This window comes from Papaver somniferum, unplaced genomic scaffold (assembly GCF_003573695.1).
Source record: "Papaver somniferum cultivar HN1 unplaced genomic scaffold, ASM357369v1 unplaced-scaffold_76, whole genome shotgun sequence".
Classification (NCBI taxonomy): domain Eukaryota; kingdom Viridiplantae; phylum Streptophyta; class Magnoliopsida; order Ranunculales; family Papaveraceae; genus Papaver; species Papaver somniferum.
In genome coordinates this window covers 768455-912633 of record NW_020650526.1, presented here as the reverse complement: position 1 = coordinate 912633, position 144179 = coordinate 768455, and the positions used below count along the sequence as shown (strand labels likewise).

The window sequence follows — 144179 nt, the reverse complement described above, 5'->3', positions numbered from 1 at the left end:
CAAGTTGCAAAAGGTCCTAGAGTTTCAATTTTTGATGGTACTTTACTTACAAATGCATCTGAATATAGAGCTATAGTTGGTATGCTTCAATATTTATGCTTAACTAGACTTGATATATGTTTTGGTGTTAACTATGTGAGTCAATACATGCATGCTCCTACAGACGTTCACATGCAATTAGTTAAAAGAAGACCAAGATATTTGAAGGGTTCAGTTGGAGTTGGTATTACAATGAGAAAGGGTGATATTAGTTCATTAACAACATGCATTGATTCTGACTGAGGTAATTGCCCTGAAACAACAAGATCTACTTGTGGTTATGTTATTTTTCTTGGTTCTTCTTTAATATCTTGGTTTAGTAAAAAGCATCCAACTGTCTCAAGGTCTACAGCTGACGCAGAGTATAAGTGTTTGTGAGTGGCAACTACATAGTTGAAATGTTTGTCATCTGTTTTTTCTGAATTGCACATTTCATTAGCAAAGCCAATTACATTGTACTGTGACAATACAAGTGCTTTTTATTTATCAGCTAACCCTGTGTCTCATTCCAGGGCCAAGCATATAAAGATTCCTTACCATGTTGTCAGAGAATTGATCACAAGTGGCTTTTTATCAGTACAACACATTGCTTCAGAAAACCAGTTGGCTGATTTGTTTACTAAAGGTCTATGTGCACCAGTTTTCAGTTCTTTACTGCATCAACTATTGGGTACAACTACTTCACCAACTACTGCTGCTTATTCTACTTCAGAGGATGATTTTACTGCTGATATATCTACTACTTCTAATGCATGTTTGGACACTGCTCCTTATCATACAAGACTTCCTTCTTTTTAATTTTACATACTGCTGTTGTTCACTATTCTTTGTTTTACATTTTTTCAGACTGTATAATGTCATCCCTTATCAGTTTGAGGGGGGGGGGGGGAAATAGGATAGTCAAGTCAAATAAGTTTGACTTGACTTGAGTAGTCAGTTGTTCTGTTTCAGACAACTTAAAGTCTTGTAATAAATATGTATGTCTCCTGTATGTTTCAGACACATTGAATTTCTCTACAATAATATTCTTTCTTCTTCTTGTGTTCATCTTTCTTTACTTTCATTAATCGTGATCATCATGAGAACATAAAAGTTCTCAAGGGGAAAGAGACATTCGCGTTACCTAACTCTATCACGGAGGACTGAGTACAAAATATATATAGAGTATATGGTTTCTTAAAGAATAAATTACACAAAAAATATTAGATTTCATTGATTTTTGGATCTGACAACTGGTTGTGCAAATCGAACGGCTCATATATGCGACTTCGTTCTACCTATCACGCGCGCATCCGCGTGATAGCATGACTCAAATGTTTAATAGAGGGTTCTTGTGCAAGTCCAACGAGCTAATTCTATCAATGTTTTAAGAAAAGGTGGTGCCTATGATGGACAAAGAACGACCAAGATCATCTCTTGGTTGGACGGCGGAGATCATGCCTCGGCCCAATTAGCTTTAGGGTCCTAGCTAACTAACCCGTTCCGTCCCTCCGCTTCAGCACTAGGACACATCATACCCATTCTTCTACGTCTATACATGCGAACGACAAAAACTCCATCGAGAATAACCCGACTTTTAAGGGCGCTTAAGTTTCGATGTCCCACCCTTGTTGTGATGCAATTTTGCTCGTGACCAACCGTAACTCTTAGTTACGGTTCGTAAGTTATCGAACACCAACAGTAACTGGTTAAATTTGGGAAAGATCCAATTGTAAAACCAATTACGGTTGGTAATTAAATTTTGACAACAACCGTAACTAAATTACGGTTGGTAACTAATGAATCGAGACCAACCGTAACTACCCTACGGTTGGTGTCTCAACTTAACTTTTGAACCGTAAATCATTATTTGATAAATTCTTAAGACACTTGATTATTTACGGTTGGTATGGTTGTTTGAGTAACAAACCGTAACTGAACATATTTCTCAAAACTAAGAACTTATTGTTGGTATTTGAGTTAAAACCAACCGTAACATCAACCCAATCTACAGTTAGGGTTCGTATTTGAGTTATTACCAACCGTAACTCACATGCAACCAGAAATTTCAATTTCAATTTTCTTACAAAACCCTAATTTTTGATACAAAATTAACTTAAATCCAACACGATAAACTAAACCCTAACTGGGTTTTTCCAAACATTTTTCGAATCGTCGATTAATCGAAGACGATGAAATTTTCAGTTTTAATGGAGGTTACGGTTGATGGAGGAGAAGAGAAGATGAAGAAGATGATGAAAAAAACTGATTTGATTTTGATACATTAGGTTTAAAAAAAATTAATTTGATTTTGGTTGATTTAAGGTGAAAAGGGTAATCTAGTCAATTTACATCCCCTTTAGGACATCCCCTAACCAACTAAAGGGACATTACTATCACAATGCTGCCCCTCTAATAAATCATGTCGCCCCTATAATAAGCTTGCAAAATAATTACAATAAAGTATAACGAAGTAAGTCATGTTTCACGTTTTTGGGAATGGTGCAGCTTCTCAAACTTAATTACGCTAGCACAATAAAGGATTAAAATCTAATTTTGGGACAATGGTGATGATCATCTTAAGAACATTGCAATCGGTTTAATTTTTTATGTTAAGTCATGAGTATCACTGCATGGGATACTAAAGAACATTAAGCAAAATCAAAAGAGTGTTGTATACCACCCAACCTTAGACGATCCATTTGTCTTAATGGCTTTTCGTACAGCAAGAACAACTGCCTTAAAGGCTGACTCATTGTATATTTGATGAATTTATTCCTAGAAATACATAAGAACCAAAGCTGAATTGGGGCCCCGGAAAGTAGTTGGGGGCCTCCGGCTAGAGGACAAAAAAGGTCACCCAATCCTAATTTGGGTCACCCCTTATCCAAATATTTTGATAATACCTAATCTATCCCTTATCTAATTAGTGATAATCTCACTTAATTAGTGGTAATATCATTTAATTAGTGCAAAATTTTAAAATCATATGTTTTATTACAAATTTTATGTTTGGAAAAAAAAATTATGTTCAAATTTGTATGAAAAGTCGTCATGAAATTTTTAAAAAAGTAACGACCCTCAAGAGTCGTCATTGTTTCAGTGACGACTCTAAACAGTCGTTTTTGTTCCAAAAACGACCCTCAAGAGTCGCCATTGTTTTAGTGACGATTCTAGACAGTCGTTAATGTTCAACTACGCATATGACGACCCTTTAATATATTCCGCCATTAATGAAGATAACGACTCTTTTATAAGCAATAACGAATGTTTAGAGTCGTCACTGAAACAATGACGACTTCTGAGGGTCGTTTTTTGAACAATAACGACTATTTAGAGTCGTCACTGAAACAATGACGACTCTTGAGGGTCGTTAATTTTTTAAAAATTTCATGCCGACTTTTCATACAATTTTGAGCCGATTTTTTTTTTGCAAACATAAAATTCGCAAAAAAATAAATTGATTTTGATTTTGATTTTAAAATTTCGATTAAAAAAAATTAAAAAAATAAAAGGTAAAACAATATTTTCACTTTACTATTGATACGTCCCTGAAAGTTTTGGGGTGCAAACAAAATTGGCGAGCCCCCAATTATTTTCCAGACCCCCAATTAAGCCTAGATAAGAAACGCCATACTGACATATGCACAGTAACGAGTATGTTTATCTGTTAGAGACGTAGGAAATGAGAGTAAAAAAACTCAAACGCTCAAAAGTACGATCTTGGAAAATCTGCAGAACTAATTCATTTTCTACGAGGCTCCTTCAAATTTTTGAAGTTTACAAGCACCAAATATTCAAACTAATCCCATAATAAACCGAAGAAACTAAACTTTTTAGCCATGAACTTATGCCATGGCCTGACCAAAACTAACCATAACTTAATTAGGCTTGGAACCACAAAAAGTAAAAAAAGCTAAGAGCCTGTTTGGTATAGTTTTCAAAAACAGTTTTCTGTTTTTAAAAACAGAGAAAACAAAAAACAGGAGAAAACGCGTTTGGTAGGGACATTTTCAGAAAATGTTTTCTATCTGTTTTCTGTTTTTAAAAACAAAAAAATGAAAACAACAAATTATTGTTTTCTGTGTTTTCTCTTTTTTTCTTTTCTTTTTTATTTTCTTCTTTTCAGAACAAAGTAAGAGATGGGGGAATGACCGCAAGTGAGTCATGGCTAATATCACTATCTCTTAGACGAATCTTTACATTTGATCCGATTTAGTTGGTTTTCCTTGTTTTCAAAAACAGTTTACCAAATAATTTTTAGAAAATGAAAACAAGGAAAAAAGGGTATGTTTTTAAAACAGTGGAAAACTATTTTTGAAAACTGTTTTTGAAAACCGTACCAAACAGGCCCTAAAGCTCCTAACGTCTCGGCAGATAAGCTCGTGGATTATGGATCTTTATGGGGCTTAGAATTTCCATCTGTGAAGGCTAACCATGAAGAAATGTTCAGCCAAAAAACCACGATGGTTTAATAATAGAAGATGTCGGCGAGGGATAATTTTTTTTAGGCGGTGATCCACATTGTAGTTTGCAAGTTGCTATTTTGTTTTTTAGGTTTTGCAAGATGTGTCTTCTTTTGTTGACACTCTTTGAATTTCCTTTTGTTTAGCTTTGCTTTTTGTTGGTGGGTTTTTCGCTCTTTATCTATGTATTTGCCCGCACACGGCTTGTGTGCTTTTTAATCTATTCTTTTGAAGGATCAGAAAAAAAAAAATCCAATGTGAACCCAGTTCTCGACAGTTTTGTAAAAGAAAACTTATTCCAGAATCAGTAATCGGGTGACAACCGGAGAGCCTAACCTCCTTTAAGCATGCACAACAATTAACAGAGGACCTCCAAACCCTTATCAGTCATACGAGAGGATCTCAAACATATAACTGTCAAACATCAAAGGCATTATAGGAAAGCTTTCATCTGCACTAGTTCTTGCGAGTACGAAACAACAGTAAGGATTCGATACTGTTGTTCTGGATATGAAGCCACTGACGACAAGTTAGTCCAAAGGAAACACGATCATCTTGTTTGAAGCGCTTAAATATAAGAGTTAGACAGTCAATAGGGAGATTAGTCATAAAAGATGAAGTAGGGGTTTTGCCCGACCCAAGGTTGTCTTCGCCATAATTGGATAACAAACTCATCCTTGAGCAACGCAAAAATTCTCTATCAAACCACCAAAGCGGAACACCTTAGGCTTCTTCTGTGAGGGATGGATAAAAATTGCAGAGGTAGGAGGAGTCCAAGGGGTTCTTGTAATATTTCATCTTTACGTATATTGCTGAATGTTATTTCATGACCCAGTTTTGTTAGGGATTCTTGAACAAGGGGCTTGCTGGAGTGTGCTCCAGCTCAATGTGCACTTCGTCAGAGCAGCATTCTTGAACGAGACCAGTTGATCGAGACCAAATTTATACTTTAGTCACTTTATTTAGCTACTAGTCTTTGCATCGACACGCTATATGTATATGTATATATATCGAATATCGAGTTGACACACTAGTTACTTGCAGTTAGAGCGTAATCTTTAGTCGGAGAGGATGAGTTCTGATGAGACTCGCATCCCATTGAAACAAGAAATCCCAATTAGCGACCCTTATCTTCGTTTATGGTAGAATATGAGTGTTGTTGTACTAATGGGTGCTTTGGTTGTTGTTATGTGCTTGATTTATGGTAGAATATACAAAGACTACGATATTTCTTTGTAATTACAAAACTTTCTCCCATGATTCATTCGATCGTCGATCTAATCTCATTTTGGTTTCTCTTTACAGTTGTTTTTCCTGCTTGGGGCGTTGTTACTACATCGCCGGGTGATTTGGGTAGGTGACCTATTAACAAAGCCGGGTATTCTGATGTTCTGTTGCTTGCTTATTCTGTCCCGGGGATGAGATTAAGCAACCATGCACCTTCCTTGAGGGGATAAAATTTGTGTGTTCGTTTCCTACAGTTGTTTCATGGTTCTTGTTGTAACTCATGAAATAAATTGAACAGCCGTTTGGCTTTGTTTCGGCTGTAATGAATCTTATGAACCGAGGGTGTTGTGTTGTACTATATGTGCTTGGGTGTGCCCAGGTGTTCCACTTATTCTAGCAATCACAGTGCAACATGATGGAGATACTTGGAAAGGTGCGTGACAAAAAGTTCAATAAGCGTCTTGCAGGCCTACGAGAGTTGCTTTGCGGGATGACATCTAAACAATGGCATTCATGTCTTGCTCTCCTCTCTCACTCTGAACGTGAATGTTCATCTTTAGCGGTGGTAGAATGCCACTATGGAGAAAGGGCCATGGGATTTCGGAAAGTGCATCAATCTCATTAGCTTAAAAGAAAGAAGCAAATGCTAACATCCAATCAATAAAAGAAAGAAATTGACAAGACTGGTGGGTGGGCATTGCATGCTAAACAAACACAGACCAACCCACTGCAAATCACTTGTTCCACAAGAGCTTTCTCAATTTAGACCATTTCATTTCCCATACCAAATGCTCTACAATTCTACACTAACATGTATCAGCTACTAGTTAACTCACTAGTATCATTTCTAGGCCAACTCTCTGTTGATCTCTGCAATTTGAAGTCGGTCGTTTCAGCAGAAAAAAAAAAGAGTTAATAAGGAGGCTACCGTTGTCGAGGAGTCAGACGAGGCCTACACATCACCTGGTATTATCATGATCATCCCCTCTAGGTTTAGTTCCACTAGCAGCTTCATATTCATGTGGTTCTCAGATTTATTTATTTTTGTCTAAAACGCAGGGTTCCCACCAAGTTATCCACCACCAGAATCATATCCACCGGTACCACCACCACCTGGTATTATCATGATCATACCCTTGGAGGGTTTAGTTCCACTAACAGCTTCATTATCACGGGCTTCTCAAATTTTACAAGTTTCTTTTCATGTCTGAAATGCAGGGTACATACCAATTTATCCACAATTTATCCACCACCAGCATCATACTCTCCGGTACCACCACCACCTGGATTTCAGGGATACTTCAATGATGGTGGTCCACCACCTCAACAGCCCTACCAACAGGTCCAGGAAGATGATGACTCAGGCTGCTGCCCTTTTCTAAAAGGATGGTAGATACCCTTCGCCCTATTAACTTTCCAGAATTTCTGTTTCTGTCATTCTAACTAAGGCTTATGTTATATCTACCACTTTTACAGTGCTGCTGTACTCTGTTGCTGTTGCGCGTTGGACTGTTTGTTATAGTCCGAGCTTTGATTTGCATATTCTCTATTCTACTGGAGGCTGGTTTCTACGTTTCTTTCAACAAATACACTACTAAGTTCAGTGCTCCTATATGTGTTTTAATGTGTACTGTGTCAGACGAATAACACTACGTCCAAACAAAATTTCGGTTTATTTTCACATTCTATGTTTGTCTAGAAATGTAATACTGTAAACTAAAGCTCTTAACATCATTCCATGTGTCTGCCGTTTATCCTCTTAGCCAATGGGGAAGCATCCAACTTATACTAAAACGTTGGAAACTCCCTTGCAGGCAAACATTCTGTATAGAACAGACTGACAAGAATCGTAATCATCTACGCAAATATACATAAATCACAACCAGAATATTTTCATAATATATAGAACGAACTATTAGACGATATTTAATAACTGAATACAACAAACATAACTTTCCACTGGTCATAGGAGAAAAAGTTCAGAGAAAAACATTTGAAAGACGAAAAATCCTACAAAGCCATAAAGTACATACCTAACACAAGGCAGCAATGTCACCAGTTCACTCACAAGGTCCAAACAAAGTCGGGAGCATCCCTTCGAGGTCCATCTAGGGATCGGTATACATACATCTTATCTACCTTCTGACTATCATTGAGTTTCTCCTGACTTTCATTCATGATTTCCACATTGAGCTTCGTCATCGTGTTCGCAAGAGTCTTGCAGCCTCTGAGAGTAACATCGCAAGATGACATCCAAAGGGATCGCATTGCTTCATACTTTCCCATGTTTCTCAGAAGCGCCATATCACCAAACGGACTATCCCTGATTTCCAACTTCCGGAGTTTCCTACACCCGTTCAACACATAAAGCATTCCCTTATCACTATCCCCAGCAAATGCAACAGAAAGCATCTCTAATTGTTCCCCATACATCCCGATGTACATGAAAACCCTGTCGGTCAAAAGACCAGAAAGTGACAATCGTCTGAGCCCCTTGCAAGACTCAACAATTGCTCCAAAGCCTTCATCTAGCGGCTGTAACGTGACATGGTCGGGCTTTTTGGGGTCAAGGATGCATAATCTAAAGCGAACGAAATTGGGGCAGTTCTTAGCCACAGTTATGAGGGCAGCATTTGTCATCTGATGACAGAAGTATAGCAATGAATTAAGCATCGGACAACCCATGGATAAAGCAACCAGCCCATGTTCCGTTACACATGCATTCTCTGCACCATGAAGGGATGGAAACACCCTCAACTCTTGTAGCTCTTTACAAATAAAAGCCACAACTTCTAACCCTTTATCTCCAATACAATCCAATATCTGCATATGAATTGAAAACTTTAATCATCAATTATAATGAAGAGAAATCAAGGATAAGATTAACAAAAGTATGTTAAGAGATCGGACCCATAGTCGTTGAAGTTTGTTGCAGCGAAGAATTATTCCGATGAGCTCAGTACCCTTAATTCCTGGTGCATAGCTCAAGTTCAAGGAAGTCAGGTTTGAGCAAATGGAATACATAGCAGGTAAGCAGGCAGGAGCAACCTCTAAAAACCCTGATAAACTCCTGACAGATTTACATTTGATGACGGCCTTCGAGAATTTCCCGTAGGTCTCAGACTCAGGTTCATCGATGTACGAACCAGTGCCCAAATCCACGAGATGAGGAGCGAGATTTAGGATTCTCTGGAGCATCTCAAGGGGAACTGAACGGTTTAGCTTCAGACTTCTTAAGTTTGGGCATCTGGCCACAAGCCTCTCAAGGGCTCCCAAATTAACCTCTCCTTTTAGACATGCAAAATTTAAAGAGACAAGAGAAGTGCATGTTTGTGGAAAACAGCTCAGCCAGTGGCCCCTTTGATCATCAACTTCATTTTCTTGCAAGTCCAGCTCTCTCAGAACCCTATATAAATAAAGCATGGCATTAGAACAGAATTATCGCTCTCCAACTTGTATTTCTATGAAATACAGTTCAGCCATAAACCTTGAGAATCAAGTTTTAACAACTAAGGAACATTTACCATAATACAAAGCAAATGTAGAGCATACGAGTTATAAGCAGTTTACAACAAATATTGTGCATGAACAGATGCATAGTGTGACAGCCATATCTATAACAGAACACCCAAAAATGATAATCCATAGAGGAAACAATATTGAGAGAACAAAAAAACAAGTGATAGACAAACGTGTTTTCACGTATTTCAGCTCATGAAGAACCACAATCTGGATGAGATTTTCACCTCTAGTTTCATATATGGATGTGACTACAGTTTAAACGAGGAATCAAGACAAGAGGCTAGCTGAAAAACAAGCTCAAGTACACCTAAACCTAGCAATCCGCTTCCTTTAGATTGATAATTATCAAGACCAAGTTACAGGTTTAAGTGTGCTTTGTTGGCACATGTTGCTTAGATGAAGTGGATGGAGCTTATTAAAAAAAAAATTTGTGAACCCTTTTGAGGATAGAGATGCAATCGATCCCCTTAGAAGCAATTACATAACCTAGCCCATTCAGCCAAACACCTCGATTAAGTAAATGGATTGTTAAATTCAGGAAGCTCTTGGTTCCCCTGTGAGGGCTATTCTTGTAACTCGTAGTAATTAACACATCACATAAGCAAGCAACTAGAAGCGAATCACCTTCATAACCATACCAAAGTAAGTACTCTGGTGTATTTCTCTATATCTATCTAAATTCTAATCTCATGTCATAATGATTGACATTCAAGGATGTAACATTCAACAACTTGGCATCAACTTTACGGCAGTCTAATTGATGGAGTTTGCGGCACCCATTCCTAAAGTTAAAAATTCAAACAAAACAACAGGAACCGGAGACTTGGACTAATGTGCAAACGAATTAGTATTTTTAACACAGATTCCATAACAGACAACATTCAAGAAGACATACCCACATGTTATTTTGTGGTTAATGAAAACAAATAGAGAAACAATGTCCAGATTCATGAGCACACATCAATAACAAACATGTTCAATCTAATACAAAACTAAGACAAGAACCAGAAAGATGTATTTTACCTGCAGTTAGCAGCAATAGCAGCGAGTCCATCTGTAGTAAACCCTTCACAAGTGACAAGTACAAGCGACTTGAAATTGGGGAACGAACGAGATAACAATTCAAGGCTATCATCAGAGACAACCATTCTCTTCAACCGAAGCTCCTCAAGCCCTGGATAACTCTTAGCCATAGCTTCAATCCATGGATATATAAAACCTCCCCAATCATGAGGAACCAAATTAAAATCAGCAAAATGAGGCTTCCCTTTCAATGTGAGAGCCTTAACTCTCGGAAACCTAGTAATCAATCTTTCAGGAGTAATGGCGTAACAATTTCCAATAAAAACTCTTTCCCTACTCCATCTCTCAACTCGAAACCATGACTTACAAACAAGAGAAACAGCATTCCTGTCTTGGTGTGTTGTAAGGAAACCAAACACTAACTCCAACACCTCCTCAAGAAAATCAGACATTTTTTGGATACAGCCAACAACATACTAATCTAGGGTTTCAACCTTGTTGAACTGTACAAATTTCTTGAACTTCCACTTTTGAATCAACATGATTACAAACAAAGATTTTAAACAACTTTAACACTAAAACTAAACAACCCCATTGGATCTACAGATGTCATTTTTCACTTTTACAAACAAAAACAAAAAATTACAATTCCTCTGAGATCTAATCAAATACTAAGAAAAAAAACAAAAACAAAACTTGAAACCCTTACTTGTTTTAGTTCTTATCTGCACTCTACATCAACTACAGACAAAAAAGATTCAAACATTTATGATTCTAACCTTGAGAAGCAATGAAGTAAGATGAATCTGAATCTAGAGTTATACAAACTCAAACAAAAATCTAATCACAACCCAAGTTTCAGAAAGAGCTGAATTCCAATAAAAATCATAAACAAGATCAGATTCAGAATATACCATCCAGCTTCCCTGAGAGAAACTCAAAACTCAAAAACCCTCTTTTTTCCTCTTCTCACTGTCTGTAAAATACAGAACCAGGATGTTCTTTTTCGTTTTTAACTAACTATTTGAACCCTTTTTGACTAACCATGGTTAAGTTTTCTACCTTTAATCTAACGGATTGTAATTAGCTTTGGTAACTGGTGCTGAATCTGGATCGTTGGTTTGATGACCGATGCATATGTCATTTTCTTTCTGATTTCCAACAAAAAGTAAAGTAAAGTGGATGATTTGTTTACCCCTGCTTTTGGATTCAATTACTGTAAAGACCAGAGACTGTGTCAGGGAATTTACTGTTTTACTCTTCTTTTTCATTTGTGTGGATAAAATTCAATCATTTTTACTTTTGAATAGAGATAAATACCAATCATTATTGTTTTTTTAAATGATCAACTTCCATTTAATGATGCTGCAGAAATTTACGAAATTGCTATATAGCCAGCTGAATACCATATTTTACTTACCAACAAATGAACGTTAAATGAACAAAACCCTCACTAAACGGCTGTTTTTCCTATATTGGTCATCGGTACTCGTAGCATCACAATATTGTACTCCCTCCCTAGCTATTATGCAGTGGTGATTTTGAATTTTCTAGATAGGCGGAGTCCTATTTTCAAGATGAATTTTTTTAAAAATATCCTTATTTATTGTACATAGAAAATTGTATTAGTAATAAGACAAAGTGTTAAACAAGAAAAAACATGAAAAAGGATGAATTCAAGATAATTTTCTTAATTTAAGAGAATTGGTCCCTCCGCCTATATATGTGATACGGAGGAGTATCATAGTTACGACTATACTCCCAGACTATAACCCAATTTGGTCTCGGAATCAATTGTAGTCGTTGTGATCAAAATCAAATCAATTATAGTCGGAGATTCCAGGGTTTGGGACAATATGTAGAGTATGATTTTTTTTGCTGATTTGGTGTCTTAATCTGACTTGGCGTCAGACACAGCTCGAGCCAGATATCAAATCATTTATTTTTTATTTTAAGTAAGATCTGACTCGTGAATTGGCTCAAACATGACACATGATTCACATCAATTCAGCCAAAGAATAAATTAACAAAAAAAAAACATTATATATGTCTTATTTATTGCAAAACCTTTTTAATTTCATCTCTATTACATCTGTTTTTTATTTTTTTACCCACTGTTATTTCATAGTATTATCTTTATGATTCTTCTTTTTCTTCTTCATTTTCTCCTCCCTTTTCAAAAAAAAAAAACCCAAGAGTTGTTTCATCTTTCTTGCTCAGATTTGATCTTTTTATACCAGATCTGAGCAAGGATTTATTTTTCTTTTCTAGTTTTAGGTAATAGTTATCGAAGAAGATGTATCTACATCATTTTTTGTGTCTTTTGACATGTTTCTTCGCCGTTTTGGGGAGATTTTTCTTCGTCGTTGTGGGGTGAGTTCTTCAATCTTTGATGGCTGGTTCGTGGCTTGCTTCTCTCGATTCAAAAACATCAACGATTGAACACTCCTTCCTTTCAGGAGAATCTCTTATCATAGAAGAATACAATCAAATCAAATGGTCTGAATTATTTCCGGATTATACCATCATCTTTCCCTTATACATAATCAAAAATTGAGTATATCTGCGGTTTATCGCTCTTTCTGTTCCCGATATACTCGTAGTAGATATCCTTATTTGTATTAGGGTTTTGATTATCTTGATGTTTTTTTGATGTTTTTGTTAATTTTGTAAGGTAACATGTAATCACTATTTTGATTTGAATGAACTAAAATTTATTAATTGGCTAAAAAAAAAAAAATCTTTATAATTCTTCTAAGAAAGTTTGGTTTTCTTTGTGCATTCCATAAGGTCTAGTGTATCCTTATTAAAATCAACCTCCCTTATGTGATTCGAAATCTTCCAGCATATGATACTGAATATTTTTTTTCGCAACTCAGATTAATCCAAATAAGAAAATCTCCATTATAACTTAGCATTCGAATACCAATACCAACTATGATGAATTAAATAAATGAGCAGATGATTCCACCTGATTAGTAGTATCACACAAGTCTGCTCCATTAATGATATATTTACCTTATGTTTCTAATAAAAACTTCACACTCTAAGAACTAGCACTATGGAGGGGTTCATCCCCTCCCTATCCCTCAATTTCCCTTAAAAATCAAAAAATCAAATCCCTATGGTCTCTCAAATCCCTACTCATGTAGGGATATCACCCTCTATTCCTACATGGATGATCACATCTGATCACAGTTGTAGGAAAGGGAAATCACACGGCTACTGAGTTGTCGTGTGAAATTGCTTTACGGAAAATCAGTAACCGTATAACCGTTGATACGGCTACTCGGTAGCCGTAGCATTTTGCACGGCAACACAGTAGCCATTTCGTAAAATTATTTGTTTGACCTTTTCCCGTTGATACCTCTCTCATACCCGATCCTAACCATCCATCATTAATAACGGCTCTATCTTCTCCACCATCGGATCCCAACGGTCATTTTTTCAAAATCCTCTATAAATACCACTATAATTCTCTACTCAAACCACACAAAATCAATTTCTTCTTCTTACATCAATGGATTTCTTCACTACAAATTTCTTCTTCTTACATCAATCTCTCCAATTTATTTTTTGTTTACGAAATAGATTTAAATTTTCTTTTGATCAATAATGTCGGAGACTCAGACGCAAAAAAGGAAACTTAGAAAGAGATTTAGTACTTTGGAAGATCATCACATTCTTACTGAGTACATTGGTCTCGGTTATAACAGTTATGAAGATAAGGAAGAGTTTTAGGAAATCCTTTTTAAAAAATTTGTGGAAGCTTGTGGTGGGAATAGACAAGAACTTACTGTAAAAAGCGTTCGTAATCGGTTTAGCAAAATCAAGACTGAAGTGGATAAGTTTTCCGATTGTGTTGCAAGAGCTAATATAAGTAATCCAGGCTTGGACTCTATTAACCGGGTATATTATTTAACTATGTTTCATTATAGTTGTTGTATATGTAGTTTCTAAATAGTTTAATATATCTTATTTATGATTTGTTTACATTGTTGTAGATGTTAATTGCGAAAAGCTTACATATACAAAAAAAGACTTTGAGCGAGATGTCGAGTATGAACTGCTTAAAGATGTTCAAGATGTACAAGTGGGTGTAGCTGAAGATATGGACCATGATTCTAATCCTCCGTCATCTCAAGTTCATGGAAATTTCTCTAATACGTTTAGTTCTCCAAACCCATTTTCCCAGAATCCAAGTACAAGCCAATTCATCGAGACGCCATTTGCAAATCAATTTCAAAACTCTTATAATGTCCCTAGCGGTGTCCCTATTCCTTTAGGATATACCCCTGGTACGAACCCAAGTACAATACCTGGAACGTCGTCAGGTGGATTAACAGGAGATAAACGCGTTTCTAGAGCAGCGAAAAAAACCCTTATTAATAAAAAGGTCGTTGGGTCAAGCAAACCTGCCACAGCTTCCTTCCAAGACTCCCAGATGAGCGACGCGGGCAGTAAACTTGTTGATTTTCTAAAAGAATCACGAATGACAGTTGCACCTCGTCAGGAACAACAAAACCAAATTATGGAAAAGTTGCTAGAGACAACACAACAACAAATTGAAGTTGCTCGAGAGAAAGAAGAAAGGGAAATAATGCAATTGGATCTCGAAAAGATGGCTCCAAATGCAAGAAAGTACTTTGAATTAAAACAGAATGCCATATTGGCCAGGCAGATGGAGAGGCAAGGGAAAACCGATTTCTTTTTTTAGTAGCTTAGTTTAAATGTTTTTTTTCTTTTAAGTCAAACTGTGTTTCAGTTCCGGTAATGTAATTTCCTTTTCAGTAACATTAATTTATATATTTCTAATTACGATAATTTGAATTATATTTTGTTATACCAACAGATCTTTAGTAACGGCTAGTTTCCAACGGCCACTTTGAATGCATATTATAAATTGACAGAAAGTTCTTCAACACAAACAATCCAAAATAATTGGCATTAGTATCATTTGTGTCTCATTATTTTTGGTTTCCATGGCTAACATGGTAATGTTTGGGTATACCGTCGAAGATGATGTTGGAATCACTACAACGTTTGTAAATGCTGCTACTCCTCAGTAGTCGTATCGGTCAAGTTAACGAGTTGACTTATACGGCTACTCAGTTATCGTGTGGCACTATTTATACGGCTACTGAGTAGCCGTTTCATGTAGGGAAGGGATGGGGCGCCTCCATAGCAAGCTTGCATTCCATGTGCCATCCCTTCCCTACATTTGAGGGATAGGGAAAGGATAGCCAGCACCATAGTGCTAGCTCTAAACTGCTTTTTTTCCTATTTTGGTCGTTGGTACTTGTAGCATCACAATATTGTACTCCCTCCGTAGCTATTATATGGGGTAATTTTGAATTTTCTTTGTACCAATAGATAGGCGGAGTCCTATTTTCAAGATGAATTTTCCCAAAAATACCCTTGTTTATTGTATATAGAAAATTGTGTTAGTAATAAGACAAAGGGTAAAACAAGAAAAAACATGAAAAATGATGAATTCAAGGTAATTTTCTTAATCTAAGAGAATTGGTCCCTCCGCCTATATATGTGGTACGGAGGAGTATCATAGTTACGACTATATTCCCAGACTATAACCCAATTTGATCTCGGAATAAACTGTAGTCATTCTGATCAAAATCAAATCAATTATAGTGGGAGATTCCAGGGTTTGGGACAATATGTAGAGTATGATTTTTTTTGCTGATTTGGTGTCTTAATCTGACTTGGCGTCAGACATAGCTCGAGCCAGATATCAGATCATTTATTTTTTATTTTGAGTCAGATCTGACTCGTGAATTGGCTCATACATGACACATGATTCGTATCAATTCAGTCAAAGAATAAATTAACAAAAAACATTATATATGTCTTATTTATTGCAAAACCTTTTTAATTTGATCTCTATTACATCTGTTTTTTATTTTTTTACACACTGTTATTTCATAGTATTATCTTTATAATTCTTCTTCATTTTCTCCTCCCTTCTCAAAAAAAATAAAAAATACTCCAAGAGTTGTTTCATCTTTCTTGCTCAGATTTGGTCTATTTAAACTAGATCTGAGCAAGGATTTTTTTTTTTCCTTCTAGTTTTAGGTAATAGTTATCGACTAAGATGTATCTACATCATTTTTTTTGTTTTTCGACATGTTTCTTCGCCGTTTTGGGGAGATTTTTCTTCGTCGTTGTGGGGCGAGTTCTTCAATCTTCAATGGCTTATTCGTGGCTTGCTTCTCTCGATTCAAAAACATCAACGGTTGAACACTCCTTCCTTTCAGGAGCATCTCTTATCATAGAAGAATACAATCAAATCAAATGGTCAGAATTATTTCCGGATTATACCATCATCTTTCCCTTATACATAATCAAAAATTGAGTATATCTGCGGTTTATCGCTCTTTCTCTTCGCGATATACTTGTAGTTGATATCCTTATTTGTATTAGGGTTTTGATTATCTTGATGTTTTTTGTTGTTTTGTTAATCTTGTAAGCGAACATGTAATCACTATTTTGATTTGAATGAATTGAAATTTGTTGATTGGCCAAAAAAAAAGTCTTTATAATTCTTCTAAGAAAGTTTGGTTCCCTTTATGCATTCCATAAGGTCAAGTTTAGCCTTATTAAAATCAACCTCACTTATGTGATTTGAAATCTTCCAACATATGATACTGAATATTTCTTTTCACAACTCAGATTGTTAGAATACCGGCATCCAACTCAAAACCAATTGGCAATGAATGGAGAGGCCCTAAGGATTATAAACCGCAAGATATTATATTGCAAACAATGTGGGACTAATAAACCGCAGGATCTTGTATTACCCAAACATATGATACTATACTGAATATTTCTTTTCACAACTCAGCTTGTTAGAATACGGGCATCCAACTCAAAACCAAATGACAATGAGTGGAGAGGCCCTAAGAATTATAAACCGCAAGATCTTATATTACAAACAATGTGGGACTACTAAACCGCATGATCTTGTCTTACCCGAACAATGTGAGACTAATAATCTCAACACAGATTAATCCAAATAAGAAAATTTCCATTATAACTTAGCATTCGAATACCAATACCAAATCAAAGAACTCTGATGAATTAAGTAAACGAGCAGAGGATTCCACCTGATTAGTAGTATCACACAAGTCTGCTCCATTACTGATATATTTACGTTATGTTTCTAATAAAAACTTCACACTCTAAATTAATCACATTTGCAAATTTTGATTTATTTGTTCTTTAATGAATATTTAATGTTTTCATCTTTAAAATACATTTAATAGTTAATGCTGGTTGGTAGGTCAAACTTGAAGGTAATTATATTCATCATGTCAGTTGCACTGCTTGAGCACTAAACAAGTGACCGCAAACTTCCGATAGAAAAAAAACAACCTTGCATTTTTGGGACCACTCAAAAGGAATTAAGGGTCATTTTTTTATTCTCATCCATTAAAGGAGGTTAAGGGTTGTCCTTCACCTTTATACTAAATCTAAACCTATATCCTTTATTTTCATAATCATATCATTCCTCTTCTTCTTCTCTTTTCTACCCATTGAAATTTTTTTTCATCATTTTAATTTTGATTGAAAACAAAGATCGTCGATCAAACAAATGTTATGATTGATTGTTTAAAATTAAAATCCAAAATTCATTAACTGTAAAGTTGAAACTTAGAACATAAAAAGAAGGAGTTCAACAAACAAAATGAAACAGATGATAGTAGTTGTGATTCAAAATTAGGATTTGATTACTTGAAATCAAAAATTTGATCCGAAAATTTTCTTGGATTTACAGTAGCAGAAACATAATCGGTAGATAACTATCTATTTTACCTACCGGTTATGGTTGATGTTCTTGGATTTACACTAGCAGAAACATAATCGGTAGATAATAATCTACTTTACCTACCGATTATGGTAGATGTTCTTCGTTTTTTAAGAAACATCAACCATAATCGGTAGGTAAATTGATCGATATCTACCGATTATTCTTGATTCCAAAAATTAAATTTCTCAGTACAAAAAGTTACGCACAATCGAAAGATAACGAACACCATTAACTACCGAGTGTGAAAGTAGAAAATTTTGAAAATTTTGTTAAGTTTTGAAAATTTGAATTGAGGCCATGAACACAATCGGCAGATAATAAGCATCACTTATTAACACAATTTACTTCCGATTATGGTAGTACTAAAATTCGAAAATTTAGTATATTCGGAGGTTAAAGTAACACACTTTACTACTGATTGTGGTAGTACCAAAGTTCGAAAATTTTAGGATTTTGGCAAAATCATATTTTGGGGCCAATTTACATTCGGAAGTCAAATTTACTACCGATATGGTAGTACTAATATTCGAAAATTGAATATATTCGGAGGTTAACGTAACACACTTTACTACCGATTATGGTAGTACCAAAATTTCTAAAATTTTAGGATTTTGCAAAATCACATTTTTGGGGTCAATATATATTCGGAAGTCAAATTTACTACCGATTATGGTAGTGCTAAAATTCGAAATTTGAGTATATTCGGAGGTTAAAGTAATACACTTTACTACCGATTATGGTAGTACCAAAGTTCGAAAATTTTAGGATTTTGGCAAAATCTCATTTTGGGGCCAATATACGTTCGGAAGTTAAATTTACTACCGATTACGGTAGTGCTAAAGTTCGAAAATTTAGTATATTCGGAGGTTAAAGTAACACACTTTACTACCGATTATGGTACCAAAGTTCAAAAATTTTAGGATTTTGGCAAAATCTCATTTTGGGGACAATATACATTTGGAAGTTAAATTTACTACCAATTATGGTAGTACCAAAATTTGAAAATTGAATACATTCGGAGGTTAAAGTAACACACTTTACTACCGATTGTAGTATTAACTACCGATTGTGGAAAGGTAATTTTGCTATTATGAAATACACGAGATAAGGGCTAGTTTCAATTTACGTTTGGATGACCCTATTTTGTCTTATTGTTGGCCTCTAATTTCTTTTTGGTGACCCCTAAAAATGCCAGGAAAAACAAATTCACAATATGTACCGATCATAAAACAAATCCACGATACCACGTACATTAAGTCAAAAGAAGGAGGTTTCAAAGCTCTCTCTCTGCTGTATCAACCGAATATAATTACAATTTTCCCAAAAGAAAAACAAAAGAAAATGTATAATGGACCAAGGAGTAAAAAAAAATGTTTATGTTGGATCATTAAACTAAGACCATAATACTTAATGATACCAACATTAGCAGCGCCCAAACCTATCAAATAAGACGGAAAAATTATATTTGATCAGTGATCTTGACCGTCAATCACTGGAATGGGTGTCCGCCCCGTTAAAGTTGCGGCTTTGCTACATACACAACGAAGTGCATGCACCGAGAGGATCCAACGGCAGAAAGATCACCCTCCCTGCATTGGGATAAATCATACATACACTTCGTTGTGTATAAATCATTTTCGTTAAAGTTGTATGTCCTTATACAGCTAGCTCTGCCCAGTTCAACTGCAACTTGTTTCTGATGTTGCCACGGCGAGGCTGTTTTGCTGGCATGTAAACCTGCCTCGGAGGAACCATTCTTCGGAACCAAGGAAACTCGTCAAAGTTGTCATCACTGCTGAAGCTCGAGTCCCGAACAATTGCACACCGATAGCTGATAGCTAATACCTTTAAAATGACTGCTGAAGAGCAACCTATCTCAATATTTTCCAGTTTGATTCCATGCATGAAACCGTAGCTTGAGTTAAGTTATTCGTCGACAATTCCATGCTAGTATTTCTGCTATTGCATTTGCATAATCTAGTAGAGAGACGACTAAATTTCTGTAGAAATCGAACTCGTTCTGTTTCTGTTGGATTTAAATGCATTTAGTTATCCTAGTTAGCTAAGTAAACGTATCTCAACCCATTGCACATTTAACAGTAATCCTCATGCTCCATTGGACCATTTCTTGTGCCAAACTTCCTTAAGATCACTAGATTATTGACGGTTTTCTTAGTTCTCATTGATCAAATATATGCAGGATTATTCTTACGTGGTCCTATAGTAAGTCGCATGCATGAAGGTACATTTAGTAACGTGTATGTTAGGGATTTGGGGGAGCCAAGTATGATGATGGCGCATGGGAAAATCGTGGTCCAAGGAAAATAATATTAGTGCCTAACAAGCCAAATGAAGACAATAAACAATACTTTTATTTAGACGAGCAGCAGGCCGCAACTCATATATGAAAACTATCCTTTAAAAAGTTTTATAAAGATTGTACTAGAGTTATCTAATGCGTCTGGACTAGTCCTTTTCTGATTTACAATGGATCAATCTTCCTAATAACAATTGGTGTTGTCACATTGGAAGTTCGGACGGTCTACTGGTCTAGTAACTTCTTGCCTTTGTTTGTGGTTGAAAACAAAAAGAAAAGCAAGTAACAAGTTCTTGCCTCCTTGGACAGCCGATATGATCGGAGTTGAACTGTCGTGCTCACTGGAGCTATCAAATGCATGGGAATTTTCCATCAATTAATTCACCCCATAAAAAGATGGTGTAGTAAAGCATTAGAGAAATAAAATAAAGATGAGACAAACGTTATCAGGAACTACAGAAAGCAATGAAATTACGAAGCATGTTGTCATGATAAGGACTATTCCTTCAGAATTGAGAAATCCCAAATTCTGTATCGAAATATCTAAAATGGGAAGTAAGAATCGCAGTTCAGTAGTAATGTAAAGTAATACTTATAATTGAAGTTGGATGTTAAATTATAACAAAACACCATGAAATAAAAGTAACCAACCTTCGAATGATGCTTTTTCTACCTTTGGAATACGGAAGATACAAAGATTTGAGGTTCTTATCTAATAATTTTTAAATTTCTACCCAATTCTAAGATTGGAAACTAGAAGATAATAGATGCATCTCTTACAAATTGAAATTTCTACCTAATTACAAATTGGAAATAACAAAGTGTTGGAGGCTCTTCGGGTTCTTATACCACTTTCTAAACAAAACCAAACTTGAAACTAGTAGAGGGTTTAAACAATAAGTAGTAAACAAAAAGGACAAAGATGAGAAATAAGAGAAAGAAGAGGATAAAAGACTAATTGTGAAATAAAAGGGCATAAATGGTATGTTTGAAATACCATTATGCATCATCCTTCCCTCCTTAAGTGAAATTCGCCCTCGAATTGACCATCTATTCATCCATGGCATTGTCACCCCAATATGGAACCAAGTGCTTAACATTAAAGACGTCGGGCGCACGAATTGAGCTTGGTCAGTTGAGTCGATAAGCATTATCATTTATCTTTTCTCCAATTGGAAATGGTCCAATCTTCCTTGCCTTGAGCTTGTTGTACTCACCCACGAGAAAACGTTCCTTAGTAAGAACCGCATAAACAAGATCTCATACTTCAAACTCAACCACGCGTCGTCTTTGATCAACCTTGTTCTTGTATTTCCTTGATGAAGCTTCTAAACTTTCGGGTGCTTTCATGGATAAGGTGAAGTTGAGAAACAAAGTCTTCCGCCTTAGCATTTGGCCTTTTCAGATCCGGTACTAAGGACAAGTCAAGTGGTACTCTTGGATTGAACCCGTACACCACCATGAATGGTGAATAACCACTACTCCGGTTCACCACATGGTTGTAAGCAAATTCCGCCTTGCATAAAACTTGATCCCATGTCTTCAAATTCTCCTCAACCAAACAACGAAGAAGATTACCTAGGGACCGGTTTACCACTTCGGTTTGCCCATCCGTTTGAGGGTGATAAGCGGTGCTAAAACTTAAATTGGTCTTGACCAACTTCCATAAAGTACGCCAAAAATGCCCCACAAAACGACTATCTCTATCCGAGACGATGGAAGAAGGAATACCATGTAAACGATCAATCTCTTTAAAAAAGAGTTGAGCTACCATGACCGCATCCGTTGTCTTTTTACAAGCAATCAAATGAGACATTTTGGAAAAACGATCTACCACTACAAATATTGAATCCATACCTCTTTGAGTACGCGGTAATCCCAAGATGAAATCCATGCTCAAATCTTCCCATGGACGAGAAGGAATAGGAAGTGGCATGTATAATCCCGCATTAGTGGCCGTTCCTTTTGAAACTTGACATATATGACATCTCTTCACATATCGATGAATCTCCTTCCACATTCTCGACCAAAAGTATGAGCTAGAAACCAAGTTCCAAGTAGTCCCCATGTGGCCCTCATCGTGAAGCTCCTTAATAATTTTAAATCTCAAGCTTGATTGTGGAATGCAAAGACAAATTTTCCGGTAAAGGTACCCATCGAAAAGAACATAATCACCATTTTGGAGTGACCTTTCATCAACCATAAGAGGACCAAAATAAGTATCATTTTTTAAGAGGTCTCGAATATCATCGAATCCCAAAATACGATCCCTCATTTGTGTAAGAAGAGAAGTACGTCGACTCAAGGCATCCACTACCTGGTTTTGTACACCCGACTTGTGCTTGATGGAAAAAGTAAATTTTTGCAAATAAGAAGCCCATTTATCATGCCTAGTAGAAAGCTTGTCTTGAGAATTGATGTGCTTCATTGCCATGTGGTCCGAAAATAAAATGAACTCATTGTGAATAAGATAGTGCCTCCAATGCTTGAGTGCTTGAACAATAGCATAAAACTCAACATCGTAAGTTCTATATGCAAGTCTTGCCCCATTCAAATTTTCACTATAAAATGCCACCGGTTTCCCTTCTTGACTAAGAACCGCCCCAATGCGTAGTTTAGAAGCATCACAATGAAGTTCAAATGGTTTATCAAAATTTGGTAATATTAAGATTGGAGATGTACTTTACTTTATTTTCATCAATTCAAAGGCTTCGTCCGCTTCTTGAGTCCATGAATATTTTTCACCCTTCATGCATTCAGTTATTGGAGCCATGATTCCGCTAAAGTTTGCAATGAACCGACGATAAAAAGAAGCTAACCCATGAAAACTTCGAATATCAAACAAAGTTTTTGGCTTGGGACTATTCCATATGCATTCCACTTTATCTTCATCTACCGAAATCCCATCTTTACTAACCACATAACCAAGAAACAAAATTTTATCGGTCATGAATGCACACTTCTTCAAGGTAGCATAAAATTTTTGTGTCCGCAAAATCATGGGAACCTCACGGAGGTGACGTATATGAGATTCCATATTGGGACTATAAACAAGTATGTCATCAAAGTAAACAACCACACACTTCCTAATAAACGGCCGAAGTGCTTGATTCATTACTCGCAAAAATGTACTTGGAGCATTGGATAACCCAAATTGCATAACCATCCATTCATACAAACTGTCTCTAGTCTTGAAAGCGGTCTTCCATTCATCTCCCACCTTGATACGAATTTGATAATATCCATTTTTAAAATCAAGTTTGCTAAAAACACATGCTCCACTTAATTGATCAAGTAAGTCATCTAAACGAGGAATTGGAAATCGGTACTTCAATGTGATTCTATTTATTTCCCTACTATTCACACGCATACGCCATGAAGCATCTTTCTTTGGTACTAACAAGGCCGGTACCGCACAAGGGCTAAGACTCGGTCTTATAAAACGTTTGGCTATAAGCTCTTCAACTTGGCGTCGTAATTCTTCATGCTCTTTGGGACTCATCCGGTAGTGGGATTTGTTGGGAAGACTTGAACCAGGTACTAGATCAATTTGGTGTTGCACATCTCTTAATGGTGGTAATGCATCGGGTAAGTCGGTAGGAAAAACATCTTGAAATTCTTCGATAATTGGCTTGACTAGCGGTGGCACAAACTCATACAATGGAGATTTTTTAACATGAAGTACATAGAAAACCTATGAATCATCCAACTCTTCTATGAACTTGTGATAAGTAAGTAGATTTTTACCATCACCATTTTGTGGCTTAGGCATAAGCTCACGATTGGGTACAAGAGTCAACTTCTTATTTCTCCACATGAACGAATAGTTGTTTGTTCTCCCATCATGATTCACAAACCGATCATATTGCCAAGGTCTCCCTAGAAGTAAATGACATGCATCCATCAAAACAACATCACGCCAAACTTTGTCTACATATTTGTTACCAATAGAAAAATTAATGAGACAACGTTTAGTGACTTTTACCTAGCTTCCTTGGTTAAGCCATGATAAAGAATATGGAGAAGGGTGTTCTTTTGTCTCTAACTTCAACTTGCGAACCACTTCTTCGGAAACGATATTTTCACAACTCCCCAAATCAATCACAAGCTTGCAAACTTTCCCACCAATTGTGCAAGTGGTTTGAAAAATGTTGTGGCGTAGACATCGATCACCTTCATCGAGTTTTGGAGTAAAATAGTTACGCAACACAACCAAACATGGTCCTTGGTCACTGGTGAGAAACTCCTCTTCCACTTCTTCGTCGGGTTCTTTATCAAATATTGGTGGCTCCATAAGATCCAAATATGCATCACCTTCATCATCACCTTGAACAAGTAAGATTTTCCCCCGGGAGATCACTCTTCTTACAATCATATGTTTTTGTCCTTCGTCTCCACACTTATTACATTTACCTTGAAATACTTGTTGAGAAGTATTGGATTTTGATGGAACGTTAATAGTTGGAGATCGATTAGTTGGAATTAGAGAAGTAGTATTTTTAACACCTCCTTGAGTGTGATTACTCCAATTGGTATGTGAAACTCTCCTTGCATATTGCTTCTCCAAAGATAATGCCCTTTGATATGCTTCCGACACCGAATAAATATCAAAAAAGTTTAAAGTGTCTTGATATTGCATTATCAAACCTCCTATATACCTTGCTACAAGTTGTTCTTTTGTTTCGTTAATATCGTTCCTTGCAACCAATTGATAGAACTCTTTGGTGTAATCATTAATCGACTTGCACCCTTGCCTAAGATTTTGAAGTTGTTGATAGATAAGTCTTGTATAATTATGGGGTAGAAATGCAAGCCTCATATGTTTCTTAAGCTTCTCCCAAGATTCAATTTTAGCTTGACCTCTTCTCAACCTCATTTGTTTAAGTTGTTGCCACCAAGCGCAGGCTCTTCCTCGAAGTCTTGTTGCAACCAACCCAACTTTCTTATTTTCGGGAACTTCCTTGAAATCCAAGATTTCTTCAACCGTTGCTAACCAATCAAGAAATTCTTCTGGAGCTAAACCCCAATGGAATTCCGGAATATCAACTTTGAGTCCACCTTCCCATCGGTTTGAAGTAGTAACATTGTGGTATCTCGGTCTTTCTTCAAACATTTGGCGTCTCCCTTGTCGATGAACATGACTATCAAAAGAAGTGGTTTCCTCATCCATTACTTCTTCTTCATAATGATGATGTTGAGTTCTATATTGATCTTGATGGATATTTAAGTTCCAAATCTTAAAAAAAATTCTTCAAATTTTGTATCCATTCTTTGTTGCATTTCATCAAACACTTCATGCTTAAAGACCTCTAATTCTTCTTTCATAGAAATTTCACCTTGATTAACTCTTTTCCTTGGAGCCATAATGAAATCACAAGGAGAATGAACCCAATTTGACAATAGCACACACAAATATTCAAACCCCCAAGCTAATAATTAAAATCTTCTCCACAATTTCCCCAAAAAAAGAAACCAAAGCTCTTGATACCAAATAATGTAAAGTAATACTTATAATTGAAATTGGATGTTAGATTATATCAAAACACCATGAAATAAAAGTAACCAACCTTCAAATGATGATTCTTCTACCCTTGGAACAAGGAAGATACAAAGATTTGAGGTTCTTATCTAATAATCTTCAAATTTCTACCCAATTCTAAGATTGGAAACTAGAAGATAATAGATGCATCTCTTACAAATTGAAATTTCTACCCAATTACAAATTGGAAATAACAAATTTTTGGAGGCTCTTCTCTTAGGAAGTATTTAGGGTTCTTACACCACTTTCTAAACAAAACCAAACTTGAAACTAGTAGAGCTAGGGTTTAAACAATAAGTAGTAAACAAAAAGGACAAAGATGAGAAATAAGTGAAAGAAGAGGATAAAAGAGTAATTGTGAAATAAAAGGGCATAAATGGTATGTTTGAAATACCATTATGCATCAAGTAGTTTTTTCTTAACCATTAATTGGGGGATAAAAAAAGGAATTGGGGGATATAAGAAAAGGACAAAAACTGGTTCCAGATATCAATTCGGGGTCACCCCTTATCTAAGTATTTTACGTATTACCTAGTCTACCCCTCACTAATCAGGATTAGTGATTAATAATAATTAGTAAAATCTTAAGATTTTTGATAAATGATTAGTGTGTGTTTTATTTGAATTTAGGTGAGTGAGGTGAGAGTAGAAGGAGGGAAAAATATTTTTGAGTGGAATTTTTTTTGTGAAAATGGAAGATGATTGTGAGGAGAGAATTGCAGCTGCTGAATCTTTAGATCTACTACAACAAGGAGCTAACGACAACAACTCTCAATTGCAACTTTTTGTTAAGCCAACACCCTTGAATGATGATTTTGACGAGTATGGAGAGTTTTTCGAAGAAGCTACACAAGAAAGTAAACTTGCACAACATGCAAGCATCCCCAATACACAGGTAAAGCTGCTAGGAGGTTGAAAAATCGATGTTTTTCTTTAAACCCGCCATTTTTTCAACTGTAAAACCTTGGTGCTGGCATGGTCGTAATATGAATACCATGCCGGCAGACGCGTTACCGGCATGGTATTCATACTACGACCATTCCGGTAAAGCGATATCCATTAATTTGAATATTGATCCGGCATAGTATTCTACCAAAAAACTATGCCGGTACGCAGTTAACTTTTTTACCTACCAAGGAATATACTACGGAATATTAAACCGGCATGGGTTCATTGATAGGTTACCATGCCAGAACTGCATGAAAAACATAGAGGAAACATTTCCATGTAAACCCAAAAACCGGCATGGAAAATTAATAACCATCAACGCCGGAACCAGTTACCGGCGTGGTACCATCAATTTCGAGAATGCCGACAGTGGAACCGGCGCTGTTGAGTTTAAAATTTAGAATGTCGGTACCTACAAAAAAACATACAGGAATAAATGTTTTCCAAAGCTAAATACCGGCATTACATATCAATTAATTGGAATGTCGGTAGCGTGTACCGGCTTGGGACAATAAATTACGACAGTGCCGGCACCTTGTTTTCCGGCGTTGCTGTATAATGAATAATGTATGCCGGAATATGTTTCAAATTTGGTCTTCAGTTTTGGCTAAGTTCGACAATGCCGTAACATTGGTCGAGCATGCCGGTACTTGTTTCCGGCATAGTGTTTTAATTTCGTTTGGAACTAATTTTCGTTCGATCTTTAGGTGGTGACATATATTGATCCAACAAATGCAAAGCCGCTTTATCGGGATACGTCGGAATACTATAAAATACCTCTGGTATGTGACCAAAGAATACTTTACTAATAGATTGCTAGTAATGAACCTTCTAATGAATGTGAAATTGATCTTATGTAGGGAATAATAGATCGAAATGAAGCAATCTCTTGGGATAAAGAGACGTCTCTTAAGAACATGTGTGTGTTGGTGAGGAATTCCGAACGTTCAAAGAGGCGTTTTGAGATGGCTTGCGAGAGAAGTGGGAAATACAAGTAGAAGAATAGCCACAAGAGAAAGGATTATGTATATCCAAAGAAGACTAATAAGGTATACAAGACTCGTACGAGGAAGAATGATTTCCCGTTTAAGCTTGTTTTCCGTTTAAATAACATGAACAATTGGGATTGTGAGGTTTTGTGTGGCTGTCATAACCACCGGGATCCGAAAGATTTTGTTGGTCACTCCCTAGTTGCGAAGCTGAAACCTCATGAGTTCGAGGATGTAAAGAGATTGACCAAAGCACTTATCAGACCGATACAAATTCTCATAGGCTTCAAGGAAAAGGATGAGTCCAACGTGTCTTCTCTACGTACAATTTATAGCGCACAAGCAACTATTAGAAGGGTGGAATGGGAAGGGAGGTCCGTTATGCAAGAATTTGAGAAGATGGCTTGAGATTACAACTAAACGCGTATCATTAAAAGAGGGCCATACGAGAAGCCCCTTCAAATATTCATTTCGTATTATTTGCTTTCACAATTGGCAAATACATGTTGTGGTATTCTTATGATGGATTGTACCTACAAGACAAACAAATACAATATGCCATTGTTCAACATCGTGGGGCAAACCTCGGACAAGGTAACATTCACATTGGCTTGGTTTTTAATGGAAAACGAGAGGGACTATAATTATCATTGGGCATTACGACAATTGAAATTATTTTTTCGGGAAAATCAACTTCCGAGGGTGATCGTAACCGATCAAGATGATGCATTGATGAAAGCAATATCCGACGTCTTCCCGGACGCACAAAATTTCCTATGTACATATCATATATGTCAAAATATCATAAAAACTTGCCATGCCTTGTTTGAACCCACTAAGGCGGATATTAAGAAGAGAATGATTGTTCAACTGGAGGAAGATGTTCGAAAGAACAAACTATCCCCCGAAGAAGAAGAAGATGAGAGAGGCAAGATAAAGGAGCGAGTGGACAAAGAACATGCGGAAAATCATAAAAAGTGGTTGGAATTTCTAAGAGATTGGGAGAAAGTTTATTGGTCTCTTAACGAGGTTATGTACGAAAAGAAATTGGATAAGTTTATTGCCGATTGGAACGAAGTTTATTCGACTGCCGTCTGGTATTGTCAGACTCAATGGTTGGATAAGTTCAAGGAAAAATTTGTGCGTGCATGGACAAACCGGTATAGACACTTCAAGACTGAAGCAACTAGTGCAGCGGAGTCCGCTCATGGGATATTTAAAGATCTCATCCAGTCCGGTCAAGGCAATGTGGTTACGGTCACCGAGGAAATGGAGCAATACTTTAAGGCTGATATCAATAGGATCAAGGTGGCTTTTGAGGAAAGCTCAATGGAAAGGATGACTCAATTTTTCCGTTATTTTAAGTTGCTCCAAGGAATATAATTCAACGTCTCTCATTGGACAATAAAACATATGATGAGACAAATGGAATATGAGAAAAATTACGGAAAACCAGGTGATGTGTGTATTTTGCCGACATGTCCTCATTGGGGCTTCCACGTCGTCATATGCTTGTGAATTATGAAGAAGTGATACCTATTGAGGTTATTGATCCTTTTTGAAAGCAACTATATTTCGACCCTCCCCCTTCGGGAGATCCCGGGCAATCTCCATGGGATACGAACGAAGCAAAGGAATTCTACGAAGCTTACACACGTGGCACCTCGGTAAGCCGGCACCTAAAAATCCGGAACATTGTTTATTGCACTCAGAATTTTGACACTTAATTCCGGCATATAATAATATAAAATATCCATGCCGGTACAAGGTACCAGCATGGAATTATGCAAACATAAAATGCCGGAAATGTAATTTATTTGAAATTTAATCCTTGTCGACGGAACAACGAATACACTTAGCATGTGCATCAAGCCTTTGAACTCCTAGGCGACCCTAATGGACGAGTTATAATCTCGTGAGGGTTTATATAGAGATCTACCCACAAAACCTACACACAAAATTATAAAGCCATCAATCTTCGTCCGAGGACGATACACCCTCCATCATCTCCGGGGCATACTCCGGGATTTTGGATTCCGTGAATTGGTAGCTTGAATCGAATGCGAATGCTTCCCCTTTTTCCTCCAAGTAGCGCTCTTTGACGACTTCATGCTACAAAAACATAACACAAACTTACTTGGTTAGTGGTGTTTAGTATGAAGATCAAACAACATGGATCACATAAAATAAACCACAACAATACTTACAAATTGGTCAATTGACAAGTTAAAGTGGGGATCATTGAAAATTGGTTTTTGGATTTCTAAATAAGCAAGTATCGCACTTTCGATGACTTGGTGCCTCTCATGAATCTGTTGAACACTTATTCTATTCGGATTCCCAAACTCTTGCATATATTTGTTGTATACCTTACCCTAAAAGGTCACGGAATCCACCCTTACGGAGGACTGGATCCTGGCTCGAGTTTCCGCGTACCAAGCTTTGGTGATCGCCAAATCTTCATTTGAATCAAAGGATGCCATTGCTTTGTATGTTGAGGTATTGGTAGAGTTAGAAATATTATATAATGATATCAGCTTTTTAGAGTATATGGAACCAGGTGTGTGTTGTTTTGTAGGGAGAAAAATTATATTTATAGGATGGTTCCCAAATATGGTCATTATTGTACTCAATCAATGAAGTTGTACTTGCAAAAATTTGAATTCTGAATTTTCCGGCATAATAATAAGGATAAACAACGCGCCGAAAGTTGGAGCCGGCGTTGTTTCGTATATATTATCAATGCTGGTACCTGGTTTATTATACACAGAAACAATATAGTGCTTGACACTTTATACCGGCATGTAATAAATATATAAAATCCATGCCGGTTCTTGGTACCGGCATGAAATTATGTAAACATCGAATGCCGGAAATGTAATTTATTTCAAATGTAATCCTTGTCGACGGAACAACGAATGCACTTAGCACGTGCATCAAGCCTTTAAACCCCTAGGCGACCCTAGTGGACGAGTTATAGTCTCATGAGGGTTTACATAGAGATCTACCCACAAAACCTTACGGAATACCTAACCAAATGCCCTAAAAACCTAAGCAAACACCACTAAACTATCAATCTTCTTAAGAAGAATCCGTCTCCGATTCACCCAGCTGGTGGTACTCCATGACATTGGTTACAATATGGTTGACGTTGGCTTCAAACATGAATGATTCCCCCTTTTCTTGTAAGTAACGCGTTTTCACGGCTTGATGCTACAAAAACAACACACAAACTTTGTTTGTTTCATAAAATTTGCAAACGAGTATATTATGTCGAATTAATCATAAAGATACTTACGAGTTGTTTAGGGGACAATGTATTGCGGGTAGCGTGATTGATCCGGTGTTTCATTTTTAGATACTCAACCACCGCATTTAGGATGATGTTATGTCGTTCCTCGATTTGTTTGGAAGTTCTTCCTTTCGGGTTACCGTAATCGTGAGTAAATTTGTTAAAAATCTTCAACCACATGGAATCCCGCGTGCTGTTATCTATAGTTGAAGGACGAGTTTCGGCGTACCATGCTTGGGTGATTGCTAAATCTTCCTCCGAGTCGAACGATGCCATTTGTTGTATATGAGATTAGGTACTATACTAAGCTATTTATAGATAATTATTCTAGGGTTTAAGGTTTCTAAGTTAAGAGGCTCATGGAAATATATAAGAACACACGTGTTTTGGCCTTTTGGGCCCAAGTATTAGCTCACTTTATATAGAGAAAAACCTCTACGACTATTTTTTTTTTTGAAAATCACCAAACCCGGCATTGAGGTAATTGTGACATAAGCTTCCGGCACCAAGTACCGGTACAGTTTTGCCATAAGCTAACCATGCCGGTACAAGGGAATTTCTTCATAGAGATTGGGACAAATATGCAACCATTACCGGCATGTTTGTACAACAACATTCAATGCCATTACAAAGAACCGGCATTGGATCTATAATAGCGACTATGCCGGTGTTTGTGAAATTCAAAAAAAAAACGGCTAGTTTTTTGAAAAATATGACCGTTGGTGATTCATTTGTATATAATACCCCCCATTCCTTGGGAAAAATCTACACAAACCACTCACCAAATAACAAAAATTCTTATCTCAAGAAAGCAAGCACGGTTAAAGCTTCACAAGGGATGGGAGATTCATCATCTAGCTCTATTTGAAAAGTAAGTAGAATAAACATTACTAACAATATAATCTTCACTACTATGACGCATAACTAATATAATCTTCTCTTACAGAGTCATCATTGCAAGTGTCAAATTTGCAAGTCACCTTCTCATCTAGCCATGGACTGTCCTTTTATTTATTCAAAGTGTAGAAGCTGTGATGGGACACGCCGGTTTTGGATTGCAAAAACTGATAATGCTGAAAATGGAAGAATGTTTCTAAGGTGTTTGAATCACCCAAAGTGCGATGAGTTTCAATGGTTTGACAAAGCTGTTGAACTAGCAGAGTCAAGAGAAAACCACAAGGGCCAATGCAAGCCTATCGATGGGTGTGATGGGCGTTATATGAAGGGAAAGGAATATGTTGAAAGAGAAGAAGAAACAATAAAGATGATCCTTGACACCCCCATCCCGGACGATGTCTTCGAACAGATTCGGCAAACGCTCAAAGGTTTCGCAATTGTTGAAAAGGGATGGAAATAGTTAATCTTTACCCAAATGTAATCCATTCTATGTTTTTTAGCATGTTTTAATTTAAAGTATCAAATCCAATGTAATAGACTTCTTAGGAATGAAATAAAAGAACATTCAAAATGGATTTATACTCAAAATTAGCAGACTGCCGGCATAGAAGCGACCAATATTACAGTGCCGGTTCTCTGTCGACTATGAAAATTTGGTAAAAAATCATAAAACTGGCATAGATTGTAGAAAAACGACTATGCCAGTACCTTCAAATTTCTATACAGGAACATGAAATTTTTAATCTTCTAGTTCCTGTATGGTTTTATGAAACATTTCCTTGCCGGTACAAGAAACCGGCAATGAACTGTAATTTTCTCGCATGCCGGAACCTGTACCGGCGTTGTTGAACCGAAGCTTTTCCATGCAGGAAGAAGTAGTAAATAAATCTTGCAAAAATAACATTTCACTAGAAATCTAAACATGTTCAACATAAAGCAATCACTCAAAACCTAAACATGTTCAACACAAACCAAACAACTGGATTCTGCTTAAATGTTCTTAATCCAGGTAACATAAACTAAAAGCAAACCAAACAACTAAAGAATTAACCATGAGGTACAAATGAAAACAAGTTCATAATTATTCAAGACGTAACAACCACCATCCATAAAAAGAAACACAACTAAATAGTTAATCAATTGGTCTTTTGTTTATTTTGTGCCGGTTTCTTCCTAATTTCACCGAACAAATCCCTTGCACTAGGGTCAGTTTATTCAATTTTATCAAGCTTATCCACGACTTCCTTCACTTCTTCATTGGATAGCCCCGCCCCTTCACCGTACTTGCAACATAACTGCTTCCTCAACTTTCCAAGCCGACGCCGCTAGTTTCATACATACAACACATAATTATTATATATATGGTAATATAAGATTATGTGTACATTAAACGACTAAGTAATTAACAATACTTACTAGCAATCCAACGGTCTTATTTAGTTGGGCGATCGTAGGTGGTGGCGGTGCGGGAGTTGGAACGGGAGGGTGTTTCTGGGGTGGAACTTGGACGTCATCCGGGCGGACGACAAAAGGATGTGACCATTGCAGGTAATCTTCCATGTAGTTGGCATCAACCTCATCACCATTTTCCGCAAGCTCCCACTTATCCCACTGACTAATATGTACCAAACGACGTGGTTCCCTATCCCTCCAATCTGTTGGATCCGGTTTTGGATCATACTCTACATGCAACCAATTAGGAGTTGAAAAGCACCGAAAAAGGTCAAGAACAAAACATTGAAAAGAGTTTGTCTTGATATGTGATAATTTCCTGAATCCAAGTTGGCGCACCACATGTGTAGGATTGGCCATAACGTATCCTTTTGGGTGGAACAACGGCCCATGGTAGAATGCAACGTTAGCATACCTCAATACTTGGCGGTTTCCTCTAACCTCCTTGTAAGAGTCGTAGACAATATCTTGGGTACTCATCGCGTCCAAATCCAAGCTCATATCGATCAGTCGACCTATGTTACCGGGCTTCGGAGTGTTGTTGAACTCGTATCTCCTATCTATAGGAGATCGGGTTCGGGAAGGTCTTTGATCTTCAAGGAGGTCCAGTCCTTGAACAAGTTGTGGAAGTGTACATAATCCCACACCTATTCCAAGGTGAAGCAATAAGTTTTGTTTCTAAGTTCACGATAAGGGTACATATGAACAATATACATAATAACATAAGTTTAAAAACAAAATTACCTGCAGTAGAGTGAAATTCCCGACAAATTGGTTGGTTTTAGACTTAGAGTCCCTTCTCATCTCCATCATCAAATGCGCCATTACCGCGGTGCCCCAAGAATAACCATAGACATCTTCCAATGGATCCAAGTACTTAGGTAGTTCGCACTAACCCTGTTGCCATTAGTGTCAGGGAATACCCTAGTGACCAAGATGTATAACAGGTATGCAGCGACAGTATAACGAATTTCTTCAGGGTCCCATCCATCCTCCAAACATCTTTGCTTTGTGTTTTCAAACTTCTTCTTAAGCAGCGCCAACTTGATTGTCTTTGTCCTACCAGACTTGGATTCATAAAAGCTCTCCACAGAAGTTTTGTTGTCCCAACCCAACAACTTCTTAGTCAGAGCGTGCAACTTCGACCATTCTAGGTCCAGAGACTCAACTACTTCTGCAATTGATTTTCCGGTAACATTCAAGCCTAGAATGTTTTGAGCATCATCAGGTATGAAGGTCATCTCCCCAAAAGGAAAGTGCATGGTATCGGTTTCACCATGATACCTTTCGACGAAGCAATTGACAGTCACAGAATCAGGCTTCACATAATTTTCAACCAAAGGATATATACCAGATTCCATTACTATTTGTTGGACCTATTCACATTCATCGGACAATTTCCAACAATACTCGGCTTGGTTTCGGCAAACACGTACAACGTTCGTATGATCCTACAATTAGGAGACATTACAATTAAGATATTTTACATAAATACACAACAATACATATGCACAAGATAAAAAATACTTACATAGGTTTGATAGATAGTACGAGCCCACGAGTGCTTGTATCCAAATAGTGTTTTCGGTTCCGGAGCTTCACCCCAAATTCTACCACGTTCAAGGTCAGGGATCATGTCATTAATATGAGGAAGGTGGGAACCTTTAACTTTCACTTTGCCATTACCCTTCTTGCCATTGCCGTGTGTTGGTTGTTGGCCCACCAACTTCGCTTTGGCTTGCTAATTGACTTGGAGGAACCACATTATCTGCATCCTCACTTTCCTCTTCATCTTGCTCATCGTGGTCACGGATTACAACTCGACTACGGTCACCACCACTTTCCCAAATTATCCCTTTTGTCTCAGCCCCCAAATGCTTTTTACGACCTTCATCTTTCCCTCGAGGAGGGAGAGATCCAGGAGTATTAAGACCGTCCTTCCTTCTTCTCTTAGTGACAACATCTTTAATTTTTCGTTTGTTAGCCTCCTTGGCTTTTGACCTATATCATAACATCACACGAAATGAATGTGAGACAAGTCACTTTCAATTTTTCCACCGACATTGACTTAGTGAAACAAAGCACGCCGGTTGTCTGTTCCGGCATTAAACAGTGACTGTCGACAATGTCATATGTAATTCTCTTGTATGTTTTTAGTCCACTACCGGCATTCTCGAAATAAATTAATTCCATGCCGTAACCTGTTGTCGGCATTCAAATCAACCTAAAAATGTATGCCGGTACTGGTGATAAATTATAAACTCTCCTGTATGGTTTAAGTCCACTACCAGCATGCTCAAATTTTCACAAAAGAATGCCGGTACTATAAACCGGCATACAATGGAACCAAATGTCTATGCCGGTACTGGTGACAAATTCATAAACTCTCCTGTATGTTTTTAGACCACTACCGACATACACGAATAGTTATAAATGACTGCCGGTACCAATAACCGGCAGGGAATTCGACCCAAATTCTTTGCCGGTATCTAGAATTCAGTTTCTGGTGAATCTGCGGAGTGAAACCGGCATTGCATTCATCCTAGATTGAATGCCCGAAGGTAAAACCGGCACCGTATTCATACATATTTCAGTGTCGGTAATCATCGAAACTCAACTGTTTCACTTAGGGTTTGCGATTCTAACCTGAACCCATTGCTATAAATCGATTAAAACACTCATAAAGTAGTTTAAAATCACTTACCTTCTCACAGAAGCCATGGTTGCGAGAGGTTGATTGTCTGAATCTGCTGCTTGTTCTTCTTCTTGCTCTTGAGCAATTCTTTGTTCCTGTTTTTGTTGAGCAATCGATTTTGAGTTCGATTGGGCATTCGTTTTCTTTCGTGGAGGCATTGTTTATGATTCGGGTAGGTTAATCGACGAAGAAATTTTTGAATCGACGAAGAACGGATGAAGAACGACGAATTTTTTTTTTCTTCAAAAACCTAAACCTAGGTCAGTGCCGGTAGATGGAAGAATGGGGGATATGTGTTTGGTTTTTAGATTTTAAGTTTTAGGGGAAAGGGTATAATAGTCTTTTCATAACGTTTTTTAATTAATCAAAGGGTATTTTAGTATTTTCATACACAAAAATCACCCCTTAGCACACACCATGGGTTGGAGGAAGTAATCAATATCCCCCAATTCTTTTTTTATCCCCCAATTAATTGTTCTTTTTTTTGTTTTTGGTCAATCAACAATTTCAATTTATTCATATCAAAATCGTGATTACATGATCGCTTACAAGAATAACAAAAATATCAAAATACAAGATAATCAAAACCCTAATACAAATAAAGATATCAATTACAAATAAATTACGAAGAGAAAGAATCATAAACCGCAACGAGAATCGATTACGACCATTTAATGTCATTTTCTTCTTCAATATGAAATGCTCCTAAAAGAGTAATTTTCTTCTCTGACAATGGGATATATATTCGGACCCATTTATTTCCACCTGCACAAGTACCCGAATAGAGTGAAACTAGGCTTTCCACATAAATTATCGTTTGTTGTAGCTGTAAACTACTAAATGTCTTGGGTTCTCTGCCCGTTGAGTGCTTTGGGTCATATATAACTAAACTATTGCCATTCTTCAATAGAATCTGACCATTTTGGAAAGACCCTACTAGTCCGGAAGTATAGCCGGTATAGCGGATATTGCTGACCCTCGAGCAATTTTCATGCTGAGTGATATAACGTCGAGTCCATGATTCTTGAACTCCATAATCTTGCAACATCCAAACTTCAAAAAGAGCCCCATAAACCACAACAAGTAAACATAGGCACCCTTCCAAAACTCCAATTGTCATCGGCATATCCTGTCTCCCTAAAAGTTCTTTTGATAGTTGCACTTCGTCAAATTTCTCGTTGCTGATATTCATGGAAATTATTGTATTGGGTGGGTTTCTTTCACGCGCCTCGCCAAACCAGTGAAAAGCTCCATGAACAAGAATTCCAGTTTGTCGCTTTTTAGGAAATTTGTAAGTCATGGTTTGGCGGCTACTTTCCCATGAATTCGATCTTAAAGTATACACGTCGAGTAACTGATCAGTCCCATGATATTCTACAATGTTTATTAACTTGTAATCACCAGCCTTGTAATCATAACCAAACGCATTGATCATGTTGATAAAATAATCATTCCAATAATCATGTCGTGATTTAGGTATTCCCTTGTACTCTTTAGTTGCTGGGTTACACAAATAAATAATTGTCTCAACCCCAATATCGCTCCATAAGCATACCAGACCATTACATGATCCTAAGAATCGAAAATTCCAAATGGAACAACTGAACGGGTAATCCACCAGCTCAACAATTTGGCTTTCACTTGCATTTATGGACGATAACGAATCATAACTTATAGATTTAATTATCCATTTTTCTTTTCTACTGTCATAGCTTTCAAACATGAGATTATAGTTATTTCTTTGCGTAGCGATATTAAGATGCATCTTAACAAAACTAGGGTTTGTAATTATCTGAAACCAAGATTTGGAAACACACTTCCAGACATATGTTGATTTCACGGGTACCCTAAGAAGGATCTCAAGGTAGATCTCTTCGGGAACGCTTAACATTGCTTCTCCTCCCCAATCTTCTTCAGCTTTAGGTTTCTTGCGGGTACGGCTTGACGTTGCTTCTCCTCCGACTTCTGCTCGGCGCAAGAGAGATTTTTTGTTTTTGGTAGAGAAGTGCCGATCTTTTCAACTTCAAGGGAGTAAGTGTTTGGATAGGCTATGAGAGGGCCACGTAACATGGCCCGTGTTGTGATTATATGGGCTACGTACGGGAGGTTATGGACCGGTCAGTCAAATGCGCTCCAGTCGATTTTTTTCTCATCAAGTCTTGTAGAAGAAGAAGATACCATCAGACATAACCAATGGGTCTAAGTCAGATCCAGAAGGCGAGTCGGCAAAAAGCAAACAGGTTATTAAAGAGGTGCAACTGCAAACCATGGAATGATTTGGCGAGAAACTCATTCTGTAGGATATTCTTTAAATGTCGTCGAACACAACATTTTCAAGAACTTCTAAGTTGCGTGAGTTCCACAGAAGCGCACATTTACACAATACTTAACTGTAATATAGCGAGGAGTCTCCTTGCTTTAAGACATTAACCCCATATATACTTGTGTACGTAGACACGGAACTCGTTCTGTTTTTGTTGGATTTAAATGCATTTCGTTATTTTAGTTTGGTAAACATATCTCAATTCATTGCACATTCGATACATAGTGATGCTCATGCTCGATCCATCTCCATGGGACCATATTTTCGTCCCAAACTTGTTTAAGATCATCACTAGATTATTGATGGTTTTCTTAGTTCTCATGGACCAGATATTTGCAGGATTATTCTTACGTGGTCCTATAGTAAATTGCATGCATGAAAGAAGGAACATTTAGAATCATGTACGTTAGGGAATTGGGGGAGCCAAGTATGATGATGGCGCATGGGGAAATCGTACCTAGCAAGCCAAGTGAAGACAATAACTATTGCTTTTACATATACGAGCAGCAGTCCGGAACTTATGCATGAAAACTATCTAGGTTGGCCTTTAAAGTTTTGTAAAGATTGTACTGGAGTTATCTAATCTGGACTAGTCCTTTTCTGATTTACATTGGAATTGGATCAATTAATCTTCTAGTAGATTATATAGATTATTGCTCCTACACATTTAGTGGTATTGTCACATTGCCAGTTTGGATGGTCTAGTAAGTTCTTGCCTTCTGGTTGAAATAAAAGGTAAGTTCTACCTTTACCAGCGGATACGAATTAGACTTCGGTTTCTGTGTCCACAGGCACTGGGGTCAAAAATGCATATGCATGAAGACTTTTTATACAATTAACTTCCATCATGAAAAGGAAGGGGTGGTAAAGCCATAAGAGAAACGAAATAAAGATGAGACAAACGTTATCAGGAACTTCAGAAATTACTTGAAAAGTGAAAACTGAAATTCCCCTCCAAAGAAAATACTACAGAACATGTTTTCATTATAGGGACTATTCCTTGAGAGTTGGGAATCCCTAATTCTGCATCAAAATATTCAAAATGGGAAGTAAAAATCACAGTGCCGTATTAATCCCGTGAAAAGGTATATGGCAATTTAGGTTTTGAATTTGCCATAACATTTTGGCAATACTAAATGTACTTCTATGACTAAATATAGGAAAAATCAGAATACACTCATACAGATCTTGCCAAGATGAAGGTCATGAATATAGAAAAAACGTTGAAGCCTTGGTATAATTTCCCTTATTGTTAAAATTTCGTGAAACGTTGTTCTTCTTCTTCATGCTCCTAACCATTTTATTATTTCTACCGGCATAAATACCCGAATTGAGTGAAACTAAGCTTTCCACAAAATTTATTGTATCATGTAGCCTTAAACTACTACGAGTAAAATTCTTTGGTTCTCTACCCCTTGAATGCTTTTGGTCATATAGCCTTGACCAATAGCAATACATCAGTAGAAACTGACCATTTTCGAAAGTCTGTAGAAGTCTCAACCGTGGCCAAAATATCCACTGATACTTTCCTGCTGGTTAATGATATAAACTCGAGTCCAAGATTCTTGCACCCCGTAATCTCGCATCATCCAAACTCCAAAATAATATTAAGAACTACGAACAATTAAACAAAGACACCCTTCCAAAACTTCAATGCTATTATATTTCTCAAAGATCTCTTTAACTTCTATCAGAAGTTGCGATGCATTGAATTTCTCTTTGCTGATACCCATAGAAATTATTAACTTGGGAGTTCTTCTCACGCGCTTGGCCGAACCAGTGAAAGGCTCCGTTAACAAGAATCCCAGTTTGATCCTCGTTAGGAAATTTATAAGTCAAGATTTGGCAACTTTTCCATGAATTTGATCCCAACGTATACATGTCGAGTAAATGACCAGTACTTCCACGATAATGGACCACGTTTATTAACTTGTAATCATCAGCCTTGCTATCATAGCCAAAAGCATTGATCATGCGTATGTAACGTTCAATCCAATAACTATGTCGTGATTTAGGTATTTTCTTGTACTCTTTAGTTGGTGGATTACAAAAACAAATGAATGAACCTTCCCCATTACGATATCATAAGCCAACCAGACCATTACATGAACCTAAGAATCGAAAACTCCATTTGTCCCTGTTAGTATTTGGTCGGTCAGGTTAGGTATCTCGACCCATGACCAAATCCATTTAGTATACCCGCATATATTGGGCTGATGAATAGTTGAATGTGTGAGACGTGGGAGAATCAGTTTCTCCAATCGGTTTTGACTGAGAAGTACTCGGACGACTTCTTCCACTTCCCTGAACGGCATATATAAGAGCATAAGTTACTCTTATCTATGTTAAGTGAAACTGCTGCAAGGTTTAGGGTTTACAAAAAAACAGTATCTCTTCCATTACTTCTCTAGGAGACTAGGTGTGAACAAATAATATATTCTCTAGTAGATTATATTCAAGACTTCACTGCAATCAAAGAACGAAGAAGGATTCTCAAACAAGAGGCTTGTAACAGCAATCATTCCGCAGGTAAGTTACTATCCGAATCCATTTACTTTGATTCATGTTTTCGTAACAGTGGCATCATGAGCTGTTTAGTATTGCTTGATTCGCCTTTTGGAGTGTTCTCTGTTCTGATCTCCGTGTGATGATAGGATTTTTATTTTTCATCATATGCTTAATTGAAGTTTTTATATTTTTGTTTGATGTATGCAATGGAATTGGGAGTTTCTGTATCTTTGTTTGTTGTATGATGATTTGGGAGTGAAGTGACGCATGATGATTTTGTATCTCTGTTTGATGTATCTCCTGTTGATTGAGGAAGTCCCGTATTTTTTCTCGAATATGCTCCGTGTATGTTTGGAAGAAACAAAAAATATTTTGTGTATTTTCGGGGACAAGTCAAGAGTCCAGCGTCTATGGGATGTTCTGTAGACTTATTTTCATTGGTTGAATTTTTGTAATCTTATAGTTTGACCATTTATGCTATATGTATATGCCTTGATCTAGTTTTTGTTTTCGTGTGGATCATTCCTTTTGTGTTTTCTTGAAACTCCCATGAACTTTCAAACCCGAGCAAAAGGATACAATTAGTAATGGACTTAGTGCCCAGTATTTAGGAATTGTATCAAGGGGTATTATATATTTTTTATAATAAATCCATAGCTCTGTAGCTATGCATACGTCTGCTCGGTACGATGGCAAAAACCAGAAACGGTTGTGTACTGTGTTCTGGTTTGTTTTGCTACTCGCGTCATTTTTGATTAGTTCAAAATGATCTTTGAGATGGGTTCTTAGTTGTACAGTGAAGCAAAATGATTTTGTATCTTCATGTTTTTTCTATACCATGATCCTTGAATGATTTATATTATCTTCATGTTGTTTGTAAAAAGAGTCACCATGTTTTCCTTGTTGTATGAACCATGTTTTTTACTTTCTGAAACTCCCATGTGTGTCTATACCAGAGCATGAAGCAGATAAGTCCTAAGCGGGCTTGTGGTCTAAATGGACTAAGTGTCCTGCACCTTAAGCGTAACTTTTGGGTGGCTATATATATTTGTTATGTAAATTCCAAAGTTGTGTCTTTTTGGTGTATACAGTGTGTTTCCGGCAACAGTATACTACGTGTATACATTGCTTCTGGATACTGTGGAGATGCTCGTGACATTTTCATTAGTTGAAAATGATTTTGTGGAATGTATACGTTAGGAAGCAGTAACATGCTAGACGGTGTAGTGTCTTTTTCTCATAACTTGCTTGCTAAATGAAAATGCTTGACATGAATGATATGATCACATGTTGTTTTGTGTGTGTTTTGACATGCTAGTGAAATGACAATTAGTGGTGCAGTTGGTTTAAGCTATGTGTTTTACCAATAATTATTTGTCCGAATTAATTAATAAATTTGGTGTTGAAGTACACATTTGGGTGATGATTATGAGCCTAGCGAAATTTTCGATCCTAAATTTATGTGTAAATGTTATTTTTATTAATTAGATTTTGAGACAGTATTTCGAATGTACACATAATAATAATGTCAATATTTGTGCATAATACGTGTAGAAATGAGTACCGAGAATTTGATTGCTGATCTCACCAAGGGATCCAAACTAGATGGGAAGAACTATGACATGTGGAATAGGAAAATTCAGTACCTGTTCGACTCCAAAGATCAAACGGAACTGTTAACAAATGAGATGGTCCGACCTCAAGAAGGTAATTATGTACAAGCCCGTCGTGACCTTGAAGCCTACGAAGCTTGGGTTAAGAAAGATCATCATGCACGCTATGCTATGTTGAGTAGCATGAATGATGATCTAATTGGAGAATATGAGAATTATCCAACATCCAAGCAAATGTGGGATCAACTAAAATTTGATTTTGGTGGTACGTCCACTACTAGACTTCGCAGCTTAGTGGTGAAATTCGAGGTTTATAGAAAAGATCCCAAACATTCAATGACTGAATATCTTAGGATGATGTCATCATTGATACGTGATCTAAAATCTGCTGGGAATGTTCTTACTGATGAACAACAAGTTTTAGCTGTGATAAGGTCATTGCCTGATTCTTGGGTGCATATGAAGCAAATTTTGACTCATAATGAAGGCATCAAGAATTTTTCTGATATCTCTCAACACGTTGATCTTGAGACTGAGCGCCAAGAGGCGACATGTGTGGCTGCCTTGTATGCTCAAGGTGAGCGCAAACCTCAGAGTAAGCGAAAGAAAGATAGCCGAAAAGATGTTAGTAAGGCAGAAAAGACATCTAAGCGCCGTTGTGGCAAGCGAGCTGGTAAAAAGGATAAGTCCAAGATGAAATGTTACAAGTGTAGAAAAAAGGGACATTTTGGCCGTGAGTGCACTGAGCCGAAAAAGGTACGTTTTTCACCTAACTCCGTAAACATTTGTGTTTGTTCACATGTATTGGTTGCTCACTCTCTCCCTTAATGGATTGTAGATACGGGAGCAACAAGACATGTAGCTCGAGATCGAGCGGGGTTCGTAAATTATCGACGTCTTTCACGTGGTACACAAAGAGCCTACATGGGCAATGGCTCAAGTGAGGAAGCTAGGGAGTTGGTACTTATCAACTTCATATGCGGTCTGGACGCATTTTAACACTTCATGATGTGCTCTATGTACCTGGAATTCATCATAATTTACTTTCAGTTATTGCACTTCTTAGTTTTGGATATTCTTTTAAAATCAAAGACGGTAGGTTGGACATCACTTATGATGGTAGTTTGTTTGGACAAGGTTATTTAAGCAATAACTTCTTTAAATTAGATTTGTTTAATTCTTTCTCTTCTGATGTTTTAGTAACTAATGCTAGTAGTAGTGTTGTTGATGATTGTATGACTTGGCATGCTAGACTAGGCCACATTGGGCAAGATAGGATGACAAGGTTAGCTCGAGAAGGTCATCTTGGCTCACTCGCTAAAGTTTCCTTACCCTTTTGTGAACCCTGTCTAGAAGGCAAAGCTAGTCGAAAGCCTTTTGGTAAGGCTAAATGTGCTATTCAACCTCTTGAGTTGATACATTCTGACATCTGTGTACCTATGAATGTTAAAGCTAGGCATGGTTATTCCTATTTTCTTACATTTATTGATGATTATACGCGATTTGGTTATGTATATTTGATCGCTCACCTCTACGAAGCCTTGGATTGTTTCAAGCGCTTTGTAGCAGAGGTTGAGAATCAAACTGGGAAGAGTTTGAAGACTCTTCTACTGACCGTGGACGCGAATACTTATCTGATATGTTCAAATAATTTTGTGAGACAAAGGGTATAACTAGGCACACTAGTGGAAAACGGAAGTTCCGCGACCGTCAGGACAAGTCATATATACGAGTTATACGACCATTATTAACCGTCTCTGTTGGGGTCTCTGATAAAGCGTAGCTGTTTTGTACGACCCTTAGCCGTGTGTCTCAAAATAACGACTGATTTTAAGGGTATGAGGTACACCCTAAACCGTGAGTCTCAGATTTAAAATAATATAAAAAAAAAAATTGATTCAAATTTGCTGAAATGCCTTAATAGCTAAATCTGAAATAATCTGACTGCATCAAGGTCAAGTCAAGTCTAATGGAAGTCAAGTCAAATGAAACTCAAATGAAACTCAGATGAAACCCAATCTGAAATTCAAATATAAACTCAAACTCGAGAATTCCATATTCATTCATTCAAAAGGAATTTAAATTAAAGTCAAATGACACCCAGACTCAAATTGAAATGAAACTCCAAATAAACTCAATCTGAGAATTCAACATTTATTCCTTTATCTACTGGGTTTAAATTTACACAAAAATGGATGAAATTCTGAGTTCATAACAAGAAACTTGAAGGTAAGTTCAATATGTTCAACCTATATCCAGCTCGGTGACAAATCTATGCAGGAACAAAAGTTTCTTCGGCCCTCGAGCAATAGATCGATTCATGACATCAATGATTCATATTCAAGTCTGGATCCTTATAGGTTCTTTCTTTCACTTGGGTTAGTAGAATTCCCTGAAAAAGGAAAATAGACATTCACAAAATTAAAGGTGCATTGTTGTTCTCAATCTGAAGGTAAATAACTCAGCCATCTTCTAATGACTCACCTAAAATGTCCATTTTATCAATGAGTTCCTGGGATCCAAAGTAGCAAAAACCCTGCAGCTTGTAACAAGTTCTTGGCAGAAACCGACTTCGTCTCTGTGAACCCTGCAAAAGAAAAATCCCTTGCATTCAACTGATAATCAAAAATCATAAACAGTTCATTGATAACCAAGGGACTAGGTTTAAACCTTAAGTTATGGCTGATACTCTACTGGAGCACCAACCTTAACTCCTTCAAACTCTCCTGGTGCTCCACCTCTTGGACCACCAAATCTTGCGAGTCTGTCACCACCTTCTTAATTAGGCCTGAATACACAACAACAAAATCAACATCAAAATTCAAGAACACATAACAACATCAGAAATCGAATTCACATAACCATTTGTGGTTAATTTGCATCTTAACCTTCACAATCATAGATATCAACAAAGGAAGACATGTTTAAAAGCTATCTAAATGTTAATACGGTATTTTCCAGTGTGGAAGCAGTAAAAACAAATAAAATTAATCAAGTGAGGAGCATATTACCTTTGAAACCTAACAGCGTATGAATCCAGTGTATCCCTCAAAGCTCCATAACCATTTGCCAGACTGAACGCAGCAACTCCGGGCTTGTTGTATCGAATCAAAGATGAAAGACATCCATAGAAAATACATAAGAGGTCATAAGTATTTCAAGTGATGCCATTGAACATCAACCAGCCTCAGTATAGATAATAAAGCTGCATATCTAAACCAATGACATGCATACAGAACAGACGGCATATATTACTTGCATGATATTACACCAAGTGCGGTTCGAGCAGTAACATCTGGATCTGAGATGAGATTAGCCAGAAGGGGTTCGATCTTCCATTACAAGTTGCTGAATTTTATGATTGCTTTGAACTATGGTAGTTATAACCTCGGCATGCTTTTCTTGGATGCGTGCACTCAATTACCAATTGTACGCAAATCTATCAGGCACATACCAAAACATTAATTTACATACAACACGAAATCAAATATCACTAAGTCATACAAAGGAATCAACTTACCGTTTGCCATGTTAATGGATTCAACATGGTCTTGCAATTCGTCCAACAGATCTGCAAAATCAACAACCAATAAGTAGGTTACTTAAAATGACACAATGATAACAGAACAAAACCCAAAGCGATAACATTTCATGTTGAATCTAGTATACCTTAGATATCTGCGGAAGTAACATCTTGATCTTCCAATATATTCTCAGGAGTCTTCTTAACAAGAGTAATCTCTTTCATCCTTTTGACCACATCAACCGTCTGAGCTGCATAGCTTCCATAAACTATCTCTTATCTTCCTCACTGCAGATATAATAACAAACAAATTTCATCCAATGTAAATGACATAGTTATCGAGTCGCACTATAAATTCATGCTCTTATGAAATTACTAGTTTCACTAAATTACACCTAACGATTCTCAATTCTGCATTACATTCTTGTAGACTTGTCCAATTTCAGTATTACTCTAAACAAGAGTTGATACCACATAAAGATGCATATTACCTAAAGTATTGCTACAGTTGAAGAACATTACCACATCCTACATATACACATGGCATCTTTCACACGACAAACATTAAGACTTGTATTCTTATATATGATATAGAATGTGCATAAACAGAGAGTTATAAGAAAGTCTTGACAAATAATAGAGAATGTGTAGAGAGTTATGTGCATGGATAATGTGCATACACAACTTCAACCGTACTGAAATAAGCACATTATCATTGCCCAAAACTTAAAAGGTGGAGACACACACACTTAACTATATACACTTATATATTTTTAGTGAAGTGAGACTCTTAATTTTAACCTCATATTACCAATATACAGATGAAGCTAAGAATCTCAACAATCTAAGATTCTCACCAATCTAAATATTATATTATGCAACAGACTAGCCGCAAAAAGGAAATAAAAACTTATAATAGCTAAAGAGAGAAGAACAAAGAAATATCTCAAAAAAGGAAGTTTTTATAATAGTGATTCGCACCTGGTCCATTTAGTATAAAGTATAAACCTAAAGTGCACTTACAGAATTTACAGAACATTATGGGACTCTATATTAGGGCATCATCAGACCTATTTAATACAAAACTGGCTCATTATTAAAACCTATTACAACTTTCTGTACATGGTTTTAAAATCGTGTATGACATTCACATGGTCAAGTGTGAGCCAAGATATCCTTGCATAATCTTTTTAGTACATCCAACGGAATTTTGGATGTCTCATTTTCATGTTACATTATTCAAATGGCTCAAATTTCTGAAATTTGGAAACCTTAAAAATAACTATTTGAACATCAAACTTACAAGCGTCCAAACTTATTTTGAATAATTATATTTGATGTATCAAAATAAATGGAACAAGACCTAGGAATCACTAACTTATGTTTTGTTACCTGCAACTGCCATCCCAGAAGCGGCAACAAGAGCCTCTAAAATACCAACACCAACAAATGGAGTCGTTCTCAAAATTATTGTTCCATCTTGAAGCTTCCCGGTTACTTCACTGAAAAAATATAAACACATGAGCTTAGATTAATTCTCTCATTCAGCATCATATGAGATCATATTGAGCCATTTCATACATCACACTATTTGGTTTACCTTTGGCAACAGTTCCATCATTAGGTTTCTCATATCCCTCTCCTTCTTTAAGAATCTTCTTTATGACTTTCTTGTCAGGAGTTACTTCTGTCACGATCTTCCAGGAGAGAAACTCTAAATAAATCAGAAGAGTTGCATTTGGTGGAACAGCTGCCTCCCGACCAGAGGCTGGTCTACCTTTCTCTTCAAATCCATCTGCATCCAAGCATACAAACACCATCAAAAAAGGTCCACATCTAGAGTTACAAAAGAAAATGAAGATCGAATATGAATAGAACCTACAAAAGCCAGGAATTCTTGATAATTGTTTTATTCAATTCAAGGAACAAGAGTCAATAAGCTTTTTCTTCCTACAAAACAACAACAATAAAACCCCAAATTCACTCATTCAATCTTCAAAGTGCAAAAACTAAAACTCAAACAAAATCAAATGAAGTAAATCTATCAAATTCACTTGACCGAAATAGCAAACCTGAGTGCGTGCAACAAAGTACTAAGTATATAGAAACACCCAATTCATGTATCATCAGAATTTCGTAGTACACACAAGATACGAAAACATCAAGTGAGTTAACAGCTCCTGAAATCGATCCAAAAACATCTCCTTTACCACTAAAACCCATGAAATCAGAATTTTTCTAAAACCCAAATTAAAGACACAAAAACAAACTAATTAGCTCACCTCACAGAACAGAAGCAGTGTAACCAACAATCTCTTAGCAAACTGAGCCATCTTTTACTTCATCGCTACCACCACACCATCGTTATCAGGAATGACAACACGAACCAGTTGAAGTAAACAGCAACTCTAATGAAGAAAAATAACACTTCAACCGAAACTACAAATAGGAAAATCAAGAGCTTCGAAATTCACCCTAACCCTAATATTAAAAATCAATTTTTATAGTTGAAAATGATGAATAAAATTGAGACATAGATAATTACCCCAATGAATCGTAAGACGGATTTTATGACTCCCCAAATCTCAATTAGGTCTCTCTATAATCCACACAGAGAGTGATCTCAAAATCACACTCTCCCAATTCATAAAAACCCAATCTCAAGCTCAATCCGATCAATCAATCAGTCATGATTTCAGAATTCTTTTACAGAGAATTAACCACAACTCGAAAACTCAACAGCTCCGGAGACAAATTCCCAATCTGGAAAACCAAAATCGAATTCATCCTCTCCGACATTGAAGTCTCATACGTCCTCCAACAACCAAAATCAGATGCACCACCAGACTCCAAAGAACACAATAAATGGATAATGGACAATTTCACTTGCCAGCACGCAATTCTGGGCACACTAGAAGACGATCTCACAACACACAGACTACCATTGAAATCGATTATTTGTTTAAGGGTATTGACCTCTATTTTACCTTCCGGATCTGGATCCATTGTAGAAGAAGAAGATGGTGGAGGTCGATCGAGAGAAAATTAATGTTTAAACTTACGGAGAGAGAAAAGAAGGGCGATGCGTTCTGCTATAAGTTAGTGAAAGAGGCATGGGAGAATAAAGATAATGGATACAGAGATAAAGATGAGTACAGATACATCGATAATAACGAAGTCACGATCAAGCCGTACATTCATCTAGATCAATGGCTCAAATTTCAAATATTTTTCAGCCGTTCATCTGACTACAGATACATCACTAATCATGGGTAGCGGAATCGGTCTCTGAATGAGGGTAAAATAGTATATATTTAGAGACTGTTTTTTTGGAGATTGGAATTTTTTTTGTATTTTTATTATATCGAAGACCGCTTTCTTTTGTCAACAGTCTGACTATCGTCAATGAGGGTCTCTGATGTGGGTGGTAAAACACTCATTTTCCATTAGTAGCAGCTTACTATTCCCTACACTCCGCAACAAAATGGTGTTGCAGAGAGAAGGAATAAAACATTATTGGATATGGTTAGATCAATGATGGCGCAAACCAAACTCCCAATATCTTTCTGGGGGGATGCTATTATGACTGCGGCCTACATTTTGAACCGTGTCCCGTCACAGTCAGTTCCTACCACACCATATGAACTCTGGAAAGGCGAAAAACCCAATTTAGGGAATTTGCACCCATGGGGTTCAGCTGGTTTTGTTCACAACACTTCTCACACGTATGGGAAACTAGGACCTAGAGCAAGAAAACTTATCTTTATAAGGTATTCTGATTGCTCAAAAGGTTATGTGATGTATGGTGAACATCCAAGTGGAGGAATGACTGAAGCAGAGTCCAGAGATATTGTTTTCATTGAAGATGATTTTCCTCGCATCAGTGACATTAACAAGGACTTGGAACTCTTTGAAATAGAATAGAATGTTGACATCTTGTCATCTTCTAGCGAAGGTAGGGAATTAGTTTCTCAACCTATACCCGCTGAAGATAGTGGGAGTGATCTTCATCCTAGCGGGAGTATAACACTAGAGCCCTAAGACTTTGAGACACGCAAAAGTAAGCGTCAAAAAGTACCCCGTCGTTGTTTTGAGATTGAAGGGGGAATATTAATGTCTGCTGCGAGTGTTGAGGATGAACCTACTTCTTATGAAGAAGCGGTTTCATCACCTGCTAGCCGCAAATGGATTGTTGGCATGCCGAATGAAATAAAGTCAATGAAAGACAATGATGTTTGGGATTATGTTGACCTTCCGCCTGGTCGAAAGACTATTGGAAACAAATGGGTCTTTAAAATTAAATGCAAGGAAGATGGTTCAATTGACAATCACAAGGCTCGCCTAGTAGTGAAGGGATATACCCAACATGAGGGTATTGACTATGAGGAAACTTTTTCCCCTGGGGTGAGGTTTTCCTCAATTCGTCTCATGCTTGCTATAGTCGCACATTTGGATTTAGAATTGTACCAAATGGATGTTAAACCTGCATTTCTCAATGGAGAACTGGACGAAGAGATTTACATGTCTTAACCCAAGGGTTTTGAGGTCAAGGGACAAGAGCGCAAAGTTTGCCGTATCAAACGTTCTATTTATGGCCTTAAGCAATCGTCTAGACAATGGTATATGCGTTTCCATCAGTCTATCACCTCTGTTGGTTATGAGATGATTGAGGAAGACCATTGTGTGTATATTAAACGATCCAAGGAAAGTATTCTTATCCTGGCATTGTACGTCGATGATATATTGTTAGATGGTAATGATCTTGAAGATATTGTCGCCACTAAGAAGTGGATGTCCTCTAATTTTGAAATGACGGACATGGGTGAATCTAATCATGTATTAGGTGTAAAGATCACACGGGATCGCTCAAGAAAGATTCTTAGTTTGTCCCAAGAGACTTACATAAAGAAGATTCTTGAACGTTTTCGAATGCATGATTGCAAACCCGTTGATACTCCTATGGATAAAAGTTTGGTCCTAAGTAAAGATCAATGCCCAAATAATGAAGAAGAAAAGAATTATCACTACGGGAAAAATATACATCTACAACTGGAGATTTACAACACTTCGCTATACATCGTAGAAAGTCCTATGTTTTACAACTGGTTTCAAATGAAGAGTTTTCGTATATCATCACTACCAACTCTTAGGAATAAGGGGTTGCGCTAAGAAAACAAACGACAACTCCTTTAGCAAAACTGTTGTGACGACATTTAGGTATAACAACTTTGTTTCATAAGTGTAGTGACTTAGCCTATCACAATTCTCACAAGTGTTGTTGAAGAACACAAAAATATAATAATGAAAAATACGTTAGAGGGGAGATTCGAACATGAACCTAATGCGTGGATGTCTAGCTCATCAACCATCCTTACAGTTTACAAGTTTAGTTTTTTTTTTTTTTAATAGAAACATATAACAACACTTATAAGTGTTGTTGAAGTTAAAATATAGAATGTGGGAAAAAATGAGGTTTGGGGGATTCGACGGCCAGGTTTCGATCTTGGATCCGGGTACGCATACAATATGCAGAAATATGATTTTTTTAATGTTTCGTAGAATATCTCGAAGGAATCTTACCTGTAAATGGAATATTCTGATGGAATCTTATCTGTATATTGGTGAATTCATCGTTCCTATAAAGTTTTCGACTTATAATAGTCCAATCGCGACCAACTATCGAGCTCAGAGCCTGGTTCAGTGTCTAATTTGTGGTGTGTTTAAGGTTTCGGAGAATATTCCGATGAAATCTTACTTGTAGATGGGTGGATTCATCGTTCTTACGCAGTTTCCGACTTATTGTAGTCTACTCGCGGCCAGATTTTGAGCTCGTAGCCAGGTTCAATGTCGAAGTTAACAAATTTGTGGTGTGTTTAAGGTTTCGGAGAATATTCCGATGAAATCTTAGTTGTAGATGAATGAATTCATCGTTCTTAGGAAGTTCAAACCGACATTGAGCTTCAAATTTATGGATTCGATGATGTATCATGCTAAGTTTGAAGTCAGAACTCTCCCAGAGCTTCATGATTCATAGTTTCTATGTCGTTATACCATATTTGAAGTTCGAATCGACTCTGAGATTCATATTTATCGATTTCGATGATGTATCATGCCAAGTTTGAAGTTAGAACCCTCCTGAAGCTTCATGATTCATAGTTTGTTTGTCGTTATACCGAATTTGAAGTTCGAATCGACATTGAGATTCATATTTATCGATTTCGATGATGTATCATGCTAAGTTTGAAGTCAGAACCCTCCTAGAGCTTCTTGGTTCATATTTTCTATGTCGTTATACCATATTTGAAGTTCGAATCGACTCTGAGATTCATATTTATCGATTTCGATGATGTATCATGCCAAGTTTGAAGTTAGAACCCTCTTGAAGCTTCATGATTCATAGTTTGTTTGTCGTTATACCGGATTTGAAGTTCGAATCGACATTGAGATTCATATTTATCGATTTCGATGATGTATCATGCTAAGTTTGAAGTCAGAACCCTCCCAGAGCTTCTTGGTTCATATTTTCTATGTCGTTATACCATATTTGAAGTTCGAATCGACTTTGAGCTTCATATTTATCGATTTCGATGATATATCATGCTACGTTTGAAGTCAGAACTCTCCCGGAGCTTCATGATTCATAGTTTCTATGTCTTTATACCATATTTTAAGTTTAAATCGACTCTGAGATTTATATTTATTATCGATTTCGATGATGTATCATGCCAAGTTTGAAGTCAGAACCCTCTTGGAGCTTCATGATTCATACTTTATTTGTCGTTATACCTAATTTCGAATCGACATTGAGATTCATATTTATCAATTTCGATGATGTATTATGCTAAGCTTGAAGTCAGAACCCTCCTGGAGCTTCCCGATTCATAGTTTGTATGCCATTATGCCACATTTGAAGTTCGAGTCGACACTGAGCTTTATATTTATCAATTTCGATGATGTATCTTGCTAACCCTAGTTAAAATAAACCGAAAGCAAAAAAATAAAGCACAAAAGCACAAATCGAAATCACAAAAAAAGAACAAAAAAACACACAAAGAGATTCATATTTATCGATTTCAATGGTGTATCCTGAGAACCCGAGTCTTCCGGTGTGAACTAAAGCTACTTCATGACATGTATGGATAGTCGAAATTACTTCACAACTTATGTGACTAGTCGAAATTCAATCCGGAAGCACATAGAGAAAGCACAAAGAAACACACAAAGAAAACACACTTTCCTTGATCTGTATGACAGTCTCAAATCAAATCTCCACCGTCCAAAGATATCCCTAATCCGTATGACCATATTTAAATCAAATCTTGGCCGTTTAAAGATAGGTATATAGAAGATCAAAAGAAAATTTCTCACAGTTTCTTCATTTTCCTCCCTTATCTTCGTCTCTAATCTTATCTTCCGCCTCCCTTGCAAAAGAAAACCCTAACTCACCACAGAATCTATTTATCGATCACTCTCTTATGTAAAAAAACTTACGGAAGTTGTAGATCGGTTCTTTCAAATTGCAATGGCTTCTTTGAAACTCATTTTCTCTTCTTATTCTCTCTTTTTCATTCTTATTTTTAGTTCTTCTTCTCTGCTCTTCTTCAGTTGAAAATCGAGAGGTGAAATTGAGGTATGGCTTGAGGAAATTTAAATCGTGAGGATGTATAAAAGAATAAGGAGTCTGCTAATTATGAAGAAGAAGATTGAGTCCTGTTATGAATCGAGAACTAGGGTTTTCTCAGTGAATCGTTAATTGAGTTAGAAATGGAGAAATTAAAGATGGGTTTTGTGAACACAGTATGATGAGGAAGAATTAGTGATTGATGTGTGAGTTTTGTAACTTAAATTATGCGGTAAATGTTTTTTGAATCTCCAAGTTCTGTTATTGATTTTTGTGTTTTTTTTAGTTTCTCAGGAACCCTAGTTCCCAATTTTGTTTTGTAACTCTTAGTTCCTTCTAATTTTGTTTTGAATGGTCTTCCTTTTTAGCCATTTGAGGTCTAATTGCGGTCTATTTTAGATTTCTTCTGTCTTCTAAGCTCTCTATTTTGAATCTGATTTGAATCTTATTTCCTTTACATCAGGACAGAGGAAGGCTTAAAGTCTAACTTTCGGAAGGACTCTCTGAGGATTGCAGCTTAGATGTACAACCTGTAATTAAGTACAGACAAAATGGCGTTATCTTTTAACACATGGAAGTAGAGAGAACTCAATCACTCATTCAGGTATATACTGACAATAAAAAGTAGCTTCAATTTACAAATCTGTTGTATTTCTGATGTGTTGGTATGATTTTAATGTTGGAGGGGTGTTTTGGGTGTGAGAAGGTATTGACTGTTTGATCTGGGTTGATACAGAACACCACCAAGCTGGTTGGAGATTTCTTCTCCTGAGGTTGCTGTTGGAATCGGTCATGATCTTATATCCACCAGGTGTTTTTGCTGGTAATATCGGTCATGATCCCCACATACTGTACATGCTTGGTGCTGTGCAAGTCTTAGGTATCCTTGACAAGCTAGATGTGCTCCGCGTTAACTTCTTACAGAGGGTTATCTTTGTTTCTACGAATAAAAGTGCTTTTTTACTCCAAAATTGGTATGTTATGTATTCAGCTTTTGTTTTTGGGTTCTGTTTTTGATCTTAATTTTCGTTTATGATGAACAGTTTGATAACCTCTAAGTATGCTGTCACTTTCCTATGGTTTTGATGAAGGATACTGATGTTATGGTTGCTGTCGTCTTCGGTTATGGGATGTTGGAAAACGTTGAGCTCGAGTTCTTAAACAGGCTGGAACTCATGTAATTGTTACTGAAATTGATCTTATCTGTGCTCTTCAAGCTTGGATGGAAGTTCTTCAAGTCTTGAACTTAGTATGGGATTGTGTATCATTTACATGTCTGCAACAATAATAAAAGCATAATTGTGAGTACTATTTCTGACGACTCTTCTCTTGAGTATTTATTTGCAATGCTGAGGACCATGAGATTCTGCCTTTAAAGTAGTAACCCACCATGTTTATATTCCTTTTTCAGGTATTTGATCTCTCTTGGCTGGTTATCGTGGCTGTGATGATCATCTTGAAGGTGAAGTCTCAAGTCTTTTAAATGTATTTTAAAAGTATTCTCAACAACTTATTCATTTCCTCTATGAGTGCTGATTCTGTATATGCTTTTCTGCTTCCCGGGCTATGCAAATCAGATAGTGTCACTGGGTAGGAGAAAGTTCAGCACATATTTTCAGACTGCTAAAGGCGTTGATGTTCTTTGGATTTATAGTGACGGTTATCATCCTCTTTATGTTTGTGAATCTTAAAGTTGGTGACATCTTTGCGAGCAAAGAGCACAACAGCTGATCCAAATGGTACCCCTTTTCTTCTCTTATTGACATGAGAAACAAACCACACAGATAGATAAAGTTATAGTTAATGATTTTCTGATACCAAATTGTGTAAGAAACCTATATGGCCTTTTTATTTGTTGTTGTGAAACTTTAACTGCTGTTTTACTAGAAATTCAATCGTGGTATATGATGCAGCATTGATTGATGAATGGAGAATACACAAGAAGCAAGTTATGGCTTCATGACCTTGCTGGAAGTGAGAGATTAGCCAAGCCAGACGTTTAAGGAGATCCGCTGAAAGAAACTCAAATTTTTAACAGATCCTTATCTGCACTGGGAGGTGTGATAGTAGCGCTGGCGACCAAAATCCCACATATTCCTTTCAGGTCATCTTTTATGAGGATATCTGATGAAGATACAAATTTAATATTGTTAATTTTGCTTGTTTGATATGATTATAATTTTCTACTTAATGCCAAACTAACATTCTGATTTTTGAATATTCCCAATTTGTGCAGGAATTCAAACCTCACTCACTTGCTCCAAGATTCTCTAGGTATTTTTCATTCTTCCCTAATTAATTTTGAAGTTATTGAAACTGGACTGAGGATTGAGTTTCTCTATTGCTTATATTGCATATTCCATAATAATTACCACTCCAACTAATCACATCAGCAATAACATCCCATGGAAAATTTTCGTCCATACTCTGACTTTATAAGATCCCATGGAAATTTTGTCATGAGAACAAAAAAAAATCAACAATCGCTGCTACGAAATGAACAACCAATTTTCTTAACCATTAGGACCATAATGTAGCTTACAATTCCAAAGTGGAAGTCCGTGGCAGCCCGCTCTATCAATATGTAGTTTTTCCATTTTTGTTATTACTTCATCTTGTTTCAGGTTCAAGCTGTTGCATGGAATTCACATCTGCCTAATTATTTTCTTAGAGTGTTTACTTGACTCTTGCTATGTGAGCATTCCCACATAGCAGAAAACTGTAAATACAGTTGCAACAACCTAGTATCACTGATCTGAAAGCCTAACAAATTCAAATATGTGGGAACCTAGGATGTCTTTGATGAAAAACTTAATGCTTGCAGAAACTTCAGTCTGATTTTTCAGTCTCTCATATGTGGTTCAAACTTTGAATTGTAGGGTGACAATTGCTTTTCAATAAAGCAACAACTTGTAACATACAGAAGCAGCTGTAAACTGGAGAATGTGGACCAAGTTGAAGAAAATCTCTTGCCATGAGTCTCGAGTCCAACCAACCATCTTCAGCATCAGTTTTTAATAGCTGGTTGTATATGAATGAATAGTTACTCTTTTGTACTTTAATCAGCACCTAGTTGTTCCATCTATGGAATAAATTTGCGCACATACGATTTATATGATATTTTTAGTCATGTTCAAAGAATCTATCATTTTATTTTCTTTCGTTGCGCAACACACTTTCATACAAGGTGATTTGAAGTTAGCTAGGTAATGCAATTGGAGTGGTAGGTTAACTTGAATGAATGTAAATGTGCTACACTGGCATGTTAATTTGAATGTGATACTTTCGGCAATTCATGCAATTCGGTTTCAGCTATAATTTTTTTTTTCAAAATAGTTTTATGCACACAACTTCTAATAAGAGTTGTATTCCATATTTCAACTACACATACCAAAGGTTGTGAAAAATGTCTTTACGACATAACCAGGTGTTGTCCAAGATAGTTCGACAATTCATACAAGTGTTGTGCAAATATTATTCATAATACTGGTAATTGTTGTTGTATATGTTTCTACGATATACTACTTATGTTGACCACGATTGTTCTACAATACAAGCAAGAGTTGTGTTAGGTTATCAAAAAAAAATCGAAAGAGAATCACAACATTGACAAACTATTGTCGAACCATGAATCACATCACCCTTTACAACACTTGTCATCCATTGTAGAAAAACTTGGACTTTCTACAATACCCCCGTTCCACAATGCATGGAATGGAGTTGTCGTAGGGGTACTGCAACTCTTATCTTGTGTCGTCAATGATGTTTTTTCCCGTAGTGTATATGTCCAAAGTACCTTATGCATCTGCAGTTGGGAGTCTAATGTATGCTATGTTGTGTACTAGACCTGACATAAGTTTCGCAGTGGGTATGGTAAGCCGTTACCAGAGTAACCTTGGACTAGATCACTGGAAAGCGGTCAAAAGGATATTCAGTTATCTTAAAGGGACTGCTGATCTTCCCCTTTGTTACCATGGAGATGATATTAGACTTAAGGTATTTAGCGACGCCGATTGGGGCAACGATAAAGATGAGTACAAGTCTACTTCTGGTTATGTGTTTAAACTAGGAGGTGGTGCAATCACTTGGTGCAGTAATAAACAGAAGTGTGTTGCTCTTTCCACAATGGAAGCGGAGTATGTTGCACTTTTAGCAGCTGTCCAAGAAGCTGTATGGTTAAGGAGATTTCTTAAGAGTCTTGGTGTCTCTGAAAATGCAAAGGATGCGGTGGTGCTTCATAGTGATAGCCCATCATCTCTTGCATATGTGAAGGATCACAAATACCATGGAAAAACCAAGCATATTGGTAGGCGATTCCATTTCATACGTAATATAGTTGCACAAAGAAAGGTTGTTCTTAGACATATCTCCACGAACAAGATGTTGGCTGACCCTTTGACCAAGCCAATGCCGAGAGTTGTTTTCCAATCTCATGTAGAGAACATGGGATTGACTAGGATTTGATATGTAGAACATTTGATTATTGTTTGATGACATTATTATTAATTTTGAGTGAATGGATGAGTATTGATTGTTTTCTTGATAAAATATGTTATATAGAATTCATATATACAATTCATGTGTACATGTATTTGAAGTTGTCTACAGGCAAGAATCAGCCTACTCACACAGGTGATTCGCCTTGGCGCTTTGTATAGCGAGCAAGATGAGAGCAAGAGAAAAGAAGTTTTTGGGAATTTGTATTTCAAAAACTACCTGTTTTTGTAACAGTTTTTTGATTCTTTTCTAAACTGTATAAGTCGCCTTAGTATGTCTAAGATGAGATCTCAAAGAGATCATTCATTAAGTTTGACCACCACTTAATGAAGCTTGTTATAAAGCCAAATGTGATTTTCTAAATAGTCTTTATGTATATGACTGGGTTTAGAAATTCATGTTAGGCGCTTTTTAGCGACTAGACTAAGATTTGTATGATGTATATTTTTAACGCAAGACATTCCCAATTAAGTGGCAGAACACCATAGCATACTCATACTGTATGTGCTAAGTCGACCAAATGTGGGAGCAATGGTTGATTCCCTGCTTCGTTACTGTGTGAGCCACTTGGTTAATATCCAATTCTTTTACTCCTTTGACTTGGGTTTATGTCATGAATAGGATACTTAATGATGCTACTTTAGCATGTTTTCTAATACGATGCATATTACCATAATATGATACATGTCTAGGAAAGCTATTAAGTTGAATTGGATTGATATGGATTTCTTGGAAGAAAATTTGATGATATACCATGAATTGTGATTCATTGCTGGCCAGCGTTTTTCGTCTGTCGAAAATCATCAATACAATTTATATGTCTGGGTACAATACTGCTTCTTCGAGGGATTAAGAGTATTGCACCGGGTGTAGTCAAATTATCTGAGGTGAAAACGAGAGGTTAGTAAGTGATGTACTTTGGTTAGTTTGATAAAAACTTAATCATTGTGCTCCTGCCATTTTTGTAATGCTCGTGAGGTCGCACACCCTATATCCAGTATGAAGAGTTTGGTAATGTGACAAAGAGAGTACTATATTATATGCGGGAAAGTGGGAGATGTTAGTATTGGTCGGTCAGGTTAGGTATCTCGACCCATGACCAAATCCATTTAGTATACCCGCATATATTGGGCTGAATAGTTGAATGTGGGAGACGTGGGAGAATCAGTTTCTCCAATCGGTTTTGACTGAGAAGTACTCGGACGACTTCTTCCACTTCCCTGAACGGCATATATAAGAGCATAAGTTACTCTTATCTATGTTAAGTGTAACTGCCGCAAGGTTTAGGGTTTAAACAAAAACAGTATCTCTTCCATTACTTCTCTAGGAAACTAGGGTGTGAACAAGTAGTATATTCTCTAGTAGATTATATTCAAGACTTCACTGCAATCAAAGAACGAAGAAGGATTCTCAAACAAGAGGCTCGTAACAGCAATCATTCGATCCTGAGGATTTCGGATCTTCCGCAGGTAAGTTCCTATCCGAATCCATTTACTTTGGTTCATGTTTTCGTAACAGTCACAACTGAATGGGTAACCCGCCAATTCAACAATTTCACCTTCAATTACAGTTACCGACGATAATGAATCATAACTTACATAGTAAATTGTCCAATGAACTTCTGGCGTTCTCACGTCACTTCCGAACATGAGATTATACTTTTTTCTTAGTGTAGCAATATTTAGATGCATCTTAACAAAACTAGGGTTATACATTATCACTTGGTGTAGTAATAAACAGAAGTGTGTTGCTCTTTCCACAATGGAAGCGGAGTATGTTGCACTTTTAGCAGCTGTCCAAGAAGCTGTATGGTTAAGGAGATTTCTTAAGAGTCTTGGTGTCTCTGAAAATGCAAAGGATGCGGTGGTGCTTCATAGTGATAGCCCATCATCTCTTGCATATGTGAAGGATCACAAATACCATGGAAAAACCAAGCATATTGGTAGGCGATTCCATTTCATACGTAATATAGTTGCACAAAGAAAGGTTGTTCTTAAACATATCTCCACGAACAAGATGTTGGCTGACCCTTTGACCAAGCCAATGCCGAGAGTTGTTTTCCAATCTCATGTAGAGAACATGGCATTGACTAGGATTTGATATGTAGAACATTTGATTATTGTTTGATGACATTATTATTAATTTTGAGTGAATGAATGAGTATTGATTGTTTTCTTGATAAAATATGTTATATAGAATTCATATATACAATTCATGTGTACATGTATTTGAAGTTGTCTACAGGCAAGAATCAGCCTACTCACACAGGTGATTCGCCTTGGCGCTTTGTATAGCGAGCAAGATGAGAGCAAGAGAAAAGAAGTTTTTGGGAATTTGTATTTCAAAAACTACCTGTTTTTGTAACAGTTTTTTGATTCTTTTCTAAACTGTATAAGTCGCCTTAGTATGTCTAAGATGAGATCTCAAAGAGATCATTCATTAAGTTTGACCACCACTTAATGAAGCTTGTTATAAAGCCAAATGTGATTTTCTAAATAGTCTTTATGTATATGACTGGGTTTAGAAATTCATGTTAGGCGCTTTTTAGCGACTAGACTAAGATTTGTATGATGTATATTTTTAACGCAAGACATTCCCAATTAAGTGGCAGAACACCATAGCATACTCATACTGTATGTGCTAAGTCGACCAAATGTGGGAGCAATGGTTGATTCCCTGCTTCGTTACTGTGTGAGCCACTTGGTTAATATCCAATTCTTTTACTCCTTTGACTTGGGTTTATGTCATGAATAGGATACTTAATGATGCTACTTTAGCATGTTTTCTAATACGATGCATTACCGTAATATGATACATGTCTAGGAAAGCTATTAAGTTGAATTGGATTGATATGGATTTCTTGGAAGAAAATTTGATGATATACCATGAATTGTGATTCATTGCTGGCCAGCGTTTTTCGTCTGTCGAAAATCATCAATACAATTTATATGTCTGGGTACAATACTGCTTTCTTCGAGGGATTAAGATTGCACCGGGTGTAGTCAAATTATCTGAGGTGAAAACGAGAGGTTAGTAAGTGATGTACTTTGGTTAGTTTGATAAAAACTTAATCATTGTGCTCCTGCCATTTTTGTAATGCTCGTGAGGTCGCACACCCTATATCCAGTATGAAGAGTTTGGTAATGTGACAAAGAGAGTACTATATTATATGCGGGAAAGTGGGAGATGTTAGTATTTGGTCGGTCAGGTTAGGTATCTCGACCCATGACCAAATCCATTTAGTATACCCGCATATATTGGGCTGAATAGTTGAATGTGGGAGACGTGGGAGAATCAGTTTCTCCAATCGGTTTTGACTGAGAAGTACTCGGACGACTTCTTCCACTTCCCTGAACGGCATATATAAGAGCATAAGTTACTCTTATCTATGTTAAGTGTAACTGCCGCAAGGTTTAGGGTTTAAACAAAAACAGTATCTCTTCCATTACTTCTCTAGGAGACTAGGGTGTGAACAAGTAGTATATTCTCTAGTAGATTATATTCAAGACTTCACTGCAATCAAAGAACGAAGAAGGATTCTCAAACAAGAGGCTCGTAACAGCAATCATTCGATCCTGAGGATTTCGGATCTTCCGCAGGTAAGTTCCTATCCGAATCCATTTACTTTGGTTCATGTTTTCGTAACAGTCACAACTGAATGGGTAACCCGCCAATTCAACAATTTCACCTTCAATTGCAGTTACCGACGATAATGAATCATAACTTACATAGTAAATTGTCCAATGAACTTCTGGCGTTCTCACGTCACTTCCGAACATGAGATTATACTTTTTTCTTAGTGTAGCAATATTTAGATGCATCTTAACAAAACTAGGGTTATACATTATAGGCTTCAGATATTTGGAACCACAAAACTAGCAATATTTGGAACCACAAACTTTCACGTTCAGTCAGATTTAACAATAGTATGTTGTACGATGTTCCTAATTCTGATCAATACTTAGGAAAAGACATAACATAAGCAAATCTTATAGGCTTCAGATATTTCTAAAGCTTTAAAGATAAATAAATAAATAGCAAAAAGCGAAACCAAAATTCTGCATATAATAAAAAAAATGTTAAAGCCTAAGTGTAGTTTCCACTATGGTCAAAGCTTTAACGAAATATATTTAGCTTGTTCTTCTTCATGTTCCAACCATCTTATTTCTACCGGCATAAGTCCCCGAATTAAGTGAAACTAAGCTTTCCACATAATTTATTGAATCATGTATCCATAAACCACTGTTCACTCCATTCTTAAATAATAGGTTGATTTTTATAAATAAATGTTTGAAAAAAATAGGTTGGTTTCCTAATTGGAAAAGTCAAATGTTTATTTTAATTTTATTATTTTTTTTCTTAACTTCTTTTGATGACAAGTGTTTATGTACCATTTCACTTCACTTCTTTCATTGACAAGTGTCATGAGGACCATTTTGAATGATTGATTCTCTTAATTTTCTCTAAAATCAAAACCAGCCTATTAAAAAAGAACGGAGGGAGTAATTTTTTTTTCAGTTCTTTACCCCTTTTAGGCTCTGGGTCATATGTAACCAACCTATAGCCATATTTTATTAAAATCTGACCATTTTCAAAAGAATGCACAAGCCTCAAAGTGTAGTCGGTATCGGGGATACTCGAAATACTTCCATGGTCAATGGTATAAACTTGAGTTCTTGCACTCCATAATCTTGCATCGTCCAAACCTCAGAGCAACTCATAGAAACCGTAACAACTAAACAGAGGCACCCTTCCAAAACTCCAATGGTCATCGGGAAATGCTTTCTGTCGAAGAGTTCTTTTGGAAATTGCACTTCGTCGAATTTTTCGTTGCTGATATTCATAGAAATAATTAACTTTGATGGGTTTTTCTCACGCGCTTCACCAAACCAGTGAAAAGCTCCATTAACAAGAATCCCAGTTTGTCGCTTATCAGGAAATTTATATGTCACGGTTTGGCTACATTCCCATGAATTTGATCCCAACTTATACACAATGATGTCGAGTAACTGATCAGTCCCAGGACGTTTTAGCATGTTTATTAACTTGTAATCATCAGCCTTGCAATCATAACCAAAAGCATTGATGATATTGATATTATAGTCATTCCAAAAATTATGTCGTCGTCTTAGTAATCTCCTGTACTCTTTAGTTGCAGGGTTACAAAAACAAATGAATGTCTCAACACCGTTAGCAAACCACTCCATTACATGAACCTATGAATCGAAAAGGTCCAACGGGAAGTGAATTGAATGGGAAATCCACCATTTTAACAATTTCACTTCCATCCACTAACGACGATGAATCATAGCTTATAGAGTTAATTGTCCAATTACTGTTCCTTCTACGTTCACCAACACATCGTTCATCACAGCTTTCGAATATGAGATTAAAGTTTTTCGTTTGTGTAGTAATATTAAGGTGCATGTTAGCAAAATTAGGGTTAGAAATTATTTGAAACCAAGACTTGCAAACACACTTACATGCAGGGACATACCCAGGATTCTTCACTGGGTAGGGCTAGATTGTACGTAATAGTCGGACGCGGCAAATTTTTTTGGAATACATCACATAATTAGTGGTCAAATAGTGATCCACCCATACGTCACATAATTTTGATCGGAATACATCACATAATTAGTGGTCAAATTTTTTTTGGAATACATCACATAATTTTGATCACCTCATAATATGGGCTAAAAATCAAATACAACTAATATGTAAGCTAAACATGAAATTTAAACTAAATTTCTATCAAAACTAGTGACAAAACCCCTAGGTGAACAAACTAGTGATAAGAAAAAACCGGTCATATTATTTTTAATAAATAAAAACCGTTTCAAACAAAACTGGGACAAAAACCTCAAGCCAAATAATAATGTGTAAATTTAGTTTTTGTTACTTTTAAAAAAGCCAAACATACCCTTCGACCTTTTCTTCTTCTTCTCTGATTTCTTCTTTCTTCTGTCTCCTTCTCCCACCACCATCATCACCATCAGCAACAATGGAACTGCACCAAAAGAACGACGAGTATTCGAGAGACGTTTTCTCTTATTCATTTCCCTAAAACTGAGAAAAGAAGAAGCAACAGTTGCCGCTGTTTTATCACCTGAAATTGAGAGTAAATATCGTTGTTGTTGATCGAGAAATAGATCGAGAATTGGGAGATGAGAAAAGGGTAAGATAGAGATGATGGACTTTGGTAAGATTCAAGATGGGTTGAATCTGAGATTGCAAGAAATTGGATCTGCATCTCGCCTGGGGTTGATTCAGAAATTAAAACTCAGAGTTGAGTTAGATTGAGAAGATGTGAAGATGGGTTCTGCTAGCTTCTGTTGAATTCAGTTGTGGAGTTTTGGATGAACTGAAATGGGGATCTGGAGAAATTGAGGGTTTGTGTTGGTGCTCTTGAAGAAAAAATTAGGGATTTTCTGTCAATTCGAGAAATGAATGAGGCCGCTGGTGTTGAGGATGGATCTGAAGAATGATGGTGGTGGAATTATGAAACAGAGATGAGAAGAAATCGAAGATGAGCTGCTGTGGCTGCTGGTGATAATGAAATCAGTTAAGCGGAAAATGGAACTGTAGATGATCGAAATGATGCATTAATGAACTTGGAAAACTACGATTCAATTTGAGATGGGTTCTGGAGTCGCAAGATGTTGTTGATGGGCATATTCAAATGAGAAAAGAATGAGAAGAAGATGAATGGAGTTTTTGGTGTTGTGTGTTGACTAAATTGATGCCTCAGCTGCTATTGAAATTGCAGGTGACGATGGATTGGTGGTACTACAGTTCAGTGAGGTGGTCATGGAAGTGAAGAGAAGGAATTGAATAAGAAGTGCAAGTTGTGTTGAGAACTGGTGTTTAAGAAGATGTAATGTTGATGCTGCTGTTGTTACTGTGGTCTGATGGCAGAGATGTAGGTGCAGTTGTCTAGTGGTGTTAGATCTAGCGCAAGGACTGGAATTGCAGGTTAAGCCATGGATTGATGGTAGGATTTAAACCAGTTGAAGCCTTGTGTTGGTTGGTATGCAGGATAAAGAAGATAATGACATTGGCTTGTGAACTGAAATGATGCAGGTGGAGGTTATGGAGCTGTGAATGGGTTAAGAAGCTATGTGTCGCAGTGGTGGAATGTGGAGCTGTAGATGACAAGGAAATGGTGGTTGCTGCCATGGTTCAGCTGGAGCAGTGGAAATATAAACTTCAAGCACATTATAAACTTCAAGCACATTATAAACTTCAACTGGAGCAGTGGAAATCTAATAATAAGAGGATGACAGACAATGCTGAAGATGTAGATTATATGGCCGTCGCTAGTATGGCAGAGGGGATGGTAGGAGCTTAGCTAGCAAATATTATTGAGGTTGTTGCCATTAATATGATGCGTGACGAAAGAACTGAGGTATATATAACCTGCTTTTTTATTTTAATCCATCCGTTTGAGTATATAGAATTGGTGATCTCGTAATTGTCTTAGTTATGAGGAAACTGTAGGATTCTTATTTTGTCTAGGTCACGCAAGTTAATGAATGGTAGATGTTTTAGCATTCTCAGTGTACGTTGGCATAGGTTTCAAGTATCTGAGGTGCACATCAATGGAACCCGCAGTATGTTACGAATATTGATACTCTATAATAGAGCCAGTTACTTGCATATCCTTAAAACACAAACAAAGTTATCTTGTATCTGCTTATCTCTTTTTATTCTTCTCTGACTGAAAAATAGTTGTAGGTCTATATTTTTCAAGCACGAGTTTCAGAAGTTTCTTAAGTTTGATTAACTAATGAAGCTATCGTTTAATGTACCTTAACCAACAGATGATTTAGTCAAATTAGAAGGATCTCTGATGAGTTAAAAAGAGGGATCTGATTTTAAGTTGAAATGGTCAATGAAGCAGATGGTGCTGTTGTGGATAGACGGAGGATGAAAGTAGAGCTGAGTTACAGCAGATGATGTTGTAAACTAGAGAAAAAATGAAGCTTAAATGAAGTGCAGCTACTGATGAATTCTGATGAAACCAATTATGGTTTCATCTTATTTATGATGAAACCATAATCGGTTTCATCGTATTTATGATGAAACCAAAATTGGTTTCATCTAATTTTTGGTCAGTGGTGGTGGTCGTCGGCGGGTGTTGGCGATGTTGTTGGTTTTAGTCGGTGGTGGTTGGCGGTGGTCGACAATGGTGGTCCTGGCAGTTGATAATATGTGTTGTAGCATAGAGCATGGATCTGTGTTGCTGTAATGTTGTTGTATAGAGCATGGATCTGTGTTGTTGTGATGTTGAGAGAAAGATGGAGACATTAAGGACTGCTCTTGGGATGAATAAAGTTGATGAAACTTCTTTACTACAGGAAGAAGGGAAACAAGAAACTGTTCTGGAAACAGTGGAATCTGATTCTGAAATTAGGTCAAGGAGAGGGTCCAAAAGAAGGTTTGATAGAGAAAAATTATGGCTAGAATCGAAATGGGAAGCAATTGCAGGTGGTGAATTGGATTGTGGAGCTGAGTAGAGTCAGCTAGGAGATGTTGCTGCCGCTGCTTTCAGATTGGCAGTGTGCAAGTGTAGCTGCTGGTATTGTTGATATGGTTATTGCAGTGATGGGTTTGATATGGTTATTGCAGTGACAAGGTCTTGTGACGAGTTTCATTTGATGCTGCTAGTAAGCTCTGGTTGCAGCTGAAGTTAATATTATAGAGAAGGTGGTACTGGTGTTGGCTTTGAGTTGGTTCTCTATGAAGAATGGTTTGAGCTGATGCTTGAGAATGGTTTTTAAGTACAATTGCAGGTTGAGAGTGTAGAGAAGAACTGAGATGCCTATGTTGGTGGTGATTATGAACTGCAGCTGGTGATAATCAGAAACCATGGAGGAACTGGTGTTGCTCTGGTTGAATTAATATGGATATTGCAGGTCCAGTTGAAGATCAAACTGAGCCTGAGATGGAGCATTTGTGGTGTTCAGGTATGAGCTTGAACTGAAATGGAAGGCAGTAATGCAGTGGGTATGGGATTTGAAGTGAATTTGTAGTTGCAGGTGGAATGAAGTGCTGCAATACAATGAGGAATTGCTGTAAACCTAGATGGAAAGATAAACCAGGTGAAGCTGAGTAATGGGTCTTGAGACATAACTGGTGGTATTGCTGTTGAAGCGCAGAAACCAATTATGGTTTCATCTTATTTTTGATGAAACCAAAATCGGTTTCATCGTATTTCAACAATGTATTTTTATCCATGAAGATGTATAATACCTCTTAAAAAATTTCTTGCAGGTGATTTCTCACGAAACCAAGATGAAACCAAAATTGGTTTCATCGTATTTTTGGGTAGTGGTGGTGGTGGGCGGTCGTGGTGCTGGTTTTGGTCGGCGGTGGTCGACAGTGGTGGTGCTGGATGGTAGGGTGGCTAGTATTGGTGGTGCAATTACGTAGTATCGGTGGTGGTGGTGGTGGTGGTCGGAGGTGGTGGCGGTGGTGGTCGACAATGGTGGTGCTGGATGGTAGGGTGGCTGGAAGAAGTGGTGCAATTGCGCAGTATCGGTGGCGGCGGCGCGCGGCGGCGGCGGAGCGGTGGTGGTCGGTGGCGGCGGTGGTGGTCAATGGTGGTGGCGGCGGGCGGCGGTGGTGGTCGGTGGTGGCGGCGGTGGGCGCGGCGGCAGAGCGGTGGTGGTCGGTGGCGGCGACGGCGGTAATGGTCAGTGGCGGCGGCGGAGGTGGCGGCGGTGGTCAGTGGCGGTGGTCGGTGACGACGGTGGCGGAAGGTGGCGTTGGCGGTGGTCGGAGGTGGTGGCGGCGGTGATTATTGGTGGTTGTTTATTATTTGTTGGGGGTGACAATATAATAAGAATTAAAGTGTGGTTGATTTTTGTTTTTGTTGGGGTGATTTAAACTAGAAGGGTAATATAAACAGTTTATATTAAATGGGGTTTTTGTGAACAATTTGTTTTGTTGGAGTTTTTGTATATGGATAGTGACACCTTTGGGGTTATAACTCGCGGACCAAATTTCTATATTAAAAATTTTTTACCCAAAAATTAGGGACGGGCTATAGCCTCCTTTAACCCCTTGCTAGGCCCGCCCCTGCTTACATGCATACGTTGATTTCACGGGCACCCTTAGAAGGATCGCAAGGTAGACATCTTCGGAAACGCTTGACATTGCTTCTCCTCCCCCTTCTTCTTCTTTGGATTTCTTATCGAGCAATTTTTTTATTCTTTTTCCTTTTTGCAGAGAACTTCCGATCTATAAGATTATACGGGCTATTAGAGGGCCATGTTGTGATTATACGGGCTACGGGCTGTGATGATATCACCATGCAAGTTATGGACCGGTCAGGCAGATGAACTAAAAGGGGGTTCGGGTTCTACGTTTATAAAGTGCTAAACATTGAGGAAGTCAGCGAGAAAATCATTCTGTAGGATATATATGTCGTCGGACACAAGATTTTCAAGAACTTTGCATGCATCCCCAGAAGGGCGCAATAGTCTTGATTGTGCTGTGGTGGTGACTGGTGTAATGATACGATAATGGATGTATGTCTCCTAAGATATAACACAGTACCTTCAATATCAGTGCACCACTTGAATAACACAAAACATAGAAAGCCTAAAATCCCTACAGCAACAAACTCCTTGAACAAACTCTCAGGTTTTTTGTTTTTGTTTTATTTTTATTCTGCTAAAGTTTTTTGTATGAAAACCCAAAATGCTTGTTATACTGTTGAAACATCTCTTAGGAAAGCCATTTGGAATTTCGAGACCTTTTTGGTTACAAAATCTGAAAGAAAATACAATAATAAAAAGTGGAGACCATCGAGCTAAGTTAAGCAATATGCGAATGGGTGCAAATTAGTTGCACATTATCATCATGTCTTGGGTTATATGTTACCTTCACTTATCTTTATCAGTGTTGACAAAACCTCATTCATGTCGGGGCGATCTTCATGGGCAAGAGAGGTACACGAGAGAGCCAGTTCAAGAAGCGCTATTAGTTTCTCTTCCTCTCCTTTGGATGACATATTTAAGTTCATATTTTGATCCGCTAATTCAAGAATTCCATCGCCTCCGTTTGTCAGAGCTCTCTCCACTAACTGGTGTAGAGTAACCGGAAACCCGTTCTCTTCAATGGGTCCTGTTGGTCTTTTCGCAGTTAAAAACTCCATCAGTAATACCCCGTAGCTGAAAACATCTGCCTTAGTTGTAACCTTCCTCATATACGCGAACTCTGAGAATATGTTAACATGTTCTGTCAGTGACCATTAGCATTGATGTTGATATACATAAATACTGAACTTATGGATTGTGGAAAAAGAACCATATCATGGAATAAGTGAGAGTAAATATACCTGGCGCCAAGTAGCCAATTGTGCCTTGAAATGCAGATGACAAGGAAATGCCACTTTCAGTATCCAGATGAACACCCAAAATTCTAGATGTTCCAAAGTCACTAACATGAGCCTCCCAATGTTCATCAAAAAGAATATTCGACGGTTTAAGATCACAGTGCACAATTGGGTCGCCGTAACCGGAATGCAAATAAACCATTGCATTGGCAACTGAAATACACACTTTCATCCGCTCCTCGAGTGTCCACCTTGACTTGTCTGTGCTATTATCATGTATAACACTCTCCAAGTTCCCGTTCTCCATGTATTGCAGAACCAAAGCCTTCAGCTTCCCACTCTCCCAAGCATAACCAATTATCTTTACCAGATTTTTGTGCCGCAAATAGCTCAAAGTCTTCAATTCTCTATCAAAACATTTGTTTGATTCCTCTGGGAACTGATCTAAAATCAGCTTCTTTACTGCTACAAGTATTTCATTTTCCAATCTACCCTTGTAAACAGTACTCAAACTGCTTACGCCAAGTACATTACCTTCATCAAAGAAGTCTGTTGCTGATTCAATTTCTTTTCTTTCAAATCTCTTGAGTGAAGGAGTTAATGAGTATTGCCTTTCTGAATCCATATCACCTTTCGGATTTCTTTTGTTAGCATGTCGATGGACAATTATGGCAATAAAAACGATGAGAAGAATTACACTTACGGATCCAAGAATTATAAGAATCAATATTGACTTTCTGGAGAACCGGCTACGAGAATTTGAGTGGCTTTCTCTGCTGCATGAACTGAGAAATTTGATTCCGCAGAGCGACGGGTTACCTTCCAAGCTAGATAAAACAATGGTACTAAATATTCCCTCTGTTGGAACAGGTCCTTCAAACTGATTAAATGAAAGGTTGAGATGTTTAAGGGTGGAAAGTTTGGTGAAACTCTCGGGGATCTTGCCGGTAAAATTGTTTACAGATAGATCAAGGGTGCTGATGTGTTTCATATTTGCAAGCTTTTCCTCGAGCATACCGTTTAATCTGTTGCTTGAGAGATTCAAGCTCAGTAAAGAGTACATTTGAGGAAAAATCTTGTCAGGAATTTGACCTGTAAGTGTGTTTCCAGAAATGTCAAGTAGTAACACGCTCTTGCAGCCTCCAAATGTTACAGGAATGCTTCCTGACAGATTATTACTAGACAAATCAATGGCTTGCACCATTTCCAACTCACCAAGCTCTTCGGGGATCACCCCCGACAAGAAATTGCTTGATAAGTTTAGCAATATCTGCAACTCTTTTATACCTGTAATCATAGTTCCGGGAATAGCTCCTGTGAGATTATTGCGAGAAAGATCCAGCACCGAAAGCCTGTTAAGAAAGCGCAAGCTTCTTGGTATGGATCCTTGAAAGTTGTTGCCATGCAAATCCAAGTATGTAAGCTTCTCAAGTTTTGAAAAAAAGTCTGGAATAGGACCACTGAATCTATTTTTCTGCAACTTTAATTCAGCAAGATTTTTAAGTTCGAATATTTCGGTGGGAATTTCGCCTTCTAGAGCATTATCAGGTAAGGACAGCCCTTGAAGGAATGAAAGCTTTGATAAACCAGAAGGTATCGCACCTGAAAATTTATTCCTACCCAGTTCCAGAGAAAACAATTGGGTTAACTTCGGAATTTCTGGAGGAATTGGTCCAGAAAAAGAATTAGTATGGATTCGCAGAATATTAAGTTTAGAGAATTTGCCAATGTTCGATGCCAATGGACCAGTGAAGCCATTTACTGCCAGATCCAATGTCACAAGATTTGTGCAGTTAAACATGTCTTCAGGAATTTCACCGGACATTTCATTATTACTGACAGATAAGTACGAAAGGTTCCGCATATTTCCCAAACCAAAAGGAATTGGCCCAGTTAATCTATTCATTCCTAAGCTTAATTGAAGAAGAAATGAACAATTAGAGATGCTAGTTGGTATAGAACCACTCAGAAAATTGTTGCTAAGAATCAGTGCTTTCAGTTTATAGAGTGAGCCAATGTCCGACGGCATTTTCCCACTCAAAGCATTCTGGCTCAAAGATAGATATGTTAAGTTTTTCAAGTTTGTCAGAGAAGAAGGAACGATACCGGTTAAGTTATTCGATTGCAACCTCAGAGACTGCAATGATCTGAGGTACCCGAGTTGAAAAGGTATTTCTCCAGTGAACTGATTTTGTGATAGAGTCAAGTTTAGTAATGATTTAAGATTGGATAAAGTAGGAGGAATACTTCCGGTTAAACGATTATTATACATTTTCAAACCCACAAGTTTCTGACAATTGCCTAATTCAGGTGGAATCCTTCCCTGAATTTGATTTTGGAAAATGTTAAACTGTTGTAACTCTGACAAATTACCAATCTCTGAAGGTATTACTCCGGACAACTGGTTTACACTAACTTCTAAAGCTTGCAAAGCTCCCAACTTCCCAATAGAAACAGGTATTGAACCCACCAGAGTATTATTGTAAACCGAAAGAAGTTGAAGATTAACCAAATTACCGATGCAGGAAGGGATCATACCAGTGAGTTTGTTTTCGTATAAGCCAAGCCCAGTCAATGCTGTGCAGCTGCAAATGCTATCCGGTATGCTTCCTTGCAGACGGTTAATTCCGACTGCCAGAATTTGAAGATTCTTTAGTTTTCCCAACTCCACAGGTATACCACCTGACAACAAATTGTCTTCAAGTCCTAACCCAGTAAGCTCCAAGCAGTTTCCTAACTGATAAGGAATTGAACTATTAAACAAATTCAAAGATAAATCAAGAACCTGCAAACTCGATAAGTTCCCAATAAACGGAGAAATTTCCCCTTCAAGCTCACTTTCGAAAAGAGTAATCGAAACAACACGATTAGTTACATCATCACAAGCAATACCAGACCAATGACAATGAAGTGTGTCATCGGTCCAGTTAGATAAAACACCAAAAGGGTCATTCTTGATTGAACTTTTGAATGCTTTCAAAGCTTCAATCTCATCTGAAATCAAACTTTGAGATAAAACTATAGATAGATAATAAGAAAATAAGATGAATCTGAAACAGATAACATATTTTCTGAATACCATTTCTGAAATTTTGAGCTCAATAGTCAATACTGATGAGAAAATACTGAACTAAGTTGCATCCATTTATAAAGAGAAGATAGAATCAAATACATTTGACTCTAATATAAATATCTAATGCAGCAAGAAATAATTTAATGAGTAGTGATTTGTTTGACTCTCTTTCTCAGTTATCCACTTCACACTGACTCAAAAACAAAGCAACAAACAAGAATAGTATGGGATAGCTTCACCCCACCAGCAAGACAAACTAGCTGGCTAGTGTGAAAGGCTCAAAGCAAGAGGGGTCTGTCATTTGTGAAATATGCAATTCTATAAGATTGGTGCAAGTTGAGCAAGTTGCAGTAAATGCCATCAACTTAACACCTAAGATTACCATTATTGATATTTTCCACACAAACTAAAAAATGCTGAAAATAAAGAGTAGTCGTTCGGTTACCGGGTTTGCACTTTGCATATTGACGGAAGTACGATGAGTACTAGTTAAAGAATAGAAGGAGAAAAAGTGAGACTTTTGAATTATGCATTCAAACTTGGTGGGCTAGATAGTATTTAGTTTAGAAGGGTGAGGAAGTAATGGCGTTTGTTTTCAATTGTGGAGACATTGTGCTGAGTTCGTGGAATGTCTTTTTATGTCGACAATAAATTCTATTTCCACTTATGAACATTTTTTTTTGTCTCTTAGGGAAAATATCCTTAAGTTTGACTTGTCCATATACGAAATAGTAAGACAGCTAAGAGCATCTGCTCTTCTTCCGGTTAAAGTATAGACTGTATTGCAGAGAACACTCATCAAGAGTGTGAACAAAATCAGACTGATAAATAAATTAGAATGCAGTTCTCAGAATAAATTTTGCAGAGAACTACCAACACGGCCGGCCCTGAGATTTGGCTGCCCCAAAGTGATGGTAAAAAATTTGCCCCGTCAATTTTGATACCCTCTAAAAGTCCTACCATAAAAAAGAGTGCATGTGATGTTATAATAGATGAGTATCAAGTTTGCGGCATAAATTTCCACTTCAATAAAACAGCAAACTACAATGTGATTGGGAGGTTAGATTTAATAGCTGTAAGATGAATGTCTATACCCCTTTTCACTACATAATCCAGAAAGCAATCATTCTTCTCTGTTAGATATAAGATATGTTATAAACCTAACACAAATTAGGATATTGGGTGGAATCTAATGTGTAGAAACTTACCAGTTGGGTGCAGCAAAGATGACATCGAGCACACTAAAACGTATGCAAATGTACTCTCTTTGGATCGCAAACTGGGCATACAACCTTCCCTTAAATGTCCAAACTCCATCTGCAAGAAGGAATAATCCGAACAATTCATGTGCATTCCCAGGACGCTTTTGATAAAATTGGACCTTTGAAGTAGTTTTTGAACAAATACAAAATCAGTATAAAAAAACAAAGGAAAACAAAAATTTGATTGAAGTTTCTGCCATTTCATATTTAAGTTTCTGACTAACAAAACTCGAGAAAATTAAATTGAATCGGCATCATGATTCTCGTATCTATGTAATGAATAATCTTACATTAGGTATAGTTAAAGCTCACCGTTGAATTAACGTCCGTCGACGGCAGTCATGGAGAAAAAGATGGTTTTAGTCTTATTAGAACTAGAAGAACGATAGATTTGAGGCTAAACTTATGATCTGTATTTTAAGTTTTCTTACGAATTTATCTTAATTTTTATTTCTAATCATAATTTAGACCAGTTTTTATTTGTTTAGAAACCTATTATTAGAATTATAGGGGCTGATTTGGTTTTGAGAGCTCTTATGGATTCAACTATCCTAAATGTGGATGTGGGGAGACCTATTTTGTTATCAAAAATACAAAAATATTCTTTGAAAATCTAAATAATTACAAAGATTTTCCAATATTTTCAGGTATGTGGTTTGCCTTCTACTTATTGCGTCAATGACACTGCCCCCTTCTATGCACTCTGTTAGGGCATAGCTCGGTCGACCTAGCATGCGTTGCTATCTCAAGCATGTTTGTCAATGTTAGTGATCAAAACTATAAGTCTTGATTTCTAGCCTACATAGCTAAGTCTCGGACTAGGATCGAAAAGTGTAGTTGAGCTCAAGGACTTCATGGCGATTCATCATACAACAACGAAGATCTACTCAAGGAATCGTGGAACTTCATCAACAAAAAGATATGTGGAGACTTGAATTTATCTATCACTTAAAAGTCTATCTCTTCTATCTCCTACTTCTTATGAGACAAAAGTCGTATGCTATATAGACTGGATCATACACATTTGATATTTCAAGCTGACTATATCTCGCCTATCCATATCTCGAAATCATGTGTTGGTAAAGCGTTTCGCTTTGATCAAGTTTATCTTCACCTAGTGACGAAAGTCATGAAAAGTTTCAATTACTTTGAGAATTGCTCTGACGCGAAAAAGTCTGTGAATAACGGCAATATAACGTCCTCTGAGAATGTCTCAATGATTGGAATGAGAGTTTAGATTACATAACCATGTATTCCTTAATCCGAAGTTTTCGAACTTTGTTGATTGAGAGAAGCCAGAGGAATTGGCTTTGTCAAGTCTGTGAACCCAGTCCGCGAACTGACGGAAGTTCTTGTACCGAGAATTTCTGCTGGGATTTTCCAAAAACTTGTTTGCGTGCAAGTCCGCGAACTCAGTCCGCGAACTGGCGAAAGTCTCTTTGCCGAGATTTTCTGCGGAGTTTGGAAAACTCCACCTATTGTCTTAAGTCCGCGAACTTGTTTGCGAGCTTAAGAGGTTATGATCTAAAGATGTGCTCTAAACATGAAACTTAAATTACTAAGGAATGCTTTATGCAAACCGTGGCTATAAAGTTCACGAGCCGATTCAATCGAATCGAATCATCTTTGTTTCAATTGTGTCTTGTGTAGTTACATAAGATCTCATAGCAATTGAACAACTCTTTAACTAGTTCATTTGAGTCAATTGAACTAGTTATGGTGAAGAAGAACAAGATTAATATGAAATGCTCATATGGTTAACCTTTTGGGTTACTATGTTGAACCAACATACACGTACACGTTTGGGCATGGTTTTCACAAACCCAGTAAACGTCTACCCAAGTGTGTATGACAAGCTAAGTCTTCGATATAACGGTTGAGAAATATTAGCTTGAATCTATATCTGGTTTTTATCTAACTGTGAATATGAATTGATTTGTAACTAAGGAAAAACCCTGATTTGAAGACTATATAAATTGACATCTAGCATTGTGCAAAACTAATCCCCACACGTCTGTGTGATACTAGTGCTCTCGCTAGAATCGATTCTCCTTTAACCTTTGGTTTTCTTCTCTAAAACAAGTTAACGACTTAAAGACTTCATTGGGATTGTGAAGCCAGGCCGATACTACTTTTATCGTAGTTGTGTGATATGATATTGCATCTTCTATCATATGAGTACAATCTTTGATTGGCTTGAGCTAGTGAGACTTCTCCGATAGGCAAGATAAAGAAGTCACAAATATCTTCGTCTCACTGTTTGTGATTCCTCGACAAACCGCCTGTGTAGTCAGGAAGGATTGTAGACAGCTGATTGATTAATCTAGGTTGTTCTTTGGGAATATAAGACCGGATTATCAATTGGTTCCTGTTCACCTTGATTTCATATCTTAAGACGAGAGAAAACCTAAGGTTTATCCGTGGGAGACAGATTTATTCTTTGATAGACTTTTCTGTGTGAGACAAATTTGTTTATTATCAACTCTGCGATTTTGGGTTGCAGCAACTCTTAGTTGTGGGTGAGATCAGCTAAGGGAATCAAGTACGCAATATTCTGCTGGGATCAGAGGCGTAGGAATACAATTGTACCTTGTATCGGTGGGAGACTGATTTGGGTTCAACTATAGTCCAGTCCGAAGTTAGCTTGGAGTAGGCTAGTGTCTGTAGCGGCTTAATACAGTATGTATTCAATCTGGACTAGGTCCCGGGGTTTTTCTGCATTTGCGGTTTCCTCGTTAACAAAACTTCTGGTGTCTGTGTTATTTCTTTTCCGCATTATATTTTATATAATTGAAATAATACATGTTGTCCGTTCGTGATCATCAATTGGAAATCCAACCTTTGGTTGTTGATTGATATTGATTGATCCTTAGACATTGGTCTTTGGTACCGTCCAAGTTATTCCTTGTATTTGATAAAGACTCGGTATTGATTTTAGCTTGAATAAAAATCAAATCAAGAGAGAGATATTAACACCTTGAGATACTTTTATCTAGATTGAGTCTGACTGTCTAGTTGATTCTCTATCAAAGTATTTCGGAGTTAGTCCATACAGATTGTTAAGCGAAATATTGGGTGGTGTTGTTAGACCCCCGCTTTTTCAATTGGTATCAGAGCAGGCAAAATGGTAAACCTAATAAGTTTGTGTTTGTTCGTTCCATAAAAATTTCCCTATGGGAAATTTCTTTGGAAAACTTGCTCCTGGCATCTGTAACGCACACCAGAATTCCTTAAAGGTTGTTCTGAGATTGTTATGGTTAAAACCTCTGGGTTTTCATGATAATCTTACTTCATCTAAAAGGGGATATTTAGATGATAAGAAGCAATCTGAAGGAAAAAATAAAAAGAAGGAAAAACTGGGAAAACGTTCAACGCTCAAGGATATGGAACCTCACTAGATTAACCCTTGATCTCTATGAGGAATACTATCACGATGGATCAATTGATAAAGGTCTGTTTAAAGCGTTCGAAGAAGTTTTTAAATTCTTAGAAAAACTTAATTCTGTTAAGTCTAAGAAACTTTCCGGAAAGGGTGTTGGTCGTGTTAAAACTGTTAATACTAAACAACCCAGAAATCGGAAATATCCTTCTTCTAGCCCGAACCAACGAAGAATAGAAAGCCCCAGCTTCCCTGACTATCATCATTATTTTGATTATACTGCAAGGACTGTTCACACTTATCAACCAGACGTGTCGCATGAGAACTCGTCTGCGCATTATTCCTCTTGGTTACAAGACTGGCTTTTCCCATTTGTACATATCTTCAAGTGGGACAAGAAATGGCTTGAGTTGTGTACAGTTATGTTGTTGATTGATTAACTTTCTATTGCTTCTGTTATCTTCCACACTTATGTTGGTTGTTTACCTCTAATATGGAAAGGGCTAAGATTTTTCCTTAAGTCTTGTGAGTTACGGTTCGTGTACAGCCCAAGCCCATGAATGAGGAATTTATATATGTTGGTGGTCCGCGTACCTCCTCTTTTCTCATCTTTCGTCCGTGTACTAGGGTTTGTGCTTCTCCACCATTAAAGCTTTTTTGAAGAAATCAAAAGGAAGGGTGTTTGAGGTTCTCTTCTAGTAAGTAATTTCCTCTTGCATATCTCTTTATGTTGATTTCTAGAAGCATGAAAAGGAGTTCTAAAAGCTCAAAATCCTCTAGCTTGAATCCTCCTTGTGATCAAAATTCTCTTACAATTAGGTTTGTGAATGATTCTTGTGCTAGAACTTTTGATAGGATTTCTTCCAAAGGTTTTATTCTAGAAAAGAAATTGGAAACCTTTAGTGGACATGAAGAGGATTTAGCTTGCTTCAAAAAGTTCAATCTTGGGAATATTTTTAATGGCCTTGGTGAAGGTTTTGATTCTCTAACAAGGATTTGATATGCCAACATTCATGATGTTGATTTTAAGAAGATGGAATTCAAATCCATGATAAATAGAGAAAGGTTTCTTGTTAATAGAGAGCTTATTTCAAGGGTCGCCGAAATACCGTTGGGCAACGTACGGTTACCTAGACCAAGTGATGAACGTCCATCATATGATGATATCTCTATTGGACTTTGTGGAAAGAAGGTTGTTTGGAGTCAAGGAAAGTTTCCTACTAATGATCTTAGTATTGCTTTGATGGCGTTTGGAAAACTTGGTATCTCTAAACTTTGTCCCTCCACAATTTAGAATTCTTGGTGGAGTTATGAGTTTGCAGATTGGTCTTCTTCCTTGCATCCAGCAATACAAATCTTGATATTTGTGGTTTTATCATCTCTCAAATGATGACGATGACTTCTCACATCAAGATGTTAGGCTATCCTTGTTTTATTAGTCAAATTTGCCGTGATCGCAGACTTGACTTTATTGGAAATTCTCTTGGGGTTCCCAAACTTATTCGTCCATGTACCTTTCGGCGTATAAGGGAAAATTTTCACAAGCGACAAAGAGGTACTCCTCTTGATGTTGAAGACCCTGCCACCTTGAGGCTTATTCAAAAAGTTTACAAGGGTGTATGCAAGGTGAATGCAAGAGTAAAGTGCTTAAAAGATCAAGTGTCGTTAACTGGAACCAAGTATCCCGAGCTCAAGGAAGAGTTGGATTCAATTCAAGCTACTTGGAAATTGTCCGGTGATGAAAGTGATGAGTAAGGCATCTTCTTATATGCCTAGTATGTCCTCTTTTTGGATTAGTTGGATGAATAACTAGTGCTTTGAATAGCGATGATTGTGACTACACATAGCTATTTTTGTTTTCATCTTCTTATGTTATTTTTTAGGTTTATTAGTTTTTAAATTCTAAAAATATTTGGAGGATGATATTATTGCAGTATTGATCGTTATGATTTTGTGATATTCCAATTTGATTATGATATATGTATTGTTTGCGTCCGTGAACTTGAAGGTCCTATATGTTGTCAAAAGTAAAGTCGTTCATGAGTTGGTATTCGTATTAATGAAAGGACGAATGGACTTTTGACAATTACAAAAGTTATGCCTATGCAGTCATGTATTTGATGGAAAATAGGATGAAATCTTTTGTTTGACAAGGACAAAGTCTATTATGTCGTTATGGTGGAAAATGGAATAGATCCTTGTATGTTATCCACGATATTGATCTTCATTGATCCATTTTGTTATGTTTTACCGTGAAGGCTCCATTGTGTGTCTTATGTTGAGCACCTTACAACTATGTCGATTAATATTGGCCTTGTTGGTTGATCCATGAGATGTTGTATGTTGAGCATTCTTGAACTAAATCAATTATCTTGGTTGGTTATTTAGTTATTTGCTCCGAAAGTCTTCTTTTGTCGAGAAAAATCTTTTTACAATTAAATTGATTACTTTTGTGATTAGTTTGGTTGTTTGTATTCCAATTAGATTAATTATAAGTTCTCTTGTAATTAGTCTAGTTGAGTTTTCAAATATTCCACAAGTTCTTGTGTTGAGTATATGAACGGCTATACAAATCATGTTCTATTGGTTAATGTAGTCGTATATTCCGTAAGGTTTTTCCTTATGTTGAGTATGTGAACGATTAAGTTAGTCATCTCCGTATGATTACGTTAGTCGTAGCTCCGTAAGTTTACTTATGTTGAGCACCTTCAATTAAATTGATCACTTTTGTGGTTTGATTTAGTTACGTATTACAATTAAATTCATCATGGGTTTTCTTGTGATTAATTTGGTTGAATTTTGGATATAGAAAATCATTTTTATGGTTTTTGGTGTCTAATTTAAAAATCCTTATTTTCTTTCGAAATTAAGGTCGCTATTGTTGTTCTTTCGGGAATGACATCAAATGGGGAAGAGTTCTTTTGAACTTGTGCTTAATGGTAATATCTTGCGGGGTGTGCGATTGTGGAATTTTATAGGGGTTATCTTGTATCTTAAAACTCCTTGATGAATGCATTTAGCTTCGGCTTTATGATTGCATATGAAGTAATTTGGTATGTGTTTTTCTTTTAGTCTATGAAATGTCTCTTGTGGAAATTTCATTATGATCCCGTTCTTTTACCTTTGCCAATTTTATTGACAAAAAGGGGGGGGGGAATATTGTAGTTCACACTACAAATACATATAGTTTTGGGATCATTGTATAAAGGGGAGGGGTTTCCATGATCGAGATGAAGTATTGACTAAGGAGGAGTGATACATATCACCATAGTGTTATTGTTAAAGTCGTGATACAATTGGACTTTGATGTTACATAATAATATATGATACTGTATAATAATGATCGAGAATATCGATTTCTCTCATTGTTATAGCTACGGATCTTCAACAACGGTGATGCTAAACTTACAACCTTTGGTATCATTGGAGTACTTGGAAGGACGAAGATTTCAGGGAACGTTGAAGATTAGACTATGGAATAGGGGAGATTGTTAGAGCATAGCTCGGTCGACCTCGCATGCGTTGTTATGTCAAGCATGTTTGTCAATGTTAGTGATCAAAACTATGACTCTTGATTTCTAGCCTACATAGATAAGTCTCGGACTACGATAGAAAAGTGTAGTTGAGATCAAGGACTTCATGGCGATTCATCATACAACAACGAAGATCTATTCAAGGAACCGTGGAACTTCATCAACAAAAAGGTATGTGGAGACTTGAACTTATATATCACTCAAAATTCTATCTCTTCTATCTCCTACTTCTTATGAGACAAAAGTCGTATACTATATAGACTGGATCATACACATTTGATATTTCGAGTCGACTATATCTCGCCTATCTATATCTTGAAATCATGTGTTGGTAAATCGTTTCGCTTTGATCAAGTTTATCTTCACCTAGTGACGAAAGTCATGAAAAGTTTCAATTACTTTGAAAATTGCTCTGACGCGAAGCGGTCTGTGAATAACGGCTATATAACCTCCTCTGAGAATGTCTCAATGATTGGAATGAGAGTTTATATTACATAACCATGTATTCCTTAATCCGAAGTTTTCGAACTTTGTTGATTGAGAGAAACCGGAGGAATTGTCTTTGCCAAGTCCGCGAACTGACGGGAGTTCTTGTACCGAGAATTTTTGCTGGGATTTTCCAAAAATTCGTTTGCGTGTAAGTCCGCGAACTGGCGAAAGTCTCTTTGCCGTGATTTTCTGCTGAGTTTGTAAAACTCCACCGGTTGTCTTAAGTCCGCGAACTTGTTTGTGAGCTGAAGAGGTTATGATATAAAGATGTGTTCTGAACATGAAACTTAAATTACTAAAGAATGCTTTATGCAAACCGTGGCTATAAAGTTCATGAGCCGATTCAATCGAATCGAATCATCTTTGTTGCAATTGTGTCTTATGTAGTTACATAAGATCTTATAGCAATTGAACAACTCTTTAACTAGTTCATTTGAGTCAATTGAACTAGTTATGGTGAAGAAGAACAAGATTAATATGAAATGCTCATATGGTTAACCTTTTGGGTTACTATGTTGAACCAACATACACGTACACGTTTGGGCATGGTTTTCACAAACCCAGTAAACGTCTACCCAAGTGTGTGTCACAAGCTAAGTTTTCGATCTAACGGTTGAGAAATATTAGCTTGAATCTAAATCAGGTTTTCATCTAACGGTGAATATGGATTGCTTTGTTAAGGAAAAACCCTGATTTAAAGACTATACAAAGGAGACATCTAACATTGTGCAAAACTAATCCCCACACGTCTGTGTGATACTAATGCGCTCGCCTAGAGTCTATTCTCTTTTAACCTTTGGGTTTGTTCTCTAAAACCAGGTTAAGGACTTAAAGACTTCATTGGGATTGTGAAGCCAGACCGATACTACTTTTATCGTAGTTGTGTGATATGATCTTGCATCTTCTATCGTACGAGTACAATCTTTGATTGGCTTGAGATCGTGAGAGTTCTCTGATAGGCAAGATAAAGAAGTCACAAACATCTTCGTCTCACTGTTTGTGATTCCTCGACAAACCGCCTGTGTAGTCAGGAAGGATTGTAGAGAGGTGATTGATTAATCTAGGATGTTCTTTGGGAATATAAGACTGGATTATTAATTGGTTCTTGTTCACCTTGATTTCATATCTTAAGACGGAAAAAAACCTAGGGTTTATCTGTGGGAGACAGAGTTATCCTTTGATAGACTTTTATATGTGAGACAGATTTGTTTATTATCAAGTCTGCGATTTTGGGTTGCCGCAACTCTTGGTTGTGGGTGAGATCAGCTAAAGGAATCAAGTGCGCAGTATCATGCTGGGATCAGAGGCGTAGGAGTACAACTGTACCTTGGATCAGTGGGAGACTGATTGGGGTTCAACTATAGTCCAGTCCGAAGTTAGCTTGGAGTAGGCTAGTGTCTGTAGCTGCTTAATACAGTGTGTATTCAATCTGGACTAGGTCCCGGGGTTTTTTTGCATTTGCGGTTTCCTCGTTAACAAAACTTCTGGTGTCTGTGTTATTTCTTTTCCGCATTATATTTTATATAATTGAAATAATATAGGTTGTGCGTTCGTGATCATCAATTGGAAATCCAACCTTTGGTTGTTGATTGATATTTATTGATCCTTGGACATTGGTGTTTGGTACCGTCCAAGTTATTCCTTGTATTTGATAAAGACTCGCTATTGATTTTAGCTTGAGTAAAAATCAAATCAATAGAGAGATATTAACTCCTTGAGATACTTTTATCTAGATTGAGTCTGACTGTCTAGTTGATTCTCTAGCAAAGTATTTTGGAGTTAGTCTATACAGATTGCTAAGCGAAATATTGGGTAGTGTTGTTAGACCCCCGCTTTTTCACACTCCCTGTCAGTCACTTACTTCGATGCAGTTAAGAAGCAAATCCCCGACCAATTTACTTTATCTGCAAGAGACTCCATTCTTTGGAAATGCAATGAGATTTAACATGCTCAAGATTACCTTTTGGCTATTCCAATCAGTGGTTTAGATCAGTTCCTGGGTCCCAGACGGTTCAGAGCTGTAGTCTGTTACCGTCTTGGTATCCCTCTATTTGTTGAGGACGGGTTGTGCTCCTGTTGCAATAAATCCATGGATATCTTTGGTGATCACGCGCTTCACTGTGCTAATGATGTTGGACTAAAGTTTCGCCATGACTTAGTACGTGATGTAATTGCACATATTTGTTTCAAAGTCGGTGTCCCCGCACGCAAGAAGGTTGCTTTGGGTTTTGTATCAGATAATAACAAGGATTTACGTCCAGAAGATATCCTTGTTTTCAACTGGGAAAACGGCCAAGATGTGTGTATGGATGTCACAGGTGTCTCACCCTTTACTGGAAATGGTGTTCTTTTTTTCGTCCCAGGCCAGGATATCTCTAAAGAAATTTCGTGAAAACGTTCTAAATATTTGAATGAGTGCACTTCGCATGGTTTTATGGTTTGGGTGTGTTAGATTTTACTACCTTATGGGAACTTAGTGAAGATTTTATATGTTTTTTCAAGCGTCTGAAGAATTGTTTAGTTAGCCATGACGCTGGTAGTGGTATTGGTAGTTTATTTTTCACAGATTGGGTGTTGTTATTCAAAAAGGAGTTGGTTCTCAGCTTGTTGCTCGGCTACCAACTAAAAACTATGTAATTGTTTCAGATTCTAAAATAAATCAAAATAAAATAAAATAATTACCAAACCTAAATATAATTAAATCAAAAACAAAACCTAAACTAAATCTGATCGGAAAAAAAACAAACAAAAAACTAAACCTAAACCCACCTATTGAGACAAAAGTCGTATAGCTATATAGACTTTATTTTATACACATTTGATATTTCGAGGTGAGTTTAACTCGCTTATATATTTCTCAAAATATGTGTTGGTAAGCTTTCGCTTTAACCAAGTTCATCTTTTATTCTTGACGAAAGTCAAAAGATGATCACGTGAAAATCGCCTGGTAACATCTTACATGATTTGTGTGAGACAGTCACTTGATGTAGACTCGGAATGTTTCGTATTGATCTATTGATCACTTGAAAATTGCTTTGAAGCTAATAGTTTGTGTGAGACAGTTATTCCCATCTTCTAAGAATGTTTCAATGATTAAAATGGAGTTTTGAACAATTAAACATTGATTGGATATATCAAAGTATGCGTACTTGTATGCTAACTGTTGCACGTTACTCCAAGTCCGGGAACCATAGTATGCATACCCATATGCGTACTAGTTTAACAGTTGAAGTCCCATGACTTAGTATCCGTACCCGTATGCGTATTGGCTTAACAACTCAATCCGGGAATTTAGTATGTGTACCCGTTTGCATACTAATTCAACTAAGTTCGGTCGTGAACGACAGTGTGCGTACCCGTTCGCATACTGTCCATAACTCTAAGTATGCGTACCTGTTTGCATACTTGAGCGGGTTATGTTCTAAAATCGTTTATTCGTGAACAAATATATTTATATAATAAGGAATGCAATCTTTTGGAAACCATGGCTATAATGTTCATGAATTGATTCGAGTGAATCAAAATCAATTTTGCTTCAGTTGTGTCGTATATACTTCTATGAGAATATAAAAAATTTAACAACTCTATAACTAGTTTCATTTGAGTCATTTAAACTAGTTGTGATAAAGATGAAAAAGGTTGATATGAAAGTGTTCATATGGCTAACTTCGGTTAATTATTGTTGAGCCAACCAAGTGTACACGTTTAGGTACGCTTACCCATATCAAAATGAAGGCACATTCCATTTGCGTATAACAAGCTAAGTTCAATCTAACGATTGAATCTAATCAGGTTTTCATGTAACAGTGAATATTGAATGCTTCGTTACCAAGGTAGCATTGATTGCAAACCCTGATTTGAAGACTATATAAGGGAGAACTCTAGCAAATGGGAAACCTAATCTCCACACCTCATGTGTGATACTAGTTGCCTCAAGAGTCGATTCTCCTTTAATCATTGGGATTCCAGAGGCAGACCCAACTATTTTCTCTGTAGTCGTGTGTTCTGATCTTACTTTGTATTATCATGTTGAGTACTATCTTCTCTAAGATTTGATCGAGATTCAGTCTCCGATGGGATAAAAAGTAGTCACAAACATCTTCGTCTCATCGTTTGTGATTCCACAATATCTTGTTTCGCTACCATACGATTAAGATTTTTGTGAGGGGAATATAAGTCTGGTGTATCAATTGGTTCTTGTTTACCTTGATTTATCAAAAGACGAAACAAAAACTCGTAAGCATTTCTGTGGGAGACAAATTTATCTATTCAATAGACTTTTATGTGTGATACAGATTTGTTTATCAAGTCTTCGACTTTGGGTCGTAGAAACTCTTGGTTGTGGGTGAGATCAGCTAAGGGAATCAAGTGCGTAGAGTCCTGCTGGGAATCAGAGGCGTAAGGAACACGACTGTACCTTAATCAATGTGAGATTGGTTAGGGACCAACTACATTCTAGTCATAAGTTAACTTGCAGTACGCTAGAGTCTGTAGCGGATTAATACAGTGTGGTGTTCAAATCTGGACTAGGTCCCGGGATTTTTCTGCATTTGCGCTTTCCTCGTTAACAAAATTTCTGATGCCTGTGTTATTTCTTTTCCGCATTATGTTTTCTATATAATTGAAATATCACAGGTTGTGTGTGTAGTTTAATCAATTAGATAATCCAATCTTTTGCTGTTGATATAAATTGATTGACACTTGAACATTGGTCTTTGGTGCCGTTCAAGTTATTTCTCTTATTGATCCGGCTCACAGATTCCTATCTGTTCGATTGCAGATTGATTTGAGAAATAGAGATATAACTCTTGGATGTATTTTCTTTGATTGAGTATGACTGTCTAGTTTACTCTCTTGGAAATATATTAGAGTTTGTCTATATAGATTGCCTCAATGAAATATTGGGTGTGGTTGTTAGACCCCCGCTTTTTCAACAAGCAACAAGGATTAGTTCGGTCTCTATACTGTAAGAGTCTAGCATGAGTACATAGAATGTTTATGATACATTTCCATATGAATAAATGTATTTTAGGAAGGATGGGGAAACTCCAAATGAATTTGCATGTGAGATGATTAGGGTGGGAGTTTTGTAAGAAACTTAGCTCACCAGAGAGAGCTTTATAAGCATTTTATACTAAAAAGTCGTCATTTTTGGTATGCAACTGTACCAATTTGTCGTCTCCAGTGTGGGGGTTCTTATGTTAATGAAAGTTTGAGCATTCTCACTATATAATAAACTATTAATGAGTTCTACATTCCAGGTCCTAGTATGAGAGTCAACAAAATCAGCCACTAACATATTAGGATTAGGATAACTATTGCAAAGTACATTCTATATACAGTAGATTGTGTTTTACACTCATTTTAGAATAGATTTGAGCAATTTTTGAAGAAAACTTTTGAAGAAATTACTATTTATATATAGTAGGTTTTGCTTTACATTCATATCAGAATAGATTTGGGCAATCTAACGAGAAGAGAGCATTTCAGAATATATTTAAGCAATTTAACAAGTACGATAAAATATATGGTTTCTTATTCGACTTAGAGAAACTAAAATCCATAAGTGTTGATAGTTTGTTGGCATCATGTACCAAACTTGAAGATTTTTTAAGTTATATATATATGGCACACGTTCTGATATTGATGGTAGATACCTCTACACCGAATCATAGATCATGAAAAGGACTTTACCGGATGAGACAAAGAAACCACTTGAGATATTACATTATTTGCAAAAGTTACAAGATTGTTTTCCTAATGCTTGGGTTTCTTATAGAACTTTGGTGACAGTTCCGTTTACTGTCGCCATTGCAGAAAGAAGTTTTCCCAAGTTGAAATTAATCAAGTCTTATCTTAGATCTTCGATGTTACAGGGAAGGTTGAATGTCTTGGGAAATAGCCACAGCCGAAAAAATAAATTATAAGTTGATTATTAGAGAGTTTGCATCTAAGAATACGCGTAGGGTAAAGACATTAAAATAAGTTTTGTAAGTTTTTATCTTAATTATTTATATCAGAAACAATTGATGATCTTTTATCAGTTGAATTTGTGCAAAAAAAATTTAAGGGGAAAAAATAAAAAGTTCACTTCGGGCCAAATTTTCCCCAAGAATGGCCCTGATCCACGAATTCCCCGATTACTTAATTTCCATTTTGAGTTGCGACTACCAATATATCTTTCAGTTATTCTGAACCCATCCATGCATCATTACATAAAAGAGTTTATGCTCAGCTGTCGACTTTGATGAAACTGTGTGGGTGTGCTGAAAGATTCAACTCTAGAATATGTATGAAGATATTCATAGCAATATAGAGGTCCTTGTACGAAATGCAAGTGAGTCTCAATAATTTCTCTACATGTGGATGCGAAATATCCCACTTCCCTTATAGAACGAGTTGAGAGCACCTAACAGCATGGTGAGAAGTTCATAGCAAGTGCAAACATAAAACCAAGTTGGCCACTAGTGAAGTAAATGATGATGTCGTTTAGATAAATGAAAGCGACAGACTATTATATAATACAGGTGAAATGAGAAGATAAGGTTCACATAATAAGTGTGATATGTCCCCCGAAGAATAGTTTAACTTTCTAATACTAGTGCGATAAGGTCGCATGGAGATATCCGATATAATAGGCGAGGGAGAAGTCTTTATTATCTATAATACAATATGTAAATTAGTTGTCATAACACTTCTTCAGAAAGCTAATTCAACAATACCGACCTCATCTATTTCATGTCACAATTTTTGTCTGTACTCTGACTAAGAAGACGGTAAATTTCTCAATCACCTAAACACTTGAAACTCTGACCTGCAACCCACAAATCATAAGTAGCAAAGTTCTCCTTTCATATACAATGCATCCTCCGAACAATTTAATATATGATTTAATTCTGCCTAACCCAATCATCCAAAATAATTTCACGTCCAATAACATTCGACCCCTCAACAAATTGTTTGGGTACAAATTTATCTATATTATGTTTATCCAGAAACATATCTTAAAGTCCTTTCAACTAAATTTTTTTGGTCGTTATACATCTTTTTCAATTGTTAAAGAAAAGTATATCGTGTTAAGATTGTTGGAACCGCAACACTGAAATACTCAAAAATGATATTAAAATTAAATTTCTCAAAATGAAAAAAAAAAACACTCAAATATTTAACATCACATTAAGGACAAAATCACTTGATCATCAAGTTTTCCTAAACACAATAGTTTCCTGGTATGCCTCAAAAATGAGGTATGCTAATACCCCGTGGTGAAGTCGTATCCAGGATAAAACTGCTTGTTGCAAGTACTGTAACCACTACAAGTATACAACACTTTCCCACTTAGGAATTCAACAACAAAGTGAAAAAACGGGGTATAACAACCACACCCAATATTTCATTCAACAATCTGTATGGACTAACTACAATATAATTCCAAGAGAATCAATTACACAGTCAGACTCAATCAAGCAAAGATATCCAAGAGTTGTATCTCTATTTCTCTAAACAATATGTAATCGAACATATATGAATCTGTGAGCCTGAATGATATGAGAAATAACTTGAACGGATTTCCCAACAAACAAGGTCGGATTTCCCAATTGATTGAACTACGCAGAACCTGTGATATTTCAATTACATAAACAAATATAATGCGGAAAAGGAATAACATAGACACCATAACCGCAAATGTAGAAAAACCCCGGGACCAAGTCCATATTTGAACACCACACTGTATTAAGCCGCTACAGACACTAGCCTACTATGATTTGTAGTTGATCCCAAACCAATCTCACACTGACCAAGGTACAATCCCGTTCATTACGCCTCTGAATCCCAGCAGGACTCTACGCACTTGATTCCCTTAGCTGATCTCACCCACAACCAAGATTTGCTACGACCCAAAGTCGAAGACTTGATAAACAAATCTGTATCACACATAAAAGTCTATTGAATTTATAAATAAGTCTTTCACAAAAATACCTATGAAGTTTTGTTCCGTCTTTTGATAAATCAAGTGCACAAGAACCAATTGATAATACAGACTTATATTCCCGAAAAACGGCCTAGAAATATCAATCACCTCACAATAACTTAATTATATGGTAATTGAATAAGTTATTATGGAATCACAAAGAATGAGACAGAGATTTTTGTGATCAATTTTTATATCTTACCAATCGAAGATAAATCTCGAGCAAATCTTAGAGAAGATGATACTCAATACGATAGAACAAGTAAGATCAGAATACACAACTACATAGAAAATAGTTGGATCTGGCTTCAAAATCCCAATGAAGTCTTCAAGTCGTCAACCTATAATGGTTTTAGGAAAAACCTAGGTTAAAGGGGAATCGACTCTAGCCGCAACTAGTATCACCTATGGGGATTAGGTTTTCCAGTTAGAGTTCTCCCTTATATAGCCTTTCAAATAAGGGTTTGATTTCAATCAAAGCTAAAGAAAGCTTAGTAATAAAGCATTCAATGTTCCCCGTTAGATGAAATCCGGTTTTAGTGAAACTAATGGAATTACTTTTTGAGAGGATAAGTCATTATGACAAAAATATGTGGATTATCATAATAAATCAATGTTTTTTAGGGATATGATGATTCATTAGACATTCCTGACTTAAGATTCAAGCTAAGTTTGCTTAAAAACAAAGCAATAACTCTCCACCGTTAGATGGTCTTATCTTGTTACACACAAATGAAATATACCGTTATTTAGATATAGGTAACCGTACCTAAACGTGTATATTGAGTTGGCTCAATAATAGTTAACCGAAGTTAGCCATATGAACAATTTTGTCTTAACCACATTCATCTAACACATCTAGATTAACTATGATGATCAACCAATCATTAAAGATAATCAAATGAATCTAACTATGTTTCTATTATAATTTAGTTTCCAACAAATAAATTGTTTCCAACTAAACATGTCAAGATTAATGATGAATGCAGCTAAAGCAAAAAGCTTCCAACACATATTTCGAGAAATAGATAAGTAAGTTAAACTCAGCTCGAAATATCAAATCGGTATAATATGAGAGTCTATATAGCTATACGACTTTGTCTCAATAGGAGATAAAATATAATAAACTTCTGAGTGATAGATAAGTTTTAGTCTCCACATACCTTTTGTTGATGAAGTTCCTCCAAGCTCTCCTTAGTAGATCTCCATCTTCAGATTGTAAGCGTCGTGAATTCTAAAGCTCAACTACACATTCTATCCTAGTCCGAGACACAACTATAAGTAGACTAGAAATCAAGACTATAGTTTTGATCACCTAAACTTGATAAACAATCTTAATATAGCAACGTTTGCGAGTTCGACCGAGCAATGCTCTAATTATCTCCCCTTTATCAGTTTTAGTGACAAAACTAATAATATATATGGATTACAAAATAAATAAACTTTGTAGCTTCTCATCCATCATGCTTGATTTCCTTGGCTCTTCAGCATTCCTTGAATTCTTCGCCACTCCAAGTACTCCAGTGATTCTGAACGTGTTCAACTCAGCATCATTTTTGTTGAAGATCCGTAGCCATAACAATAAGAAAACAATTATTCTCGATTATTATTATACAATGTCATAGTATTATTACACAACATCAAAGTCCAATTGCATCACAACTTTGAAAATAATACTACGGTGATATGTATCACTCCCCCTTAGTCAATACTTCATCTCACAATGAAAACCACTCCCCTTACATGATGATCCGTAAACCATATGTATGTAGTGTGAACTACCAAATAATTCTCCCCCTTTTTGTCAATATAAATTGGCATAGGTACGAAAACTACGGGATCATAATGAAATTCTCATAGAGATACTTCATGACTAAAAGAGAACATATCAACTTTGTTTCGATGATTTCACATAGTCGAAACTAAGTATATTCATCAAGGAGTTTATAAAGATACAAGATAACTCCTACGATACTCTACACTCCTGATGAGTGCCAAATATTGTATATATTTATCCCTTTTTGTTGGCATTTAACTCATCTTTTGTGCAGTAATTCTACATTTTATCCCATATTCTGTATTTTCATTGTTTTCAAGAATAAATATTTTTCTTACTTAATTTTGCATTTTTAGGTAATAAATAAAGTCTGGATAACTTGCGGAGCGGAAAAGAGTTGAAGAGTAGTGAAAAGCCGGAAGAAATTACGCAAGGAAGCCGCAAAGAATGGTGCGCACAAGACCAAAAAGTTAGGAATGGGCTCAAGAAGGAAGAATTGTTCTTAAAGAAGATATGGGCTTGGCATACCCAAGGCCCAAAACCCTTACCCAAACCCATTTTCTATATCCATACCCGCCTCCATTCTCAGCCGTTAGATTGGATCCATCTCATCATCCAATGGTCGCTTCTTCATCGTGCATCAAAATCTGAAGTCCCTGCAAAACACCACAGCGCCTAAATTCCAAGCCTTCAGATTAGATCACATTTAGATCCTATGATCGCTTCTTTGCCTGCGCATCAAATCTCGATACTTCCGCTTAACACTACAACACCTAACTCCATCTGGTGTCGTTAATTTTGTTGTATTGTATAATCCAACGGTCGCTGCAGGATCCACTTCATCTCACCGTCAGATTGATCTTTCATCTCCATATCCCACGGTCGAGATTCGCCAAACATCTAACTCGATGATCCCTCTACACACCATAGCGACCGAACCCTATACCCATTAGCCAAACACACCCTTCTCCCAAAACCATCGAATCCATCTTCTTCCCCTCTTCTGCAAACCCCATGACCACCACCTGCTCCGCCACCCACTCCATCTGCCACCACCACCAGCTCAATACGAGCTCTCAAATCACTTAACAACCCTATCCCACATCATTACTTCCCCTTTCACCAACTCTATGTCCTCCTAATCACTCAATTTCACGCCTCTCCCATGTCAGGAACCCTAGAGGTGAAATTGACAAATTAGGTGAAATAGAGTTGCAATTGGAGGCGTGGATAACATCAGGAGAACAATTAGAGGCGTGGGTCGAAGTCAGAAGCAATCATCAGTGATTAGGTAAAACTAATTCCAATTTTTCACCAAACCCTAATTTACTGTTTTGGGGGTTTTTCTTTTAAAGTGTAATTGGGTATAAATATGGGTTGTGGGTGTTGTTGTAAAACTTATGCTGGGTTAGCCAGCTTCACTCTTGTAGAGAACTGGACTAGCCAGTTTCTCATTTGTTTCATGTTTACACTGTTGGTTCATATGTTTATCATGTTTTTGTATTTGCTCACCATATGTGTGTTGTTTGAATTATCTTGTATGATGAATGTTAATGTTGTTTATATGTTGAGCATGAGCTAAATTGTTGCAGCTGAGGTTTAGATGAAACCTCAGTGCACTGTCTGATAGTGGAATGCTAGGTTAGAGCCTTAGGATGCATTGTTTTGATTGAGCAATGGGAGAAATTAGTGCTCATAGCAAGCTAATTCTCTTTCCATTCCATTTGTATGCTTAGTGCACTGTTTTGATTGAGCAATGGGAGAAATTAGTGCTCATAGCAAGCTAATTCTCTTTCCATTCCATTTGTATGCTTAAGATCCTAATTTCAACCTAGAATTGCATTGTTTGGCTAGGTCACAAGGGTGGATTCTAAGCCTTGTCTTAGCCACAAATCCTTTACAATCACTTATAAATTCAATTCTGTTTTGCCCCCTGCTCAGCTAAATTTTAGCTATCTTGCTGTTTATTTCTTGTATTTTGAAGCTTGTTGTGCACTGAAATCAGTGCACTGCCTTCCCTGCCCTTGGCTCATAGCCTTGGTTCCTTGTTGTTTTACCATCTCTGTTTCACTGTCACTGCAACCTTGTGACCTTGCATTTAGTTTTGCATCAATTATCAGCATAGTGAAACTTCAACTATACACCCCAAGTCCCTGTGGAGATGACCTGTTCTTGCACATACACACTACAATGACAACTGTGCACTTGCAGTTTAACATGTAGGCCTTCTTATCCTTTGTCTTATTTTCTTACTCCTTTAAATGCCTACCAAGTTTTTGGCGCCGTTGCCGGGGACTTGGCATTGTGTGGTTGCTGTTTTTCCTTGCTTTCTTTTGCTGCTATTCACTTGCATATCTTGCATTTAGTATAATCATTTAGTGTAAGCATTTATCTCATCATAACTTGCATTCATTACTGCATATTCATCTTTGCATTGCATACTCATTGCATCTTGCTGTCCTGATTGCATATCATATTTGCATATTAGTCATCTTTACATTCTTGCAGTCAATCTTGCATTACAGTTCTTGTTCACTGCCTTTCTTTGCTGTCCTTGACATTTTTGTTGAGTGACCAGGTACTGTGACCTTGCTGTGAGGCTGAGAACAAACCTCTGGTGCTGTTGTGCTGCTGTGAAGCCCAAATAGAGCTGCTGCCAAGCCTGCAACATTGCCCCTGTTCAGCTACTGCTTGTGGTGCTGCTGAACTTGTGGTGCTGCTGTTGCTGCTGAGCTGCTTCTCCTGCTGCTGCTCCTGGTCCTGCTGCTGTGCCTCAGCTGTTGCTGCTGTGCAAAGGCAAGCTGCTGCTACCTCCTGCTGGTGCCAGGCCAAATCTGCTGCAACCCCTGCTGCCTGGTGCTAAATTGAGCCATCAAGCCCAACTGGGCCTGCTGAAGTTGCTGCCAAGCTTAACAAGTTGAGCCAAGCCCAACTGGGCCTGAACAAAGACAAAAGCTTAGGATGATCCAAAGCCCAACTGGGCTTTTGCAACCAAACTGAGCAGCTGGGCTGTGCTTCAAAGGTAAGCCTAAACCCATTAAGAGAACCCAACCTGTGGGCTTCCATTTTTAATTTGTGGGCTTGTAATAATTTTTGTTTTTTTTTTATTTGGGCTTGTAATAATTTTTCTTTTTCTTCTTTTTCTTTCTTTTATGGGCTTGTAATTATTTATTGTTGTTTTTATTTTCTTTTGTGGGGTGTGATAATTTATGCTAGGCTAAGTTTAAAAAAAAAAAAAAAAAAAAAAAAAAAAAAAAAAAAAAAAAACCAAAACCAAATTTTCTTTTGCTCCCAATTTTAAAACCAAATTTCTACTTTGCTCCCATTTTTAAACCAAATTTTCTTTTTCAAATATCCCATCAAAACCAAAATTTTCCCAAAAATCCAAACCCATTAAAAACCAAATTTTTGAAAACCCATTAAAACCAAATAGTGGGCTTTGTGTCTTTTCAAATGGGCCAACCTCGTGCTCTCCATGAATACATGTATCCGTCAATAAAAATTCCATTATCATGTATTGTATTACCTCAAACCAATAACCCTTTTAAAATAAATGCAAGCATGATACAAATACTTCCTATATTTCGAGGGTTCGATTCTGAGAACCCCTATACTCATGTAAGAGAGTTTGAACAAATTTGTCGGACTATGCAACCTGATCATATGTCCGAAGACTCTCTGAAATTGCGTTTGTTTACATTTTCTTAAAGGAAAGGGCCAAAACATGGTTTTACGGTTTGAGACCACAATCAATCAACACTTGGGACCAACTCACAGATCTATTTTTCAAAAAATTCTTTCCACATCATAGGACCATCGCTATTCGTCAAAGTATCAATTGTTTTGTCCAATTGGATGAGGAAACTGTTTTTCACTATTTTGAACGTTTTAATGATTTGTTGAGCGAATGTCCGCACCATGGATTTGAGAAGTGGAGACTTGTCGTCATCCTCTATGAGGGACTAGACTTTAAATCTCGAACCATGGTTGAGTCTATGTGTAATGGTGAGTTTATTGATAAATCTGTGGATGATGCATGGAATTTTTTAGCCGAGATTGCAGAGAAAACCCATCAATGGGAATCCGTTAGGGAAACAGGAACAACACCACATGATATGAGTCACCCCCATGAATTAGAGTTTTATTCTTGTAATAGCTCCGACCTTAGGATTGAAAATTATCCTAGATTGCAAAATCCCTATCATGATGATGATGATGATTATGATGTTATGTTAGAAGAACATGTCTATACTGAAAATGTTATGGAACCTTTGGGTTCAAATACATTAGGCTTCTCTGCCCCGACCTTAATGCATGATATTTCTTCTAGTATTCCATGTGATGTTTCCCCTGATGTGCCGATACACGAGAATAAATCTGTTGATGATGTTGATAATTCTGATTGTGATCTTGCCAATTTGATTGATGATTGTGAGCATGATGTGACATGTGTAGATGAGTTAGGAGATTTTGATTTGATTGATAATGATATGCCTATTCTTCTACCTAAGTCACAATCTGATGGCCTTCCACCCAACCTAGATTTGGTTTGTACCCATATTGTCAAACCGATTTTTCTGAAAATTCCTAATCTAGGATTGGAACTGTGTGCTTCCCAAGTCCTCTTGGACTATTTTGCTTCAAATATAACATTTTAAAGAGCCACAATTGAATGCATTTCTTTGCCCATCCCGAACAAAGTCCATTTTCAGTTAGACCTTGTGAATCCTGCACCCCTAAAATTGTTAGATTTTGTGCTTAAAAGTGAACCTGTTGAAAAATTTGGTTTAGGGGTGATTCATTCGGTTTTTCACTCTCACTCTCATTTAAGTCCAATTTTAGTGTTTTGAAACTTTCTATGTCTCTACACTTTTTCTTTTGGGTTGATCCTCAACTCTTTAGACTTTTGGTGTATGGTGAATTTTTTGTATATAATCCAGTAGATAAATTTCTTAAAACACTTTTGTTCCTTTTGTATATATTTTGCTAATCCAATATGATCTCGGCTGAAATATGTTGGATTTTTTGCCTTGAATAACGGAGTTTTAATTCTGCTTTCGCCGAAATCGGGTATTCTCTCTCCTTTTACTCTACTCAGCATGTCCCTTTCCATATGTTGCATTTTAATTCTTTCCATATTTTGAAACATTGAGGACAATGTTTAGTTTAGGTTTGGGGGTATAGAGTAGATACCATGATAATTTCCATAATTGAAAACGAACTCCTTCTTTTTGAAAAAATTGAAAAATTCCAAAAAATTGAAAAATAAAAATTAAAAAATTAAAAATCATAAAAATGGAGCTCATTTACCTTGAAATGTTGACTCTTGTGCAAATATGTAATTATTAGGAGTCTTAGTCTAGATATTTAGGCACCCTGATTCTAGCACAATTCACATTGATAAGAAATTTGCACGCGCACGATCTACCAATACATGTATGGCCTCGATCTTCAAGGTGTTTGATAGGAAGTTACGATTGCCAATCACTTTAGAATACTGAACGAAACTTGACTAGCTTGTTCTTTGGTTGGTTGGGATAGAAGGTGGAGGTTACATTAAGAAAGACAACCATCGAATTTAACTGGGTGCATCAAAAAGGGCTACCTCTTGCAAAGTGTCATGTAATTTTTGTTTCCTTTTGTATTGTATCAAAAGTGTTTCCTTTCAAAAAAAAAAAAAAAAAAAAAAAAAAAAAAAAAAAAAAAAAAAAAGATATATTCAGAAAAAAAGAAAAAAATATCAGAAAAATACAAAAAAATCAAGTATTTCAATTCCATCATCTCTTGTTCCAAAAATAAAAGAGTAGTCAATGTAAATAAGAGTCATGTAAATAGTCATTTTGTTGTTTCATTGTAATAAGCAAGGAGGGTGTATGCCATTGATGTACAACGCGAGTAATTGTGAAATACCTCCAACTCATTCACAATTCTCGTAAAGTCCGGACAGCTAGCTAGATTTCGACCTTGGTTCTTAGCCTGAGAAACTATCTCTTGGTGATTAGTAGTCATAACTTCAGATCTTTCTTTACACATGTGTAGATACACTTTACACTCTTATCACATGTCTTTTTTTGTTATCAGTGCTAGGATTGTGCCTTTGATAGCTAGATTGACATCTCCATTTTGCTGTGAGCTTAACTGACTTGCACATGTCACATTTGATGGAATCTGAGCTTATATTTTGACCTAGAACTTTGTAGGTACGTTCTAAGCAAACCTTCACGAGACTTCAACTCGTCCACTAGGGACACTTAGTGGTTTAAAAGGCTTAGTGCATACGCTAAATGCATTCGAGAGACCAGCGACAGTGGTATAGTAGGATTTCCTTAGTTTTGTTTTACTTGAGGACAAGTAAAATTCAGGTTTGGGGGTATTTGATGAGTGCCAAATATTGTATATTTTATCCCTTTTTGTTGGCATTTAACTCATCTTTTGCAGTAATTCTACATTTTATCCCATATTCTGTATTTTCATTGTTTTCAAGAATAAATATTTTTCTTACTTAATTTTGCATTTTTAGGTAATAAATAAAGTATGGATAACTTGCGGAGCGGAAAGATTGAAGAGTAGTGAAAAGCCGGAAGAAATTACGCAAGGAAGCCGCAAAGAATGGTGCGCACAAGACCAAAAAGTTAGGAATGGGCTCAAGAAGGAAGAATTGTTCTTAAAGAAGATATGGGCTTGGCATACCCAAGGCCCAAAACCCTTACCCAAACCCATTTTCTATATCCATACCCGCCTCCATTCTCAGCCGTTAGATTGGATCCATCTCATCATCCAATGGTCGCTTCTTCATCGTGCATCAAAATCTGAAGTCCCTGCAAAACACCACAGCGCCTAAATTCCAAGCCTTCAGATTAGATCACATTTAGATCCTATGATCGCTTCTTTGCCTGCATCAAATCTCGATACTTCCGCTTAACACTACAACACCTAACTCCATCTGGTGTCGTTAATTTTGTTGTATTGTATAATCCAACGGTCGCTGCAGGATCCACTTCATCTCCGTCAGATTGATCTTTCATCTCCATATCCCACGGTCGAGATTCTCCAAACATCTAACTCGATGATCCCGCTACACACCATAGCGACCGAACCCTATACCCATTAGCCAAACACACCCTTCTCCAAAACCATCGAATCCATCTTCTTCCCCTCTTCTGCAAACCCCATGACCACCACCTGCTCCGCCACCCACTCCATCTGCCACCACCACCAGCTCAATACGAGCTCTCAAATCACTTAACAACCCTATCCCACATCATTACTTCCCCTTTCACCAACTCTATGTCCTCCTAATCACTCAATTTCACGCCTCTCCCATGTCAGGAACCCTAGAGGTGAAATTGACAAATTAGGTGAAATAGAGTTGCAATTGGAGGCGTGGATACATCAGGAGAACAATTAGAGGCGTGGGTCGAAGTCAGAAGCAATCATCAGTGATTAGGTAAAACTAATTCCAATTTTTCACCAAACCCTAATTTACTGTTTTGGGGGTTTTTCTTTTAAAGTGTAATTGGGTATAAATATGGGTTGTGGGTGTTGTTGTAAAACTTATGCTGGGTTAGCCAGCTTCACTCTTGTAGAGAACTGGACTAGCCAGTTTCTCATTTGTTTCATGTTTACACTGTTGGTTCATATGTTTATCATGTTTTTGTATTTGCTCACCATATGTGTGTTGTTTGAATTATCTTGTATGATGAATGTTAATGTTGTTTATATGTTGAGCATGAGCTAAATTGTTGCAGCTGAGGTTTAGATGAAACCTCAGTGCACTGTCTGATAGTGGAATGCTAGGTTAGAGCCTTAGGATGCATTGTTTTGATTGAGCAATGGGAGAAATTAGTGCTCATAGCAAGCTAATTCTCTTTCCATTCCATTTGTATGCTTAGGATGCATTGTTTTGATTGAGCAATGGGAGAAATTAGTGCTCATAGGAAGCTAATTCTCTTTCCATTCCATTTGTATGCTTAAGATCCTAATTTCAACCTAGAATTGCATTGTTTGGCTAGGACACAAAGGTGGATTCTAAGCCTTGTCTTAGCCACAAATCCTTTACAATCACTTATAAATTCAATTCTGTTTTGCCCCCTGCTCAGCTAAATTTCTTAGCTATCTTGCTGTTTATTTCTTGTATTTTGAAGCTTGCTGTGCACTGAAATCAGTGCACTGCCTTCCCTGCCCTTGGCTCATAGCCTTGGTTCCTTGTTGTTTTACCATCTCTGTTTCACTGTCACTGCAACCTTGTGACCTTGCATTTAGTTTTGCATCAATTATCAGCATAGTGAAACTTCAACTATACACCCCAAGTCCCTGTGGAGATGACCTGTTCTTGCACATACACACTACAATGACAACTGTGCACTTGCAGTTTAACATGTAGGCCTTCTTATCCTTTGTCTTATTTTCTTACTCCTTTAAATGCCTACCACTCCCCAAAAAGATTTGGAAATTAAGTACAAGTTTAATTAAAAACTCTCCCCTATAAAATGTCATTCCCGAAAGAACAACAAGACCGACCTTACTTTTACAAGAAAGGAAGGATTTCATTGGATATTATGAAACCTAACAGAAACAAAATACAACTACTAGAAACAAATGTGGAATTGAAACAACACTACACCGGAACTTCAAGTTTTTGTTGCCCAAGAAATATAAATGGAACCAGGGGCAAGTAAAAAGCCAGAAGCCTAATGAACCAAAACAACACCTATAGACTGTCGTAAGTGTTGAGACGTAGCAATATCTAGTGGTTTGGTGAGAATATCAGCCAATTCTTGTTCGGAAGGCACAAATTCCATGTTAATGATACCATTTTCATAGAGATCTCTAATAAAATGATACATGATGTCGATGTGCTTAGTTCTTGACTGCTCAACATAATTCTCAGTGATGCGAATCGCACGTGAGTTATCACAAAAGATCTTCATTATCTCATTGTCAATTCCATAATCAATAAGCATTTGTTTCATCCATAGGAGTTGAGTACAACAGGAATCTGCAACAATGTATTCTGCTTCGCATGTTGAAAGGGATTGTGAGTTTCGTTTCTTTCTATGCCATGCCACAAGATTCATCCCTACATTGTCGAATCCCCCAGATGTACTTTTTCACTATTTTTAGCTCAATAGGTTAGAAAAATCCAAGTGAATCAATTATTTCATAGAACAAGCGAGAGAAATCCTTTGGCACTTAGCAAAAATCAAACAAATGTTTTTCGCTATTTTTCCTCAATTCTTTAAAACAACCCCACGTAGGTGCCACCTAATAGTGGGTGCAAATGGGTGCCAAAAACTGGGCGCTTCATAAAATATGAATGATAAGAGGGAAATAGAGAACACAACGATTAAAGTGGTTCGGTCACTCGACCTACATCCACTGATAAAACCCATAAGGGTGAATTGTATTAGAGATCTCTAAAAGTCATAGAGATGATTTACATTTACATGATAATTCCTATTTCTAGGATAATAGGATAAAGCACTAAACCTAGATATAACAAACTTGACTAGATCTTCCACTGACTTGGTCTTGATCTTCCGAATATCTCACCTTGATATCCTCCGTGAATATATTCCAACAATGCTATATATCATTTTTGATTGGAAATAGTTACGGTATATAATTTAAGTAAAAATTTGAAATAAATGATAAAAAAGTTAACCAAAATTCCCTATGAAAAATGTTAATTAAAGTCTTACTATTAGTTTCCCCTGATGTTAAAGCTTCCATGAAATATATCCATGTTTTCCTTCTTCGTGATCCGACCATTTTATCTCTACGGGCCTAAGTACCTGAATTCATTGAAACTAGGCTCTCCATATAACTTAATGCGTCATGTATTTTAAACTTCTAACAATCTTCGGTTTTGTACCCTTTGATTGCTTTCGATCATATAGAACTAACCCATTGCCATATTTGTTGGAAAAACGATTAATAAAAATACTTTTTAAAGATTTTAATTTGGTGTTTCTTTTGTGAATGAAAACTTATTAGTCCCACATAGTGGAGTTTCCACTCTTTAGGTGTTTTTAAGAGACTATATAAGATTTTTAGTCTCACATAGTGGAGGAGCTGTTCTTAACTTGAGTTTGTCAATTATATAAACAAATTCACTTCTTTTGTAAAAGTATGGAAAAAAAGGGGTTGCTCTATATTTTAGAGGGACCCCTATATGGTAAAGGGGTTGCTCTATATTTCAGAGGGACCCCTATGGGGATTCTCTATATTTTAGAGAGACCCCCAAGGGAAATATTTTGTATTGCTTTCTTTAGCATTCACGATTTTCCTTAATGTTTTTTTTCTCTCGGAGTTGCCAAGCTCAAGTTGAGCATCTACTACATATGCTAGTAGTAGGTGTATTAGGGTGTTTTATCCTGGAGATATCCGTCCTGTGAGGGCTATAGCATCACTCTTGAGTGTAGCCGGGCGCTAATATCTTAAGGACAACGTGTTGAACATGCGACTCACTCTGTTTTCCAAAGTTTTGCCCTGTTGCTGTTGCGGAGATATGGGGAGCTTGTTCATTTCGTCAAAGCAATCACTTCCACTATAAAGGAGCTAAGTATCAATAACTTTTTGCTTATTTGATTTTTCTTTGTTTTTGATTATTGCACCCAACAATCTTAAGACATTAGTTATTTGTAATAATCGAAAATGGTTGGTCTTGTGAATCATGGATGTTAATTGTGGAGTGAAAAACAAAAACGAATTTTTGGTCAGCTGTAGAGTTTCGAATTTATCTCTCAACATAGAAGGAATTTCGATGACCCCTTTTGACACAACGTAGACATCCTGATAATTACCCGCTAAAATTTCAGAATTTTTGGAGTTGTAAAATATTTTTTTGATATTTTACAAAACAGAAAAACGTTTCTGAAAAATTCTGACAGCAGAAATTTGTTGTTAACTAAATTAATTTTTGTGGGGTAACCATGAGTTTTTTGAAACGCTGATTCAAACGAAGTTTGTATATCTAGATGTTATCTTCAAAACTCATATTTTACTTTCTGATTTGGAATTGTGATTTGTGAATAAAGGTGTCATCTCCGAGGGACATGGCTAATAGCCGCATGTGGTTGGAAACAAATCTTCCAAAGATGGCAAAGGTGAGAACATCGAACGCAACACTAAGCGTGGTCTTCATAATAAAGGTATGTTTCGTAAACCTGAATCTAGCATTACTTTAATTAAGGGTGATTTTTATGTTTGTAAATTCCTAGCCATATGGCAGTAAATTGTAGACAACGTAAAAACCTTAATAAGTAGTAAGTTAATGCTAATTTAGTTGAAACAAACTAGAACGAGTTCAGTGGCATGATGTCGGAAGTTATTTTAATAACCAATGTGAGAGATATTGATGGGTGGACTTTGGAGCCACTAAGCATGTTTGCTGAAACAGAGACCTGTTCACCTCCTATTAGAGGATAGGGGATGTCGAGAAACTCTATATGAGTAACTCATCTGCAACAGAGGTTGCATAAAAGGAAAAGGTCGAGCAGAAGCTCATATCTGTAATATTCTCACATTGAATGAAGTTTTCATGTTCCGGGCATATGCAAGAATCTTGTATCTTTTTATGTTGTAGATGGTAAAAGATTGAAGATCTTAAGTGAATTTAGAAAACTTGTTGTAACTAAGGGCAGTGATTTTTTAGGCGACGGTTATAAGACTTAGGGTCTTTATAAGCTTAAAGGAAAATCTGATAAAATGAACATAGTTGATTCTTGTGCTTTCTTTTGTGTGACTTTGACATGTAAATTATAAGTCAATGCATAAACTGGATAGCATAGGCTACGTACCCAAATTTAATTTGGATATTGAACACAAAAGTTAAATTCGCGTAGAATCAAATATGATAAAAAACCTTTTAGCAAAATGTTCATAGAAATTCTAAACCCTTAGAATTAATTCACTCGGACCTAGTTGACATGAATCCGGTTCAAACTAGAGGTGGTAAGAAATGGTTTATTACTTTTATAGACGACTGTACTAGGTATTGTCATATATATTTGCTTAGAGGTAAGGATGATGCCTTAGAACCTTTAAGATGTATAAAATTGAAGTTGAAAACCAAATGAATACTACCATTAAAACCATTAGGTCTGACCGTGGTGGTGAGTATAAAATTCCGAAAGGAGATTTCTGTGTAAAACATGGCATAATACACGAAGTTACCCCTCCTTATTCACCTCAGTCGAGTGGTGTAGCTGAACGTAAGAACCGTACCCTTAAGGAGATGATGAATGCCATGTTAATTAGTTCAGGATTACCTTCGAACTTGTGGGGGGAAGCTGTCCTCTCAGCCTGCTATATCCTGAACAGAGTACCTTTTAAAGGATCAGATAAAACTCCATATGAACTGTGGAAAGGTAGACAACCTTATTATGCATACTTCAAAGTGTGGGGGTGTTTGGCTAAGGTTGCCATCCCTAAACCTAAAATAGAGGACCCAAAAATATAGCTTCGTCCATAACATTTACCGAAACCCCACTCTGCTAAGAAGCTTCATTTAGTGAAATGGACAAAGTCCGTGAAGCAGACTTGGGATCATGCTAGTTTACCTCCGGGAAGTAAGACCATAGGATGTAAATGAGTCTTTAAGAGGAAACGTAAGATATGGAACTGTGGAAAAATTATGAGGCTAGGTTGATATCTAAAGGATATAAACTAAAAGTAGGTGTACATTTCCTTGATTCTAATTCGCATGTGACAAGAATTACTTCCGTTGAGATGCTAATTGTTATTACTGCCATAAACAACTTAGAGATACATCAGATGGATGTTAATACAAATTTTATAAAGCCGTGAATTAGATAAAGAAATTTACATAGACCAACCTGAGGACTTTGTAGTGAAAGGTTGTGAAGACAAAGATTGCAAGTTGAACAAATCTTTGTATTTTTCAAATAAGCACGTAAACAGTGACATGATAATTTGATCATGTGATAATGAGTAGTGGATTTAAGGTAATGAATCTGACAAGTATATTTGCAAGTAACTTGTTAAGGATGCCTATGTGATTGTATGCTTGTATATTGATGATATGCTTATACTTGATATAAACGTAGATATAATTAATTCCACTAAAACATACGCTGAATGATAACGTTGACTTGAAAGACTTAGACCTTATTGATGTAATCATAAGGATGAGGATTAGAAGATAATCTAACATTTATAGTCTTAGTCATTCTCATTGTGTTGAATTTGTGCTTATGAGATACAATCAGTCTGATTGTAAGCATGCCTTACTCCGTACGATTCTTCTTGTAGATTCGAGAAAAATAAGAGTAATGGAATATCTTAACTTGAATACTCAAGAGTTATAGGATGTCTGATAAATTTAATGAACTGTAAGAGTCCATACATTGCCTATATTGTGAGTAAGTTAAGTATATATACTTGTAGTCCAGAACAAGAGCATTGGGATGCGCTTAATAGAGTATTATGGTACCTAAAATACTCTATTACCTTTTGTTTTATTTATGAAAGGTATCTTGTTGTCCTTGAGGGACTTTGTGATGCAAACTGGATAATTGACTCAGAGGAGTCTAAGTCTACCAGTGAATATGTTTCCACTCTAGCAAGAGGGTTTGTTTCTGGAAGTTTTTCAGACAAACATATATTGCTCAATTCATTATGGAATCTGAGAGTATTGCGTTAGATAAAGCACGAGAGAGGGCCGAGTGTCTAAGATGCTTTTTAGAAGACATTCCTCTCTGGCATAGGCCTGTGCCAGCTATATCTATACATTGTGTTAGCCAAGCTATAATAGTTAAAGCTAAGTAATAACTAATCTCAATCGGCGTTATTTCTATTGATTGGCTAAAGTCCAAGGAGAATTTCGCGCAACCTTTGACGAAAGGTTTGTACAAAGAGATAGTCAAAAATACATCGAGGGGTTTGGGGCTTAAGCTCATATATTAAACTTACCATGAAGGATACTCAACCTTGCTGAATGGAGATCCCATGATCAAGGTTTCGAATGAGAAATTAATTTGTGGTGGGTAAAGGTAAACACTATCAGAGATTTTCATTCTCTGTCCCTTCCCTATGGTGTAGACGTGATAGTGTGACTGCATGTGGAGGATGACTTTTTAATAAGTCTTAATGAGTTCTATAGTTTCAATTTAAGATTGAAGTGGGGTGTATCAGTAAACACTCTTGATGGAATTCACCTATCTGAATGGGGAAGTGGGTCGCTTCCCATGAGAATATGAGCTGATTCTCTAGAGCATTCTGAGAAACAGGATAAGTCCAGGGCCAAAACGGACACAACGGCACGAGCTTGGCAGCAACCTTGGAGATATGATGCGTGGTTATTATCGCGGATTACACCAAACGCTAGCAGTTCAAGACATCGCGTTCACTGTATAGAAAGTAGTTCCGGTAATCTCTCACTAAGCAAAGGTTCAAGACCTCATGGACACCTCTGCCTATAGTGGTATTTCCTGTTTTTCGTTTTTATCTATTTTTAATTCCTTTTGATAAAATGAGTTTTATGTTGTTTTTATGGTCTTGGTATTACTAGTTCTTAGGACCTAAGGGTCACTAAGGGTTCACTAGTTCATGATTATTCACTTTGGTGAAAGAAACCTTTAGTCTCACTTGTGAGAAACTAAAGATGAAAGCTCTCTATACTATTATGATTTATGCAATCCATAGTATGACCCTGGGATCAACACACTACTGTGTGAAGGAGAGGACGTTGAAATGGCTAGTATGAATTCAACATGCACGATCTGTCTGTCTGTTCAGTCAGTTCGGGTCGTGAGATTGGGTTGTTGATTTACCAAGATCTATCTGTGTTTTTCATGTCTAATTGAGTTTTCATTCATGTGGGGGATTATTGGAAAAACGATTAATAAAAATACTTTTTAAAGATTTTAATTTGGTGTTTCTTTTGTGAATGAAAACTTATTAGTCCCACATAGTGGAGTTTCCACTCTTTAGTTGTTTTTAAGAGACTATATAAGATTTTTAGTCCCACGTAGGGGAGGAGCTCTTCTTAACTTGAGTTTGTCAATTATATAAACAAATTCACTTCTTTTGTAAAAGTATGGAAAAAAAGGGGTTGCTCTATATTTTAGAGGGACCCCTATATGGTAAAGGGGTTGCTCTATATTTCAGAGGGACCCCTATGGGGATTCTCTATATTTTAGAGATACCCCCAAGGGAAATATTTTGTATTGCTTTCTTTAGCATTCGCGATTTTCCTTAATGTTTTTTTTTTCTCGGAGTTGCCAAGCTCAAGTTGAGCATCTACTACATATGATAGTAGTAGGTGTATTAGGGTGTTTTATCCTGAAGATATCCGTCCTGTGAGGGCTATATCATCACTCTTGAGTGTAGCCGGGCGCTAATGTCTTAAGGACAGCGTGTTGAACACGCGACTCACTCAGTTTTACAAATTTTTGCCCTGTTGTTGTTGCGGAGATATGGGGAGCTTGTTCATTTCGTCAAAGCAATCACTTCCACTGTAAAGGAGCTAAGTATCAATAACTTTTTGCTTATTTGATTTTTCTTTGTTTTCGATTATTGCACCCAACAATATTTTAATACAATCTGACAATTTTCGAATAACCACATAACTCTCAAGGTATAGTCCGCACCCGTAATACTTTTATCGTCAATGATATATAAAGTTGGGACAAAGATTCTTGAACTTTATAATCTCACATCATCCAAACTTCACGACGAATAGCCGAAATCAAAACTACTAAACAAAGGCGCCCTTCCAAATCTCCAATGGTTATTGACGCATGCTTATTCTCCAAGAGTGCAAGTTTTCCTGGAAGTTGCACTTGGTCGAATTTTTCGTTGCTGATGTCCATAGTGTTGGGAAATTGGCATCCCGAGCGCAGCGAAATACAAGATCACAAAGTGATTTGAATTAAACATGAGAAAAATAATAAGAAAGAGACAGAAGATAAAGAACCACACAACCACAACATAAAATATACGTGATTTATCTTTACAGGCTACATCATGACCAACACCACCAGAAAAACTTCCATTAAATCAAAGACCATTACATGCTCTTTCCGCAATCCAAGACAAGATCCAAAGAGTTAACAAGACATACCTGATAACACCATTGAAGAAACCAGAGAAACCAACTCTCTAAACCATTCGCCAAACCAGCCTCGTGTCTTCTCTTCTACACCGTCTTCACAGTTGTTACTAACAGATGAGAAGCATGGAAACACTAGAAACTTAGTTTTGGGCAAAGCCCTAAACCCGACACACTAGAACACAAAAATCTTTTCTTTACAAGTTTTTCTATCACACCAACATTAACCTTCACGGTGGCACATGATCCTCCCAACAAAGAGACCAAAATTCTAAGCACAAAAATTTATCACTCTTCTAGGTTAGATTTATCACAAAATTGGTTAAAAAGACCAAAATCAACAATTCCTGGGTAAAATGGACAGTTAGATTTTGATACTGTTTAAATGGACAAAAATGTAAAAATAGGCAGGATGTAACCAGTTTCATCGTGCCCATTTTCAAATATTTTTTCTTATTTTTAGTTTACACAGGATGTATCCAGTTTCATCCTTGCTATTTTTTAAATTTAAGATAGGATGAAACTGATTTCATCCTTACTATTTTTTTTTGGCCATTTCACCCAAACTATTTTTTACTCGTCTATTTGAACCGTGATTTAAAAATATTTGGACAAATGACCCATTTTCCGTAGATTTATTCTACACCTCTAATTCCAATTCCTTATATAGAGAAACAAACTTGGCCCTTAAAAAAAAATCCTTTGGAAACAATTTTCCTAACTTGGCCCCTAAGAGCAACTGCAGTGGTGCGGGTATAACCAAAGATCAAAGACCAAAAAAAACGACCAAATTTGAGTTTAGTTTGGTGTGTGACGCTACGGGTAGAAGACTAAATTTGGTCGAGCGTGCACTATACGTTCGCCTGGTGTGGGGCGTAAACTATACGTTCGCCCCGATAAGATTCCAAAAAAAAAAAAGAAAAAAAGAAGAAATGGGGCGGAGGTATAAAGCCCGCCCCATATAAAGTGAACAAAAATAAAGAGTGGGCCGTAGGTATAAACCCCGCCCCACCCAAAAGAAAAAAAAAGAAGAAAAATATATGGGGCGGAGGTATAAAGCACGCCTGGTGTGAGGCGGAGACTTTATGCACGCATGGTGTGGAGCGTTAACTATACACCCGCTTAGTGGTGAGGCGTTAACTATACGTTCGCTCGATTATATTTGGTTTTGATCTTGATCTTGGACCAAATATAGTCTGGAATTTGATCTTTGGTCCGAATTTTAATCGATAGTCTGTCCGTTGTGTCTCACTTTTTGACCAAATATTTGGTTATACTACCATAATTGCTCTAAGATCCTAAAATTTAGGAGTAAGCTTTGCACATGAAAAAGTTTGACCAAAAGTCAAACTTTAACCACGGCATTAATGCCACACAAATACTATCAATTGGGTGAGTTAGGCTCCCGCGCTTTGCCAATCCAGTGAAAGGCTCCAGTAACAAGAATCCCAGTTTGTTTCTTAATGGGAAATGTACAAGGAACAATTTGACTACTACCCCATGAATTTGATCCCAAATTAACTTCCCGGTAAATAATTTGACCCCAAATTAACTTCCCGGTAAATAATTTGCCCGATCAAAAACCACACGGGACAATCCTCATGGGAACTAGATAAAGTCAGAGCGCTAATTTTTTTTTTTTTTACATCTTATATCAACGAATATTGCATAGGATCAAAATCAGCCATCAACCAACATATATCAACGACCCAACTGATCAACCAAAGGCACATGCCCCACACAGTTCAGATGTAATAAATCTTTTATACATCGGAAAATGGGTCATTTATCCAAAAAAATTTAAAACATGGTTCAAATGGACGAGTACAAATTATTATGGGTGAAATGGACAAAAAAAAAGATAGCAAGGATGAAACTGGATTCATCGCGACTTAAACTTAAAAAATAGCAAGGATGAAACTGGATGCATCCTGATATAAATTAAAAATAAGAAAAAATATTTGAAAATGGGTAGGATGAAACTGGTTACATCCTGACTATTTTTATATTTTTATCCATTTCAACAGTATCTTTTTAATTTTTGTCCATTTAAACAGTATCAAAATGTACAAGTCTTTTTTACCCAGGAATTCTTGATTTTGGTCTTTTTAACCAATTTTGTGTTTATACATTCAGTGCCACAACTTAAATCCACTAACGATATTGTACTCCTAATTCATCCATTTGTGCGTCATGAATGTGAATCCAGTTGTGTAATAATATGCTGTAAAATACAAAATGAATGACAAAAAAGGTTTTAACTATTTTAAAGTTCCAATGGAATATGCCTGTGTTGTTTTTGTTCGCGTTCCAACCATTTTATTTCTACGGGCATAAGTAGAGCATAAAAACCGGAACCGCGGATTTGATCCGTATCCGTCCGCAAAATTATGGATTTCACCCAAACCGCAAAACGTATGGGCCGGATACGGGTGGGATTTTCAAATCCGCACGTTTTAGCGGTTTGGGTGCGGTTGAATATTGAAAACCGCGGATTACCCGCACCGTAAGTTAGTAAAGTAAAACCTTATAACATAAGACAGGTCCAGACCCCAATTCAATAGCATTGGCTTCCACTAGGCTTAAATGGGCTTCCACTAGGCTTCCAATTCAATTCAATAGTAAAGTAAAACCTTAAATGAGATTCCACTAGGCTTTACGCAACGGTAGTAACGACTACCAACTAAAACATGATGCCAAAGACAGGCCCAGATCTATTTTTTTTTTTTTTTTTTTATCCCTAATCCGCGATTAATCCGCAACCGGACCGCACAATCCGCGGATGATTGGGCCGGTCACGGTTTGATTTTTCAAATCCGCAACTTTGACGGTTTGGTTGCGGGTGACCCCTAATCCGCAACCGTCCGTCCGTTGCACACCCCTAGGCATAAGTACCTTAATTGAGTGAGACTAGGCTTTCCACATAAATTATCGTTTCATGTAGCACTAAACTACTAAACATCTTGGGCTCTCTTCCCGTAGAGTGCTTTGGGTCATATATAACTACTCATTGTCAATGGTACAGCACTACAGCTTAGAGTCCAAGATTCTTGAACTCCATAATCTTGCATAGTCCAAGCTTCAAAAAAAACACCACGAACCACAACAAGTAAGCAGAGGCACTCTTCCAAAACTCCAACCGCCATATGGAAATACTTTTCGTCTAAGAGTTCTTCTGGAAATCGTACTTCGTCCAGTTTCGCGTTGCTGATATTCATAGATATTAATACCTTGGTTCGGTTTTCCTCGTGCGCTTCGCCCAACCAGTGAAAAGCACCATGAACAAGAATACTTGTTTGTCGCTTGTCAAGAAATTTACTACTTTTCCTAACTCTCTGGTGCCAAAACAACTGAAACTCTTCAAGGACTTCACTTAGATCAGACTATGGCCAATTGGGACCAATTTTTCATCTAGTTAGCTTTTAAGCTTCTTTTCCGGGACTGTGTAGTTCTGTTTTGACTCCTTTTTCTTAACTCTCTGCACTTGCCCCTTGGGTTGTACCCTTTGCTTATCCATGATAAGCCTTATCAATATATTCTTACCTTTGCCGATCAAAAAACAAAGAAGAAATTTACTACTTCTCCATGAATTCGATCCTAACGTATACACGTCGAGTAACTGATCACCCCCAGGATATTCTACCATGTTTATTAACTTGTAATCATCAGCCTTGCAGTCATAACCAAAAGCATTCATCATCTTCATACGATGGTCATTCCAATAACTATGTTGTGATTTAGGTATCCCCTTATACTCTTTAGTTGCTGGGTTGCAAAAATAAATGAACGTCCCAAACCTCCTAGGCTCCTACTGATGTAATTTAAAAGTGGTAAGTAGAGTATCGTTCACTCGGACTTGTGTAGACTCGATTTTAGACTCAAAAATAGAAAACACTAAAAATAAAGAAAAATATATTCACAAAAGGTTATCACAATATCGAGAGGTACCGAGACTCAGGATTCCACCAAATTCCATTCATGTGACTCAAATAATAATTCCAATCAATTATAGTTCAAATAATAGAAAAAAAGACTCTTGTTCTTTGCCAAAAATAGATTTTTTAAAAAGCAATGACTGTAAATCACAAGCATGATATATCAAAAATACATAGACCAAGTATACACCATCAAACGAAATCACATCTATTCAATAAAAATCATAAGTCAATTAAAAATCAATACAAATAGTCATAAAAGAATTATTAGAATTACCACATGCGTGAAATAGGGCTTCCTCCATCATCTCAGTGTTAGGGTTTAGCTTCTCATATCAAAAACAGGATCAAAAGAATAAATCATGGCTCAAAAGTTGTTTTTATTGAAGAGATGATATGATTCAGTGAATATGCAACGATGTAATGGCGTTACAGAATTCACTGTTACAGGAGGTGTGGTTAACTGAAGATAAATGTTGATGTTCAGCTGTTACAGAAAGAACACTGTAGCGGTGTTGCGAATTTGAGACGCAGTTCTTTGTTCTGCAACGCTTGTTCTTCAGCAGCAGCAGCAGCAGAGACAGGCTTCCTGTAATCTCTGATTCTCGCCTCCTGAGCTCTCATCTCGACACCCCTTCTACATGACCCAAACAATCTATTTATACACCACAGGACGATTAAATCTCTCCCAAATCGCTTCGAAATCTCTTCTTTCCTTCCTTGGCAGTCACGGCAATAATTCCTTCCAGAAATTCATTTACGCGTTTCTGAGCTCTCCCACTTATATCAAACTCTTCCTTAGATATAATATGTACCTTTGGAACGAATTTCTTGCCTTTAATCTCTTTGAATATCCAAAAACAAACCCAAGACAACCGTGTTTCCTTATTCACCTCTGTTTCCCTTTTCCGGCCATTTCAGACTAATTCGATCGATCCAATTGCTTCTAGTAAACTTTTCTTGCCATGAGAAGTCCATCCCAATCAATTTCCGGTGTTGAATCTCTTTAAAACTGCCCAAAGCTTCACGTCCAAAATCTGCAGACGTGAAGTTTCTTTTCCCGCCAAATCTTTTTGATTCAAATCGTGAAGAAGGTGGGTGTCCCCCTATCCTGTGCTGTTCTCCCTTTAGCAGCTGCCTGAAAATAGGTCACCTCTTAGTAATTAGGTTACCCCTTATCCAAAATCGAGAGTCCGAATAGCAAATGTCCTTCCAGGTGCCTTTAACAACTTTTCGAGCCAATTTCGCCGCAAAAACTTATTTCTCCAAAAACACATACAAAGAGATAAAATACCGAAATAAGTACAAAAATGGGTACTAACAATATACACAATAGAGATGAAAATAGACACATAAATGCGCCTATCAAATACCCCCAAACTTATTATTTGCTAGTCCCGAGCAAATCAAAACTACAAAATAAAATCCTAACTCACTGTCGCAGGCATCGTCGATTGCATTTAGCGTATGCAATAAGCTTTTAAACCCCTAGGTGTCCCTAGTGGCCGAGTTATAGTCTCGGGAGGGCTTACCAGAGATATACCCACAAAACCTTTGTACTCCAGACCCTAGCTATCTACGCAAAATCTTGGAAGGCACTAAAGAATCTCCTTGGTTGGCATACAATCATTGACTATAGAAGGAAGTACCCTGATGCGAAATTCCAATTGTTGTACACGAGTTTGCACTCAAGCATACTAAAATTCATATAAAGTGACAGAGCTCTACTCAGATAGTTTCTGGACATCATAACCGGAGTCAACCAATCACATGGAAAGATTAAGAAGATGGATAAATAGAAAAAATAGATGGTTTAAAGTGAATGGTGTTTCCCATATCTGTCTGAAGGCCTCTGCCAAGGTGTACCTATCCTAATGGACTGAGATACCGGTCTGACTAATATCGACTCACCGGCATATACAAGGGAACCAGTGGTCAATAATCCTAACTCTAGGCCAATACAACTGACATAAACAAGGGTACCAGTGGTCGACTTTATTGAATTTTATTCCGTTTGGTCTAATGGTCAGGTCTCAATTTTTCTTTTCTTTTTCATAACTAATTTTTTTTTTTTTTGGTATCTCAATCACTCTAATTCACCCTAGCATTGGTAACAACTTAAATCGTGGGCCCCACCTATCACTTAGAGAAACATAGTTTAAAAACAAAATAAAATAAAAATAGAAGTGAAAAGGACTCAACGAGATTTGGTGAAACTATCATGTTATTTCTAACACCTGAGCTCTGTGCTTTTATGAATAGACTCTTCTAGATGTTTCCATCTAATCAGATTGGTTCCTCAACTCCTACGATCAAAATGCTTCCATCCACTTAGATTAGTTAGTGCAATCCTCAATAGGCATAAATTTCTAAGCTCTGGAGTTTATTTATTCATACTGCAACTAAAAAGTTTCTCCCATACTCCCAAACTTAAATCTAACATTGTCCTCAATGTTCCAAAGATAAAATTAAAAGCATGAACAAGGAGAAACTATTACCATTTGAATCAAAAGAGATAAGGAAAGATATTACCGTGTTGCATGAGATTGGGTTACCTCCCAAGAAGTGTTAAGTTTAAAGTCTTCAGCCAGACTAAGAAAGGATTAGTCACCTCATAGAATCATAAAGTAATAGCCGAAATTTCTGTGGGTCATCAAAACCAAATAGAGCTATCACAAATAAAAGGAATCTGCAACCTGCCAAGAAAATAAACAAATAAAGCGCTCCATTGTCTAGTTTCCTGTTTAAGAAAACTATATCTAGCTGTGGTTCAGGTTCAGATTCTATAACTGGGTCCAAATTAAATATTTTCATGGGTTGGAATTCCTCAAAGCTAAGATCCGGTTCAGGTATTAGAGTCTGAAGAAACTCAAGTAAAAATTTAAAAGCACATAATAATAACCTGAATAATTGAGGATCCTTAAAGTAAATCAGTTTTGACTCACACAATCGACCACGATGAAACTGGTGGTCAATTTTAAGCAAATGTATCGACCCTAATCTCTTAAAGTAATTAGGTTTAGTCTCAAAACTAAATAATTGACACATCTGAAATTTATACGTTCCCACATTTGGTTGAAAAATATTTGGTAGGAAAACAAAGTCGATCTTGGTATCATAGCCTGGTCTAACCTCATCAACCAGAGGATGGGTTTCTAATAACTGAACTTCCTTATGGACATCACTAGGTTCAGGAAAACGTGTGTGAAGATAATTTTGTAAAATGGTTGAGGCACATGGAGAATGATAATCACCCCCAAACTTAGAGTTTTGGGTATCTCTAGATAGACTAGCTACAATTTCCTTAATTTCTAGATCGTTGGAATCCTGAAAATAGTCAATTGCTTCTTCTAGGTTATACTCAAGTGACGCATCCTCACCCATATTTAATAGCTGTACGAGTTCATTTTCTTCGTCTAAGACCATTGTTTCTAAATCGCTAGACTCTAAAATGATATTCTCATAATAAACTCGTTCCTCTAAACGATTATCGACTTCGTAATCAAAAGGAAATACTACATCGTCTAAAACGGGGGTATCTCTAGTCAAATCCTCGTCCTTTTGAATAGTTGAATAATTATTAAAATTATCGGGATCTGAACCAGAAATAACACTATCATCATAAAGTTCATTTGGAGTAACAAATTCCTGACACTATGCCTACATATTTCAAATTCTTCATCAACACTATCCTCATCATAATCATCATAATAACATGAAAATGGTTTAACCTCATCTAAAAAAGTAGTGTTACCAATTATAACCTCGGCATCTTGATTATGCAAATAACTATCCTCATTTTCAAGGGTACTATTGGAAACACTATATTGGAAATTAAGACTATCTTGAGCAGTTATGTTCTGGGTCTCTAATAAAAGCTTTTGAATCGACTCACATGACTTCCTTATGGTATCGTGTATAGAAGGTTCACTCATGGGTGCATTTTGTTTATTCATTTCTAACACAAACCTATTTGTATTCTCAGTTAATTGTTTGAGAGACTCTTCTAGAGGAAGAACAGGTTCAGAAGGATCATAATAGGGACTAGTTTTCAACATTTTCATTATATTGTCCAAAGACGAGGAACTAGTACTATAATAATCCTTATTTTCTTGCTCGTATGACCGGTGTGTGTGTGTATAGTAATTGGGCTCACCATGGTATGAGCCGTAACCTTGAAAAGGTTGATGTTCCCAATCACTATTCACACTATGGTTAAAATTGTAACGTCCATTTTGAAACTCAGTCGGATATTCGTTGTATTGGTTATTGTGATACTAGTTCGACATTCTTTTGCAAGGGTGTGAGTTATCACAAAATAAAACCCACTGACAGGGGATTCGTGGGTGGATAGAGTCTTACCTCCCGTACCAGACGGGCGATGAACCGTTGAAGTCGACTCAGGCCAACAACTCCGATGTCAGTGTACGAACCCGAGGGGCCGAGACAGTATCGTAACTGTCGTCCTTCCCTGCAAACAGTTGATATTTAATTTTGACCCTTCCTTAGGGTTTAAAAAAATAATGTCCAAGAATGTCCAAAAAATAAAAATGTCCAAAAAGGAAAAGAAAAATTACAAAAACAACACCATATTTAAAGTTTCTAAAAATAAAACAAAATAACTATATACAAAATCTTCTTTTTCACTCCTTTCAGATTCCTCTTTTCTTTCCTTCTTTGGCGATGCTTCCTTTTATAACACTTTTTCTTCCCTTGTAGCTTCGCTCCAAATCTGAAAAGAATCAAAAAATACCAAAACGCATAAAAAAAAACAAAAAATAATAAAAATAAAAAGAAACCTAAAACAAATCTAAATACAAGTCCGCGTCGGCGGCGCCAAAAATTGATGTAATTTTAAAAGTGGTAAGTAGAGTATCGTTCACTCGGACTTGTGTAGATTCGATTTTAGACTCAAAAATAGAAAACACTAAAAATAAAGAAAATATATTCACAAAAGGTTATCACAATATCGAGAGGTACTGAGACTCAGGATTCCACCAAATTCCATTCATGTGACTCAAATAATAATTCCAATCAATTATAGTTCAAATAATAGAAAAAAAGACTCTTGTTCTTTGCCAAAAATAGATTTTTTGAAAAGCAATGACTATAAATCACAAGCATGATGTATCAAAAATACATAGACCAAGCATACACCATCAAACGAAATCACACCCATTCAATAAAAATCATAAGTCAATTAAAAATCAATGCAAATAGTCATAAAAGAATTATTAGAATTACCACATGCGTGAAATAGGGCTTCCTCCATCATCTCAGTGTTAGGGTTTAGCTTCTCATATCAAAAACAGGATCAAAAGAATAAATCATGACTCAAAAGTTGTTTCTATTGAAGAGATGATATGATTCAGTGAATATGCAACGATGTAATGGCGTTACAGAATTCACTGTTACAGGAGGTGTGGTTAACTGAAGATAAATGTTGTTGTTCAGCTGTTACAGAGAGAACACTGTAGCAGTGTTGCGAATTTGAGACGTTGTTCTTCGTTCTGCAACGCTTGTTCTTCAGCAGCAGAGACAGGCCTCCTGTAATCTCTGATTCTCGCCTCCTGAGCTCTCCTCTCGACCCCAAATTCTCGACACCCCTTCTACATGACCCAAACAATCTATTTATACACCACAGGACGATTAAGTCTCTCCCAAATCGCTTCGAAATCTCTTCTTTCCTTCCTTGGCAGTCACGACAATAATTCCTTCCAGAAATTGTTTTACGCGTTTCTGAGCTCTCCCACTTACATCAAACTCTTCCTTAGATAGAATATGTACCTTTGGAACGAATTTATTTCCTTTAATCTCTCTGAATATCCAAAAACAAACCCAACAGGACCGTGTTTCCTTATTCACCTCTGTTTCCCTTTTCCGGCCATTCCAGCCCAATTCGATCGATCCAATTGCTTCTAGTAAACTTGTCTAGCCATGATAAGTCCATCCCAATCAATTTCCGGTGTTGAATCTCTTTAAAACTTCCCAAAGCTTCACGTCCAAAATCTGCAGACGTGAAGTTTCTTTTCCCACCAAATCTTTTTGATTCAAATCGTGAAGAAGGTGGGTGTCCCCCTATCCTGTGTTGTTCTCCCTTTAGCAGCTGCCTGGAAATAGGTCACCCCTTAGTAATTAGGTTACCCCTTATCCAAAATCGAGAGTCTGAATAGCAAATGTCCTCCCAGGTGCCTTTAACAACTTTTCGAGCCAATTTCGCCGTAAAAACTTATTTCTCCAAAAACACCTACAAAGAGATAAAATACCGAAATAAGTACAAAAATGGGTACTAACAATATACACAATAGAGATGAAAATAGACACATAAATGCGCCTATCACCTACCATGCAATAAGCATACCAGACCATTACATGAACCTAAAAATCGAAAGATACAATCGGAACTGAATGGGTAATCCACCAATTCAACAATTTCACTTTCACTTGCATTTACCGACAATAGTGAATCATAACTTACAGAGTTAATTTTCCAGCGACGTGTTCTCACGTCATAGCTTTCGAGTATGAGATTATAGTTTTTTCTTTCCGTAGCAATACTAAGGTGCATCTTAACAAAACTAGGGTTAGAAATTATTTCAAACCACGACTTGCTAATACACTTACAGACATATATTGATTTCACGGTCTTCATAAATATAGAATCAAGAAGAAGATAATTCTTATTATGATAATCTATCAATTCTGGTTACACAGCTCATGAATATATAGCGCCCAATATTATGATAGAGCAAAGATCCTATATACTAGGAAACAATATATTATCCTTAAATAAGGATATATATTAACTCTCCCCCTCAAGTTGGTGCATATATATCACACATGCCCAACTTGTCCAGAAAACTCAAGTATTTTTTGCATGACACTCCATGTGTGAGAATATCTGCAAGTTGTTCTTCAGACCGAACCGGTGGCAGCTCAATAATGTTGTTGTCCAGCTTCTATTTGATGAAGAACCTGTCAACCTCCACATGTTTAGTACGATCATGCTGAACAGGATTATGAGCAATATCACGCGCAACTTTGTTATCACAATACAGAGTAATAGGATCCTTAAGAGGAACCCCCAAATCCTTAAGGAGAAGCCTCAACCACAAAGTTTCAAAAATGCCATCTTCCATACCTCTGAATTCAGCCTCTGCACTTGATCGTGTAACAATATTTTGTTTCTTACTTCTCCAAGTAACTAAGTTACCTCCCACAAAGGTAAACTAGCCTGTTGTAGAACGTCTGCCATCCATTTCTCCTGCATAGTCATAATCTGTATATGCCACAACCTTTCTATAATCTTCATTTTTAGAGAATAAAATTCCTTTTCCAGGAGCAGACTTCAAATACCTCAAAATACGTAAAACTGCATCCATGTGTTATCACCTAGATTGTGCATGAATTGACTAACAACACTGAGTGCATAAGAAAGATCTGGCCTTGTGTGAGATAGATACATCAATCTCCCCACAAGTCTTTGATATCTCCTTTTATCAGCAGGAACTTGATCAGGTTCAATACACAGATTTACCTTTTCTTCTAAAGGTGTATGGATTGGCTGACATGCTGACATGCCCACTTCTTTTAGCAGATCAAGAACATATTTCCTTTGTGATAAGAAAATTCCTTCACTGGATCGAGAAACTTCAATCCCAAGGAAGTATTTCAATGAACCAAGATCTTTCATTTGAAATTCCTTTGATAAATATCTTTGCAAAGATTTCCTCTCCTCTGGATCATTTCCTGTCACCACCATATCATCTACATATATGATAAAAGCAATAATTTTATCCTTCCTTTTATTTATGAACAAAGTATGATCAGAATTACTCTGACGATATCCAAAGTTCCTCATAGATTTGGTGAATCTGCCAAACCAGGCCCTTGGAGATTGTTTTAGTCCATACTGTGACTTTTTTAGCTTACATACCTTCTTACCGTGAGATCCTGGAACTAAAATACCAGGTGGGAGCTCCATGTAAACTTCTTCAGTTAATTCACCATGCAAGAAGGCATTCTTTACATCAAACTGTTGCAAAGGCCAATCCAAGTTTGCAACAAGCGATAACAATACTCGTATTGTGTTGATTTTCGCTACTGGAGCAAAAGTTTCTGTATAGTCGATACCATAAGTTTAGTTGTACCCTTTAGCAACTAATCTTTCTTTATAACGTTCAATTTTACCATTTTCCTTGTATTTAATGGTGAAAATCCAATAACACCCCACAATCTTTCTTCCTTCTAGACAATCAACATAATCCCATGTATCATTCTGAAAAAGGGACCTCATTTCTTCTTCTATAGCTGCTCTCCATTTTGGATCAGCTAATGCTTCCTGCACATTGTTAGGAAAAAAAACAGTAGATAGTTGATTCACGAATTCCTTATTAGCTTTAAACAAACGATGGTGAGAGACATAATGAATCATAGGGTACTTAACCTTACTATAAATTTCAGGTTCATATCTGGGTTTAGGAATACCTCTGTTTACATGTTGTGGAAGTTGTCTCCTAGATTCTTCAAGAACATCCGTAGCAGACAATTGGTTTGGTGTTTCATGTTCTTGAGGTAACGTAGACTCTGGAATCTCTTCTATCATAACCTCATCTTGAATCTCTATATCACGATCTAATATTGTACTTTCTGTTTCGTCTCGTGAAGAACTTTCTTCAACAGATTCTCTTACCATATCATCAGAGTTGACAATAACAGATACATCAATTTCCGATATATCTTCATCATAGTTAAGAGTCTGAATTTCCTTATGGTACTCCCTCTGAAGTTCAGACTCACATGAAAAATACATAATATCTTCATGAAATACAACATCCAAAGTAACAAACGTTCTTTTGGTTGGAGGATGATAGCAACGGTATCCCTTTTTAGTTGTTGCATATCCTACAAATATACACTTCAGAGCTCTAGGAGCCAACTTATCACGTTGGTTCTTGTGCATATGAACATAAGCTACACAACCAAACACATGAGGCGGCAGATTAGGAATAGTTGGAGCCACAACTGCTTCAGCAAGAGCTTGATGGGGTGTTTGAAACACAATGGTACTGGATGGCACTCGATTGATAAGATATGCTGCACAAGTAAGTGCCTCTCCCCAATACGTCAGTGGCATATGTGCTTCTATCAATGAAGCACAAACCACTTCCAGTAAGTGACGATTCTTTCTCTCTGCTACTCCATTCTGCTGAGGCGTATTAGAGTAAGTAGTTTGATGAATAATCCCGTGTCCCTCAAAATAATGTTGAAGGTCAGAATCCATATATTCACCACCATTATCACTACGAAGCACTTGAATCAGTTTTTTGTACTGAGTGTTAATCATCTTATGGAACTTTTGAAACAAGGCGGTAACTTCACTATTGTTTTTCATGAGACACACCCACGTCATTCTAGTGCAATCATCAATAAAAGTAACAAACCATCTTGAACCACCCAGGGTAGTAGTTTTAGATGGCCCCCAAACATCAGAGTGTATGATCATAAAAGGAACTGGACTCTTATTGAATGATAATGGAAAAGAAGCACGATGGCTTTTTGCAAGTTCACATGCTTCACAATGAAAACTAGAAATATCAAGTTTTGCAAACAAACTAGGAAATAATTTTTTTAAATAACCAAACGACGCATGTCCCAATCGTTGATGCCATAACAAAATTTGAGATTTTTGTCTCTACCCCTCAGAACCATCAGCAAGAAGAGTTTGACGCAGCTTATCCGAACTACTTGACACCAAATCCAGATAATACAGCTTCCCACGCTTAACACCATAACCAATCGTTTGCTTCGTTGTGATGTCCTTAAAAACACAACAGTCGGGCCAAAATATCACTACACAATGTAAAGTATTAGTTATTTGGGAAACTGACAGGAGATTACAGTCTAATGTAGGAACTACTAAGATACAATCTAAGTTTAAAGTTTCAGTGAGAGATATTGACCCTTCACCAGTAATTGGAGCTTGTGAGACATTTGCAGTAGAGACTGTTTTTTCTAAGGATGGCTTAAGGGGAGAGATTTGTTTAGAATCACATGTCATATGGTCTGTGGCACCGGATCAACTGTCCATGAATTATTCGAAACAAGTGAAGAACATTTAAAAAGTTACCATCATTACCTGTGCTTGCTACTGATGCAGATATTACCATGGAATCCTTTCCTTTCTTTGTTGAAGCCATTGGAGCACCAGATTTTTTTTTTGTCTCGTTCTTCCTCTCCAAATGTTGATCCCACCAATCTGGATATCCAACCAACTCGAAACACATGTCAATTGTCTGTCCAGATTGATTACAGTGTGTACACTTAAGTGATGACTTGTCCACCCCAGTCTTTGAGTATCTCTGAAAAGACCCTTTTTGATTGTACCGCCTTCGAGTTTCCATAGTAGCAGGTTCAACTTCTTCCGATTCTTTTGCCATCGTTGTACGTCGAACAGATTCACGACGAACGAGTGCATAACATGATTCCAATTCAGGAATATGATCCTTTCTCAAGATTTCACCACGGATCTGTTCAAAACTTTCATCTAATCCAGCAAGGAATATATGCACCCTTAGGCGCTGAATTGATTTTCGAGAGGCTTCAATATCATTAGAATTCTCCATAACCACCTTGTCACGATGATCCAGCTCTCCAAATATTTCAGTTAGTTCTCCATAATATATTGAGAGTGCTCTGCCATTTTGTTTTGCCGAAAACGCTCGTCGATTTAGAATAAATACTTGCATCTCATCATCTCCATCATAAAAGGCTTTAGATAATGCATCCCAAATCTCTCTAGCAGTAGATAACCAGATATATCTCTTCATGATTTCAGGTGACATCATCAACAACCATCTCTTGACTTTTTGATTATCTGTGTGCCACTTCTCATATCTTGGATCTTCCTCGGTAGGTTTTCTTGTCCTTCCCATAATAAATGAGGTTTTTTATTTTTCAGCAATATGCATCTCCATGATTTGTGACCACAAATCATAGTTTGTTTCATCAAGAACAATCCCAGGATTGAATACTGCACCTTCAGATTGAACGATAATATGAGCAAATTTGTTTTCCATCTGCCCTTTTTGTTTTGATTTATTTTGGTATAATTCTGAATCACTACCCATGATTCAAGAACCCTGGCTCATAGATACCATCTTCATAAATATAGGATCAAGAAGAAGATAATTCTTATTATGATAATCTATCAATTCTGGTTACACAGCTCATGAATATATATAACCCAATATTATGATAAAGCAAAGATCCCATATAATAGGAAACAATATATTATCCTTAAATAAGGATATATATTAACACACGGGTACCCTAAGAAGTATCTCAAGGTAGATATCATCAGGAACGCTCGACATTACTGCTTCTTCTCCCCTCTACTTCAGCTTTTGATTTCTTACCCAGGAAGCGATTATTTATTTTTTTCGGAGAACTTCCGATCTTTTTTGCTCTATAAAAACGTCTAGCGTCTAATAGGGTATGGAGTAATTGGAACTTTGGATGGGCTACGGGAGGACCATGCTGTAATTATACGGGCTACCGGTCAGTAATGATATCATCATACGGGCTACCGGTCAGTAATGATATCATCATGCAGGTTCCTTTGCTTGTTTCTCACTGTATGTCCATCAATGTTAAATGTTGTATTTTAACTTGGAAAAGAGGATTACTATACCAAGGTGTCCTGCTTACCAGAAAGAAATATCCTTACATACACTCTAGATGTCCCACCACATACAGGCACCAAAACAAAAGTTACGTGTAGGATCTTTCTCATGCAGCCAGTATTTAACACAAGCTGGGACTGCGTTTTCGGGCATTGCATGAATATATATAGTTGTCCAGGTGTTAGAACGTTTTTTTTTTCTTTCCTTTTTTTTCTTTCCTTTTTTTTTTGCCAAATTAACAAATTTTCAATTCATTCAAATCAAAATAGTGATTACATGTTCGCTTACAAGATTAACAAAAACATCAAGATAATCAAAATCCTAATACAAATAAGGATATCAACTACTAGTAGATCGCGAAGAGAAAGAGCGACAAACCGCAGAGATTCCCAATTTTTGATAATGTATAAGGAAAAGATGATGGTAAAAATCGGAAATAATTCCGACCATTTGATTTAATTGTATTCTTCTATGATAAGAGATGCTCCTGAAAGGAAGGAGTGTTGAATCGTTGATGTTTTTGAATCGATAGAAGCAAACCACGAACCAGTCATCAAAGACTGAAGAACTCGTCCCACAACGATGAAGAAAAATCGCCCCAAAACGACGAAGAAACATGTCGAAAGACACAAAAATGATGTAGATATATCTTATTCGATAACTATTACCTAAAACTATAAAAGAAAAAAATATCCTTAGTCTCTTTTAGACCAGATCTGAGAAGACATCTACTAAGGGAGGAGTTAGAACTTAGTAGATGTCTTCTTTTTTCAAGATAAAAAAACCATGTACAGAAAGACCCCAAATTAACTACACGGGGCAGAAACTAGAAAAAGTCAGAAGTAGAGCGCTAATTTTGTCCACTGAACAAACACAAAGGAAGAAAATTAGGTTAATTGATTTTCCTTCTTCTGATTCAACTGCTTCATCCATCCAAAGATATACGGATCAGACGTATTTAACAGATGATTTTTGGTATGAGATCTTTCTTCATCTTCCCATGGGTTCGATCTTCAAATTCAGATGTGTTTGTAAGGTATGGTTATCAATTCTCTCAAACCCTAACTTTGTTAACAAATGAAATAAACTAAACACTTGTTCGATATGGACCTTAGTTCATGCTACTCCCACTACCCGAAGAAATTTTAAAGTCATGTTATCATATCCTGAGTTGAATTCACAGTTTATATCCCATCACCAAAGTGGGTTGTTTTTTAGATTTTAGATGAAAAACATGACTTTTCGAATATTAATTTAAACGATGAAGATGGAATATCGATTATAGGGTCTAGTAATGGGTTGGTTCTCTATGAAACAGGTATTAACCAGGTGACTTATTATGTTTATAATGCACTCACTGGGCAATGGGTTAAACTCCCACCACCACCGGAAACAGAATTTGTTTTTCTAACCGGTTTCACATGTGACGAAGGTTGTCTTTCATCAACCCTAATTTCTACGAATTATAAGGTTATCCATGTGCCGATATTAGATAAAGCAAGCTCATTCAAAGTTGATATATTTTCTTCTGATTTGGGTGAATGGAATGTCTATAATGTTTTATGTGTTCTAGGTGCTAATTCGAGATTTTCCCTTCATGATAATATTGTTACCCATAATGGTGTCTTTTACTCCATGCAAAAGGCAAACAATAGAATTTTTACTGTCAATGTGGATGGAAACAACAACCAAGGAACCTGTGGCAATGAATGTAGGTTGATTAATTTTCCTGACCAACGGACGGATGACGAGAATAAGTATTTAGGTCAATGTCTTGGGGAATCAGAAGGATTGATCTGTTACGCTATAGCCAAATATACAGAGAGGAGTTTGAGTGTTTGGGTACTCAAGGAAGAGTGGTATTTGTTGCAAAAGGATGTCAAGTTTTATGATGTGTTAGTGCAAATGAATTTTTTTTTGATTGGAGAAGCACGTACGGTTGATTTGATTAGAAAAATTCAGGTTTTAGGTTTCAATCCGGATGACAAGAATGTAGTTATATTCGGCTACAAGAAGTACATTTTTGCTTACAACATCATAACCGGGGAATATGAACAACTCTCTCATCCTTCTTTCCTGAGTCGCAATCTTTCAGCTCCTCATCTGGGTGTGAACATTTCCTTTAAAGCTAAAGCCGACAATACTTCCACCAGCATCTTGGTGAGACACAATCCAAGAAACATTGGATGTTCAAATATGACGCAGGCGAGCATGCAATGTCGTATTTGGATATTGAAGATCCGACTGCCATAAAACGTCCAAGAGCAGTCTTTCGAATGGCCTTCAGATTTGGCCAAATTCTTTCATTTATCCCAATTCCTTCGTTTTAAGAAAATGTCATTATAAAAGTAACTTCTCATGGAAGGGACATGTTTAAGCCTAAGTTTTAAACATGTTTTCTAGAACAACTTAGAATACATAGTGGAAAAGAAAAGTTCTTCGATTTTGGGCTTGGCTTAAGCCAAGGAAAGCTGGATAAGAGTCCATTTGAGTCCTCATTTGTGACATTCCAATGGAAGCCATTTATTTTAAAGATACATTAGCAGATATGGACTTAGCTAACCTCAAAAACAAATTCCATTATTTCGCATATATATACTTCACACTTCAGGCTAAACTCAAAAACAAAGAAACAAACAAGTATAGTATGGGACAGCTTCACCTCACCAACAAGACAAACTAGCTAGTGTGAACGACTCAAAGCTAGGGGGTTTGTAATTGGTGAATTACACTACTCAATAGTCTATAATGGTGCAAGTTGTAGTAGATGCCATATTGTTAACGTTTTTCGCATAAATTAAAAGATATTGAAAATAAAGTTGGACCACTACTAGTTGGCGACCAACTTGGACGACCGTAGCTGTAGTTGCGGAAAATTCCACAACTACACCCAAGACCGTAGCTGTAGTTGCGGAAAATCCCACAACTACACCCAATGAGATGATAATAACACAAAGCCTAATTCATGACAACTAACTTAAACTTTAGTGAGATTATACACCACTTTGACACTAGTATGATCCTTCTTCAAACACTTGTATTGAATATATGATGTTCTTACAAAGATTACAAAGGTATTTGATACACAATAATGGAAGAAAGGAAGTTTGGAGTGAACTTTAATGGTTTCTCTCTTTTCTCTATGAGTGTTTATTATCTCTCTTCTTGAATGAATTCTCCCCGTACTCTCTCTGAAACCATTCCTCGTCTTTGCTTGACAGAGCTACATCTTTCGCAGTACTTTCCTTCGCCTGCTTTCCTCGTTCAACATTCGAGGAACTTTCAACATTACTTGCTATTCGCGGCATGAGTGTCGCATTTCCTCCTTTCGCAACTGTGATGGCTGTCACACTGACATTCATTTCCCTCTTCTTTTCTTCCAACGCTATAAATTCTTCCTGATACTCTCTTAGTTCTTGCATATCGATCTTGTTTTTGTGTCGGAATATTTCCACATATAAGAGGTCAGTTGGGTATAAAGCATTGACAAAGGCGAGGATCAAATGTTACATAATAATACTATGTCACTGTATAATGATGATCGAGAATCTCGATTTCTCTCATTGTTATAGCTACGGAACTTCAACAACGGTGATGTTAAACTTACAAACTTTGGGATCATTGGAGTACTTGGAAGGAAGAAAATTTCAGGGAACGTTGAAGATTAGACTATGGAATAGGAACCACTAAAGTTTATCTTTTTTGTATTCCATATGTATTAATAATTTTGCCACTAAAATTGACAAAGGGGGATATTGTTAGAGCATAGCTCGGTCGACCTCGCATGCGTTTCTATATCAAGCATGTTTGTCAATGTTAGTGATCAAAACTATGAGTCTTGATTTCTAGTCTACATAGCTAAGTCTCGGACTAGGATAGAAAAGTGTAGTTGAGCTCAAGGACTTCATGGCGATTCATCATACAACGACAAAGATCTACTCAAGGAACCGTGGAACTTCATCAACAAAAAGGTATGTGGATACTTGAACTTATCTATCACTCAAAAGTCTATCTCTTCTATCTCCTACTTCTTATGAGACAAAAGTCGTATGCTATATAGACTGGATCATACACATTTGATATTTCGAGCCGAGTATATCTCGCCTATATATATCTCGAAATCATGTGTTGGTAAAGCGTTTAGCTTTGATCGGGTTTATCTTTACCTAATAACGAAAGTCATAATGTTTCAATCACTTTGAAAATCTCTTTGACGAGAATAGTGTAACAACTATATAACGTCCTCTAAGAATGTTTCAATGGTTGGAATGAGAGTTTAGGTCTATATAACCAATGATGGATATAAGCATTGTGTGGTAACACATATGTGTATAAGTCTTATTCCTTAATACGAAGTTTTGCGAACTTTGTTCATTGAGAGAAACCGGAGGAATTGGTTTTGCCAAGTCCGCGAACTCAGTTTGCGAACTCAGTCCGCGAACTGACGGAATTCTCTTACCGAGAATTTCTGCTGGGATTTTCTAAAAACTCGTTTGCGCATTAAGTCCGCGAACTGGCGGAAGTCTCCTTGCCGAGATTTTCTGCTGAGTTTGGAAAACTCTGCCGGTTGCCTTAAGTCCGCGAACTTGTTTGCCAACTTGAGTGGGTTATGATATAAAGATGTGCTCTGAACATGAAACTTAAATTACTAAGGAATGCAGTATGCAAACTGTGGCTATAAAGTTCATGAGCTGATTCAATCGTATCGAATCATCTTTGTTTCCATTGTGTCTTGTGTAGTTACATAGGATCTCATAGATATTGAACAACTCTCTAACTAGTTCATTTGAGTCAATTGAACTAGTTATGGTGAAGAAGAACAAGGTTAATATGAAATGCTCATATGGTTAACCTTTTGGGTTACTATGTTGAACCAACATACACGTACACGTTTGGGCACGGTTTTCACAAACTCAGTAAACGTATATCTCACGTATGTGTGACAAGCTAAGTTTTCGATCTAACGGTTGAGAATTATTAGCTTGAATCTAAATATGGTTTTCATCTAACGATGAATACTGATTGCTTTGTACCTAAGGCAAAACCCTGATTTGAAGGCTATATAAAGGAGACATCTAGCATTGGGCAAAACTAATCCCCACACGTCTGTGTGATATTAATGTGCTCGCTAGAGTCTATTCTCCTTTAACCTTTGGTTTTCTTCTCTAAAACCAGGTTAACGACTTAAAGACTTCATTGGGAGTGTGAAGCCAGACCGATACTATTTTTATAATAGTTGTGTGATCTGATCTTGCTTCTTCTATCGTACGAGTACAATATTATTGATTGGCTTGAGATCGTGAGAGTTCTCCGATAGGCAAGATAAAGAAGTCACAAACATCTTCGTCTCACTGTTTTTGATTCCTCGACGTCCTCTTGTTTATACAAGTAAGATTGTTGAGAGGTGATTGATTAATCTAGGCTGTTCTTCGGGAATATAAGATCGAATTATCAATTGGTTCCTGTTTACCTTGATTTAATATCATAAGACGGAACAAAAACCTAGGGTTCTTCTGTGGGAGATAGATTTATCCTTTGATATACTTTTTTGTGTGAGACGGATTTTTTTATTATCAAGTCTGCGATTTTGGGTTGCAGCAACTCTTAGTTGTGGGTGAGATCAGCTAAGGGAATCAAGTGCGCAGTGTCCTGCTGGGATAAGAGGCGTAGGAGTACAACTGTACCTTGAATTAGTGGGAGACTGATTGGGGTTCAACTATTATCCAGTATGAAGTTATCTTGGAGTAGGCTAGTGTCTGTAGCGGCTTAATACAGTGTGTATTCAATCTGGACTAGGCCCCGGGGTTTTTCTGCATTTGTGGTTTCCTCGTTAACAAAAATTCTGGTGTCTGTGTTATTTCTTTTCCGCATTATATTTTTATATAATTGAAATAATACAGGTTGTGCGTTAAAGATCATCAATTGGAAATCCGACCTTTGGTTGTTGATTGATACTGATTGATCCTTGGACATTGGTCTTTGGTACCGTCCAAGTTATCTCTCTTTGATAAAGACTCGCAGATTTCCATTTGCTTGAGTAAAGATCAAATCGAGAGATTGAGATATAAACTCTTTGATATATCTTTTATTGATTGAGTCTAACTGTCTAGTTGATTCTCATAAAAAGTATATTGGAGTTTGTCCATACAGATTACTAAGCGTAATATTGGGTGCATGGTGTTGTTAGACCCCCGCTTTTCAAATTTGCGTCACGCAGAAAAGTCTATTGAATAGATATATTTGTCTCCCACAAAAGTACCTACAAGTTTTTGTTACGTCTTTTGATAAATCAAGGTGAACAAGAACCAATTGATACGCCGGACTTATATTCCCGAAGAACAGCCTAGTAATATCCTTCACCTCACAATAATCTTAATTGTATGGTAGCAGACAAGGTATTGTGGAATCAAAAAGAATGAGACAAATAGCTTTATGATTACTCTTTATCTTACCTATCAGAGATTAAATCTCGAGAAAATCTTAGAGAAGATAGTACTAAATACGATAGAACAAAGTAAGATCATAACACGCAACTACATAGAAAATAGTTGGGTCTGGCTTCAGAGTCCCAATGAAGTCTTTAAGTCGTTAACCTAACTATAATGGTTTTAGATAAACCTAAGTTAAAGGAGAATCGACTCTAGTCGCAACTAGTATCACACATGATGTATGAGTATTAGATTTTCCCAGTTGCTAGAATTCTCCCTTACATAGTCTTCAAATTAGGGTTTGCAATCAATGTTACCTAGGTAACGAAGTATTCAATATTCACCCTTAGATGAAAACCTTTTAGATTCAAGTTAATATCTTTCAACTGTTAGATTGCCTTAGCTTGTTACACACAAATGAAATGTTCCTTCATTTATATATAGGTAACCGTATCTAAAAGTGTACACTTAGTTGGCTCAACAATAGTTAACCGAAGTTATCCATATGAACACTTTCATATCAACCTTGTTCATCTTAATCACAACTAGTTCAAATGACTCAAATGAAACTAGTTATAGAGTTGTCCAATTGTTTATATTCTCGTAGAAGTATACAAGACACAATTGATTTGATTCACTCGAGTCAATTCATGAGCATTTTATCAACGGTTTGCAAAGATTGCATTCCTTATTATATAAATGTACTTGTTCATGAATAACCGATTTTAGAATTTAACCCACTCAAGTATGCAAACGAGTATGCATACTTAGAGTTCCGGACTTGGTCTGTCCGCCAGTATGCAAACCCTAATTTTATTCCGTCTTTTGATAAATCAAGGTGAACAGGAACCAATTGATAATCTGGTCTTATATTCCCGAAGAACAACCTAGATTAATAAATCACCTCTCTACAATCCTTCCTCACTATACAAGCGGATTGTCGAGAAATCACAAACAGTGAGACGAAGATGTTTGTGACTTCTTTATCTTGCCTATCGTAGAACTCTCACGATCTAAAGCCAATCAATCGATTGTACTCGTACGATAGAAGATGCAAGATCAGATCACACAACTACGATAAAGTAGTATCGGTATGGCTTCACAATCCCAATGAAGTCTTTAAGTCTTTAAACTGATTTTAGAGAAGAAAATCAAAGGTTAATGGAGATCGACTCTAGCGGGCGCACTAGTAGCACAAAGACGTGTGGGGATTAGTTTTGCACAATGCTAGATGTCTCCTTTATATAGCCTTCAAATCAGGGTTTTGCCTTAGTTACAAAGCAATCCTTATTCACCGTTAGATGAAAACCTGATTTAGATTCAAGCTAATATTTCTCAACCGTTAGATCGAAAACTTATCTTGTCACACACACTTTGGTAAACGTTTACTGGGTTCTTGAAAACCATGCCCAAACGTGTACGTGTATGTTGGTTCAGCATAGTAACCCAAAAGGTCAACCATATGAGCATTTCATATTAACCATGTTCTTCTTCACCATAACTAGTTTAATTGACTCAAATGAACAAGTTAAAGAGTTGTTCAATTGCTATGAGATCTTATGTAACTACACAAGACACAATTGAAACAAAGATGATTTGATTCGATTGAATCGACTCATGAACTTTATAGCCACGGTTTGCATAAAGCATTCCTTAATAATTTAAGTTTCATGTTCAGAGCACATCTTTAGATCATAACCTCTTAAGTTCACAAACAAGTTCGCGGACTTAAGTAAACCGGCGGAGTTTTCCAAACTCAGCAGAAATTCTCGGGACGAGAACTTCCGCCAGTTCGCGGACTAAGCACACAAACAAGTAATTGTAAAATTCCAGCAGAAATTCTCGGTCGAGAACTTCTGATAGTTCGCAGACTTGGTTCGCGGACTTGGCAAGCCAATTCCACAATCCTTCCGATTTCTCTTGATCAACAAAGTTCGAAAACTTCGGTTCAAGGAATAAATGGTTATGTGATGTAAACTCTAATTTCAATCATTGAGACATTCTCAGAGGATGCTATGTCGCCGTTATTCACAGACAACTCTCAGAGCAATTCTCAAAGTAATTGAAACATTTCATGACTTCCGTCACTAGGTGAAGATAAACTTGATCAAAGCGAAACGCTTTACCAACACATGATTTTGAGATATAGATAGGCGAGATATACTCAGCTCGAAATATCATATGTGTATGATCCAGTCTATATAGCATAGGAATTTTGTCTCATAAGAAGTAGGAGATAGAAGAGATAGACTTTTAAGTGATAGATAAGTTCAAGTCTCCACATACCTTTTTGTTGATGAAGTTCCATGGTTCCTTATATAGATCTTCGTCGTTGTATGATGAATCACCATGAAGTCCTTGAGCTCAACTACACTTTTCTATCCTAGTCCGAGACTTATCTATGTAGGCTATAAATCAGGACTCATAGTTTTGATCACTAACATTGACAAACATGCTTGATATAGCAACGCATGCGAGGTCGACCGAGCTATGCTCTAACAATCTCCCCCTTTGTCAATTTTAGTGACAAAACTATTAATACATATGGAATACAAAAAAGATAAACTTTAGTGGATCATATTCCATAGTCTAATCTTCAACGTTCCTTGAAATCTTTGTCCTTCCAAGTACTCCAATTATCCCAAAGGTTCTAAGTTTAGCACCATCGTTGTTGAAGATACGTAGCTATAAAAATGAGAGAAATCGAGATTCTCGATCATTATTATATAGTGTCATAGTACTATTATGTAACATCAAAGTCCAATTGCATCACGACTTTAACAATAATACTACGGTGATATGTATCACTCCTCCTTAGTCAATATTCCATCTCGATCATGGAAACCACTCCCCCTTACACAATGATCCGAAAACCATATGTATTTGTAGTGTGAACTACAATATTTCTCCCCCTTTTTGTCAATAAAATTGGTAAAGGTACGAGAACGGGATCATAATGAAATTTCCACAAGAGACATTTCATAGACTAAAATAAAAATACATACCAACTTAATTTAGATGCAATCTTATAGCCGAAGCTAACAACATTCATCAAGGAGTTTTAAGATACAAGATTACCCCTATAAAATTCCACAACCGCACACCCCGCAAGATATTACCATTAAGCACAAGTTCAAAATAACTCTCCCCCATTTGATGTCATTCCCGAGAGAACAAAGAGAGCGACCTTAATTTCGAGAGAAAAGAAAGATTTTTTATTGGACACTAAAAACCATGAGAATAATTTTATATATCCAAAACTCAACCAAATTAACCACAAGTAAACCCATGATTAATTCAATTGGAATACGAAACTAAATCAAACCAAAAAAGTGATCAATTTAATTGAAGGTGCTCAACATAAGTAAACCCACGGAGCTACGACTAAGTCAATCATACGGAGATGACTAACTTAACCGTTCAAATACTCAACATAAGGAAAACCTTACAGAATATGTGACTACATTAACCAATAGAACATGATAGTGTAGCCTTTCATATACTCAACACAAGAACTTGTGGAATATATGAAAACTCAACTAGATTAATAACAAGAGAACCTATAATTAATCTAATTGGAATACAAATAACCAAACTAATCATCGAAGTAATCAATTTAATTATTTTGGGCTCAACATACGAGAACTTATAGAACCACGACTAAGCTCATCATAGAATATATGACAACCTTAACCGTATATGTACTCAACATAAGAAAGAAAGAAAACTTATGGAGTACAAACTAAATAACCAAACTAGTTGATTTTAGTTCCTAATGCTCGACATATAGCATCTCATGGAACAACCAACAAAGCTAAGGTAAATCGACTTAGTTGTAAGGTGATCAACATAAGATACACAATGGAGCCTTCACGGTAAGACATAATAAAATGGATCAATGAAGATCAATACCGTGGATAAACATACAAGGATCTATTCTATTTTCCATCATAACGATATAATAGACTTTATCCTTGTCAAGCAAAAGATTTTATCCTATTTTCCATCAAATAAATGATTGCACAGGCATGACTTTTGTATATGTCAAAATTCCATTCGTCCTTTCATCAATACGAATACCGATTTATGAACGACTTTACTTTTGACAAAATATGGGACCTTCAAGTTCACGGACGCAAACAATACATATCCCATAAGAATATTGCAATATATCAAACCATTAAAAAATACTGCAATAACATCATCCTCCAAATATTTTTAGAATTTAAACCAAATAAACCTAAAAAATAACAAAAGAAGATGAAAACAAAAGTAGCTATGTGTAGTCACAATCATCGCTATTCAAAGCACTGGTTATTCTTCCAACTAATCCAAAAAGAAGACATACTAGGCATATAAACCAAACCTCAGTTTTCCTTGATGATTTCATACCTCTGAAATGGTCCATCAAAGTAGGAGTCACTGATATCCTTGACCCTATTGACCGTAGAGACACCATGTTCAAAGGTTAGAATGTTGACTTTTTGATCAATAGTGCGAGTATAATGACGAGCCTTTGCACAGTCAAGGATAACTTTCTTCTGATTTCTGATCAAGATATTTTGAGTACCAAGGATTTTCGCATGTCCATCAAAAAGCTGGTTTATCTGCAGTTGAAGGTTAGCCAGTTCGTTCTTAACTTCTTCCTGAACACGAATCAGATCCTTGACAGATTCTCCAACCCAAGAGTTATACTCTTTTCTTTCAAGCATCATCTTCTGTATAAACTCTTGACCAGAATCACATCCTTTGAGATCATCCTCAACCATAGGGCTAACTTCTTCTTTGGGAACAGTTTCCATGGAACTCCTCTCTGAAGAAAAATGAAACACATATAAGAGTTATATATGTTCGTGACTTCCCTGGCTAGAAACCCTAGGGTTCCTTGAGGAGATACGGACGTTCGTGGGCCGACCACCATTGGCCCTAAAAGAGATATTGCACACTATGTAGCTTTCAAAAATCCTCCATCCCAAAAGATCATAGAGACGAGAACAAAAAGAAACTAAAGAAGAGCAATACAACAAAGGATATACAGACAAGAGAAAAAATAATATTTGAGCATCTATTGAATCCTCATCCTTGTATCTCTCAAGTTAGACACAAGGATGGACCATTCTGCTGCTAAGTAGTAGAGGGATACATAGTCTCACCATAGGTTCTGAGAGAGTAGCTGTAATTTCCTCCAGGATGTCTTATCACAACATTTCTTGTCCTTTCACTGCAGCTTCCAGGAAAAAGAGTGCGTCTAACAGTTCTTCTAGGAATCACAGGCGAGAAACCTTTCTGATAACAAAGTATAGGACCTCTAGAGATAGGTTCTAGGGAATTTTGCGAAATTGGTCTACATAAACTAGACTTAGATTTACCAGATTTGTTCTTATAAGCACAAGACATGCTTTTGGTAGTACAAGAGTTCACAGATGTCTTGTAATGATTTTTAGGAAAGAGATCATTTTTATAAGGTGCCTGGTTTCCTGTGAAAGGGACCTTCACTGTAGTAGTCGTCCGACTATTTTCTCCATTGACAGTAGAAAGAATCAACTTGTGAAGTTCAGAAACACGTTTCATTCTAGCAAAACAATAGATAGCATAGTGATTTCCTTTTCCACAGAAAGTACATATTCTTGGAGGAGAAGTAACAACTGGAACTTGTTTAAACTTCATAGCCACCGGAGAAGATTGTAAGTTATAACAACTTTTCATGACACAATCTTTATCTGGAGAAAATTTCCTTCTGTACAGTAACTCATGATAATTAGTTTGTGCAGAATAATTTTTCTTTAAAACAGTGTTTTCCTTTTCCAAGGATTTGAACTGTTCATGGGCTAGAACAAGTGAGGCTTCAAGTTTCTCCTTCTCAACATGAAGTCTGTCTAGATCAGATGAATGCGTCTTGATCAAACATTTTTCTTTAATTGATCCTTATTTAATCATCTTTTCAAGATCACAAATCTTTCCATGATGTAGTTTGTTTTCTTGAATAAGTTTCTCAATTTCCTTGGAGAAAGACCATATAATGTTATAGAGTACCTGTTCACGATCAATAGACATTTCAAATTCATCAATGAGCTGTACATGATCCTTGAGATCAACAAACTCAGTATAATTTTTTCAAATTCTGGTGAGCTCCATTTCAGCTTTTTCCATTATATACAATGTCTCATTGGAGGAAGAATGACCAACACAAGATGGGACAGTCTTCCTACCTCGGGATCGGAAGAATCAACAAAGGAGTGACCCTTTGAGGTATTTCCGAGACAGTTGACAAAGTTGAAAGCTTTAGGAGGAATTTTGATATGCGTATGGGATTCTTTCCACAGAGTCAGATCGCTACAAACACAGACTGATGAGGTCTAAAACGTGTTTGCCTGCTCTGATACCAATTGAAAAAGCGGGGGTCTAACAACACCACCCAATATTTCGTTTAGAAATATGTATGGACAAACTCCAATATACTTTTTATGAGAATCAACTAGACAGTCAGACTCAATCAATAAACAGATCTATCAAAGAGTTTATATCTCAATCTCTCGATTTGATCTTTACTCAAGCAAATAGAAATCCGCAAGTCTTTATCAAAGAGAGATAACTTGGACGGTATTAAAGACCAATATCCAAGGATCAATCAATATCAATCAACAACCAAAGGTTGGATTTCCAATTGATGATCTTAACACACAACCTGTATTATTTCTATTATATAAAAAATATAATGCGGAAAAGAAATAACACAGACACCAGAAGTTTTGTTAACGAGGAAACCGCAAATGCAGAAAAACCCCGGGACCTAGGCCAGATTGAATACACACTGTATTAAGCCGCTACAGAAACTAGCCTACTACAAACTAACTTCGGGCTGGACTATAGTTGAACCCCAATCAGTCTCCCGCCGATCCAAGGTACAGTTGCACTCCTACGCATCTGATCCCACCAGGATACTGCGCACTTGATTCCCTTAGCTGATCTCACCCACAACCAAGAGTTGCTATGACCCAAAATCGCAGGCTTCATAATAAACAAATATTTCTCACACCGAAAAGTCTATCAAAGGATAAATCTGTCTCCCACAGATAAACCCTAGTTTTGTTCCATCTTTTGATAAATCAAGGTGAACATGAACCAATTGATAATCCGGTTTTATATTCCCCAAGAAAATCCTAGATTGATCAATCACCTATGTACAATCCTTCCTGACTACACAAGCGAATTGTCGAGGAATCACAAACAGTGAGATGGAGATGTTTGTGACTTCTTTATCTTGCCTATCGGAGAACTATCACGATCTCAAGCCAATCAACCGATTGTACTCATACGATAGAATATGCAAGATTAGATCACACAACTACGATAAAGTAGTATCGGTCTGGCTTCACAATATCAATGAAGTCTTTAAGTCGTTAACCTGATTTTAGAGAAGAAAATCAAAGGTTAATGGAGATCGACTCTAGCGGGCGCACTAGTAGCACACAAACGTATGGGGATTAGTTTTGCACAATGCTAGATGTCTCCTTTATATAGCCTTCAAATCAGGGTTTTGCCTTAGGTACAAAGCAATCCTTATTCACCGTTAGATGAAAACCTGATTTAGATTCAAGCTAATATTTCTCAACCGTTAGATCGAAAACTTAGCTTTTCACACACACTTTGGTAAACGTTTACTGGGTTCGTGAAAACCATGCCCAAACGTGTACGTGTATGTTGGTTCAACATAGTAACCCAAAAGGTCAACCATATGACCATTTCATATTAACCATGTTCTTCTTCACCATAACTAGTTCAATTGACTCAAATGAACTAGTTAAAGAGTTTTTCAATTGCTATGAGATCTTATGTAACTATACAAGACATAATGGAAACAAAAATGATTCGATTCGATTGAATCGGCTCATGAACTTTATAGCCACGGTTTGCATAAAGCATTCCTTAGTAATTTAAGTTTCATGTTCAGAGCACATCTTTAGATAATAACCTCTTAAGTTCACAAACAAGTTCGCGGACTTAAGTAAACCGGCGGAGTTTTCCAAACTCAGCAGAAATTCTCGGGAAGAGAACTTCCGCCAGTTCGCGGACTAAGCACACAAACGAGTAATTGGAAAATCCCAGCATAAATTCTCGGTCGAGAACTTCCGACAGATCGCGGACTTGGTTCGCGGACTTGGCAAGACAATTCCACAATCCTTCCAATTTCTCTTGATCAACAATGTTCGAAAACTTCGGTTCAAGGAATACATGGTTATGTGATGTAAACTCTAATTTCAATCATTGAGACATTCTCAGAGGACGCTATGTAGACGTTTTTTACAGACCGATTCACGTCAGAGCAATTCTCAAAGTAATTGAAGCTTTTCATGACTTTCGTCACTAGGTGAAGATAAACTTGATCAAAGCGAAACGCTTTACCAACACATGATTTCGAGATATAGATAGGCGAGATATACTCGGCTCGAAATATCAAATGTGTATGATCCAGTCTATATAGCATACGACTTTTGTCTCATAAGAAGTAGGAGATATAAGAGATAGACTTTTGAGTATAGATAAGTTCAAGTCTACACATACCTTTTTGTTGATGAAGTTCCACGGTTCCTTGTATAGATCTTCGTCGTTGTATGATGAATCGCCATGAAGTCCTTGAGCTCAACTACACTTTTCTATCATAGTCCGAGACTTAGATATATAGGCTAGAAATCAAGACTCACAGTTTTGATCACTAACATTGACAAACATGCTTGATATAGCCATGCATGTGAGGTCGACCGAGCTATGATCTAACATATATAGCTATAAGACTTTTGACTCAATAGAATACATAATAGAAATAAACTTCTGAGTGATAGATGAGTTCAAGTCTTCACATACCTTTTTTTGATGAAGTTCCACATGCTCCCCTTAGTAGTTCTTTGTCTTCAATCGATGAACGTCGTTAAGTCTAAAGCTCAACTACACATTTTATCCTAATCCGAGACATAGATATAAGTAGATTAGAAATCAAGACTTATAGTTTTGACAACTAAACTTGACAAACAAGCTTGAGATCACTTGCGAGTTCGACCCAGCAGTGCTCTAACAATAAGGTTCCCTTTTTCACTTTCTAGTTATGTGTCAAATAAGCCACTGCAGTTATAGCACATGGATTTATAGGGACCTTTTCATGTCACTTATTGTAATGGATTTTGTTATTACTGTAACATCATTGGTGATCACAGCAAGTACTGCTGGGTCTTTCCTCTAATAAGAAAATCAAATTTTATTACCATCTTAGTTCCTTTAAACTACAAGTTGAAAATTACTTTGATTTTAAGATAAAGGTTATTAGAACTGATAGGTGATGAGAATTTATAAGTAATGAACTTAGTTATTTTTTAGCAATTCATGGAGTTCAACATAAATAAATTTGTGTTTATACACCTAAGCAGAATGGTGTGACCAAGAGTAAACAAAAACATTTGATTGGTATATGTAGAACTCTACTGATATAATCTAATCTTCATGACTGCTTTTGGTTTGATTCTCTATAAACTGCAAATTACTTGATCAACAGGCTTCCTGCAGCTTCAATCTCTTTTCAGTCTCCTTATGAGAAATTGTATGGAAGTACTCTAGATTATACTTCTATGAGAGCTTTTGCTTGTGCCTGTTATCCTTGGCTTAAACCATACACTCATTCAAAAATGGATCCTAGAAGTACACTGTGTATTTTCGTTGGTTATTCTTCATCTAAAAATGGTTACAGATGTGTCGAGCCTTGTTCTGGCAGAGTGTTTATATCAAGACATGTCACATTTAATGAAGATTACTTTTCTTCTTTTACTCAGAAGATAACTAAAGTGTTCAATCTTACTTCTAAATGCACTCAGTTGCACTCACAGGAATTTGTTTCATCTTCAGCTTCAACGTATCTCCTACAACCAGTTCAGCCCCAGTCAAGAGCTCATCTGACTCTGTTATTATAACTTCTATTGAAGCAGTTACCACACCTACTCCTGAGTGTCTCCTTTCACTCCTCCATCACCTGACACCCCACAAAAGGATCCAGTTATTAATGCACATTCCATGACTACAAGAGGTAAAAAGAGGTATTTTTAAACCAAAACCACCAAAATCATCATTTTTAACCAAATATCTCGTTCATGCTTGTTTCCTTGCATCTACAGGATATTTTTTAGCCTTAAATTGTTTGTACTGTGGAACTATACCAGGGATAGTGCTATCTTAAGCCAGCTCCAACAAGATAAATAACATGTTTTCCTAGGCTAGCTGTTTTGAGTTGGGTCATAATATAGAACCAGTTTTTGGGCACCATCCCTTTTTCACGGGACCATCATTTCAATTTAAGGAGGTGATTATGAAGTAAACCTAAGTCACCCCTTATCTAGGTATTTATGTTAATACCAAAATTACCGTTTCTAATTAAGTTAGTGTAGTGATTAGTTAGTTAAATGATTAAGTTAAGTTAATTAGTGATCATGAGGTTAAATTTAAAATATTTTTTTTAGAAGAATAATTATTGAGAGAGATAAGCAAAGGGTCTTGGAATTATTATTATTATTGATTTTTTTTTATTATTATTATTGGATAGATATTATTACATGAAACTAGTTGGAAGCCTAACAAGTTAAGCTCCAACGACATAGTATTACATTAATTGAACAGGTTGTTGTGCTAATCTACCAGCGAGCCTCATGGGTAACCTAGCCAAGGGAGCCGAAACGGCGGGAGGGGGGCTGAGATTGTGTCATAAGGGGGGAAAACTAACACTACCTTCCATGTTAATTCCTGCAATATTACGTCATTGGGGACTCGAACCTGTGACCTCCTGGAGCACATTAAACTTTGGGGAATGGGGATGACCAGCTGAGTTACGGGCCCGTTATTTTAGAATTATTATTATTATTATTGTTTTTTTAGAATTATTTTTTTTTTTTTTTTTTTTTTTTTTTTTTTTTTTTATATATATTTTTATTATAATGAAGAACATAAAAGTTTTTACAAGAAACTTGTTGGTAACCGCGCAACAAGTTGCGCCCAAACCCCCTTTTGGATAGCTAAACCTAATCTAATAAAATGAAAATTGGGAACTTTAACATTAGCATCATGTCTAGCTATGTAATTTTTCAACCTCAACAAAAACTCTATAGTTTCAAAACCAAGCTCACCTAAAGTAGTAAAAGATAAGGTACCAAAACTATACCCATTGGCTCTACAAACATCAAGGTATTTACATCTTTTACGTTCAACGGCTTTAAACAAAGCAAGACCCGGTGTGAAAGCGTCTACGCCAACCCCAGCGAAAGGAGAAACTCCCGTCACATCCAAACAAGTATCTCGGCCCTCCTCCCAATTGTAGACAAGAATGTCTGTTGGTCTTGAATCACCACTATCACGCGATAAGAAACCCAAAGGCGATTCAACTTTAGTGTGCACACCTGCCCTATAACAAATATCCGCAAATGTGTCACGAACAAAATCATGTCGAAACTTGACTCCAACTTCACTTGCACAATGCAACACATGGTCACCATATACATCCATAGCCTTGTTACAACACAAACAAATACTTTTTTATGCAAATAGGGGAATACCAAGTCTATAGCTAAGAATAGCACAAAACTGACGTGGTCCTAACTTCTGTCCAAGCCCATCAACCGGAATAGCAAGCAATTAATCTTGAGCATGCTTAGTTTTATTGCACTGCCAAAGTAATGAGTCACTTCTTGACATATTGAAAAGGGAAGGCATGTTTTCTGTCACTCCTGCAAAATATTGAACTTCCAGTGAATGCATGGAATGTGGGGAAGTTATGAGATTTCTAAGTTGGGAAGAATCAATTACACACGCTCGAACAAAATGATCAAAAGCATGTTGATAAGTAGGACCCTTAACAGAAATTCCTGAAGATATAGAGACTGAAGATATAAGGTGTAAAATATTCCCCTGTAGATGCAAGGTCTGAGTAAAACAAGCTAAAAAACAATATTTTTTTTATTATTATTGTTTTTTTTATTTTTTTGAGATGGTTCATTTCGAAATGAGGGTTTTGGGTACATAGATATACTTCAAATTTAGTTAATGTTGCTTGAATTGTCCAAAACTTTTGAAAAAATGAAAATTTATAAATAGATTCCGGCTGTGGAAATAAAGTTCGGCTACGACATCTGAAGAACAGGTAGCCGAACTCATCTTCAAGTGTATAGTTCCGCTAATGTTTCTGAAGACACAGGTAGTCGAACTCAGCTTTAATAAAGTTTTTTCTTTCAGAGAAAAGTTCGGTTAGCCGGAAAAAAAATGTGACGTAACCGAACTCGATATATCGTTTTTAGAGAAAAGTTAGTCCAGGACAAAAAAATTGCGACGTAACCCAATTTAATATATAGTTTTCAGAGAAAATTTCGGTTACGAGAAAAAAAATTGCGACGTAACTGAATCAAAAGTTCAACTAGGAGAAAAAAACTGCGACATAACCGAACTAAAAGTTCTGCTAGGAAATTGAAAGTTCGGTTAGGAAATTAAAAAGTTGGGTTATGGAATTAAAAGTTCGGCTAGGAACTTTTCTTTGTGAAATAGCCATGTTCTTCGTTTCCATAAGGTTCGGCTAGTTCGTCAAAGTTTTCAAAAAACTCTCAACTCATTTCGATTATTACTACTTATTTTTTCAACCAGAAACGAATCACAAGTTATGGTTTGTGGAAATTTCTTTGAATTGATGGCAACAAGGAAGAGAGAAGAAGAGAAGAAGATGATCCCTCTAAAAGTAATGGGTTTGTAAAAAATTAAATGTAATGAATGAATTGTTTTGTTAATGATTTAATTAGCTAGGTTATATATATAGATGGTTATTAGGTTAGTTATAAATTAAATTAGATTAAAAATAGGTTAATCGTTTTCGCTCTAGATGACACTCTTTATAACTGTAAGGTGGATGTTCTTATCACATAATGGCCCCTACTAAAAAAGAGCGGAGCCCAGAAAAAGTTAAAGCTCACCCATAACTAAGGTCCGTTTCCCCCACAATTTCACCGCCATTTGTATGAAAATACTTGGTTGGTGTTAATATTTGGGTATAGTGGGAATTAAGTGTTTTGCCCTCCCCTCACTCTTTCTTATTTTTATGGCCTTGGGCTTAAAACTCATTTAAAAATTATTATACCTATTTTATTGAAATGACCTTTAAAAAAGAAGGAGAGTCATAGACTCATATGAATAAAGATGTTAAATGATGTTAAAATTTGACATAAACTCTATTCTTTAAGGGTATAATTGTCAAACCAACTTCAATATAACATATCTAACAAACCATACGGAGGAATTTGACAAATTTTATATATTTAGAAAGGTTTTTGAAAGACCAATCCAACGAGCGTAAATACAAATATCAAATTATTCGTATTTTTAGAAATTTTTATTCCTTAAATGATTTTTATTTATTTTTTCTTATTTGTGTGTAGATATTATCCACAAATTTTTTTTAAAGTACAACTATTGTTCAAAGTATTTTTTCTAGTGTGCATATATTATCCACAACTTTTTTTTTGGTGTGCAGCTATTATCCACAGTGTTTTTCTAGTATGCAACTATTATCCACAATGTTAATTAACCTTTCATAATGATTTATACTATTATATGTACATTAAATAAGTTTATAAAACCGTTTTTTTGAAGATGAACAAACACATTGATATGAAGTTGTGTAGAAATATCCAAGACTAGAATCCGTGCAGGAAATATGCACAACTAGGATGTGTACAGAAAATATTCACAATTGTTACAACACCAAGAGAATAATTTGCGTATTTCTATGATCTCAAGGCCAAAAGAGTCATAAGAATAATTAACCCTTGGGTATATCATCAATTAATTGTCTCATGGCAGATAGCTTTCCAACGGTAACTCTGTTTCGAGTTGGTATCACTGGGGGAGACAAGCTTGCTAATCCATGTAACTAAGTGCACTTCATTTCAGAACCCCGCAGCAAAAATTGGCCCATATTCTTTGATCAATTTGGGCCTTTTCCCTGGACAAAGCCCAAACAGGCGAGCCGGCGCCACTAGCCACAACCCGCCTTTAACCCTGTTAGAACATTCACTCCCCCCTCTAGGATCGGTAATGATGATTTTACGAATGTCAAACTCTCAACCTCCCTTACGGGTAGAGTTGTAAAACGTGCCGGCACGACACATCCAGACACACAAAGTCACATGCTTCAGTGTCGTGCTGTGTTGTGCCAACGATTTAAACGTGTTGTGTCGTACTGTACTTTACTAGTCAAAAGCTAGAAACAACATAATTCACGGGCACAACACACGAATAAACGTGTTGTGTCGTGATGTGCCGTGATGGCACACATGTTATAAACAATTTGAAATCATTTAATGGTATACATTAAGTCGGACACTGAGTTTGTTGGTAGTCGAGCCACAAGCTGGACACCAACCATTTATTGAAATAATTTTAGGAACGATTTCATGTAAAATTAACAAGTTTATTCAATAAAAAGAAATAGCCCATCAAATATAAAATTGGATCATTGTCATGTAAATTAATGTTCTAGTCAAATACATGTAATGATATTATAACAACGATATTGAAATATATTTTCCAAATATTTAGGTATTGTATATGTTGTTATAAAAATAAGCCAGTATAAAATGTCAAAAAACTAGTTAGAATATTGACTCTTTTATGAAATATACAAAAAATGTGATGTATTATGCCTTGTTATATAGTGTATTTGTGCATGCTATGACGTGCTTTCTTAACGTGTTGTGCTGGGTTGGGCCACATGCTTATCCGTGTCGCATGCTGTGCTGTGCTACTATGCCGATTAGGCTAGCCCAGCACAACCCACGAAGCTAACGTTCTGGAACGTGCTGGACTGAGCTGGGCTCAGATTTTAGCGTGCTGGGCTGGGCTCGTGCTGTCACAGCCCAATT

General features: G+C 36.8%; 4 protein-coding genes and 2 long non-coding RNA genes across 9 annotated transcripts in view; 1 reads left to right on the top strand and 5 right to left on the bottom strand.

Annotated features, from left to right (window-relative positions):
- Window positions 1-5529: 5529 nt before the first annotated feature.
- On the top strand, window positions 5530-7363 carry LOC113344303. Of its 2 annotated transcripts, XR_003357746.1 has the most exons (5): window positions 5530-5688; window positions 5790-6677; window positions 6771-6827; window positions 6930-7100; window positions 7188-7363. It is a non-coding gene; the product is annotated as an uncharacterized LOC113344303 (long non-coding RNA). The 2 variants fall into 2 exon arrangements; XR_003357745.1 differs by having other exon boundaries at window positions 6930-7363.
- A 220-nt stretch (window positions 7364-7583) lies between these two features.
- On the bottom strand, window positions 7584-11235 carry LOC113344403 (protein AUXIN SIGNALING F-BOX 2-like). The gene is made up of 3 exons (XM_026588382.1): window positions 10257-11235; window positions 8622-9117; window positions 7584-8534 (listed from the first exon to the last, which is right to left on the bottom strand). Exons 1-3 carry the CDS (start codon window positions 10706-10708, stop codon window positions 7776-7778), a joined length of 1707 nt encoding a protein of 568 aa, XP_026444167.1. The 5' UTR covers window positions 10709-11235; the 3' UTR covers window positions 7584-7775.
- Window positions 11236-44687: 33452 nt separating this feature from the next.
- LOC113344387 lies at window positions 44688-49274 on the bottom strand. 3 transcript variants are annotated; one of them, XR_003357787.1, is made up of 13 exons: window positions 48723-49274; window positions 48460-48585; window positions 48250-48357; window positions 48060-48127; window positions 47778-47972; window positions 47570-47679; window positions 46324-46465; window positions 46175-46225; window positions 45910-46093; window positions 45666-45748; window positions 45325-45442; window positions 45139-45241; window positions 44688-45046 (listed from the first exon to the last, which is right to left on the bottom strand). It is a non-coding gene; the product is annotated as an uncharacterized LOC113344387 (long non-coding RNA). The 3 variants fall into 3 exon arrangements; XR_003357785.1 differs by having other exon boundaries at window positions 45666-46093; XR_003357788.1 differs by lacking the exons at window positions 48060-48127; window positions 48250-48357 and having other exon boundaries at window positions 45666-46093.
- A 13631-nt stretch (window positions 49275-62905) lies between these two features.
- Window positions 62906-63502, bottom strand: LOC113344352 (F-box protein CPR1-like). The gene has a single exon (XM_026588348.1). The coding sequence runs from the start codon at window positions 63500-63502 to the stop codon at window positions 62906-62908; it is 597 nt and encodes a 198-aa protein (XP_026444133.1).
- Window positions 63503-68946: 5444 nt separating this feature from the next.
- Window positions 68947-120270, bottom strand: LOC113344351 (LRR receptor-like serine/threonine-protein kinase FLS2). The gene is made up of 7 exons (XM_026588347.1): window positions 119325-120270; window positions 119071-119252; window positions 118348-118398; window positions 118118-118225; window positions 73921-74093; window positions 69643-72392; window positions 68947-69521 (listed from the first exon to the last, which is right to left on the bottom strand). The coding sequence occupies exons 1-7, from the start codon at window positions 120268-120270 to the stop codon at window positions 69175-69177; spliced, it is 4557 nt and encodes a 1518-aa protein (XP_026444132.1). The 3' UTR covers window positions 68947-69174.
- A 20710-nt stretch (window positions 120271-140980) lies between these two features.
- Window positions 140981-144179, bottom strand: part of LOC113344305 (protein LIGHT-DEPENDENT SHORT HYPOCOTYLS 10-like) — a 5783-nt gene continuing 2584 nt past the window's right edge. Inside the window, exon 2 of the mRNA XM_026588311.1 lies at window positions 140981-141002. The gene's annotated coding sequence lies outside the window, so the exon portion shown is untranslated. The remainder of the gene's footprint in view (window positions 141003-144179) is intronic.

Excerpts from the sequence above, each read along its gene's own strand:
- LOC113344403 (XM_026588382.1), bottom strand. The coding sequence starts at position 10,708 with ATGTCTGATTTTCTTGAGGAGGTGTTGGAGTTAGTGTTTGGTTTCCTT. Across the intron at positions 9,118-10,256 it reads GCTATTGCTGCTAACTGCAG|GGTTCTGAGAGAGCTGGACT; the intron begins GTAAAATACATC and ends TTATTTATATAG. Across the intron at positions 8,535-8,621 it reads ACAAACTTCAACGACTATGG|ATATTGGATTGTATTGGAGA; the intron begins GTCCGATCTCTT and ends ATTCATATGCAG.
- LOC113344352 (XM_026588348.1), bottom strand. The coding sequence starts at position 63,502 with ATGGAGTGGTTTGCTAACGGTGTTGAGACATTCATTTGTTTTTGTAAC.
- LOC113344351 (XM_026588347.1), bottom strand. The coding sequence starts at position 120,270 with ATGCCACTGACGTATTGGGGAGAGGCACTTACTTGTGCAGCATATCTT. Across the intron at positions 118,399-119,070 it reads CAGGATCTCACGGTAAGAAG|GAGAAATGGATGGCAGACGT; the intron begins GTATGTAAGCTA and ends ATGACTATGCAG. Across the intron at positions 69,522-69,642 it reads AATTGGCTACTTGGCGCCAG|AGTTCGCGTATATGAGGAAG; the intron begins GTATATTTACTC and ends ACATATTCTCAG.